This window comes from Diadema antillarum, unplaced genomic scaffold (assembly GCF_040938485.1).
Source record: "Diadema antillarum isolate AM-2024a unplaced genomic scaffold, OU_Dant_1.0 scf00000130, whole genome shotgun sequence".
Taxonomy (NCBI): domain Eukaryota; kingdom Metazoa; phylum Echinodermata; class Echinoidea; order Diadematoida; family Diadematidae; genus Diadema; species Diadema antillarum.
Window position 1 is genome coordinate 585,839 of NW_027271019.1, and position 102,151 is coordinate 687,989.

The 102,151-nt window shown below is 38.9% G+C and overlaps 2 protein-coding genes across 2 annotated transcripts; one reads left to right on the plus strand and one right to left on the minus strand.

Annotated features, from left to right (window-relative positions):
- The first annotated feature begins 12,807 nt into the window (after positions 1 to 12,807).
- Positions 12,808 to 45,317, plus strand: LOC139720604 (ADP-ribosyl cyclase/cyclic ADP-ribose hydrolase 1-like). Its single transcript, XM_071631960.1, has 7 exons — positions 12,808 to 13,027; positions 14,527 to 14,659; positions 18,773 to 19,012; positions 28,521 to 28,597; positions 29,915 to 30,016; positions 30,424 to 30,516; positions 44,089 to 45,317. The coding sequence occupies exons 1-7, from the start codon at positions 12,846 to 12,848 to the stop codon at positions 44,237 to 44,239; spliced, it is 978 nt and encodes a 325-aa protein (XP_071488061.1). The 5' UTR covers positions 12,808 to 12,845; the 3' UTR covers positions 44,240 to 45,317.
- A 3,840-nt stretch (positions 45,318 to 49,157) lies between these two features.
- Positions 49,158 to 101,577, minus strand: LOC139720603 (electroneutral sodium bicarbonate exchanger 1-like). Its single transcript, XM_071631959.1, has 23 exons — positions 101,533 to 101,577; positions 76,703 to 76,847; positions 65,752 to 65,910; positions 65,378 to 65,525; positions 64,799 to 64,959; positions 63,996 to 64,235; positions 63,360 to 63,517; positions 62,614 to 62,856; positions 62,348 to 62,441; positions 61,463 to 61,607; positions 61,100 to 61,274; positions 60,791 to 60,924; positions 60,313 to 60,525; positions 59,594 to 59,882; positions 58,846 to 58,959; positions 57,104 to 57,262; positions 56,610 to 56,788; positions 55,955 to 56,027; positions 55,507 to 55,575; positions 54,986 to 55,159; positions 54,301 to 54,444; positions 52,417 to 52,592; positions 49,158 to 49,278 (listed from the first exon to the last, which is right to left on the minus strand). The coding sequence occupies exons 1-23, from the start codon at positions 101,575 to 101,577 to the stop codon at positions 49,158 to 49,160; spliced, it is 3,558 nt and encodes a 1,185-aa protein (XP_071488060.1).
- Between the last annotated feature and the right edge of the window lie 574 nt (positions 101,578 to 102,151).

A 102,151-nucleotide genomic window follows, 5' to 3' on the forward strand; every position in this document is an offset into this window, starting at 1 on the left:
TACACGCGCGCGCTATGTGGTCAGAATGTCTCTGCAGAAGAGACAGAAGGATAGCGTGAATTCGGTTTACAATGTTTTGTCTGTCGCTTGTTTGAAAGCGGCAGGTCAAGAAATGGAATCTCGTTGTATTCGATCAAATTGCTTATGTGTTTCTTTATCATGATGCACCAAAGATGTCCTCGTTATAACAGGAATCTCATTATAACCGAACTCGTTGTAACCGATCCAATTTACCATAGGTTTACACTCAAAGAAATATGGGACCTACGTGATTACCTCACTAAAAGCGGTTCCTCGTTATAAGCGAACTCGTTATAACGGGGTTTCACTGTATCAGCGAATATGTGCATCAGAGCATATTTTCAACGGTAACATTAAACTCTAGTCGAGATTTGTCAACTGTGTGACTGTGTACTTACATGTATACATACAGATCAGTGATAGAGCTGTACACAATTTTTTTGCGGGGATTCCCAAATATAGGCCTATTCGAGTCTGGCCAACCTTCCCATTGCATTGTACCTCCATGCTACTGGGCCTATACACACTTTTACATGTCCACTCAAACGTGCAATATCTGCATCATTGTTTTGTGGTAGGTGGTAGTAATTGTGTTAAATCTATGGAAAGATTGAGTAATAATGTACCGGTAGTCATTGCACTGAGGATGTAAAGCAAATTGATGAATATGCATTGTTTTGTTTCTTTTAACATTTTATCCAGAAACCTACCTGGTTCAACATTGTCATGACAACAGTCCTATTAAGGCCCTGAAGAGAGTCCTGGATGTCTGTGAATGATGGGAGAGGCAATGCCATGTTAGCTGTCAGGGGTACTACCAGAAGAAAAGTGCCTTGAGAGGAGCACAATGGTGCAAGTTTGACTATACTCCACCTGTAAAGTTATACATGCATGGGAACTGATGGCCTATATTAACCTCTTCATACACTCAACTGTATATTGTCCTAAAGTTCTACCAAAATGGACTGCATACATTGTGCTGAGTGTACTTGCATTGACATGTGTTGATGAAATCAAAAACCATTTGCGCACTGCTCCTTCCTAGTCTCATATTTTTTCTTGACCCAAGACATTTTTTAGCACTTTCCTACACTTGGTCCTGTGTTATCTCTAAAACATGAGAATTGTCATCACCCTGTCCATACTCTCAAAGTTCTCTTTACCCAGCAGCATATTCATGAGATATATTTTCTGTACAGAAGGGACAATGTTGGGCTATCAAGCAAACCAAACACTTGACAATGTCCAACTAGACATGGGAGCGAGAAAAGGAAATACCTGAGAACTGCTAAATCATGCACCAGGTAGCTCCAGACTTCAGATTTTGGCTCACACTGGTACACCAAGACTTACCTTTGGTGGCCAGGCACTGCAATCATGACAAACTTTTCCCAATAAAAGTGCTAGATAGTCCTGGACTTTGACATTTAAAGGGTCAACCTTCTCTCATTCAAGCAAATGAAAATAAACAAAGGGTAAATCTTTAACCCTGGGAAAATGAATTGGACCAGAAAGCTTAACTTCAGCAAATGAATGATATGGGGCTGAGGCAAAATGTTGGCTATGAGAGAAAAAAAGCCTAATTAAGCATGATTCCTTGTGGTTGATGTGCTTAGGTATGTGCCTGCTAACAATTGAAGTTGTAGTTTGGTAAGAAATACTTACCAAAATAATCATATTAGGTGGTTTCATCATGGGGGATTGGAAAGAGTCTCAGTAGTAGCTAGCATCTGTTTAACAGAGTCATTTTCTGATTTTAATTAAGAATGAACGTTGCATTCAGCATTACAATTGCAGTAAGGCCTATGTCTGTTTAGGCCTAGTAATCAGTAGTTACTTGGGTGATAAATTCATTTTGTTCTTTCAGCACCCTTCACTAATGTTATTATCTGACAAAAACAAACAAGTTCTGTAACATGTTGGTTGTAAGCACTAGCCCTCCCTCTTCTCAAGTTGCACCTTTCTTGTTTGGCTGGAATTAAAATAGTCTTACGTCAAAATGTTTTGTTCATAAAGTGACATACACAAACCATGAACGTAATTTCTTGTATAAGAAGGTAAGAAACATAAAGTGACATACACAAACCATGAACGTAATTTCTTGTACCAGAGGGTAAGGAACATAAAGAAAGAAAGAAAGAAAGAAAGAGAAAAAAATGAAACTTGCCAATGCCATGAAAATTTAAAAGAACAAATCACATGGATGTATCAGATATGGATTGTTTTTTTGCTTGTGTTGTTTCTTTTCTGTTTGTTCATTTATTAAATGTTTGTAAGAATCTACCCCTGAAAAAAAAATCAGTGCTTCTCTTCCCAAATTTTTGATATTTCAGTGGGAACTAAATATTAGTTTGTATATTAATCCCAAGATTTGTGCTCATGTTTTTATTATGGTGGTATATTATATCCTGTTTAGTGTATTTTCTTGTACATTAGCCTGATGCTTAGTGTGTGCTAAACTGCATTCTAAATGCAGTTTGAATTATTTAATACAGCTGCCAAAGAATTTATAATGCTGTTATCAAAGTCTTTCCCTTGTATGCTTTGACAATACAAGAGTATATGAGGGGAATCCCCATTACTGTTGGGGATGTCTGTGCGTGAAACCATGGGAAAAATTGATACAAAATAGTTACAAGTTTGTTTGTTTGTTTGTTTATAGCTGTTACGGTATCATTTTTGCTCACTGTTTTGTAATGTTCATAGAAAAATATGTTAATAAAATTTGTAGGTGATTATGTGTATTATATCTATATTATCTTGGCAAGACACATGATATTCCATATTTATGTGCACGACAATTTTTCTTGTGAACTTTGTTTCAATCGTGAAAGGGACCAAGGACTGATAATATTGCAATTTAACTCTCACTGTTGCTTAAAAAGACATTTCATCAGACTTTCCTGCTTTTTTTTTTTTTTTGTTCCAAAGGAAGCATTGAAAATGGTGAGAGCTAGAAGTCTGCAGGGGCTGCACAGGCACATTGACGGTGATATGGTACTTGAAATAGAAAGTGTAAGACAATCTTACATATCAGTACCCGAGTGGTTAAATTCACCTGCCAAGCAGCATATCTTACAGTGTATGGTACTTGGTATCGGGGCATTCACCTATGCTGCTACATTAAATCTCCTGGAAAATATGAAATAAGGGTAAGAATTCTCTTAAAATCCAAAAAGGGCAATCGCTGTGGGACTCAAACACTACATTGCTAAAATCTGATACCCTCATTCATAGTACAGACTGTCTAATGTGTTTAGAGGATGTTGAATGTGTTTAGAGGATGTTGAATGTGGGGTCATTTCCTGGTTATGATTGGTCTATCACTTTCATGAGTAAGAGTATGGGTGTGAGTGTTTTGATAACGCACTGTGGTTAATATCTTGTCTTATTATGGATGCAATACTCAGATTTCTATTTCTTGAAATCCGTGGACTTTGCCCTTTCGTATGAAATTAGTGCTGGACAGGTAATCAATTCTGTACTACAGCCTGGTGAAATAGGATGGTGTACATGGATTGTCATTTGTGAGGGAAAAAAAGAAAAGTATTGGTTTTGCCGAGGTCTGTAGAAGTGTGCCTTTCTGTCCTTTGTGTTAAACATGGTGAATTTGTTAACCCGTTGAGGACGAGTCCTGAGTATTTCGGGCAAGAGTCTATTGTAAATGCATGTTGTACCAAAATCAAACCGTCCTCAACGGGTTAAGCTAGTTTCATTCGTGACAAGATTTAATGACCGTAATTTCCTTTCTTTTTTTATGAACGGCATCTTATTGCCATAGACTCTTGTTATGAAGGATATGAACATCACAATGAAGTATTCAGAGTTTGTACTTCATTATCTCCTCTGCTTGTTAGTAATATCTATCCATGGTGAGTCAAAAGGGTAGAACAAACTAATCTAGTGAGATTAGTTTAGGACCAGAAAAAAAAAAACAAACAGTACCAGTTGAAGCCAGAAATCTCCAGATATCTTATTTTAGAGTTAAGGCTCATTCTCAGTGGAAAACATCAGTACATGTATTAGATATTGTGATCTCTGTACTCTTCCTTCACATTTCAACAAAATAATGATAGCAAACAAAGGGAAACGGACCAGAAATGAATATTTAAGATATAAACAAAGACAAGTTCATTGAGCTGTAAAATGCTTCTAAGGGACACAGCTAGTAGTCTTTTCTGTGTTAATAGACAGATGGCTGTAATCTATCACAGTTCAACAATCACTCTGTAATTAATTTAGAAGCATTCCTATATCTTAATAAGCTTAGGGAGAGTTTTTAAATTTGTTCGATTATTTTAATCCTTCTTTGCAAGGATTATTTTGAAGTATAGTATGAACAGCTGTCTAAAGACCAGCAGTAAAGTTCAGTTGATTGTGAAGCTACCATAGTATGGAAAAAGAAAGAGGCATTTGACCAAGAATCCACTCCATGCAATCCATGCACTAAAACAACGTTTGGCACCTAGACAATTATTGCAATGTCAACATCTGCTGACAGCAGGGAGTAATAAAGTGTGTGTCATTGTTGAGGCTTAATTGGCAAGAGTGGGATGGTACGTGGATGATATGAACTGTGCAAACATACATCAGCACACACCCACACAAACGCACACCACCCCCCCCCCCCCCCACCACCACCACGTTTAACACCAGCCCACCACACACACACACATACACACACAAATGGAAAGGGCATTGATTACCCCTGGCTAAATACTGGTTAATGATAAGGTTAGAGTAAAGATTAGGGTTAGGGTTAGGTTTAGGGTGAGAGTTTGGGTTAGGGGTAGGATTATGTTCAGGATTTAGGATTGCAGTTAAATAGGGTCAAGGGAAGGGTCTGGGGTAACTGCCCAGGGGGTAATTGCCCTAGACCCATTTGAGGCAGGTAGCTGCAGATGGCTAAGACATCAAATGCTTTATACCAAGAGGCATTGAAGAAATTGGTGACACTTAATAACAGCCTTTTTACAAGGCTATAGGGCTGAGCATTCAAAGAAATGACTGAATTAACAAGACTATAAGCTGAGGGCTTTCATGCCCAGGTAAACCGACCTTAGACTCTTATCACATGGATATCTCTATGCACATGGTATGTTGTTGGTTAAACAGGAAGACTTCAGGAATGGCTATCTCAAAAAGGAGACAGGAAACAATAAGCAGATTGAAGTTGTCCATATTGCTTTTGTCCTGTTCACCAACCCTGAACTTGGTATATGCAGGAAAAGCAGATATTCTCATCAGTGTTGTTTGCTTTTATGTGCAGGACGTAATACTTTTTGAAGGCCTGTTCTGCTAAAATAGTTTTCTCTTCACCCATTATTTTAAGAGGAAAACTAAAAGCAATGAGTTTCACTCCCTTAAATACCCTGCAGTGAAGGTAGTGTTCCGGAACATTTCGGGGCTGTGCAGCACAGTGACTTGGCACAAGGGTTTTGGTATCCTGATTTTTTTCCAGATCTGTGTAAAAAAATCACCCAAAGCCGTGCTGTATAAAATTTTATGCACATGTAGAGTTAGATATAGGTGCACATGTTTGGGATGATGTGTTACTTCAAACATGTTTGAATAGCAGATTATCAACATCATTCTTTTGTCGTAAATTCTGTGGATACTGTCATGATGTTTAATGAAGAAATCACAAAAAATGACAGATAACCTGAACGGCCATTTCAAAATTAATTGATGTAAATTTCTTGTATTGTGAATACTTTGGGTTTTTCCTTTTTCAAATCCAACATTTTCATTACTGAATACTTAAAATGAGCAATTGCATGTTTGCTTAGAAAGGGCATATGAGTGTGTGAAAATGCAATTACGCAATTTAAGATTATGCAATTTTCTTTCCCCAAGTTTAGTCATGGTAGATGCTTCAGATAACTATACAAAAATAGAAGACAGAACAATAGAAGTGACAATAATTTGTATCTCATAGAGATTTAGTATTACAGAGGAAGAAATGGAATAATTTGTTTCTTATGAGTACTGCATGTATTCAAAGCATCTATGAACAATGTAAAGTCTCTGTATACCAGTTACTTTGTGTTATTATTTTTTTTTCACAATGCACCCAAACATCTGATTGTGAGAATTAATGATGATTAGTGTAAGGTACCAACTCTTTTAGAATGTTTTGATGCAGTAAACTAAATTGTGGAGCGATATTGCACAGAATTTGAGCAGTACAGTGTACAGGTGTATTGTGATATCATACCTAGGGTTTAGTGTCAGACAGGGAGATAATGTGTTGCCATTTTGTCATGGATGGGTCGTAAGAAAATTTGAATGTTAGAATATATGGGCTTAATTATCTCTAAAAAATTGTGGTTAATTTGAAATGAGATCTGTACTTTACTCCGTATCCATCTGTCTATTTTCTATTATATTTCTTCTTATGGTTAATGTCAAACATTGTAGGATTACACTTCATACCTATGTGATGTTTGCTTGTTGGTAGAGAAATAAGGCATAATATGTATCTTGGTTAGTTCTCTTTTGATCTGTGACTTATTTATTCTCACCTTTGACTTAGACTCAAGGCATGTTGAAACTTGATGTTTAGCTGTCTTTCGCTAACCCGCACCTCTTGATTTCTTGTTTGTCTGTTTTTGTTTTGCATGCTTTCTCTGGTATTGTTCTATGTTTCAAAATGCCCTCAACTTTGCCCTTGTGTCCAATTGTAGGAGATGGATGCAAAGAGAAAAATACTTCCAGAAGAAGAAGAAGAAGAAAAAAGAAAGCTCAATGCTATCTTCCATCTTATTTTCATGTTGGTGTTTTTTACACACCACACATAATCACCGTTCTCTGTCTGTACTGATATCATGTCAGATTTATTCTTAATGAGCTCCCTTCAAAGCTGTGAGACATAAATGGGGTATTTTTTGGTATCTGAGGCCATACATGTCTTCTGTATAGTTTTTCTCTTTACAGTAAGCTCTTGTACTTGTCTCCAATTATCTTCTTGTTTTATTTGGTCTTCGTTGACTTTCTAGCAACCCGCTATCTGCTCCAGAACATGGGACACACAACAAAAATTAATGGGGATCAAGTCATACATGATATAGAAGGGGAAAAATAATTGAGGAAAATGAGTGGTTAGACCAATATTTCTAACCTTGAATAAACTTTGCACCCCACCCAGTTAGGATTGCAGTGAATGTTCAAACAGGGCTTTATAATTACAGCTTCTACAGCTGGTAGTAAGTGTTTGTACGTCATCATTGCCATTTATTATTCTCAATTTCCACAGGTTTCATTGCTTTGTTTTCCCCCGTGTACTGTATTAGTCTGTGTATTTGTGCCAGAAAATTTGTGATTGTATTTGTTTGTCATCCTATCCTGCTCTCTGACTGGTAGCCAAATGCTATACATGATTATCTTTTTTTTTTCAAGGCTACAACTTCATAAAGTGCACGTGGTTTGTTGGTCACCATAGGTGTAATGTAGATCAAGTATTTTAGTAGCAAGAGTATTGTATATTCCAGCTCAAAATAAAATGATAGCACATTGTGACGTCAGAATACTTGTTACAATGTCATGCTGAGCGCATTGCTTTGAACAGAAGAATCCGCTCATATCCTATACTTGTAGTGCAGCACTGCAATGAATAATTATGTATAGGGTAATAAATATTGAATGGAGTGTGCTTGAATGTAATTAAGTGTTGTGTCATGCAATAGAGAAAGAGCTTGACACTGTGTCGATTGCTGGCATTCCCCTACAAAGTTTTCAACCAGACCGTCTGTTCACTCTGTTGCCAAGTCCGAGCTGTGATTTGCTCGCCCACGAAATCACATTACTCTACGTACAACTACATTATTTTGTTATGAGAAATGATTTTTTTTTAATGATAATGACTGTGATTTTGTCATTATCTTTCTCTCCCTACCAGAACTGAACTTTGTTTTGTCACAGGTAGTTCATACTTTTTTTTTTTCCTTCGAGAGAGTCTATGCTGGACCGTAACAATACATTCACAGCCTGCACCAACTTGTATCTTAGATCTTTCATCATGTCTGATGATAAACGACAAATATGGCAAGATGTTTTTCATACAGTTTCATGCTTTATTGCATACATGTTTGGCATGTAATAACTTCCTTTTTAGGATGGGGATTTTTTTTGGAAGAGAACGAAGTGCCTGTAACAAAGCGAGCCTAGTCACGTTCTGTCTCCAAATTGTGCGTTTGTCTGCCACCCGAATGGTTTCTTTGAACACGGCAGAATGGTATCCTCGTTGACAACATTCTTATGACTTTGCGGGATATGTGGGGTTTTTTCTTCAGTTTATGTTATCGTTTCTCTTGGTAGAATGTCTGTATAATGTGATCGATATTTCATTTCCGCTTCCCATCGTTCCGTCTGTGTATTAGAGACGTGTGTGGGTGTTCACGCTGCGGCGATCACGGTTATATGTAGGAGCTATAAAGCAAACGTTATATCATATAAATTAACAGTTGGCATTTATGTCAAGAGAGTGTCTTGTCCCGTCAGTATTATTGTTATAAGTCTATTACTTGAACAAACCATGTTTTAGGAACTGTACATAAGTTAGACACGTGTGTACATAAATACTGTATAGAGATATGATCAATTTGTCTTCTATTTTTCGAGGCTGATGTCTTAGTCGACATTCTGATGTGGCTCGATCTTTTGAGGAAAACTAACATCTTAACCCGTTCCTTTCGGGAACCTGGTAGCCTGTGTATTATGTCTGTGGGGATTTCAGAAATCTGTTGGGAACATCTTAATGCTTGTTGGAATAAATTGTGTATCACAGATAGGTGCTAGACACTGGTCTGCAGTCAAGTCAAATCCCCCTGCACGCCACCAAAAGGAAATGTACCTCAGAATTAAAAAGAATAGTGGTTGGTTTTACCACCTCCCTGGTTTTGCTATAGTACAGCGTAACTCCAGTTTGTGGTACAAGATGTATGTCATGAAGATTTTGGTGGTTTGTGGTTAATTGTTTTACATGATCATGAGTACGTCTGGTCAAATCGCTAAGGAGATAATGTCAAGCTGTTACATGTCAGAGCTGTTCATACCACAATCGAGTGTCACCATCTCCTGCAGCCATGTACTTGGAGATGATGAATTTTGAAATTAAACCAGAAAAAAAAAAGTATTCAGTTGTGTAGGTCTAATGCTTACTAATCTACAGTCGCAGCAGTAAACACTCCAAATATGCTGTTCAATCTTTTCCCCGAGGACCGAACGCAAAAGTAAAATCTCATGACTCGAAAATGATTCGTTTTACAGATTGTTGTTACATTGTATTCACGATTTGACAAATGACAAAAGTGACCGATCAGACAAGAAGTCAACACATCACACAATTATTTTCATGGAAAAAAAAATACAAACGCGTCGCATTTTGTAGCATAACGATAGATATGATACAGATAGACCTATATACTTTTGTACGTCATTCAATTCATCTTTTTTATGTTAAAGAATAAAAATGACTCCTCAAATGTATTGCTCTCAAAGCCAAGAGAGTATTATAATGTTGTTCTCATTTGTAACATTGATTGTATATTTATGTTGGATCTACAGAATTATCATGAAAATAAATATGATTTACATGAATACAAGCACGCAGTGAACCTGGATATGACTCGTCTTTGTATCTGTAGTATATTTTTGTGTGCGTTAGTTTTTGTTTTCTTTCCAATATGGATGTCAAACTCACGTCACGACACGACATCATTGTAAAGATGTAATGATTGTAACAATATCTACCTACACACGCAGACATTTCAAAGATTAGATGTTAAAGATACACATCGGTATTTAATGGAGATTCCTTTTGCAAATCACGGTTGTTGCAGACGTGTGTCGTGTGAGGTATATTGCCTCATCACTTCATTTGATTTGCGTACGTGGTTAGAGTCAACTTCACTATTTCTACAAAAAAAGAAGAAGTGTGAAACTTGAAATCTATAGGCCACAACGCATCTTGTTTCCGACTTGATCGAACTTTAAACATGTTTGATATCACTACGCCTTACGTAATTGGATTGATAGTCAGCTTTGCTATCTGGAATGACACTTCACTTTAAAAGCCATGACTGTTTAGCTGTCACAACACAAAAGTTAGATGGGAATTGTATGTACAAAGTTTTCTTTTGCCATTCCAGTCAAGCAAAGAAGTGTAATAGCTTTATGTAGGTCAGTTGGAATCAAGTAAGTTTACGACATCATTAGATTATCTTATTTGCATTCATTGTTGATGCTAACATAACATTAGTGAAAACATGCAATATTTTGAAAATCCATAATTTTCCTAATGTACGTCAAAGCTGGATGAAACCACTGATTTTTGTTCCGTAATATAAAGAGATTGCCCTTTTAGTTATGTCAATCAATAATCAAACCATGAAGCTATTTCAGCCGAAATATCGAATGCTCCTCCTTAGTTGCCACAGGTACTGAATGGAATCTAATGTTTCAGATAAACTACACCCCACCCCACCTCCATACACATATGAGGTTGAATAAGAATTAAAGAAGCCAATTTTATCATAGCTAGCCTCAATTTAATATCAGTTAAATTGCATTGTGGCCACCAACCAAGGACGGCACTTTCTTTTCGCCCGAATTTATTGCCGGTAGATTGGCATGTCTCAAATCAGCCGTAGAGCGCTAAGTAGAATCTTAAGGCGAACGGATCGATATGATTTATGTCGTTACGTAAAGAAATAGCCAAACAAACAATGCAATAGGATTTGACGGATGGAGTGAAAATTTGAAAATTGTATTCTCTCGGCACTTTGATTTCGAAATCAGAGAGAAAGGATAGCAATTAACAAGACAGACATAGAAGGACGGGGAGAAGAGTGGTATGGGGGTGTGATTGACCCTCTCTTACGTCTGCAAACTAACAACAGGACAACCTGTTGAAGCGGTACTGACTCGGAATATAATCTCACTCAATAACCATATAATATTTTATGATGACAAATTAAAACTGCAAGATATCTTGTATTTACGCAACTTATTTGTTGTTTTTTTCTTCTGCAATTACATGTTGACCCACGAAACAATTTATCATGACCACGCCCTCTTTTTCGGCGGCCACGCCCACAGCGATTTTATCAACATGCTCTTCAGGAGATGCGGCTATATGAATGCATTAAGTGATACACCTTAAATTAGAATCAAATGTGCCATAAAAGAAGGTAAGAAACAAAGAACAGACACACACGTACACAAGATTGAATACATAGGCCTATAAAGTTTGCACATTGATATGAATGCACCAACGCATCGATGTGTTTGGCTGAAACTAGTCCCATCGTCCGAACGATAGAAATGACATCAGGATCGAAGCCAGTTATGTTGCGCCACTCGCCGTAATAATTACTCAGTACTTATCACCGCGCGACCTTCATAACGAGATCCAAGCCGCCAGGTACTTAGCTCAGTAGCAGAAATCTCGACGCACAGTGTGAACTTCCCTCTGTTGCTCACTTGGCTCCAAAAAGTGGTGTCTCTGCCTCCACGCGAAACACCTGTACAGGCGTGACGGAACTTTGCACCCCGTACGACTCCGTAGATTCGGCGATCACGAAGAGGTATGATAATAATTGCCCTATTCCATACACTTCATTTCATTGTCACTAGGGACACACATTGTTGTTCTTTGCTACGTGTCACTTTCATATAATTTGTCGAAATACAGGCGTAGTGTGTTTGCCTTTGTGTTGGAAAACAGGCGGTTTGTCAATATAGTTCTGCGGTAGCGTGACTAATGCCAGTCTTCATGCCCGAGTCTCCCTTTCTGAGTGCGCTTAGCCTACTTTTGATCTGTATGCTTAAACATAGGCCTTAGTGGTCAAAAAGGTTCACTGAAGGATCGTGTAGGCAAAGTTTTTTTCTTTTCTCTCTCTCCCTCTTCCCTATCCTAAACTCTGTCAAACCATCCCTCAATCGATCCCTCTCTTCCCCACCCCTACATCGATCTCACCCCTACTCATCTAGCTGTACATCTATCATCATTTTACGACTCGTGTTTAACATGAATTGCTGCCACCTTTTTAGTTTCTGACACACTCTGGTAAGTTTGGAGAAAATTCTCACCGAAACGAAGATTTAGACTGATATGCCAAATACTGTTTTATTAATGCTCGTAAAAGTACCATGATGCATATACACAGCGTGTTCAGCGTGGTGTGGTATAGAGCATTTCTCAATGCTAGCAAACAGCGTCGTGCTGTGTGCAATATACCCTGCAATAAAGCGGGGAACCCCAGAGATACGGTTAAGTATCGCATGATAAACAAAATTGGCTGCCAAGTATCCAGAGACGAACTTTAGGCAAATGCACTTTGACCCCTTAAATCCGGACCTGGTAGCGTATTATTCACGCGGGTTCCTCCCCTGTGATTTTGTTTAGGAACTTAGATATTTTCGTTCACAATGATTGAATCTATTGTATCTTTATTGTCTGCATTTTTGTTTTCTCTGCGTGTACCACACGCATACGTGTAAGCATATATACGTACAAATACACACACACATATGTGTACGTATATATATATATATATATATATATATATATATATATATATAAGGCATTGATTAAGAAAATAGTCCATGCTGAACTCATATTTTGTAGATAAAGACAGCTTAGCGCCACTCACTTCATCGGCAGCCAGGATGAAGGAAAATATCCCAAGAGAGATAATTATGTTTGTGTTTTCAGTACTGACAATATACCAGTCCGCTGAGTAAAACAGCAATCGTAATAATGAGCTATGCCTTTTATATAGGTAAATCTAACACCTGCAGTGTCATCACTTGGACATTTGAGAATGATGGAGTCCCTTCGCACCCTTTTTGCTCTTCTCTTGGTCGTCGTTCTGGTGGGACCGATCGAGAGCCTTACCTACGCCAATGTCGGACCAGGGACCACGCCCAACATTACCGACATCCTCCTTGGAAGATGTCAGGAGTACAGAGAGTGTCTACGGGGAGAACCATGTCTACCAAATTAGTAAGTCACTAGGCACTAAGGCAGTCCCTCATCACACCATTAGAGACAAAAGTAGTAGAGGTATATATCTTTTTCTATCGGGGTTGTATATAACATGAATAGAACTGAAAAGGGGATCATTGAATAAAGAATCCGACACAGCAGTGTTTGAGTTGTACACGAACACTATTAGCACCAAAAAAAAAAGTATTGAGAAAAAAAAAACCCACAAAAGTCATTGACTTTGAAGGGATGCCTAAAATTTCTGACCCTTGACCTTTGACCCAAACAACCATAAGCACTAACCCCCTCCCCCATGCTCACACACACACGCACACACACACACACACATACACACACACACACACACACGTTTCGCCTTCACTGCGTGCTGTTGTATTGTCATTCACCAAGCGCTGAACAAAATGACAAGAAAGTCTCACATATCATAAGTCAAGAGACGTACACACAAGTTGAAACCCGCAGTACTAATATCATTATTTCCTTCTTTACAATGCCACAACTTAAAGGGTGTGTACAGTTCTGGTCGAGGTGAAGATATAGCTTTTAACATTTTGCGAGATATTCAGAAACCACTCTATGAGATGTAAGGGGGACTGCAGTTCTAAGGAGTATCAAAAGTTTATTCGATGAAAATCGGTTTTTAAATGGCTGAGATATCCAAAAACAAAGTGAAACAAGGAGATCATAATAAAGTTGTGGCATGTCGCCTTTTATTATTAGCACTTTTTTGGATATCTCAGCCATATGAAAACCAATTTTCATCAAATAAACGTTGAATCCTTCTTAAAATTACATGCCATTTAATATTTCATAAGAGGTTTTTCATTATCTCACTTAGGAATGTTCAAAACATGAATCCCCACCTCAACCAGTACTGTACAGTCCCTTTAACATGTGGCAACTGTATCCACTGTACAGATGTTATTACCTATTTGTAAAAATGAATAGAGCAAAATTAGATCGACGTATAAAATATATTCTCAACGAACATAATAAGCAAGCAAAGAAAAAAATGGAAATCTGAGCAAGCGTTTGGCGTTTGAAGTTTTTTCCACCATCATCAAAAGTAATACAAGGAGAAGTAATATTAGTAGTAGTGAGAGTATTGTTATCATTGTTCATATTATTGTCTCAATATTACCATTTTTGGAGCTATTCTAATTAGGCCCTGTATTAATTTAGGGAACAATGGAGAAAAATATTATGTTCACTTAAAATCATTTTGATCTAGGTGAGGGTGTGGTGAATTCACTTCCGCTGTTTTTATTTCTTTTTCTTTTTCTTACACGAAGACAGAAATAGCAGAATTGTGTGATAAAACCCAATCATGGTGGATCTTTCTTCTTCCTCTTCTTCTTCTTCTTCTTCTTCTTCTTCTTCTTCTTCTTTTTTTTTTTCTTCTTCTTCTTCTTCTTCTTCTTCTTCTTCTTCTTCTTCTTCTTCTTCTTCTTCTTCTTTTTCTTCTTCGTCATGCTCTTCTTCTGGTCACTCCCCAGCCGTAACCTGAAATGTGAGTCCATCGTGAACTCGTTCATGAGCGGCATCCAAAATGTGGACCCATGTGCAACACCACCTGATGTTTACGAGACGTTTCTGGACATGGCTCCTCCTCAAACAATGAGAGGCAAAGTGAGTGACTTCAGTCTAGATAAGATTGTTAGAACTTAGAAGTCATGCAGCGCTATAGTAGCTAGTAGCTGGTAGCTTAAGATCTCTCCTCTCCGGTTTAGTCTATATAAAGGGAGCATACGACGGTTTGTTACAACTCGTCCAATAGGACTAACGGGCGACTTCTTAAAACGCTTCCGGGTGACTTCTGATGTAGGACCATGCGGAGGGCGAAAAGACGACTTCTTATAACTTACAAAAACAAGGCGTCTTATACAGACAGCCCTATGCAGTCAGGGTGAGAAGGAAAAATTTCGACGTGTTACGTTTAAAGTAAAGATTCTATTCTACCTTCACGCTGACAACATGAAGATGAAAATGATTTAAACAGAGTAAAGAAAATGGAATAAATTGGGGAGATATAAACAAATAATGATATATCTATTAGATTCTGCTAAATTAAGTTATTTAGGTTACTTCCATATTTTCACGATGTTTTCTCCAAACGGAAACGGAAGTTTGCACAGTGTGCGGTTGGTAGAGTTTGTGTCCGGTCGGCAATGTTTACCACGTGGTGTACCCGTGTTTTGGACTTCCTTGACGCCCTGTATGGGCAGGATACTGTTGGAAGCTGGGTTGGCTGATGCATTTTCAGGTGCAATGCCACGTATTGTGTAGGTGACTTTTGAGAGGTAGGTTTTGTAAAATCAAAGAAGTTTTAAGGTTTGATAAATGCGGAAACGAAAAGAGAAAAGACCTTGGATTTCAAAGTACCGCACGTTTTTCAGACATATTTGATGTTGAATCTGATCACGTGTATATGCGAATCAGACAACACGATGTTTTCGCAGTACTTCAAATGTCTCCAAATGACTCTCCCAGAAATCTTCATCAAATTAGGTTTTAAAAGTTATCTTTATCACGAAATCTTACTAACATTCGAATAATGAGGAACAATGACTTTGGTGTATAAGGGTGTGTGGTAGATGTTGAGTTATTCAACAAAAGTTTGACTTTGAGAGACTCACAAATTGATGGAAGAAATGGGATGTGATGACATTGTATAATTTGCATCATGTTCGCGAGAAATGCCAATGTTTGTTAAAATCTGTTGAAAGTTTAAAGTTCTAAACCTTTCTCGGTTTAATATCGCACTCGGATAAAACTTGTAGGACAAAAGAATCAAAAAGCCTCCTGCTGAAGTGCATATCCGGAAAAAGAAAATAACAACCGAAGCTTTGTCTTTTGAACTATAAGTCCAATGACCAGAGCTATTCATTTGAAGTATACATAAAATTCTAGGGTTGTTGTTGTATCTTCTAATGGCAGGGACCAAATTTGTTCATTACATGCTATATGAAGGTAACAAAAATAATAGAATGGGTACACTTCCTGCTAATTTCCTTTGTTTAGCTTGGGTCATCCTTAATCTCTAGGCTACTTTAACAGGACGTGACCTCAAAACACTTCCCTTTAATGTACACCCACTCCGCCATTTTTTAAAGCCATGGCATGACGACTGCATGATCCCAGGTCTCGAGGACATGAGACAAAGAGCACAAGACTAGATCGACTGAAACACAAAACACAAACACAGACTGTGATAGGCTGAAATTATAGCCTGCTTCCAGCAAGACTTTGTGATTTCATTTCCTTAATATGCATGGATGTGCACTACATGGTCATTGGTTAAAAGGAAATCAAACAACCGTGCCATGATTACAGTTTGCTATGAACAACACATTATAGTGTGAGGTACCAAACTTTTAGAGAATCACAAGCTCTAAAAGGTGTCATCCCACGCATCCGACACTCTCGAGTCATACAGCCCATGAGTTCGACACTAGGCAAATAAGGCCAATGAGTTCGACACTAGGTCAAAAACAGCCCACGAGTTCGACATTACAATACGGGTCTCACTAGTCGTATAGTGGGCTTTGTTTGCTTAGTGTTGAGCTCATGGGCTGTATGACTCTTGGGCTGCATGAGTCCTGGGTGTCGAACTCGTGACGTGCACCCCCTTAAAACACTGTTAGTAGAAGCTATTCGCTCTTTTAAAGTTAATTTCATAAAGATGAAACCATTTTACTCAAAACAAACAAGGCTTGGTGATTTATTGGCATTGTCTATGATAAGAAATTCTGAAAGAAGAATGTCGAATCACAGCAGAGTGCACAGAGAAGCGTGAATCTTTTATTTTGGAAAGTCATTATAATTACCGCTTATAATGATCGATGTGTTTTTGAGTTTGATACCATAAGAAAACAGCAACGCCCACCTTCAGTTTACACCACCGGTAGTATCAACAGTGTTGAAATGGCACGTACACCGGACGTGAACTACTGCCTTCTTTAGTGAGGATACACTTTTAATTGAACGATACTTTTCGACAGCAGGGGGTCGGCAACTTGCCTAGTAACTGACACTCAGTGGCTTTCAGATTGTACAAGAATCAAACAGTAATTAGAGCGCCTTGATTGAAGGCTGAATATAAGCGTTCTTCATGGGTTTTTAATGATTTGGTTTCTTTTTTCATTACATTCTAATAGCGGATATTTAGTGGTGCAATTACTACAGTATGACTACATTACTTTTTTGTTTTATCTATGTTGTAATGATCTTTATGCTCTTACATACATGGACCAGCCAATATAGGGATTTGTAAGGTAACGGAATATACTGGAACCACTGAGTGAAAGTTTAACTGCACGCAGATAGCAATGGCTCATCCATTTCAGACCACTTTTTTTCATTTTTTTTAGTCGTGCTTGGGCGCTTGTAATATCGCTTGTTTGTTTATTTCCTTTTAATAACGGGAACCTGTTCCATTGAGTCATTGCCTCTAAACTAGGACCTTTCACACAAAAATGCGTACCAATTACGCTTACTCCTAATAAAACAAACTTGAACAATCATCACACACTAGAAATAAAACCAACGAATAAAGTTAATGTATGTGGCATACCTTTTAATACCTTGTGGCAAAGTCTATATTGACGCATGCTTCACAAGCACTTAACGGTTACAGTATTTTATTCCGAAGGTTTGTTATTCCGAGAGGTTGTTAGTCCGGAGATTCGTTATTCCGAAGATTCGTTATTCCGAAGATTCGTTATTTCGAAAGGTTGTCATTCCGAAGGTTCGTTATTCCGCAGGTATACTGTATATTTCATTTCCGGTCTGCTGAACCTTCGAAATAACGAACATCTCATACATGTCTGTAATAATAAGCAGGTATGGAATCCGCTCTCAATTTGCGTTCTGCTCGGTTGTATTGTAGCCAAACGGGAGATGACTCATTGAAGTATTGGATACTAACGAGAACAAACAAACAAACAAAAAACGTGAAGAGAAGCGTATGATATTCGTCTTTACTTGACCAAGGTCAAAACTGGAAATCCGCTATTGATTGCAGATAAATTGAACGTGGTTGGAAAGATAAAAAATGAATGTAATTAGAGCTGTATACTTGAAAACCTACCAAGCTACCAATCAAGAGGGAAAGGGAAAGTGCCCGCACAGTATTCGGTTACCGCGAGTAGCTCTCTTCGGACGAAAACTCAATAACAACAGCAGTGATTTTAAGCATCTGCATTCCTGGCCCTGATGATTGACAAAGAAATTGAGATGTTAGTATAAGGTCTCGCTTATCCCATCAGCTATACAAACGGTATTAGATACGAGTTCAATGTATATGTGCACTGATCTACAAACAGAGTACGCGCATAATAAGTATAGTGTCATCACTGATCAAATGAGATTGTGGGTCTCGACATTTGTATTCAAGGGTTAGGATTGTGATAGGGTTTAGGTTTAGTTTGATGTGGGGATTAGGATTAAGGTTATGTTTGTAGGTAGAATTTATCTTTGGCTTTTGTTCACTGTCTTGCTTTATCATGATAAATGATGTCCTATAATTCTTGTTTGTTGCTATCATTCGATGTTTTTATGTAAATTCTTCATATTCCCTATATTCTCTTAATTGTTGTATTAGACAATTTTCTCAGTCAACTCCTCGATGATTCATAGTTATGATTCACTTGTAAAATATGGAATTTGGAACAATAAAAAAAAACAGAGGAAGTATTTGTTACGTTTTTATTTCGTCAGTTTGTTATGTTTTTTATCCGACAGACGACTTTCTGGTCTGGCGTGGCAGGCGCCAACATTCCTCAAGACGTCGCTCAGGTGACGTCACAGCACACGGTACTGGAGGAGACTCTACCAGGCTACATGGCGGGGAACCTCACATGGTGCGGCTCAACAGACGACTCGAGTTCGATGGGACTCAACTTTACTGCCTGCCCTACGTGGAGGAGTTCTACCTGCCCAAATAACACCAAAGCTGCTTTCTGGGACAGCGCTTCGAAACGAGTGAGTTCCGCATATGCATAATCATGTATTTAGATAGATTGATGTTACTATAGATAAATATAGTTAGATAGATAGACAAGAAGACAGATAGATGGATAGATAGATAGATAGATAGATAGATAGATCGATAGATAGATAGATAGATAGAGAGATGAATAGACATATTATGTAAATACATAGATAGATAGATAGATAGATAGATAGATAGATAGATAGTGAGGTAGATACATACACTCATATATACAGTACATACATAAAAACATACATACAATGACAGAATAAAAAAATGAAAAAGAATGTCAGCGTTCTAACCAACTCGTACTGAATTCGAAAGGTATGATTTTAATATCTGAAAACAGTGTTCAGCAAGGCAGCATACGTCCTTAATTCCTAGCATGAGTTTCTCGTTTTATCTATAGAATTCATCCACCATTAACCTGTCATGATATAATTATCTGGTAGTTTTGTGCCCTCTCCTCATATTCTGCAGCACAGATTATGTGACATCATTTGAAACAAAGTGCCGCAATTATCTATAAATGTATTTATCAAACTCTGGAAATAATATCTGATTCGCATGTCGAAGGAAGCAGCTTTGTGGTATCCCTGTAGAGTCCAATAGAGTAGACAAACATATGCATGGAATGATACAATATAGTACGAATCTCAAAATTAGGGTCTGAATTATAGACTGTTAGCAAAGAGTTCCGGTCAGTCGTTCCACAAGAGCAGCCGTTTGCTCAGCAGTTGGCCACAGCAGTTTGCTTACAGTTTGGGTTTCTTGGACAATGTGATGAAGTCCAACAATCCAAGGTATGTCATAAATCGTTCCTTTATGATTTGTGCATCATTTAAGGAACAAACAAAGCTTCCATGGTCAGGGAGTTAAGACTATAAGAGGAAAAACCGTAAATAGAAATAAGGTTATGTATGTTCAAGGTCAAGGTCAAGGTCATCGCCGTATACGCTGTACTACGTATTAACGTCTATTGTTCCGTGCATTGTTCAATTGCATTAACGTTCAGTGTAGCGTGCGTGGTGCATGGTCCGCGGTGTGGAAAGTGTTAATGAGAATACGTTGAACGTTTTGGACGGTCTTTGTAAAGACCTCTCCCTATCGGAGAATGGTCCGAAATGGTAGTATTGTGAATGTGAATCCGTGGAGTTTCAAACGGATTTTCTGGTATTATGTATTGCTCACGTTAAAACGTAAAAGTTGGATTATATCTTTTCGCGTATGTGTATCATTAAGGTATTTGTGTTAGGAACGCTCCACGCACGAAGTTCATGCACGCGGAGGGATATTAAAGTTGAAGTTATAGTGATATGTCTAGCTGTAGATTCTTTGATAGTCTCATTTAAGACTACAAAAAGGGTTGCTAGGGAGAATCTAATGCTCGTTGTTATTAATGCACAATTTGCGACAAGACGTCTTATAATTAATTATAGTGATATTGATGTGAGATGTGGCATTGAGCGTTTACAATCATAAGATTTAAGATATATATTGATTGTGTTAAATAGGTTTAACCGACGATGATTTGTCTGACTTAGACAGAATATTGAAAGTTCATTATGTTTATTCTGCTTGTAGATTTAAATACACCAGATACATAACGGCAATACTCATGAGCATAGATAACTCAGCCACCCTCATGAGTTAGTTAGAATAGATATAAACGTTGTTAAGATATTCTGGCCTTAATTACGTTATCAAGAAAGAACGAAAATATTCATTATCGTCTTACTATTTCTGTGTAGAGTTGAAATAGAGTATACTGATTTGTATGGCGTGTTATATGGATAATTTTCTTCTTGTTTGTATCTTACAGGAACCACTCATTCCAACACAGTTGTTGAATATATCACACTAGCAAGCGCAAGTTTGCAGTATGCACAGTTACATATCGCTGATAATGCTGTGTAACAGAATAAAGAACCCACATCACGTTAAACCGAGGATTTCTTTGTTCTTTTATTGCAACAACGTGTCCATCTGAAGAGATTGCATACGAATCCATCACAGCTTCAACAACTCTTGTATATTGGATTCAGGATGCAACTTACACAATTGATGTTTATCGTGCTATAACAACTTACTCACCATCAAGAGGCTGTAATTCCAGAACCATACCATGGCTGATGTAGAGAAGTTAAAGTTGATCAGGAGAAACACCAAAGGGGGATTGACACGCACCTTAAACTCAATCGACAGGCTATTAAAGGACACCTTTGGTGAGGTCGACACCTTAAAGGGGTACATAGCCAAGGCGGAAAGTCAACTCAAACAAGTTGAAAGCAAGCATGCGGAGCTGGTCGAAAATATAACAGATGAAGCGACATTCGAAGAAGAGGAGACCTGGATGGGAGAGTGTGAGAGTAGGTTTGTGGAGACCATTGTACGTGCGAGGAAGTCCATTGGTTCCGCAAGCTGTGGTGAGCCGCCTACCTCCCAGCCCGTGACGCCGTCAACTCCTCCTACTTCTACACCATCTGTTGTTCAAGATCCGGTACCGCAAGCCGAGGCTGCGTCATGGCAACCTCGATCTACAAGTCCAGAACCGATTGCTCCCTTAACTCCGCCCTCTCCGATGCATCGACATTCATCTTGCACACCTAAGATGCAGAAGATGAAATTCCCCTCTTTCAACGGTGACATCAAGGACTACCAGCGTTTCCGTACCTTGTTTCAACATTGTGCTGCTGACCTCACAGAGATAGAGTGTTTCTACCAACTCACTCAAGCCATGATTAATGCTCGCGAACGAAACATGATAAAGGGTTGCATTAATGTGCAGAGGGCTTGGCAGGTACTTGATGAGAAGTACGGAGACCAAGACAGAGTTGTCGACAGTCTACTCCGTGACTTGGAAAACCTGAAGCCGTACGAAATCAAGGGCAAGATTAGTCTAAATGCCATGACTGGATTTGTTCAAACCTTGCAGGTATTTGAGATGCAGGCCGAAACAATCGGCCTCTCTGGAGAGCTGAATAGTAAAATCATGCTAAGTCAGATCAAGCAAAAGATGCCTGAGGGACATCGCATCGCTTACTACAGAGATGTCAGAGACGAGCACATCAGTGACTCCCTTGGAGGCTTGGTCAAATGGCTACATAGACAGCTCCTACTCCAAGAGAAGGCGAAGTCACCATTCCCAGAGAAGACGAGTACCTGTGAGATGAGTCAAAACAGAGGAAGCAAGTCTTCAAATGCAGCAGCGCGGAATCCACCTAAACAGATCCAATCTAAAGAGGGGAAGCGTTCCGGGGTTCCCAAGTGTCCTCTTCATGTCAACTCGAATACGCACTTCCTGAAAATGTGCATCAAGTTCAGGAACCTCAGTCTAAAGGAAAAGTATGACGTCATGAAAAAGAATGACATCTGTAGCAGATGTGGTCATGACAACTGTCCTGCAGGGAAATCCCCATACGACCACACGCTATGTCAGTTTGCGTCGCCATGCAAGGTTCAGAGTTGTGGAGATGATTCACACTTCTCTGCTATCTGCCCTGTTGTATATGGAGGGAAATATCAAGGCTCGTCATCTCCGCAGGATCTCAATGTGCCACCTACACGTCCACACACCACTTCAGCGAGTGTGAAGACTGTCGCAAACAAGGACACAGGCGCACTACAGAGTGTCCTCCCCACTGTGATGGGATATTTGCGACACGGAAATAACCGTCAGCTGGTGCGGATTCTCTTAGATGGTGGGAGTCAGGCCACCCTGGTAAGAGAGGGCATCTTCTCCAAGACCGAGGAAGACATCTACCAGGATCACGATCTGAGTCTGGTTGGCGGTACCAGGATCAGACGAAAGCTTCGACTATTAGATTGTTTCATCGAAGACATTGGGGGAAACTTGTCGTACCCAGTTTCCGTCACAGAAATAGACAAGCCTTGTGGAGAAGCCCCTGTAGTGCAAGCAGAAGACCTCCAGCAGTATCACCATCTACGGGAAGTGGATATTCACGCCGCCTCGTCTGAAACTGTCGACATGTTGCTTGGCGTTGACAACACGCACTTGATGGTATGGGAGGAGTACATCCTTGGGGAAAAACCTGACGAGCCAGTGGCGGCAAGATGCCCCTTGGGATGGTTTATCCAAGGAGGACGTTCAGGAGGCCCTACAGCTCTGCTTAATTACGTCAACGTATCGGCAATCGGTCCCCTAGAGGAGTTCCTCGGCCTCGAGACAGCAGCCTTGCAACCGAGACGATGTAAGTGCTCAACAGAGATCTTGAACAGAGGGGCAACCAAAACCATGGAGCAAAGTGTTTCTCAGCGTCAGGACGGCTCGTATGAAGTCAGACTGCCGTGGAAGAAGTCTCCTGACAGTTTGCCAGACAACTACAACTACGCCGTTAAGAGGTTGCATGGCTTAGAGAGTCAATTCAGAGATAGGCCTGAGGAGTGGGACGTATACTGCAAGCAGATGAGGGACTTGCAACACAGAGGTGTCTCACGTCGTGTCAGTGACACAGAAATTAGACAAGACAGAGAAGCTGGGAGAAAAATGTGGTTCTTGCCACATTTTGCGGTAAAGAAAGATTCGCCTACCACCCCAGTCAGGATCGTCTACGACGCAAAGGCAAGATTCCAAGGTCATTCTTTGAACGAGTACCTCGTGAAGGGTGAAGACCTTAATGCTGATCTGTTCAACGTGGCTCTGCGTTTCAGAGAGAACGAAGTAGGCGTCATCGCTGATATCAGAAAAATGTTTCAGGCAATCAAGATCAGCCCGGAAGATGCAAGGTTCCATCGGTACGTCTTTCGAGAAAACCCGAACCAACCCATTCAAGTCTATGAACTCACTACTGTGACATTCGGAGACAGGCCTTCTCCAACGGCAGCAATTGTGACACTCAGGCATGTCATAGATCGACACGCACCCGATGATGAGCAACTGAAGAAAGTCGTTACCGATCAATTCTATATGGACGATCTGAGTGAATCGGTCACCAATGTCGAGGAAGCCGTCAATCTGAAAGCCAAGCTTGTAGAGACGCTTGCTAAGGGCAAGTTTGACATTCGCAAGTGGCAGTCAAACGTACAGGAAGTGTGCGACTCTGAGGAGGACACTCAGACCGCGTCTGTGTTAGGAACAAAATGGAACCTCTCGACTGACACACTTAGTGTAAAAGAAGTCAAGCCCATGGAAGATGCTCTCCTAACCAAACGCAAGTTGTTGGCTCACACGGCATCATACTATGATGTGTTTGGTATGCTTTCTGGATTGTTGATCCGGCCGAAGATTCTACTCCAGCAACTATGGCAGTTAAATGTCGACTGGGACACGCCACTCAACGACAGACCTGAGCTCTGTCGAATCGTCAGTGAGATCAAGGTGGATTTGGAAGCAGCGTCTACCATAGAGATCCCACGATGTCTCATTCCTGAGACATTGCGAGGGAAAAGGCCATTGCCAGAGGTTTCTCTACACGGAGCCAGTGATGCGTCTGAAGATGCCATGGGCATCGGCGTCTGGTTGAGGTGGTCAGAGACTGAACAAACGGAAGTACAGTTGTCCTTCATCGCTGCAAGAGCCCGACTCACTCCACTCAAACAAACGAGTATGCCAAGGAAGGAGCTTCAGGCCATTCTCCTACTGTCAAGACTGATGGTTGCTCTGAAAGATGCCCTTCGTTTCAACATCTCCTATTCGAAGATGTGGACGGATAGTCTGACTGTAGTAAGGTGGCTGCGTGGACAGTCCAAGTCCTTTCGCTCGTTTGTCGCATACAGAGTGGGCGAAATCACCTCAGAGTTCGACCCTCACCAGGACATTGCCTACGTGCCGACCGATCAGAATGTCATTGACGTCGTCTCTAGAGGGACCACCGCGGAAGGAATGCTTGAGGTCATCAAGGGACCAACTTACCTGAAGCAACCACCTGAGTCCTGGCCAAAGACACCGCAGAACATCCAGGAAGACACTTCGGATCCAGAGAGGAAGAAATTCCACGTTCGAAATGCGAAGACACTAGCGCTGAAAGTCAATGCAGTGGCTCACTCTACCGCAATCGTTGATCCCACCAGCTTCTCGAATTGGCAAAGGCTGAAGATGGTCACAGCTCGAGTGTTATCTGTGAGAGATGTTCCAAAGAAAGAGTGGCTCAAGAAGCTTACCCAGCAGATTTCTCAGTGGCCGTCTGCCAAACTCCTGAAAGAGGCCGAGTTGTACTGGATACGTCAAGCGCAGAAGGACATCAACTTTCAAGATGCCAACATAATGCGCCTCGATCCGTTCTTCGACGAAGGAGAAAAAGTGTACCGTGTTGGAGGTCGCATTCGCCATGCTCCGATATCATACGACACTCGTCATCCCTATCTCCTCCCAAGGGAAAGCCACATCAGTTTACTGATTGTCAGAGATGGACACTCCCTTGCTCTTCATGGAGGACAACTCAGGACAGCGGCGGAAGTGAGGAGAAGGTATTGGGTTGTCGGTGACACGAGACTCTCCAAACGCGTGGTGAAGGAATGCATCGTGTGCCGTAGGCATAGAGGGAGACCAGTCGAACAGAAAATGGCGGACCTCCCAGAGTGTCGTGTGAAGCCCTTCTCACCGCCATTTCAGACAACGCTGGTGGATTATCTCGGGCCGATAAACGTGAAGGTAAGCCGCAACATTACTGCCAAGGGTTACTGTGCTGTGTTCACATGTGCGGCTACCAGGGCTGTTCATCTCACTTGTGTCCAAGACCTTTCGACACAAGCTTTCCTGCAGGCCCTGGATCGCTTCATCAGCATCAGGGGTGCACCAGCCACCATCATCAGTGATAATGGGACCTGCTTCCGTGGTGCTTACAACACGATCAACATGCTCAACCTACGACTGGACCAGACAGAACTGAGGGAACACTGTAGTAGCTTCAAGGTGCAGTGGAAATTTGGGCCTCCTGGTGGACCCCACCATCAGGGCGCTGTCGAACGCATGGTGCAAGAGGTCAAGAAAGCCATGAAGCATCTCGTGAAAGCTGATCGTTTGCCTTTCCCTGAATGGGAAACAGTCTTCAGGCAGATTTCAGGGTTGATCAACAGTCGACCGATTACAGCTGTGTCATCTTCACCTCTCGATCATCCCCCTCTTGCTCCGAATCATTTCCTCATTGGGAGAGGAGATCTTCCGAGCCCTGATGTTCCCTGTGCGCAGTATAATGGAGACTTCAGGAAGCGGAGAGAGCTGTGCAACGCAATGGTCGACAGGTTCTGGGCACGGTGGATGGACTGCATACAAAAGCTCTCACCGCGCTCGAAAAACCAACGTGCAGCAGAGAACCTACAAGCGGGTGATGTTGTGCTCGTCATCGGAGAAGACAAGAGGCGCGGCGTTTGGCGAATGGCTGAAATCCTGCAGACCTTCCCTGGAGACGATGGGCTGGTTCGCGTCGTCGAGCTCCGTTACGCAGACAAGTCAGTCGCAAAGAGACCTGTGACCAAGCTGATTCTTCTCATGAAGAGGACAGAGAGAGTGGACCTTTAAAGTGTAACTGAAGGACTTAGTAATATCGCGTTTTTCTGAAGAAAGGATTCACTGTAGCCTTTGTTTTTTCATCGCCAGCTCAGAACATTTTGGGCAAATAAGCTCTTGAACTTTGTTGTTTTTCTTGACCTTTAATCACAAATATCTCCAATTGACAAATATGGACTTATCGCTTTTTGCAAACAAACGCTTCATATATAAAATGATGACATATGAGTAGATAAATCAAAGTGAATGCTCATAACTTTGATTTAATGTGTTCATAATGTTGGCCTGATATCATTTATCCTGAACATTTCTACTCTAATGCTTTTCAAAGGAGAAGTTTATACGATACTAAAATTATACGTGTTCCTACTTGAATATCTGCAATACACAACTTTAAGTTTTTGCTGTGTGTGAGAAGTTTGTTTGTTTGTTTGTTTGTTTGATTTATTTTTCTTCCAACACAATTTCATACATAAATCAAGATTATTTTCGTAATATCACATGGATATCAGTAAGCAGATTACAAGTATGATTCAAAGAAGGAAAATCGATGTGTTAATTAATTTCATTAACAAAATATAACTCATGTTACCAAATTTTCTAATAATTACCTGAGAAATTATGCGGAAGAAGGACTGCCACTATAAGCAAAAGCTTGAGCACGTGGCAGCCCAGGGACCTATCTACATAATAGATAATAGAAGTATTACTATTTATCTCAAAATGTGTTCATTAATGAGGACGACTGCACTGCTTTGCTTGACAGAAAACAAACGTGCGATAATTGATCATTTCACCGCGCAAAGACTTTATGATGTCTTGCACATATTTGTTTTTTTTCCGGCGAAGCAGGGCAATTACCCCTCGAAGGCAATTACCCCCAGCTAAATACTGGTTAGTGAAGGTTAGAGTAAAGATTAGGGTTAGGTTTAGGGTTAGGGTTAGGTTTAGGGTTAGAGTTTGGGTTAGGATTAGGTTCAAAATTAGGATTAGGGTTAGTGTCAGGGCTCGTTTGAAGAGGCTACACCCCCGTAAATAATGCCAGTGCATATCTTGGCAATCAATGACTTCAAATCAAAGATATAAAACACCTGTTTCTTGACCCTGGCCTAATCTAAGCATCAGTCATCGCCACAGCGCCACAGGAGGGGGGGGGGGGCACCGCGAGAGGAGGAGATTGTTTTGGTTTTGGCATGGGCTATGTAGCTCCATGGTGCGTGTGTGTGTGTGTACGTGTGTGTGTGTGTGAGTGTAGACATTCAGCGTATGCAGACAGAGCATGCCTGTACTGCAGTGACTGGAACTATTGTCATTCCATTTTGTCTCTCCCCTTCTCCCTCCCCCATCTCTCTCCTCCCCCCCCCCTCTCTCTCTCTCTCTCTCTCTCCCTCCCTCTCTCTCTCTTTCTCAGCAGGCTGATTGTAACCAGGGAGGTAGTCTCACCTCCCCGTTGTAACTCACTGCCAAATAGCACATTGTCAGCACCGGCAAACTGGCAATGCTCTCCTTCTTATTCATGTATTTTCGTTATTTACGGGTCAATTTTTTTTTCGTTCGAAATGTAAAATGGATGACCATAGAATTTCTCAATAGAATATAAAATTGAAAACTTTAGAAAGGATAGAGAAAATTGAGTTCACTTTGAATGGTCTGCCACAGGCAGATATCTTTATCATGCTCTTACGTAATACGACAGCTGCTGGAGTCATCAAACCCTGGCTTGGCCTCCAGGTTTGTCACGTCTGAGCAGAAAGTTTATTTGCAATGGACAAGTACTTCGACTCCCAACTCCCAAACGACAAATATACGCACCCCACTTTGGGGAACCCCAGTTGGGGACTCGCCTCAAACGAGGGATTGACGGCATGAGGGTCCGGGGTAATGCCCAGGGGGTCATTGCCCTTAACCCTTTTCCGGACACCGTTTCTGGCAAGGAAATGATTTCGTGCTGCTTGTCTGTCCTATTTGTTTATTTCGTTGATGCTTTGTTGCAGTTCTCTAATTATCACGGTGTATTCATTTTTTTTTTTCAGCTGGCAACTCAGGCAGAAGGACAAGTATTTGTCGTGTTGAACGCTCAACGCGATGGAGGAGCCTTCAACAACAATAGGTAAATATAAAGTTCACACAGTGCGCCCCCGTGAACTTGTCGGTGACTCGTGTTAACGAGGTTCTTATACTGAGATAGATTATGTAAAGTATGCATGTCTTCTACATATTAAAGCACCACGTGTCACATTAAATGCAACACACTTATACTCGAACTCTATTAAACCAACTTGTTCGTCTGTTTGCTTTGATATTTTGAACATGCACAGCTGAGCCACACATTACATATGACTGCACAGGCATTGATTTAGCACATCAACCTGCGGATTTACTGTTCTTTATCGTACGTTTCCCTTTGTGCCACTGTGTTTGGTTCTACTACACAAATGTAGCACGTTGGAGAGATGATGATGATTAGAGAGTAGAGAAAATCTAGACTGTTAAGTACGAAGGATTTGATAAGTTATTTAAAGAAAATATTGTCATGAACTGCATTTGAATTCGTCTCGGGACTATGCTTCCTTTGAGGATACAATGGCCTACTCGGTTTCCGACATAAAATGTTGGCTAATTAAAGTGTTTTGGGATACATAATTACTTTCAGCTTCAGTTTCCCCATGGTTTATTTGCAGTATCAGCACCAGGTCGTATACAGCGAAGGTTTGCGACCTTTACCCCAGTACTCAATTTCATTATTGCTTTACCCTCAATCACAGTGAATGCAGTTTATCATTGACACGTTATACTATTGAAAGCGCAAGTCGTTCCACCGTTTCATAGGGCCTATAATTTGACTTTTTTTTGAAGATATGAAGCTCACGTGGATGAACATAACATTTTCCTACCATTAGCTGATTATATGAGTTTGTCTACGCAGTCACTAATATGTATGAACTTCAAGCAAAGTAAGAGAGAAATTAAATAGGTGAGGTGAATTTTAAAGGGAGAAAGTACTGGAAGAAGGTATGTTTGTCGGTTGATTTGTTTGTTTGTTTATTCAAATGTTCACTATTGGTATGTCTTGTGCAGTACCATATACGTTTTTGTAGATGTCATCTACATGTAAGTGTGGTGATACATTTGTATTATGTTACGATATCAATGATGGAGTGGTTATCCGGAGTTGGTACACTCAATGTTCATGACCCGATTTACAACATATTTTGTATATTGCTTGGTTTGTATTCTTTTCTAATGTATCTTGATGTCAAGTGAAATATGAAAATATACGTGCTGGAACTGTTCACTGTGTCTCGAGTGTAAGACCAGTGCAGTTCCAGTTATTCGATTCAATTCAATTTAATTCAATGTGCTATCTTCCCAACACTGTAATGAAGTGACTTGTTTTGTTCATTGTCATCTCATTTGTGTGATACAGCGTGTTCGCAAGGATTGAGGCTCCAAACCTTAATGTTGCTAAAGTGACGAACATCATGATCTACCTTATCCCTGACTTCACGCTGCCAATTCCAAACAACCAGTAAGTCATTGGTTATCTGCTAACTTGAAGTATCTAATACCAGGAGGTGAACAATCACATTGATGTGGTGCAATTAAAGCATCCCATTTTAAATATGAATTATTGTCAGTCGTATTATTCATCGATATTTGAAGATTTAATACCATTACTATTGTTATTATCATTATTGTTATGATTCTCACTACTGAGTATTCGTTTTATTTTGTTGTTGTTGGAAAATCAATGACTTTTGATCACCGACACCTATTTGATAAATAACAGAAAACACAAACATATTCCAGTGCCATGATGGTTGAGGGGTAAAATTGATATGAAACTTATATGAAGTAATAATGAAATTATATTGTTTTATGTCTTAATGTTTGTGTATTACTCACGGATCGTTTCACACTTTATGTCACCATCAGATATCGAGAAACGTGTTTAAATGGTTCTGTGCTCGCCTTACGTAAACAGCTCACATCGATGAACTTTAACCACACCTGTGAAGAAGACCCGACGTAAGTATTCATGTAATCCTAGCTTCGTAATAGAGGATCCTCTTTTTACTTAATCATTTCAGCGTGCGTTACAGAATGGTTCCGTCGAGGGCCAATTTCTTTGAGTCGAGTATACTTCTCAGTGACATCAGCAAAACAGTTCCCTTGTTCGTTTGTCTTTTATGAAACGTTATGCAGCCATCACAGTTTCAGTACTATTTGGGCATAAGTTAATTGTACCTCGAGTTTTGTGTATACCATTTGTGAATAGCAAAATAATGGCAGGTATAAAGGGTCAAGAAAGAATATTGAGTCAACATTAATTATTTCAACTCTCTCTAAAGTTCATATAATTCTCTGCATTGTTTTGACAATTTACACTGTTAGAAAAAAATCAACAAGGTTGTTTAAAATTTTAAACAACCACAAGTTAACCGGTGAATCGCTCAACTGTTGTTTAAAAATTAAACAACACGTAGTTGTTTAAACTTTTAACCCTTTGTTGTTTAAAAATTCTAAACAACTGTTGTTTAAAAGAAATTTAAACAACTGGGTTGTTTAAAAAAGTTGTTTAAAAATTTAAACAACTGTTGTTTAAAAGTCATTTTATACAACTGGGTTGTTTAAAAAAAGTTGTTTAAAAGTCTAAACAACTGTTGTTTAAATGTAATTTTATACAACTGAGTTGTTTAAAAAAAGTTGTTTAAAACTCTAAACAACTGTTGTTTAAAAGTCATTTTATACAACCGGGTTGTTTAAAAGTCATTTTATACAACTGGGTTGTTTAAAGCAAATATTAAATATTCATGTTTAGAATTTAAACAGTTCTTAATCCCATATTACTGTACAACTCACTTGTATATAAGCACAATAACACAAATGTTTATCTTTTTGGCCAATTATATATTACAGCACATTTTCACTGTCTATATCACTGACAGCGTATCATTAGAAAACCTTCAATCGGTCAATCTGTCCATCGATGTGCAAACTTATTACAAATAACAAATTGAGCCAATCAAGAATTGTCTCATCCATTTTCAGAATATATGCAGAGTAACAATTCTTCTTATACAGATAAGTCGAAGTTCTCGAGAACCGAGGAAAATGTTTCGACTTGCACGGATTTAGTAAAAATATGCAGTTTGACTGCAGAGGAAAAATCACGAGCTTTTGTTATGCTTGAGTTAAGTGATTTTCCAGCTGAATTGACCTCGACTCATCTAAAGCTTAGTGTATTGTCAAATGTACATTTTGATTCCACTTACATACAAATGGGGCACTTAATGCCGTAAAAATCACATTTCACAATATTTCAACTAAACTGCAATGGCAAATTGAATTTGAAACATGCAATAATTAAAGAATTAATTATTAGGCATAACATGGATGTGTTCAGCTTGAGATTATCTATACCTGTGCCACATTGAATATTTTGTTGCTTCATTTCTCATATTGTGTGGGTGCATGGGCACCATCAGTTGTCCTCAGATGGGTCCAAAAGGGCTAACTGAATGAACAGTACACAGAGAATGTAATTTTTCAGAATGCTTTTACAGTCCAATGCACACGTTACAGACACATTATCCAGTTTTATAGTGATCATACCCTGACAAGACAAGATAAATCTTGAATGAGTCTTATTTCCTGGAATAATTATCTGATTTTCTTAGAACCACTGACTTTGTTCTTGAAGTGTTTGTCACTATAACATGCGCTTGGAAATCTCATAAGCGAAGCATACAAATGATACGGGAATGGCCCTCTAAGGATTTGCTTTTCTGTCCCAATACTGTACTTTGTTGCCCCACTAAGAAAATATTACTGAAGGTATTGCACTACACAGCTTCTCTATTAACAAGATCATTTTAAACAATGTTCAATTTGATGTAACAACATTTTGAATCATTTCAGTTGCAATGCTTTTGGGGAACATCTGCAATAGTAAGTCAGGGGTTATTAGATTATATTTCCTTGACAGTACAATGATGACTGTAAATATACTGCAGATGGAGAAACCATTCACATTAAGAAATAAGTTTTATCTCTTGTGAAAATTCTACCTATATTCAGCATATCTGAACAGACCAAATAACATATACAGTACATTGTAATTATAATGAAACTTGCTCCTGTTTAGTCATACCTGCTACCATGAACACATACAATTTTTTTTTTTTTTTTATAACTGGGATGTGCCAAGTACAGCACATCTGTCCAGCAAAGATCATCTCTGTCACTCCTGTGATAGAGATGGCAGTAATGAAGATTACTCTATATACATGTACAATGAAATAAATTCATAATGGAAATATACATTCTATGAAACAGTACATTTTGAATTTTATGAAGGTCACATTCAGTACAGAGTGTCACCTCCATTATGCTCAACAGATATGAGGTTTTAATTTCACAATTGCTATATTTCTGAAAATTGACTGTCATGCTTCAGTATAAACCTGTGAAGATCTTGCCCAATATTTCATTAAGTCACTACTATGCAAAATACTCTTTTTAATTCATTTCTAGCCCATCTTTATCACAAGTTTTCAAGGGCCCACATTACCCACTAATAGAACAATCTTCTCATGACCTTTGATCTTTCCATGTGACATGTATCCATTACTTATTGAGTTATAAACAAATAAAACATAGATACCAAACCTTTGCTTTGACGAATGACCTAAAAGTCAACTTTGTCAATTAAACTTCTGACGACCATGAAAATCTCATTCTACGCATCTAATCTTCCTGATTTGAAGAGTTCAGGTATGTCCTGATCTCTCTCACAGAATTGGACGTCACTTTACCAGGCATTTTGTACACAACTGTCTCCAAGAACTGCCAGGCAGCAAAACATTGAGCCTGGTACTCTACATCTAGGACATAATGCACTTTGAATGCACAGTCCACAGCCTTTGTCAAAGTTGGAAACAAGAATCCCTGTCTCTCTACAATAGGGAGTTTTCGCAAGCACAACGCAGCCTGGAGTTAAGCGTGTCGTGTGCGAAATTTGCTTCTGGACATGATCAAATCCGAGGAACGTCCTGTCCAGGGGAAAACGAGTACGGTACTTGGCCAAAATAGCGTTCGGTCCCGATGCTGGGCAGGAGTGAGCCAGCCAGTCAGCCAACCAATCAGCGATCCTGTCCCCACGCCTCCGTCCTGCACAGGAAAGCGAAACTGCATACAGAGTACAGGGACTGTCACAAGTGATCGCTTCCTCGTATTCTCGGTCTTCGCGTCGTGTAGCCAAAACTTCCTAATGACAAAGGTTTGCAGTGGTTCTTCCAGGATCCTCCCATCAGCAAGATGAAGGGCTGTGGTCTCTGCTTCCTGTCAATTTGTCCAATGTAGAAAGCCAGGTCTTTGCACTCCTGTAAAATGAAATGGAATTGGAAAAGAAACATGCATAACTATACATCTCGATAAAATCTTGAAATAATCTACGCGGAAGTGTTGGGTTGAGGCATTGGTATAATGAGGTCCATCAGAACAGATATATTTCCCACACCTCTCCAATGTTCAAGGTAGAGTTCATACTAAAGTGCCTGGCCAAATTCTGAAACATTTCATTTGCAAACATATACCCTAAATTGGGTATTTCATGTAGTATATAACATCCATGTATTAAATTTTCTATTCTTGTAAGGGCTAACCATGACCTGGCTGAATGAATTTTCAACTGTGTGGCCTATGGGAACTTCTGAAAGGCAATTAATTTTATTGCTGGCAAGCCCAGGCAAAAAGTATTATCAAACAAAAACTACTTCTGAATTGCATTTCATTACTTTGGGTAAGTTACTCTTTCCAATACTAGTATAACAATTTTGTCCACTTACATTGTAGGAACATTAAGGAGTATGCGAGGTCTTTTTTCTTTTTGGTATGGGGGGGGGGGGGGGGAGACACCCTGTATCACATTGGATGTATATGAGTGGTACGTGATATATTTCCAGCATCTTGCTGAATATAATGATACCATAGGTCAAGTGCAATATTTATTGACGAATGGAATATTCCTTATTGGCGACATTTGGGACCAATTTTGCATTTCATGCGAATTTTTTCCCCTTTTTATCAAAATGAAAAGGACATATTGATATTGGACAAGTGTGTGATTGAGCAGTCAGGCACAAGATAAAGTAAATATGTATGTTGACTATGTAATATACGATTTTTTTTTCATTAAAAAAAAATTATTGTGATTCACAGCATACATTAGCAACATAGTAAATTTGCATAAATATGTAGAATCCATGGACTAAACTAACAAATGAAACAGCATAAACTGGGAATTTCTGTAACTATGGACCACAGCTTGATGATTTCTATATTTTGTATTGCAATGTCAAAGTCCATCTCATCATTTTAATAAGAGGGCAACACATCACTTGTTTTAGAAGATTAGCCTCCGAACAGTTAGGTACTTACAGGTTGAAAGTCGTAGAATAACTCCAATGACTCCTGAAAGGAGCACTTGCCCCACACCCTCGCAGTCCAGCCTCGGCAAACTAGCGGCAGCATGCTGAATGCAAGCGTCTCTTTTTCCTCTGTGGAGCAAAATGCATGACACAGGGGGAGTATTTTTAATGATAAGTACAAATATACCCTTTAAAAATATTAACACAATCAAGGCTGATAAAGAGAAATGATGACAAGTATCAGCTCATGTTCAGATGCTGGCTTATGTACTTACTGTATATTGTACTTGATTGCAACCGGGATTACTAACTGTGGGGGGGGGGGGGGGGGGGGGGCTGTTTTAAAGTTGTTTGGAGGGTATTGTAGAAAATACTACACATTTTGAATGAGGGACTGATTCTGGCAACGGCATTTACTACCAAGACGGGCAAGTAATTGTGGATGAGTAGAGCCAAACTTGTAAGGCCAAGCATTAGAATTATTATGCTGTAATAATCATCATTCTATCCTACAAAGCAGAAATCAGAGTTACCATGAACTTGGATGAAAGAAAGTCGAATGGTGTTGACAGCCAGTGCCTTAATAAGAATAATCTTGCACTACTGTTAAGTGCTTAACAAAGACTATTGCAATATGAATGACATTTGGGCTTTTGCAGGAGGTTCATGTCATATTCTGGCATTGCATAAAGCAAGATCAGTTAATATGCATATATCTTAATTAGATTAGCAAGAGCAAGGGATGTTCAAGGTCCAGTGATTTTTATTCCAAGTAGTAGGAAAAAGAATACAAAAACTTTAATAGTTCATAAAAGACTTCTCTGTTAATGTTATCCTATAATGACAAAAGCTTGATTATCATGTGAGTTGATCAGGCAGTGGAGAAGAAAAGGGGAATGGTAGATGAAGGAGGCAAGGACAAACCGTCCAGAAGTTTCAGTGTACATCAACTGTGTGGCCGTGGGGTGCTATAATGTGAGAGAGGGGCAGGAGACAGCCTCTCCCAAATAATTGTCCAAGCTGTAGTTACAGTCATTAAAGCTGCACCACCGCATGTGATACAAGGAGCGAAAGAAGCTTGTATGAGCACAATTAAAGATGTTCTGAATCCACATGTCATCTCTTGAGGATTCAGTTCCAGCAGGACGAGGTCCAACATGAGCTAAGGAGGGACAATCTCTGCCTGACTGGCCTGCCAGAGGGGGCTGAGGAGACAGAGGAAGAGCTTACTGAGGGCGAGTCAAATGTTGCCAAGGAAGTTGGCTTAGACATTTGGAAAGAGGACATCTCATCTTCATGATCTTGTCATCATCGTGGGGAAAAGGCAAGAAGGAAAGAGCAGGCAGATCAAAGTCCACTTTATTGCAAACAAAAGGAACAAACTGTATTCTGGGCATTCTAGTCTGAAAGGAAAAGAGAACATGAAAAGTGTGTACATCAGTGAAGATCTAAAGGCATGCAATGTGTCACTCGAACAGTGCATGATAAATGCCAAGGAAGCTCATGATGTCGAATCGGCAACAAAACCAAATACGGGAACATGACATGCAAGTTGAATGATGGACAAAGCAGAGTCATCAAGAGCCTGGATGATCTCTTTAATATTGGCTTTGAAATTACAGATCCACTTCAGTTTTTGCAGGTTTTTGCGAAAGTCTTAGAAATTAATCAACAAGCATTGAATGAATTTGTCGGTCCAACAATTTTTTTTTTTAATAGTCATGTACATACTGTAAGTATTTTGTTAATGTTGTTAATAAATTCACCTCAACTCAAATGCAACAAAGGAAAGGGTGGTACTGGGGCTGTAGATTAGAATCTCTACACAGAGCAATACTATTTAAAATGTACCTTGGGAAAGGCCATCGGTGTCACCCATGTGACGAATAAGCAGCATTTGCTACGATGGACATCTTGATTCCCCATACTAGAGTACTTTGTCAGCATACATGGCCATGCTGCAAACATCCTGTCTTCAGCCATGATCTCCTGGCTGAAGTCTTGCTTGATCTGTACAAATTAGGGAACAAGATTGCATTTGTAATCATATTAAGGGTGGCCCAGAAAGAATGCTATAAACCAAATGGAAAAAAAATTAACACTCAAGTTAATAACAAAAACATAAATGATGGAGTGAATTATGCATGATCATTAGCTTCTGCAAAAATGTTCATTCTATAAACATTTTTCTCACAAGTTTGTGTGAATTTGCACAATGTGCTTCGTTTGGCATGGAAATCTTGACAGACTGAGAAGAAAGCTCCTAATCTTTGCATAGAAACTTATTCGAAAGTGACAAAAGTGCCAAAAATTGGTTCCAAACCACCTACCTACACGAAACAAATAGAACTCTACTATTAAAGGTGGTATATTATTACTACAGGCATTAAGTTCACGTGTGGTGCATAGACTATATTGTGCGTTAAAAACACCACAATCTGTTTTCTGTCTTTATCTTCATTTTCTATAGGGGTTCTAGGCCTTTTTTTCTACTGGAAGCTTACGTAGACCTTAATTCATCGAGCATCATTGATGGCAATGATGCTCAGTAAAGAATGAATTGCTCCAGCAAAAGTAGCAGAACTTAACTCGCACTTTAGTATTGGATTTTAGGGGGTTCATTATGTTTACAGTAGATTTTGGTTGTACGGTTGGACCTACTACTCATCGACCGCCTAATGTTTATTTGCTTGATAAGAATATTTAACACTGAAATTCATGCAAAAAACTTGACCTATGTGATTGAGAAAATCCAGAGCTAGGCTATCAAATGCCTTTGTTCCCTTTTCGATTCGAAGTTTCAGGGCAAAAATATCGCTGTCGAACTTGTGTGGCCTCGTTTCAGCTCCCCGCGGTAACGCTCCTTATTGAGATCGACCGCTGTTTTTGCATTGACAATGCAGGCAAACCAAGTTGTATTGAACACCGTGTTGTACGAAGCTTTTTAGAAACTTCCATAGACATTACATTATGATTCGGTGAAAATATTCGAAATTTTGTCTTTGATTAAAACCATTAACTTTGTTAATGAACGGCGAATTTTCGCGTTTTCCCACACCATTCAACCCTCATCAACAGTCAAAGCCAATCCATTTTTATATGCTTTGCGTGCAGTGAAGTGCGTACTAAGCGTTCAGTGCGCCAATTAATACACGGTCGGTTTATTACATACAAGAGGGTGGTGGATGTTGTAGGGCTATCAATCATACAGCCGACCATATAAAGTTCTAAATTATGAGGTAGGAAATGATCGAGACAGGTCATTGTGTAATTGAACTTAGCACTAGCACAGCAGTCTAAAATATAGGGCCTAGCCCTTGACTAGGCCCTAGCATTGCCTAGCTAGGCCCTAAACCGTCACGTTAGACCCTATGCCTATTAAACTAACTACTTAATACTTGTTAGATTTCTACATCATCGAACTCGGACACTGCGCCTATGTGCGTGATGTGATACGGTGCCAGCTGCTGTTACTGTTCAGATAGAACTACAACGAATCGGCTACTCTGTACTGACTACTGTGTCAACAATGGGAATGATTAGTTTTTGTAAAAGAAATTCGTATTTTATGTGAAGTTTTGAAAATGTATGTAAGGATTGAATTATGCAAGTGTTTATACAACTTATTACAAGCACGAATTGGTTGAAAAACATAATGCACGTAGGAAACCTACCGGTCTACAGACGACCTAACTTAACGTTAACGTTAACATACAGTTTCTAACGTTACATCGGTGTCACCCATGTGACGAATAAGCAGCATTTGCTACGATGGACATCTTGATTCCCCATACTAGAGTACTTTGTCAGCATACATGGCCATGCTGCAAACATCCTGTCTTCAGCCATGATCTCCTGGCTGAAGTCTTGCTTGATCTGTACAAATTAGGGAACAAGATTGCATTTGTAATCATATTAAGGGTGGCCCAGAAAGAATGCTATAAACCAAATGGAAAAAAAATTAACACTCAAGTTAATAACAAAAACATAAATGATGGAGTGAATTATGCATGATCATTAGCTTCTGCAAAAATGTTCATTCTATAAACATTTTTCTCACAAGTTTGTGTGAATTTGCACAATGTGCTTTGTTTGGCATGGAAATCTTGACAGACTGAGAAGAAAGCTCCTAATCTTTGCATAGAAACTTATTCGAAAGTGACAAAAGTGCCAAAAATTGGTTCCAAACCACCTACCTACACGAAACAAATAGAACTCTACTATTAAAGGTGGTATATTATTACTACAGGCATTAAGTTCACGTGTGGTGCATAGACTATATTGTGCGTTAAAAACACCACAATCTGTTTTCTGTCTTTATCTTCATTTTCTATAGGGGTTCTAGGCCTTTTTTTCTACTGGAAGCTTACGTAGACCTTAATTCATCGAGCATCATTGATGGCAATGATGCTCAGTAAAGAATGAATTGCTCCAGCAAAAGTAGCAGAACTTAACTCGCACTTTAGTATTGGATTTTAGGGGGTTCATTATGTTTACAGTAGATTTTGGTTGTACGGTTGGACCTACTACTCATCGACCGCCTAATGTTTATTTGCTTGATAAGAATATTTAACACTGAAATTCATGCAAAAAACTTGACCTATGTGATTGAGAAAATCCAGAGCTAGGCTATCAAATGCCTTTGTTCCCTTTTCGATTCGAAGTTTCAGGGCAAAAATATCGCTGTCGAACTTGTGTGGCCTCGTTTCAGCTCCCCGCGGTAACGCTCCTTATTGAGATCGACCGCTGTTTTTGCATTGACAATGCAGGCAAACCAAGTTGTATTGAACACCGTGTTGTACGAAGCTTTTTAGAAACTTCCATAGACATTACATTATGATTCGGTGAAAATATTCGAAATTTTGTCTTTGATTAAAACCATTAACTTTGTTAATGAACGGCGAATTTTCGCGTTTTCCCACACCATTCAACCCTCATCAACAGTCAAAGCCAATCCATTTTTATATGCTTTGCGTGCAGTGAAGTGCGTACTAAGCGTTCAGTGCGCCAATTAATACACGGTCGGTTTATTACATACAAGAGGGTGGTGGATGTTGTAGGGCTATCAATCATACAGCCGACCATATAAAGTTCTAAATTATGAGGTAGGAAATGATCGAGACAGGTCATTGTGTAATTGAACTTAGCACTAGCACAGCAGTCTAAAATATAGGGCCTAGCCCTTGACTAGGCCCTAGCATTGCCTAGCTAGGCCCTAAACCGTCACGTTAGACCCTATGCCTATTAAACTAACTACTTAATACTTGTTAGATTTCTACATCATCGAACTCGGACACTGCGCCTATGTGCGTGATGTGATACGGTGCCAGCTGCTGTTAGTGTTACTGTTCAGATAGAACTACAACGAATCGGCTACTCTGTACTGACTACTGTGTCAACAATGGGAATGATTAGTTTTTGTAAAAGAAATTCGTATTTTATGTGAAGTTTTGAAAATGTATGTAAGGATTGAATTATGCAAGTGTTTATACAACTTATTACAAGCACGAATTGGTTGAAAAACATAATGCACGTAGGAAACCTACCGGTCTACAGACGACCTAACTTAACGTTAACGTTAACATACAGTTTCGAACGTTACATGCATGAAGGCGAGACGTAGCGCAGCCCGGCCAAGAACCCAAAGCGTGAGCCGTGACAGCTTCATACATCATGCAAATTACAGATCTAGATGGGCATGAAGCGATGTAACAATGTAATAAATACCTTGGAATGACAGGCAAAGTTCTTCTATAGCTAGACCCCATTTGCTGAGAATGTTCGTGACTCCATATAGCTGCATTGCAGTCATCGTCACCTCCGTCCATCATGATGAATAGCCGCGCTACAGTATAGCTATAACGTACATAAACGTGTGATGTACGTGTACGTGTTAGTGTGTGTGTGAGGCGCGGTGGCCGCCCGGCGGCGATCGATTGCGACGAAGGATACATGCAGGCCCGCTGATTGGTTCATGACTATCACATGACTTTTGCCCATCAATTTCTAAACAACGATGTTTAATTGTTTGGACAATCATTCCGAATTGTTTTTAAACAGCCGCTGTTTAAGGCATTCAAGCTCCAATTTTCTATATTTAAACAACATTGTTTAGAATTTTAAACAACAATATTTTAAACAACGAAATTTTACACAGCGTTCTAACAGTGTAGAAATGGACAATCATTTTATGCTCGTAAATTCACCACTGAAAATGTAGCTAGGTTAAATGAAAATTTGCAGAATGAAGACTGGGAAGATGTTTTAACCTGTGACGATACCGAAAGAGCATATCAGTTATTCTGGGCTAAATTTGAGATATATTTCAACATTAGTATACCCAAGACCAAGGCAGGGAGAAAACGTAATAAACCTATAAAACCTTGGATAACAAGAGGAATTTTGAATTCTATAAATAAAAGAAATATTTTGTACAAAATAAGTCGTCATCAAGCTAGCCCTGAAAATGTTTCCAATTACAAGACATATCGAAATAGATTAACAAGCATTATCAAACAGTCCAAAGAAATGTATTTTTCTAAAAAGATAGATAATGCTCAAGGTAAAAGTTCAACTATATGGAAAATAATCAATGAAATTCTCAATAAGAGTAAATCATCATCTGATTCTCAAGTATTTTATAAAGATGGCAATACTGTAAGTAATCCGGTAGATATAAGTAATATGTTTAATGAATATTTTGTGCATATTGGTCCACAACAGGGCTCTAAGATCGATAAGAGTAATTGTGCTTTCGCAGATTTTCTGCCACAACCAATAGATTCATCCTTATTTTTGAACCCAACTGATTTTATTGAAATATTAAGAATTGTTTGTGCTTTTAAAAATAGTTATTCTGTCAGTCATGATGAAATCAGCACCAATTTACTTAAGCAGATTATAGGTAGTATTTTGTCTCCCTCAGTCCATATCTTTAATCTATCTCTTTCTTCTGGTATTTTTCCAAGTTCCTTCAAAATTGCTAAAGTAATACCGATTTATAAAAAAGATGATCCCACGTGTGTAACTAATTACCGTCCCATTTCTATTCTCTCTAGTTTCTCCAAAATACTCGAGAGAATTGTGTATAATAGGTTGTATGGATTTTTGTGTCAGAATGATTTCTTCAATCCTGATCAATTCGGTTTCCGAACCAATCATTCTACTGATCACGCGCTAATGCAGTTATTTGATAGAGTATCGAGTGCCTTGGCAGATCGCAAACATGTAATTGGTATATTTATGGATCTGAGCAAGGCATTCGATACTCTTGACCACAAAATATTATTATATAAGCTACGACATTACGGGGTTCGGGGTACTGCACTTACATGGTTTGAAAACTATTTGTTATGTAGAAAACAATTTGTTTCCTTTGATTCAGTATCCTCCAATACACTACCTGTAACATGTGGAGTTCCCCAGGGTTCGATCTTAGGGCCGTTATTGTTTTTAATTTACATTAATGATATTTCAAACGCATCATCTATGTTACAGTATATATTATTTGCCGATGATACAAATGTGTTTTACTCACATGCTGATCTAAACCACCTAGTTGCTACTTTGAACAATGAATTACTGAAATTATCTACATGGTTTAAAAGTAATATACTGGCACTTAATTTAAGCAAAACTAATTTCATTCATTTTAAATGTAAAAAAGCTGATTTACCAGAATATGAATTGTATATTGATGGTATATCTCTTGAAAGGAAAATATTTAATAAATTTCTTGGTGTGTATATAAATGAAAACCTAAAATGGGATGATCACGTAAAACACATCATTTTGCCTATATCCCGAAACGTTGGCCTGTTAACTAAGCTTCAGTATTTTTTACCAACTCGTGTATTGTTTACCCTGTATAATGCCTTAATCTTACCATATATATCGTATTGCAACATTATCTGGGCAACCCACAAATGTAACACAGACCGTATACTTCTCCTACAGAAAAAAGCAATACGAGTGTGCAGTCGAGCATGCTCTCGAGATCACACCGACCCATTGTTTTTCCAGCTTAAATTCCTTAAGATAAATGATATAAATTTTCTCCAAAAAGCTGTATTTATGTTTTGTCTCAAGTCAAACCTCTTGCCTCCAATATTTAACATAATATTTCGGTCAAATTCAGAGATTCACTCTTATCCAACCAGACAATCCACAAATTTACATTTATTTAACCCCAATACCGCACTCGCGCATCATTCTATCAGACACTCCGGCCCTGACACTTGGAATTCCCTTCCCATCGAAATCAAAAACATGACCACTATGTATTCATTTAAGAAGGCTGTAAAACTTCACCTCCTTAAGCAGTATTCCCCAGGATAATATTCTGATTCCTTTATTGTATTATAATCAAATGTATATGAATATGTACGTGATACATAATGCATGGATGTGTGCATACACATATCGATTTATTTATCTATCCATATTATGAATATGAGTATGTATATGTATGTATAGGATAGGTACATCATGTATATTATATGAGCATGTATGTGTACGATGTGCCTTACCATTACTGCGTACATAAAACAAACTTGATATATTTTGTTTAATGTCAGATAACAATATGTATAAGATATTTTGTATTCACACATTATTATTTTCATAGTGCATAATATTATTCGGTCATTACTCCGGCAAAGGCAACTGAACGTGTCAACTTTAATATCATTATCATATTGTATTTATCATCATTACTATCATTGTAAAGTAGTTGGAGTGGTACCCATACACTCTGTAACTTTCCCTTTTCCCCCTATACCCTTCCCTATTTCTCTCTTTCTCTATTCCCTATTCTATTCAGAGTAGGTAAGCATAGTCTCCATACCGTCAAGCCTCGGCTTATTTTGGAGACCCTTCTGTTTAAGTTCCATAAGCTAGTATGTTTGTATTTGTCTTGTATAATTGTACTAAAAACTATGTGTCGATATACTGTTTGTCATAAATGACATGTACATGATCCTATCTGATGTAACGGAATTAAGCAGAAATAAATCAAATCAAATTTAAAGGATAGACTGATTGAACAGAACACACGCTACTTGATCTAACACCTTTGATCATTCCTTCATTTTATATATCTAAAAAAAAGATTGAATACGTATGGGTATTGAATAGAATATTTCACCGTCTATCGATTTCTTTTTCACAGTACCTTTATGTGGTTACAGTGTGCCCGTTACCCATCCAGCCCGTATTGTGGTCCATACAGCGGAGGATCATTACTTAAACCCCTACACATGGCGTTTCTCGTTCTACAGGTGACGCTAGTGGCGTTGTTGAGTGGTTGGAAAACATTTTAGGGTGTAAGACCTATTAAATAGGTCCCTTCGTTTGAAATTGCCGTGTGTTGCCTTAATTCGCTTATTATGTCTATAAGCAGTTATCAAAAGACATAGAGTAGCAAAGGACTACAATTTTAACCTTTTTTATCCGTTCGATGACATGACATGATCTCAAGTTGGTTTTAATAAAAAGGAAAATGTATCGTTTGTACATTGTCCAGACGAAGAAACCAATCTCCTGTTTCTTTGGAAACGTTCCATGGTAAATCGGGGTGCTTCTGTCATGTATTATTTCTTAAAAGCCTAAGTCGCGATGCAGTATGCATGGTGTGTGTGTGTGTGTGGTATAACGCATCTGCGTGTGCATGCATGTGAGCATGTGTTCGGAAGTCAGGCGCCACACTGTCCCGAAATTGGACACATGATATAAGAAAATCAATGTTCATATTTGGCTCCGATCGTACAAACATCGGGCCATTCATGAGGGTATTTTAAGCTACTGTGATATGGTCGTTGGCGGAGTTTTCAGGCTCCAGCTGCAACTTACTGATCATTGGTTCATTCTAAGCAAAATATTTGCCCGAAAACCTTGCGAAGGTTCATTATTCGTATTGCCATCTTGTGTCAATTTGGGGACAGTGTGTCGCCACCCTGTTAAGATTCAAGACAACTTTTCAATTGAACCTATCGTTATGAATTATTCATGTCTCGTTCTTGTTCAGGCAAGTCGTGCTCGCCAGCATAGCACTCTTTCCTATCATTCCATTTTATTACATTCCTCTCTTGAAACAGTATATTTACGTTGTTTTCTGAGGCATGCATTGTGTGATACGTGACAAATACTTGACACTGTTTAAGGTTCAAAGTCGGGTTAAGACTTACTTATACTGAAATAAGGAGCAAATTGTGTTTCTGTATCCCGTCACGTCACATTATGTCTGAGAGATTGAAGCTGTATAGACTCTATTTTGAAGTTCACTGTTTTAAAATCAAATGACGGAAACAGTAAAAAAAAGCTGCAAATCGGGCTTCAGAAAGTTATCGAGTTGTTAGGTCTTGTAGGTTACATATATTCATTTCACGAGATATCACTGGTCACAGCAACTATGCAAATTCACATAATGTAATTATTTCATTCATTCATTCATTCATTCATTCATTTATCATCCACCCATTCATTTATCATTCATTCATTCATTCATTCATCATTCATTCATTCATTCATTCATTCATTCATTCATTCATTCATTCATTCATATAGTTTACATATTCTTTCATGCATGCATGCATTCATTCATTTATTCACTTTATTTCCACACGGGCACTTGCTTCACAAGTCCAGTTAAACTCACTGCGCTATATAAGAGACTCTGACTATGTTTACTAGTCCAAAGTCAATTAGAAAATCACCTGGGATCGCCTAATACATGTACCATCTTTTTTCAACAAATAGATATATAATGTGTGTATACCTATGTCAGTTCCCACCACTGACAAGGGTCTAGCGTCAAAAGATATAAAAGAAATAGACTGTGAATTTAAATTTGCTATGTCTTTGTGTTTGTCGATTATTTCGTCTCACTCTATAACTTCTTCGAGATAGTACATGTTTCTCTAAATTTGAATGGCAACAGAAAGAAACCACAAAAACAGAAGTACAGTATTAATAAAAATAATGATAATAATGACCGAATAGGCTCTTCGTTCCATCACGCTTTGAAAGATGTCTCGATGGTCATGCATATATTCTCTCGGCGTACCTATGTTCAAAGTTACAGTGAAACGTCAGACCATGATAAAGCTTACTAAAGTCATCTCAATTTAAAAAATAAGATTATCAAATAAAAGAGAGTGAATATTTCATCAGAATCAAACAGAAAAGAATTATGTTGCAAACGAGATACCACACTCGATTGTATATCAATTAAAAAAAGAAAAGAAAAGAAATCCCAACCTCGGCATGAATCTACTTCACATCTGTATTCACTACACATGTGAAGTGTGATGTAAGAATCATAATTTCTTAACTGCAAGAAGCCAAGTTCATCACCTCAGACAATTGTCAAGTGTGATTACCGTCTCGTGGATACTTCAGAAAAATCAAAATTCAAATAATTTCGTTAATTTCATCTATACCAAGGTTATTCTCTGTCATCAGTTACTTATCTGCCTATACTTTATCTTAGAAAAAAAAAAGGAGTAGTCATAGATTGATCGGGTCATATAGATGACGTGTTATACATTTGATTTAGCAATGTTGAATTAGGTGGTTGTACACGTTTAAATGGTACTATATGTAGATAGCTTCTTAGGTAATGTTTCTGCATAAAATGCAAATGTTGTCATAGAGAGAATATAAATAAAATATGTTCTTTGCTCCAAAGCATACTTTGAGGTCTTCGTGTTTGTTTGTTTTCACAAAATTCTTCTCCCCTCCATTCATTAATTCTCTCTTTAAAGGTGTTACATACATGTATTCATTATATTCTATGCACAAGTCTATAAGACTCATAAACATAATGAGATATACGTATACATGTATATACATATGTATGTATATATATATATATATATATATATATATATATACATACATATATATATACATGCCCAGTATATATAATACTTTTCTATTTTTACACACTCTATTTCTCTAATGTAATAAAAAAAGTCATTGATTGTATTTACAGATGTAAGAATGAATATTCAGAAGAAAGAAAATAAGGAATCTTCAAGGATGCACAACATAAACAATCGAAGCTTTCGTTTATTTGTTACAATGAATCATTTTATTGCATGACAACGAGAAACATAGCTTCATCACTGAAAAAGGACGAGTATGAGGTGTAAGCCCCGCTTACAACATTGCAAACAGAACTGCCTAATTAAGAAATAAAAGAGAGAATAAAAATCATGCCATTATGATCGGAAGTATAATAACAACAAAACATATTTTCTTTGAATACAATGATATTGCATGCATCACACGTGTCTTAAAGATTATTTCTTGTCACTTCGCTGACTTAACACGCTCAAGTTTTCTTACGGTAAGATAATGAGGTCTATATCGTAGTAGTAGTCGAAGAATGATACTGTGCTGTTCTCGCACCTTTGTCGGCTAATTAATGCCTGTCGTTATGAGGTAATTCTCTGTAATGTCTTATTTAGAAGTTAGAGTAGATGCTTAATCATTTCTGTGTTGTGTGGTTTTTTTTTCTTTCATTTATGCTGTGTAAGATAAATACATCGGTTTTCGATATCAAACTCTCGTGTAACAAGCAAAGCATACAAATGAATACATGGACATTAGAATGCTTCCATACATCGCCATGGTAAACTGTTCGTTTTTAAATCCTAGTATAGAACATTGACTGCATGAATATCTCCAAATATCGTGAACACGTTTTCAATAAGAAATGTGAAAATGCACGTTAACTTTTTTCCACCTAAAATGAGTGGTCCCTTCTAAAAAAGGGTGTCTTAAAATACAATATTTCAAGCGACATTACATAATTTTTACAAAAAATAGCTTCTTAACATTGTAATGTCATCCATTATTACAATTTAAATAGCTATAGTGTACCAATTTGTGCTGATCTATGCAGGGAGGTGAGACACCTCCCTGATCTATGTGATGTGAATGCCAATCTGTACATCCATGTGCACTCGATTTTCTTACCTACGAACACATTCCATCACTAGAAGTTATGCGAGTGCACATTTTTATAAGTCTTCAGTCTTATTTCGTAAGGTGACGTTGGACACGATTAGAGAATGAAACACACATGGGACTATGGTACAGACATGGCAGTTATCAATACATTACATCGTTACATTACAGTATGAACTGATTCATTTTTCAATGAGACAAGATAATCGACGATTGCTTCATTGTAATTTTGCACGCTTCTGTTTGTAAAATGCTACACAATTCGAAAGTAGACTACTTCGTCGCAAGTTATTAAATGCAAAATGTTGAAAAGACTACGGGAAGTACATGAAGTATTTGAAAGTCCGAGTTTGAAAGAATGAAAGACTTGATTTGACTCGTCTCCAGACACACACGACTAATTTGTCTTGAATAAGACAGTCTACATTGATCGGCATCATAGAATGAACAATTTATGAAAGACACACATCATTCAAATGAAATGCACTTAAAAAGTGCTGAATTCATATTCAATACAAAAATAAACATAAGTTTGCATAGTACAAAAAACTCGCATAGAATATATCTTCATCTAGAACTACACACATGTTTCTAACGTTAAAAAAAGAAAATGGGATGTTACATATCCATTCGCAACTTACTGAAAATAAAAATGAATTTACCTTACTTCTACCCAGCATATCAGTCACATGTGTGCGTTAACCTTGTGTGTGTCACTACCTTGCTTGATCACTGGATTATCTCGTTATTTTCCCCGTGTTCTTTTCAGGGCAATATATCTAATTTGTACAAATTAAAATTTCAGCCTCGACATTGCATTAAATTAGTAATGTTTTGCACCTATGATATCTTTCAATGCATACAGTGCCAGAATTGCCTTTCCGAAAAATAACCCCCCAAAAAGGGGTTATAACAAGGATGACGATGATGAAAAATTTCTTATGATTCACCGTAAAACGAACTTACAATTACTCCTTGATAGAATGAATTCTAAGTCGTTAGATATTATCCAATGTCTGGAAGCGTATTCAGTTTATCATCCTCTTGTTTCCCTAGCAACCAATTCTGACAAAGAAGAGCGATAATAGAGAATAATTCAATATTCTTATCTTCTATGTTGACCTGCTCCTAATTCTTAAACTATCCATGTTTTCGTCGAGATACTAACAGATGGTTTTGCTCAGTGTTATCCTGATGACGGATGTCAAAGTTGGTCAGTAGAAGCTGGTACTGCAATCCTTGCAGTTGATAATCTGCATTCATCCATTAGAATCGAGTATCCACATCCATGTCAGCCTGAACACCAAAGCTTGTAGTGCCGCTCGGGAGTTCGATACCCTCTTCGGGATTTGCCTCAACGTCTTTGTTCGTTTTGGACGCGGCGCGTCTACAGAGGGAAAACATGGAGTGAAAAGAATGTTTTAGTAAGAGATTGTGAACTAGTGTGTGTCCCGACTGAAATACGATAGTCTACAGGACAGTCTGAGTGATGATAAAGTTGAGAAGAAATGTGAATGAATCTCACAGATACATGCACACGGAGCTCTCAGCGCAATCAAATTAGATGTTGTAAACAAAGATAGAAAGATAGAGAGAGAGAGAATAGGAATGGAAGGCCCGAGTTTCAGGTACAATATATTTAGGACGTTGTCTCCTTTGAACATGCAAACAACAAGTCATGAGAAACAAAGTATAAGAATGGAAGAGTTTTATGAGACGATGCTAGTAAGGTAATAATCTTTACTGTTTTTGTTAGTCACCAACAACATGTGACGATGTAAGCAAAACCCATGCACTTATAGGATGTCAAGTTTGTTGGATGTGGATGGACATAACGTTTTGTAAGGTGTTACTGTTCGGTCGGAAAAGACGATTCGGCATCCCGTCTTGAATACCCAGTGAATGATGTTATTCTTCTAGCAAGTTTTGTATAATATTGACACCCGACAGTTTCCTCTGTTCGACGCTGGGATTATTGTTAAAGTGGTTAAACTGTAAAAGACCTTTTTTTACCTCTTTCGCGACTTAATTGTACGGTAAGAAAGAAAGTTGAGTGCTATTCCTTACTATTATTTTTTTTCATTGTAACAAAGTCAGTTTTAGATGTTGCTGTACATAAAGAAACTTGTAAAGCTGTCTACAAGATATTTTTTTCGTATGCTAATAACATGGAACAACTAGAGCCATCAACAATCAAGCCATGGGTTGATATTGTGTCAAACATCATGCCCCTTTAGTCCCTGTTATACATCTTATGATAAAAACTAATAGGAAACGAGAATGAGAAAACAGATTCATGTAAGCGCTCTTTTATGTTGTATTTCTTTATTAGGCAAAGTCATGAATGATTAACACTTGAGAGTTTCTGCACAACTTATACTACTACTTGTTACTATGTAAACTTTTCCCTATACATAACTCACTTGTCTCATTTTTTTCTCATTCTAAAGGGCATAAATTTACTTTCGTTCAAATTCTATTCTGAGCCTTTCAAACTTTCTGTGATTACTTCCGTTTGATTTATTCGTGTGGTGTTTTTTCATCAGTAGTGCTAATAATGACAATTTTAAAGTCTGTGTGATGCAGCTTGATTATATTCTATAAATATATATTTTTAATAATCTAATGAATAAATCATCAACCAGTCTGGTAGCAAACTGTATCTGTGTTTAATTTAAAATCATATCTTAAATATTACGTTAAATATCATTTACATCAAATTCAAATCAGATTTTATCGAAAAATACAACACTTTGTCTAGTAAGATACCTACATTTGTATAGGCGTACCTACTCTGTCAGCCCCTTGCATTTCATGTTGAAGACATAAACAAATTACGATATTTCAGTAGACATACTTTTTTTTTCTCAAAATAAAACGTATCTGGATTATCGTTTTTGAAAAGGACACTGTCTTCAACAATATTTCGTGGACATGTTCCAAATAAGCATGATAATAAATACAAAGAAAGCGAAGTAGAATCAACATTTTAACAAAGTTAAGCTGTATATGTAAAGATCTTTACTTTCGTTACTTCCAAATGTCACCTATTCTCATAGTAGGGCCTATTCCGTTATCATTTTACAACACATCATCGCAAAAAGGAACTGGTGTATTGTCGTGTGATACATTATGAGTCATCTTATTCTTTCCTATTTTGATAAAAACTCTTCGTTGTCAGTGTGGTTTTGTTTTTGTTTTTGTTTTTGTTTTTGTTTTTGCCTTTTGCTCTTTGTGTCTGATTTTCCTCTTCAAACCATCTTTGTTTCCTACCCAAATGACCCTGTATGTTTATTATTCGCTGTCATAGATTGTCTCCTGTCTCAAATTCTTAGTTCATGGTTTCAAAAGCTGGTCAATATTTCGAGGAGAAAAGTTGTCCCAACTTCCACCATGCGTTGACAAATTTATATAGGAGAATGACGAAGATGATGGTTCGTCAGCTCTGCTGTTAGGCACACTGAAACGGATTTGATATTTTGGGCCTTTGTTTCATTCCCTGGCGGCATGAGCTAGACCTATATAACTGTTGGTGATACACATGACACATAGACACTTGTTTCACGAGTACAGGAAAGAATGGGTTTGACTAGATGTGCATCGATCACAACGAATCACGGTCAATTTCAATACCAAGTTAATTTCACTCTTTATCCAAAAAAAAAAGGACATTTCACATAAACTTAACGCATGTCACACGTGGTTACTGTAAAGCGATGTGTTAAGAGATAGAATGACTGTTGACAAAATCAATTGTACACACAAAACAGACCACCATGCAGGTGTATTTAAAAGAGTAGCATAAATGGGAGACTAAACGATAACCACACGTATGATATCAACCACAAAACTAAATACTAGTACTTGAGTTAGCATAACCAAACATATTATGCAAGAGTTAATAAACATTGGGCAACACAAAACAGAAAAGGCAGTATACACGGGGAATGTGCTACAATCATGCATGGATTAGCGGGCATTAAGACTGGCAATCATTAGTCCATTTTAGTTATTTAGTTTGTTAGTTAGTTAGTTAGTTAGTTTGTTTGTTTGTTTGTTTGTTTCTATATGTAGAATGACATGACACCATGAAACATGCGTACAAGATGTCTGGGCTCCATTTCATAAAAAGTTGATATGATAGCAACTTTTGCTGGAATGACAATTGTCATGGTAACGCCAAGAATCCAGCTTCCTGATTGGTTGTGTAGTTGCTAATGGAATTTGTCATTCCAGCAAGAGTTGCTATCCTAACATCTTTTATGAAATGGGGCCCAGATCTAACCAAACGGAATCACATATTGTCCTCAATTCGCCATGGCCAAAAAAAAAAAGCCATGAAGGTGGCTGTGTGTGTGTCTTTGATCTCTATATTCTTGGTTGTTATCATGATATTCAAAACAATAAATTGTCCAGCCTAAACTCTCACTGCTGTCGGGCTGTGAGTTTTGGGGGTGTTTTCAGCTAAGGGTATTCTTTCAGGACTTTCATGCTGCATGCTTCTTGGTCTTGGTTGTTGTCTAACCGATTGCGGACGGTGGGTAGAGGGGACCCGCTGAGTTTGCTGAGGGCCTTGGCGTTCTCCAGCTCAGAGGTATCCTCCTTGTCACGTGGTGTGTACGTCACTTTCTCAGCAGGCACCGTCAGAGTCTGGCCGCTCTCCAGTGCGATGGTCAGGGTACCCGTTCGTGCGCGGGTCACCTGAAGGGTTAGACATAGGTAGTTAGTCATGAGTTAGTCACAACTTAGTCGACCAGTTACCGTTTCCACCATTGCACACCTTTGCAATAATAATAACAACAACAACAACAACAACAACAACAACAAAAACAATCATATTTGTTAATTGTATTACAAGCTGTATTAAAGAGATCGCTGTTATGATGACGAACTTCAAGGTTGTCCTTTTATGAGCTGTACGAAGTAGATGCAAATTTTGATTTCATTTTCAGGAGAAATCCTGCCCTGTGGGCCAAGACGTCCTCCCAACCTGGTGTAGCATACATCTTTGGTTAATGGGATTCAGGTATGACATGTATACTCTCTCTATTAACTCATATTCTTTGAAGAATGCTGCAGAATATTTCCTTCATTCAGGAATTATGAAAAAACAACAATGGTTCTCCCCAAACAGAATCAAACAGACATATTTACTTTGTATTCAACATGACTGCTAATAATTAGTGACTTCTAAATGAAAAAGACGTGTTTGTCACAAAGGTAGCTTTTTTTTTCTTCTCTTTCTAAGCTTCATTTTACAGCCATCTTTACTGCATGTTTCAATCGAATCCTATAATTAATTTTCTCAGATTTGTCAAAAGAATGGTACTGATGATATCATACCTTGAGGGCTCAAGCACACTCATACACACACACACAAACACAGATCTCAAAGCGGATCTATTTAATCACAGAGTTTGGCGTTTCTGACTGCAATTTTATCATTAACACACATGAACGCAACGAACAGATGTTTAGATTGATGATACAAAGGTTATTACGGTGATTATTAGTAAAATGTAACATCATGATAATTTTGAAGACACAAAGCGTCAAATCCCAATGTACATTAAAACAATAATACACAGGGTTAGTCTTTTTGTCAACATCAGCGCAGTTAGCATTACCCGCACAATTTTCCGATGACCAGTATCATAGTGTTAGCCTGGGTATATAGTTTGTAGACTACTTACAGGATCAGGTTTTGCTTGTCAATTGGCTGGTATGTTTCGCAATAACCATTGCAAGAGAGCTTGTACTATCGTTTCAACCACGGCGTAAGACAAACAATAAAAAAAAAATGCAATCGTTTTAGCCTATGTACACTAATTCAAAAAGGTATATGAATTACTTTGAGCTTCTGGTCACTGGTTACAAGTATTTTACAAGGATTTCAGATGGATACTCAATGCACATGGCATTGTCGAAGGATAGTCAAATATGAAATAAATCTTGCTAATTGATACAATCTTAGCTCATAACTGAAAGTTGATTAAGTCCGAATGAATGCATGGAGATTTTTATGGCAAAGTGTTGCTCATTTCAGTGGATATAAATTAGAAGTGTTAAAGTTTATGTTCTTATCTCACATATTTCATATTCAAAAATATTCCACATGGCAACGGAATCCCTTGGCAAAAAGAGATAAATCGATTGAATCGATCAAATCAAAACAACAGAAAATCCAACCTGAAAAAGATATCTTGCTCTGTCCCACAGACAGGAGAGGAAAAGTGACTTGTATTGAATCAGATTCGGTAAAGCGCTTAAATGGCAGCAAACTGTTTGACGTTTATTTGTGATGTCGCTTTTAGTGATGTTTATTTGTGACGTCACATATTCTATGAGGGTCAAGAGATGTCCTCGGAGTCAATGAATGGTCTGGGATCAGCCAGACTCAGATTCTTACCTGTTCCCGCTCCTCCTCGAGTTGCTTCTCCTCGTCGTCCTTGGCACGCTTCTGAATCTCGGGGATGACGTCATCGAGGACACCGAGCTCGTATTGGGTAAAGACGAACTCCATCAGTTTGCGGACGAACACGACGGCGAGTACCTGGTTGACACCGAGGAAAAATACAAACAATTCAGAAGCACAATCACAAAATGTTGGTGTCGTTGCCTATACAGGAGGTGTGTTGAGTGTGTCAAAATTCGATTAAAAGTATTGAAAAGCATCATGTGCTGTAGGCCTACATGTATTTCTCAGCAACACAAAAGGACATGCCACATGACTTGTATACAAGTATAGTTTTGACAAGAAAATTCACTTTTGGGTCAGAGTTTAAGAATGAGAGTTGTGACTTTGCTCATAAAGCAAATTTGAAATCAACAGAATACATAAGTACGAAAATATAAAAAAGGCACATCAAAGCATTATTTCTGCCTATATGAACCACATCTTGAACGACGATTGATCTGAATTTCTGTCTAGTAGATCTGACTATTTTTCTTAGTAATTCATCAAGATGCTGAATAAGGTTGGTGAACTACAATCAGTTCGTACCAATATCTAAACAGTTCGCATCTCTCCGAGTAGTCTACTCAGAGACGCCCCGAACGTACAAAGGTCTGGAGGAGGGTCACTTTGAGCTTACCATGAGCGGGAAGACGATGGATGCCTTGGAAGTTTTGATGAGCCAGAGAAGTACCAGACATGTTAGTTGGACCAGGGTAAAGAGATGGACTCTCCAGAGCTTGACATGGCGAAGGTAGATGTAATCTGGCTGGTGCTTGGTCGGCATCAGGTACAGCAGGATGCGGTCAACAAACTGAGTGGAAAAAGAAAGAAAGGGAGTCTGGTGAAACGGTCAATGACGATGGACATCTAAGGATCAGAGGCGAGAGAATTGTTTGACGTTGTAGGGGACGAGGACAAACCAACGTAGAAGTGAGGACCAGAAGACCAAACGACAGACATAAAAACTACCCCGTACGCTGGCATAAGACGAAATTTTAACAAAGTAAATGTTACGGCGTTAAAGTGGCTGTGTAAATTGACGTCGCATACAGCAGTAGTCATTACTAAATGATTCATCAGTGTTGGAATCACGATAGAAAGGACCAAAACAAAGGATTATTCATAAGTTTCGGAGGATGTCGTTTTTGCCGGACTTACCTGGACTCCACGGAGCGATGAGATACCCATGTAGAGGAAGACTCCAAACAAAACGGGCATGGGGATGAACTGCAAGCACAAATCAGATTAAACAGAGATAAAGAACATTTACCGTCATTATATCATGAAGCATAGTAAGATGCATATATCAAGCCACTTTGTCGACAACATATTTACCATCAAAAATGTGTTTCGTATGTATGTAATTATGTACGACATTATGACGAAATCAAAATATTCGCGTCTATGTAAGTTTTATGACCTTTTAATGTCAGCTGTGATAGCTAATATAAACGATTGGCGTGTAGATCACTTGCTGGTTTATATAAAGTGTTTTTTTTTTTCAAGAAACTAGCTAACACTTAGCTACACTTAAGGACAGCCATGTTGAAGGTTGAGACACGAGGCTTTGACGTCAGATTCTATTTTTAGCTTTGTAACCCCTTACCTTGAGGACAGTGGTGAGCAGACTGGAGACACCGATCATGACGAAGACTAGGATACCAGTAACACGCTGCTCCCTGAGAGACAAACGGAAGTACATGTCAAAGGTTAAAGATCAAAGATTCAAACATGGCGTCCGGATGATATTCACACTATCATGCAGCCTCGTCCAGTTGCCATCGAATTTCATTTCAATGCGACATGACTCGGAATATCACTAATTTTTCTTAGCTTTTTATTGAAGTACAATTCTAGTACGAGGTAAGACGCAAGGTTATGTTTACTATTTGACAACCTACTTCAGGAGACAAGTAGCATTCGTATGTGCAAGATCTTTGCATTCAAGATGCAAACGTGCGATGAGGATAACGAAATTGATCGAGTTGGTATAGTTTGAAATGTCTCCATGTATGCATGCCATAACATGAAATGTGACTGTCGTGCTCCAGTAAAAGCCGTACTAAGGAGCGGATCCAGGAATTCCGTAAAGGGGGAGAGGGTGCAAAAATATTTCTGGCGCCACTTCAGGGTTTCTCATTTTTTTATTATTATTTCTTTTATTTTATGAAAAATTAAAGGGGGCGTGCCCTTGAGCCCCCCCCCCCCCCCCCCCCCCCGATCTGCCACTGGTACTCATGGCCCATGGCAGTGGTAATTACCTGCAACCTTCGACCTTTGGTGGTTCACCGGGGATGGTGGTCTGGGACATGACACGCAAGCTGTCCACGTGGTTGATGGAGAGGACGGTAGCGGCGACGAACCAGGGCATTCCGAGCACAGACATGACGAAAAGCAGGATGGCGATGACGAGCAGATCCAGATGGTAACCAAATCCTTTCTGCAAATGGTGATAATGGGAAAAATGACCCAGAAATATCAAATAACTGAAGACCAAACACAAACCAAACCACTGACAGTAAACGATTACATGGAAAGGAATATGTCGAGCTTGAATAATATTGGGGTTTTTTATCATTGAAAGGAAAAAAGAGGTAGTTCAGTCATCATTTGGGATAATTTGTTTGTTTTATGTGTCTTATGCAAAAATTGTTCAGTATTCACTTACTGAGTCACGTAACACTACACACACACACACAAAACCAAATATATGGCAAAGAAAAAAAATCCTGCTTCATCAATGTCGAATTCGTACCTTCAGTTTGTTCTCGCGTCGGTTGACGATGACGGCGGTGATCTGCTGGTCCATGAAGATGAGGATGGAGCAGAGAAGGGCCGGGACGATGGCGGCAAAGTAGGTCCACCAGGGGTTGGTGAAGATTGGAATCACCCATCCTCGATCTTCACGAGTTGGCTGTTTTGAGAGACAAGCGTGGATACATGATTGTTTGGAGGACAACGTACCAGGGAAACCGCTCTGTGTGTTTATACAAACTATTATGTACTGTGAGTTTTTCTGTCTTTGCAGGCTTTTACGGTTAATGGTTACATTATACTCTTTATACCATTTCCAAAAATGTCATTCTTCTAAAACTACTTTCCTTATTCTCTTCGCACATGATTGTTCAGGGAATACAATAGATTTAACAAATACATAACCTTTGATATCAATATCTAGTTTTTAAAAAATGCGAATGATTCTTGAGTTTTGTGTGATATGCCCCTATCATTTCATGAAGCATTTTGTCCGACAACGTTGTCGGACAAAATTTGCTCTCAGCCAATCAGAAGCAAGGATTTCAGTAGCTTTTAACAGTTTGTCAGACGAGATATCTGACAAATAGCTTCATGAAATGTCCCCCATGTACGCGCGAGTGAGCCGAAATTTGTATATTTCCGCGTCATCATGACGTTTTGTTCTTATCTCCTTTTTGTTTTGATAAATTTTGGCGAGCGAGCGCAGCGAGCGAGCCGAAAATTTTTGTATTTCAGCTTACAAAGCATGGAACTCTTGTCATTTTTTGCTTATCAAATCTTACAATTCTAATCAAGATATAGTGACGGCCTTATAGATAACGATTGTTACCAACAAACTGAAGACTTGAAAAAATACTCTAAATTAGTACGAGTGAGTGAGCCGAAATTTGTATATTTCCGCGTCATCTTTACGTTTTGTTCTTATCTCCTTTTTGTTTTGATAAATTTTGGCGAGCGAGCGCAGCGAGCGAGCCGAAAATTTTTGTATTTCAGCTTACAAAACATGGAACTCTTGTCATTTTTTTTGCTTATCAAATCTTACAATTCTAATCAAGATATAGTGACGGCCTTATATAGATAACGATTTTTACCAACAAACTGAGGACTTGAAGAAATACTCTAAATTAGTACGAGCGATTGAGCCGAAATTTGTATATTTCCGCGTCATCATTACGTTTTGTTCTTATCTTGTTTTTTTTTGGGCGCCCCCCCCCCTGTATTTTCGAAACCGTTGGCGCCTTCTTTTGATCCAATTGGCGATCGCTTCAGAACGAAAGAAATTGCAGCCGCTGCTCCGTGAAACATTTTGCCTGCTAAACATAAAATGACATGTGTGAACACAATAGACATTGTCATTTTATCCGCGCCATCATCACATTTTGTTCTCACCTTCTTCTTCTATATAAAATTTAGAGAGCGAGCGCAGCGAGCGAGCCGAAAATTGTCGTATTTCAGCTTACGTAACATGGACATCCCTATGTATGGTCACTTTGTATCACAAATAGAATGAATGACGACGAGCGCAGTTATTTACCATAATTATCACGTACTGTGACCAACATCTAAGAATGTTTTTTTCTCTGCTGCCTTCCAATCATTCTAATGTTAGTAATTTAATGCAGCAGGATATCAATTACATCGGACAATAAATCAAAACAATGCTGTGCCTCAACGGGTTTGAATCATTACTCTTTCGGTTAGCAACACGACTAGATATACGCCCCCTCGATCGATACTTACCCGGAAGTTTTCGGGAACGGTGAGCTTAGGAGTCGGGATACCGATCCAGATATCGATACCAGTCATGACAATGAACGCCATAAAGACACCGAAGTCACTGATCATGTAGCGGACCTACGTACATACAGGGGAAAAAGGCTATGTCAGTGGAAACCCTTCATTTGTTAAATGAAAATCGGGAACTCTAATTATAGGACACACATTACAAAACACCTACAAAATAGGTGACCGCAATAGGATGAATAAAAAGAAATTTACGGAAGGTACAAAGGAATAGCAGATGCCCGGTTCTCAATTCCCTACTTAAGGTAAAACTGACCGTTTTGGGCCTATATTGAGCAACTGAATCGTAGTTAGTTTGGGAGGCTAAATAATGACCAAGATTTAGCGAGGACTCTCAAACGTGCAAAACTGTGTTGCGATCAGTGATGCAGAGAGGTCTTCACACATACGGACGCTAGTTTGTCATTCTTGCTTAACATACAATTAATAATGTCCTTGTGCTTAGATTGCTGTCCATACCTATCATGTGTTAAAAAAAAAACATCTTGTACATTCAAAACTGGTGACAGAGACAGTGGTTGTACACATATTATTATGAAATTCAATGTCCCAAAACGAGATACTCCGAGATCTTATTATGTTTGACTATCAGTCATAGACATAATGGATGTACAGCGATGGAAGCCAGGCTTGCCGGTCTCTTTGTGTGCAATTAAGAGGCATAGCTCTACAAGAGAGGGCTTACCTTAGTTGGGAAGAAATCGCTGAAGCGGAAGTTCTTGAGGGCGTAGGCAAGCACGAAGGTACCAAAGAAAAGACAGCAAGAGAAGAGGAAGACATCGGGAGTGGGCTCGGGGTGATGGCTGCAGCCTTCAGACAGGGTACCGTTGATGGCGCTACAGTCTTCCTCGGTGATCTCGGTCCAGTTGTACGTGTTCGGGTCGACGGTCATATTCTCCACCTCGCACACGCAGTCGGTCACGTTGTCCATGTGGTGATCGTCTACCACAAAGTACTCACCCAACTTGACGTTACTGTGTAAGACAAAAATGGGTTTGGTATGGATCACACACGCCTTGTATATCTGCAATTGCTATGTTTCACGTTCGCGTTGAAAAGCAGAAGACAGTGCGAGAGTATCGTCAACAAGCAAGCCTGATTAAAGGCGACTGGACGTCACCGAGGCACGACTTCACGTATATTCTAAAACATCTACTGCATGTATTGCAAATGAATAACTGAAGACACACACACACACACACACACACACACACACACACACAACATTACTTACGACCGAAAAGGAGGATAGAGTATGAAATTGTGCAAAATGAATAAGGAAATTCTTGTTCTGTATTCAGTGTAAAAACTTAATAGCGTTTAGGAAGAATAGGTATCAAAGTAGCAACCTCTTCACCAGATTCAGCATGGTTAGAATTCTTTCTCTCTCTTTGCGTAACTCACGTTTTCATGGGGTACTCGTGGTTGATCTCGATCAGGTTTTCGAAGGCCTCGACGATGAAGATGAAGGAGATGAGAGAGGAGAAGGCCTCTTCAGTGAACCTGGTGAAGTACCGCACCAGCGCGCTGGCATCCGTAGCAACCAGGATGACGCAGATCACACAGGTCCAGAACCCGATCCAGACTCGGAAGGAGATGTAGTCGATCCCAAAGTTACTGATGAGAACAATAAATGATCAATCATTATCTACCCCTAAAAATATACTGTTATCTTAAATGAACCACTATAGATCATTCAATAAACCAGAAATCCTTGACCTTCCGTAAATACATTTAATCTGGTGTAACCCTGCCTCCTAAAAAGAAAAAAAAATAACTGCAGAAGATAAAAACGACACTCTATTTAGATACGTCTGCTGTACAGAAAAAAACAATATCTGATATAAGAAGAAGGATTTGGTATTTTGGAATCTTGTCCTACCTGCATAACTGGTACATGATGGTCTCGAAGATGAGGATGGGGCCTGTACTCCCAATGATGGTGAGAGGTTGGCCAGAGAAGAGATGGTAGATCACTCCACAGATGGCTGCTCCAATCAGACTCTCAAAGGCAGCCTGGCAACCAAGATGATGATAAAACCATCCAAGAAACTGATAAAACTTCTTGCAAAAGAACGAAACCAGGGTAGACGCGTGAGAAGGGCATCACAGAACGACAACCGAAAAGATGAAATCGGTGAAAATTAACAAAACATGGTAGTCTTTGATTTGCAAAATTCAGAAAACTTACGATGTAGTCGTCCGTGGCGTCACCTAGCAACCCTCCGAAGGTAATGATGGGCGTGATGCAGGCGATGTACATGAAGATAAAAGAGGCCAAACATTGGAGGTTGAGGGCGTCCAGGTAGTCACTCAGGAAAAATGGTGCCTTCGTCTTGATATCATTGATCAGACCACCAAACAGTCTGGAACGTGAAGACGAAAAGGCGGGGAAAATACAAACGAACTCAGTAAATCTTGTCCCTAACTTGATCGAAAAAAAAATGTACTCACATACCGTATCGAGTGATACGACATCTGCCTGTCCTGATTAGACTAATTTACTTTTTTCTATCATTCCGTTTCCCTCTCAAAATAGTGACCCTGTTCTCACCTGCCGGTTCTCTTCAGTTCAAACTTGGCATCGTCCTCGTGCTTGATGAGATCCGACGGATGCATAAAGTGCTGGGATTGCCTCCTCATCTCGGAAGACTGAGTCGACTTGGGAGGTTCGATTCGGATGTTGGGGTCCCACGTGCCTAGGGTATTAGAAAACAGGAAAGAAAAATAATCAAAAACCGCCTCACAGATTTCAACTCTACACTCTGCAATGTAGCATGTCTACTGACGACCTTGTGTCTGTGTTTGTCAGATTTATTCGATCGCTCCTTGAATACACATGTCCAATGTGACATTCAGGTCTTACGGTCGCACGGGCAGGTCTACTTGAACGGGTCCAGAAGAGAGCATTGAGGACCATTCTACCGCACTGCAACTACAAGGTAGCTCTTGAAACAGCTCAAATTTCTAGTCTAGGAGTGAGACGTGAGGAGCTGTCCTTGACATCTACGCTGAACTCTGCGAAGTCAATATACTTTCAGAATTGGTTTGTAATGAAGACCTCCTCTTGAACACTCAGACACACCAAAAGTTACATGGAAAGAAGATGTCACAATAGCTTGCCTGAAAAGACTTCTAAATTCCAAATTAGTGTAAATTATTCATGTAGTTGTTATACTTATGACGGTATGATGTCGTTGATGTTGTTGATAGAGGAACTTCACTATACCCCTGCGTTATATTGTCTTATTGATTATCTGAGAATTGTGGGCATCTTTCACCAATCATTAGAGACAGACACAGCAAGGGAAGAAAACTTTGTTGCCTGGTTATAAGTATCTGAACACTTAACTTAATGATTGTTTAAACATGTTTCTCTCTTTAATTTCTTTCTAATTTTTGCGATTCAACAAGATCTGTCAGGTTCTGCAGATCTCACCTGGTGGGAGGACGGTAACTTGTTCCAGGAACTCATCGAGACCAGCTAGGAGATCTTCTCTGTCCCTTGCCTTGTAGGCCACTTCGTGAAAGACCTGCATGATGAGATGTTTTGAGAAGATATTAGATATCAGATACTCCAAACAGAAAACAAGTCAATCTAACGAGTCACGAAACAAATAAACCAGTTATATTAAAAACACAAACGCGAGATAGCAGCAAGAATAGCGCTCATTTTTTCTTTGTTTTGCGTAGTTTTCTACTCACATCATCAGTCATGAGCGTTGCCATGCAACGGCCGATCTCACGGTACTTCTTCTTGTCCTGCGTGGGCGGTCCGAGCAGGAGGAAGACAAATCGGGTGGGGATCGGCACTTCGGTGATTTCCGACAGGATCTTGCCCTGTGACAGACGCACGAAGGCAACCATCGGCTTCTCGACAAAGTCGACCTCGCCTACGAGTACGTTGGACGCCTCGGCACCGGCAGGGATCTTGCGAAGGAACTTGGCCTGGGGATGACAAATATCCATTGGGTATTTTTGACCGTCAAATTACTAAATTTAAGCACACGATTAAACCGGTTCTTTGAGAAAAGACATTTTCATGCGGTTAGCTTATAAAAAAGACACTATGGAATGTTTATCAGTCCATATACACTGCACAATGTGAAAGAGTACGTAGCCTCATTATCAGAAAATGCACAACTGAATTTATGTATGAATGCTGCCATCGGTCTTCAGTGCTATAACCCAGTTTCTTTTCTTCTGTCTTGTTCGATATCTTTTCTTCTGTGCATTATTGTCATCCATGAATTTATGGTCTTCACTTTACCGCTATCAAGACCTTAAAGTTAATTCTTGACACATTACATTGCACTTCAGGTTGACACAGCATTTGTTTTAATTCTTTAAACTGTCTGAACTCAAAATCGTTTTATTCCTAATCCTTCTAACCCTCATCTTCCTCTGCTTCTTCTTCTTCTTCTTTTGAGTCTTCTCCTTTTCCTTCTTACCTTTTCTAATTTCGTCTCTTTGTCTTTCTGGTCAAGGCTGTCCGATGTTCCGACGCGACCGACCGAGCCTCGGCTTTCTTGCCGGGCAGTTTCCGACATCTTGGCCAGCCCAGAGGCGCTGGAGTTTTTCCTCATTTCACCATCCTTCAAAGCTGCGTCTGCGTGACAAAGCAGCACAGAGTAGTACCTCAGACGTATTTCTTCATCAACTGATAAACATTTGTGCACCTATTATAGCTTATAAATACCATATTTTAGTCTAATGACGATACTGTATCCCTCGGGTGCTGTCAGATAATCAGTTTCCGATTCCAAATCAGGACCACATGCATTCTTTTTTTTAATAGATAAATTACTAATGTTATCGTTCAATAGCAATCCCCAGCAATCAATTTTATATACGGGTTTTTGAAATGTCTGTTAGTGTCGCACACACAGTAAAGAGTCACAGTGTCGGTTGTCTTGTTAGCCCCACTCTGTAATCTCAGCACTGTTGTCGCTATAGGGTTCATATTTTGTCGCTACGCCCCGGTAAGACCCTTCCTCTGCATCCTATTACAATTGTACTACATAAGCCTTATCAATGAAAGCTTGTCACGTGAAAAGCTACTCGATTTGAATTTTGTCTCAACGTACCTTGCTCCATACTGCCGCCAGTGTTGCCCGTAGACTGGCTCCGGCCTATCTCGGACATGGTACGGTCCATGCCAGGGAACATGCTGCTTTTCCTGCGGCCCTTGTTGTAAGCTTTGTTCTCCGGCTCCTTCTTCTTCTTCTGTTTGTGATGGCGATGGCGGGTGAGTAGGGCCTCACGGGCGATGATTCGCTGGTCCTCCTCAAGAACATTGGTTGCCACGAGGTTATCCAGTGTGAGGTCTGCATGAAGTGGGATCAGCAGAACGCCACGAAAAGTAATCAATCAAAATATTTCAAAAATTTCGGACCCATGATGTACAAGAACACAAGGATTAAGATAGATACATCATACAAATTGATAAAGTTGATGTGTGTATTAATATGTAATAGATAAGGAGATCTCAAATGTGCAACCATCCGCGTTCTAACACCTTAGAAATGGCATACTACTGCATATCAAACTTGCACCCATAAATGGTGTCACTATACTGTAACATACACCTTACGTGGCGTCACCAGGGGCTTCGCATATCCAAAATTGGCGTCTTTCTTTATGGTATCAAGTAGCCTACCACATCCCACATGGCGTTTTGAACTGGAAAATAAAACTTTACGTAAAACGTCGACGATGCAGTGTGTTTACAAGCAGACCCTTTTCGACGCTTTTTTTTTTTGGGGGGGGGGGGGAGGGGCGGAGTGGTGTGGATGTGTAACAAGTTATGTTGATAACGATATTCCAGCATTTTTAACAGCACTCATACTAACATCTTACAATTATGTTGCCAATTTGGAGGCGACCTTACCAATGATCTGCTCCAGATCCTCTGCCTCCATGTCGAGCTGCACGCTACCATCGCGAATAAACTTCCTGAGTTGAAAGAGACTGTGTAGGGATAGTGTGGCCACGTGAGGTTTGCTCCATCTACCAGCTCCATGGTCCACGTTCTCCTCGTACTTCACCCATCTGTGATCATAAACAGGGGTTGTCAAAGTTCATGACATTAATTTAACTTAACTTTAAGTCTGTTTGTGATTCTTCCGTATTACGTTTAACGATTTAATTGTAAATTTCAGCAGCGAATTGTCCTTCACATTGTTTTCTCTTGTTTTGCTCATTTCTTCTTACTGTAAGATCGTTTACATGTGTTGTTTACATTCGCTTCAGCAAAGTTAAAACCAAAGACTGTCGGAAGTTGTTCGTCTGCTACCTTGAATGGAGAGCTAGACCTGACCCACAGAAAATGCTGCTTTCCAGCCAGGATGTAGAGAGCTATGACCGAGCCTTAGAAGGGAATGGAAATCGAGTCGCTTCAAGCAGTCTGGCAGAATCTTATATAATTGTGTTTGGACTCTGGCTTTGAAAAGCTGTTGAGGCCACAAACCTTGCCGTCTCTTTCCACTCCAAGAGGCGACCCTCTTGGTCGTAAAACAGCTCTTCCATTTCGGAGTACACAGGGGGCGTGTCCTTATTTCCTTCTCCATCTCCGCCTAGCAGGAAATGTACGCGCTGTGAGGGCGTCTCGCCAAGCTCTGCCGAAATGAAAAGGAATGCATTATTTCGCATTGCATCGCTGGTTACATTTGCTGTGTATGTTAAGCAAATTGGTGTACACTGTGTGTAAATCCGAGAACATGATTGACGGATACAACTAAGTAAGAAAGTAGAAGCAGAAAAAACAGGATGGGAATGAATAAGAGTGCTAATATAAAGGGGAAAAGGGAAAGTAGCACAGAGTGTACTTTGCTTGTTTCATACCGTTCTCAAAGCTCATGATGTGGTTGATGGGCGTGGAGGGCGTGGTAGGTCCGTTCGTGACGGGGCTGGCGTGCCCATTTTGCTGCCCCTTCTTACTGCGCCTGCGCTCGTCTTCATTGGGAATGTGGACACCAACGAACATTTCTCCTGATCGATGGTCTGTTGGAATCGATGCAAGGAAAGAAAGCATAGACACGAAGGTGAACTACGGGTAGACTATAAGCTAGTCAGGTCAGTATCAAGAGAACACAGAGAGAACAATCAAAATAGATATATATCATTAATTAGAAGTCATAAAGCTGGGTCTTAAGTTGTTGATAGATTATAACGATGTTATGAAAGGAGTAGATACAGAGTAATTACGGATCAACACTAATCACATGTTCAAGACACCAGAAAGCTGCAAATGTGAGAAACAACAAGAAATGAATAAGATAAATTCTATTCACGGGGTTGTCAGACAGAACACGGCAGGAGGCATGCACACGCCACGTACTTTTATTTTTAGCTACATGCCGTCAAGTTCATGATTTCCAACAGGATGACTTTGTACTTGAATGGTTTTGCCCTAAATTCGAGACAAGCGTGTCCGTGAGTCATCTCACAACTTTCGGATATCTCTACTGGGCCCCCTTCCCCCAATACCCGAGGGGGAGAAAGGAGCCGTGGCCCGCTAAAAGATACCGAGTGTTGTAAGAAGATGAATAAAAGTTAAATTCAGCAAGTCGTGTACAAACATGTGACTGTGGGATAACTTGCTCGTGAACAGGGGACAGTAAAGGAAAAAATAATGCACGAGCTTTATCATCCAAAGGAAAAATTGTCTTAACAAGATTTGCATTTTCCTACTCGGCGTAATCAATTAATTTTGACAGGGGAAATATGTGTGTTATGTGTCATTATGTGACTAAGCAACCGGAAGTAAGGTTCGTCGCACAAGTTCGTCACGAGGTTAGCTCGAGCAACGTCAGAAAATGAAATAACAAATCTAACTTTAGAAAAAAAAAGGTTTCAACATTTGCAAAGAAAAGAAGCACCAAACGACACACACTTTAGATTGATTTACATCAAAACTTGACATCATCACGTAATATGCCATTTATCCATATTTAATTTCGACCTTTTTATTGATATATTTTGTTTGCACTTGTCACATAATCTGAATTTCATATCGCGTTAAAAAAAGTTCAACGCAATGATGAATGGATTGATAAATTAAGGCAGAAAATGATGATGATAATGATACTAGTAATAGCAATGAGAAAGATATGACGTCATTGAGATCTACAAGCAATGACAACTGGGAAGACGCGAGACTAGAAAATTGAGAGTTCATCATTTTATTTTATTTTGTTGTTTCCAAAAGAAGCCAAGAGAAAGGACATGAATGATGCTTTGTCTGGGTAGGTAGCTAGGTTAACAAATGATCCTCCTGGAGTTTACCTAGAAGTCAAGGACGATAAACTCCTCGACAAAGAGACAAAGTTTGAGGAGATAAAAACCGAGGCATGTCTTAAGCGGAAGAGTTACTCATCAAAATATCGAAGTCAGCCATGAGACAAACTTATACCAAGTGCTGACAGACATCCTTCCTCTGTTAGTCCGTTAAAATATGGGACTTCTACAATCATTTCCTCCCGCAAACCATGTACAATGACTGAGTCGACAGATCTCGAGGGAATAGTTCTTTGTAAAGGTAGTTTGTTTTAATCTTTAAAAATTCCAGGATTTCCTTGATTTCCATCTGTAGATGACGTCTTGCCTTAGCATACAAGTTATGCTGGTCGGATTCTCGTGTCAAGCCATTGGATACTTTAGTACATGTGGCGCTCATAGGTTGAGGTTTAGGAAGAGACTTTCCCTAAGTTTCATTGATGGCGCCAGACTAAGGCCCATAATGCAATGCTGCAACACCAGTTGGCGTGACGCCGCACTCTGAAATCTTCTGCTATACGAGTTTATCTGCACATGATGGGAGTGCTGCCCTATTAACCCCGTAAATCATTTTATACAGGTGAAGAGAACAGACCGCGTCTTGTCACCTTGAATTAGTCAGCTGTTTTAACAGACTTCATATCACTTCTTTTTTTCCTCTTTGTAGATACACCCGAGTTTTTAATATCTCTTTTAGAGGCCTGCTATAAAACAAAAAGATAGCACGGAAGTATTACCATAAAACACAATGAGCTAAGTCTAAGAAAGATTATTTCAGGAACATTAAACTCGGCATATGTTAGGCGCTTAAATAAACACATTGGAGCACGTTGGGGGTCCAAGGGGTATCTGATCTAAAAATGACAAAAATAGCTTTACATGCTCGTAAAAATATAAATATAAAACTGACTTTGATAAAAAGTTCACTGTTAGATTGTATCCTATGTACTGTTGACCTGGTATTATATCACACCACATAAACTTTGATGGATATCATCAAAGCTTATTTTAGAACAGAGAACATGTGAGTCATAGGTCAATGCGTATGTTTTTTTTTTTAACATTGAATAGAAAATAAGTAAATAAGTACACAGTCGAAACTATTAATGTGCTGTAGATAAGGCTTTTAGTACTTACACGTCCATACGTTAGTATATTATCTCACATACTCGCACAAAATACCACTGACTTGCTGTTTCTCATGCGCATGCCTGCTCCAATCAATTTTTGTTTCGCAATCCGACTGTCAGTCATCACGAACCAAGGTTTAAAAAAAAATCTACATCCATTATTTTTTTTTTCAAACGAGCATGTGAGCGAGACTTTATCGCGCTACTTGCAAAGTCTATAATTATCTGGTCCCAAACCACAGACAGTCGACTCCCATTACGTGGCTACGCGTAGAGAATTGCTCACTCAGTGCCAGAATAAAAATAAAAAAACACCAACGAAATCCAGAGCTTACTTCAGAGGGGCTCTGTCGGCGCAAGAATGCTTTTAAAGTGATCGTAGAGGTCGTGCTTCTACATCTCAGTACAGTAGACAAACTAACTCGTAAAAGGGCGGCTTCTCCGCCCCCCCCCCCCCCCCCACCTCCAGGTGCACTTCGTGGTGCGTTTTTAACAATTAATCAATCCCATTGGGTGTAATATTATCAAATAGGCGGGTTTCTGCGTCAAACGACTTCTACGATTGATGCTATTTCAATATATGGCCGCAAGAGATTATACCTCTTACGTGCGTCCTTAGTACCGAAATGATAACGAAAAGCATTGCTACTTCAAGTAGAATGAGATTTTGACAATAACATTTTAGATGATAAATGACGTATGTTCAGTTCACCCATATCTATCCTTTATAGTAAGAATTTGTAGTTGTCAAGAAGTACTTTAACAAAGAGGAAATATGCAAATTATAGCAAAGAGACAGTTCCTTCTGAAGTTCTATGAGATTTACTCAGAGACACATCTCAAGAAGATGCAAACAATCTAGTCTTGTTACCATGGAGACATGACATTACAAATTGTAGATAAGATGCACTTAAAAGAGGGGGCTTGATGGGTCGCCACAGAACGATTTCACTGTCCCTTCAAATTCGAATGACTGGATGTGTTTGTATTATGGATGCCAAGTGGTAGTATTATACACATGCTCATTGACGTCACAATGAAGTGACGAATCGATGTTATCTTTCTGCTTGACAGCATTCTGACAGAAGGCAGAGTTAATGTGTCGAAAGGATAGGACGGATAAGACACTTGTCGTCCCTGTGGATAAGACGGAACTGAATAGCATCGTGACACACCGCGATAATACGACAGCGTATTACGCGCGGCAAAATCAACGGTTCTTCCAAATATGGGCAGGGAAGATACAGTTGCGCACATGACCGACGGCGCGACGCGCGCATGGAAGATAAAACTTGACACAGAGAAAGAGAGAACGCCGGGGGAAATTCTACATTACATTTTAACTATGAGAATGACGTCGACATAATTAGGCGTCGTTTAAATTGATTCGGCATTTCAGATCGTGTCGCTCCTAAGTGTTACTGAGTAGACAGAACTACATTTAATTCAATAGAGGAACAGGAAAATAATAGTAAAAGAGAGATCAAATATAACAGGACTGTCGTCATGCAATCGGAGTAAACATATCAGTAAAGTGGCATTAGATAAGCTATCGAGTAGCGTCTGTAGTTAATGCCGATCATTAGCTTTGCGTCGTCGTCTCGATCTTTTGAAGCGTCCAATTATTCCCCTCCGACAATTTCTTTCCTCTCATGAACATAGAGGGGTGAAAAGTTCAAATGTGTCTTAGAGAGAGGAAACCAGCTAGTTGTTGTTTGGGGTGTGACGCTTTGAGGCTACCGTACATGAAACTATAAGAACAACTGGTCGGTTGCTTCAGTCGTTATTGAGAGAGAGCAAGAGGGCATGCGTTTTTTACCAAGCTTTGCAACAAAATGTGTCAAGATAATTGGAAGCTGTCGTTTAAAATGCCCTCTTGAGCGAAGATATCACGGACATGTGACCACTCTTCTATTTCTGATCTGTCTGGTGTATCGTTAAATCAAAATATTCATTTCCCTCTCAAGTTGATAAGAATGTTTCTAATTTTTCTTCTACATCTAGGCCTACTTCTTTTTCTTTATTGGCATCGTGTGACTTCCTATTGCTACTTAAGTCCCAATCTGCCAAGATTTAAACTTTCTGCTGAAACTGCAAGTAACAAAGATGTTAGGGGAAAGGATGTCCGCTGGTTGTTTAGCCACTGACCGCTGATTACCATGGTTACCTGACGTTGAGCGGCCACAATCGCTATGAAGCACATTTCCAGGAGAAATCAGTTGCGTCAAGGCTTGACGTCGGGAATGATTTTAATAGCAGCCATAAGGGGTGCACGACACGAGCTCGCCACCCTCGAGCCATGCAGCCCACGAGCCATGCAGCCCACGAATCACACGTCCAAAGAGTCATGCAATCAACGACCTATAGACACTAAGTGAACAAGGCCCACGAGCTCAACATCAACTAAAATAGGCCCATGAGCTGTACGGTCCAAGAGCTATAGACACTACATGTGCACTAGGCACGAGCTCTACATTGCATCATAGGGCTGAATGTAAGTAGTGTCGAGCTCGAGAGCCCTATTTGCCCAGTGTCAAGCTCGTGGGCCTAATTTACCTAATGTCTAGTTCATGGGCCTGTTTTACTTTGTGAATAGTTCATGACTCGTGGACCTTTCGTCATTGTCTAGTTCTTGGGATGATCAAGTCATAAGTATCGCTCTCCAGTAAAGATTATCAGGAGAGGAGTGTACGTAATTTTCACGACTGGAAATTAAAACACTTCACAAAAATCCAGACAAATTATTTTGTTTCTATCCCATGTACATGCTCATGTTTCCCTGTGACAAAATTTCAAACACGTACATCCAAGAGAAGCAACCTAGTGCAAGCGGCTATCCAAGGGAGACGAAAAAAAAAAAAAAAAACCCGGCCATTATAGACAAATGGCCGTTACAGACAGCATGACTTTTCGGGGGGGGGGGTGGCTATATACGGCAGGTAAATAGCCACCATAGACAGGTGGCCGCTATAGACATGTGTCCGCTAAGGCAGGTATGACTGTCCCTCTGTCCAGCATCATCCAACGGTCGACACAAAATGGCCATGGACAGCGAACACATGGCGAGGGACACTGAGTACATGCACTTGAGTACACAACCCAGGAAAGCTCTATTTAATGTCGGGCCCGGGCCGCGTGACCTTACTTCCTTAACCAACGGCTGCGTGATAACCACATGACCACCCTCAAAGGTTACAGCGGTTCTGCCCAGACTGCATTCACCAAATAATCCCCATAAATAGATGTCTTTAACGAGCTGACTCCGAATTGGCAATCCCTCCCTTCTGATTATTGGAAGAAGCGACCTTAAAGAAAGCAGAAACTACTCCTGCCTTGCTGTTGAACTGATCGGTACATCAGATGAACAGAGTGCACACTGCCTATGCACATTGAGTTAATCTACTTGAGTTCAATGACCAGATGTAAGCGAGTTTTAAATGTGAATAAGAAATAAAAAAAGGAATTCTGGAATTAAGAACGATGAAACTACTTGCCACTTTTTTATTTTAAGGACTACCTATTGGGGTTATCATGTAATTCAAAACTATTTCTGCAAGCAAATCAAAACTAAACTAAATAACAATCAGAAATATAATGTCCAAACAATTTCTCCTACCTGAGTCTGTTGCAAAAGAAAGATGCAACAAAACATAAGTCAGAAAAATAAACGTATGTAAGTCAGGTATCAGCCAATCAAAATGGAGCAGTCAGAAACTTGTGTATGCTTATGATTGATATCGAATTGATCGGATGAAACAAGGCTCGACTTTTTTTTTCTTTTCTTCCTAGGTTCTTCAAAAAGAGTGGAGGGTGCTCCAAAATAAAAAAAGCTTACTTCCAGAAATGATTGAAGATCTTCTTTGGAAATCGAAAATTTTATCGGGAGAACATTCACCAGTTCGTCACGAAGCAGGATATGGTTTTAATCACTATTTCGTGACAGGGTCATGTACGCGGCGATACTCAACGGTAATAAAATGTAAACAGATGCAAATCTTTATGAACAGAGTTTTCCATTAATTGTTCATGTCAGGTCTAGAATATTCTTACTGCGCTTTTTAATGATTACGACTCATTCTTTGAATTAAGGCCTGTCCATATCAACATTTTCAAAGGTAGACACAAAGAAAGGTTTTAAGGGGTCATGCAATAGAACAAACATGTCCGGTTTGAAAAAGAAAAGTTATTATACTAATTTCAGGAATTGGCTTGTTTCATTCTTAACTAGTTTTAGATAATGCGAATGACTTGTATATGAAATTATAACAATATCAACCTCAAAAGGATGCCTTTTTTACGACCATAACTCGCATTTTTATAACTGTATTAAAATATCGAAATCATTAGTGGTTTTCAAACTAAAAAAAAAGACAAGAAAACACCAAAATGTACAAGGTGTTGAAGAGATAGAAATCAAAATAATAATGGAGAAAGGCATACAAAATTGAAGTCAAGAGAATTGCAAGAAATTATTTTTTTTTTGTTCGAATGGAATATTAAATGCATGAAGATGCTGACTACTTTCATATGTAGATATTGAAGTACTACTAAAATTGCACACAATAATATAAAGGCCTTTAGGACAAAGCATGGAAGGAGGTTCTCTTTCTGAATAATGACGACAGAGTGATATGTGCTTGAATCAACAGTTTTCCTGTAAAGATACCCGATTTCATGTTACTGTAGTATGTACGCGATATCATGTTTCTGTATGTAACACTATGTGCGAGGCATTTATCACGTCACGATGCAAAGGTGTGGGGGTTTGTGACTGCCAACTGACGCTAAGGTGTGAAGTAGACGACGAGGATTTATTCACAAGTTGTCGCCCTCTTTGACGCTACTGCGCCACGGGATTGACTTGCACACAGTCAAGACGTCTCGCTAATGTCCCCTGACAGCCGGAGCTCCTGCCGCAATCGATCGCGATTTACTGGAGGAAATACTTTTAATTGCCGTCAAGTGGTCAGTTGCGTTTGCTCTCTTGCCGGCTTCCCGTCATCACACTATCATATCTGAAGTCATGCTGTGCGCACGTGAACTCGCGTGTTTTTCACTTCTCCGCTAGAGACCCTGACCCGATGCGTTCAGGGGGAGTGTACCTAGTTGCTACCGTTACGTCTGTCCTAGTATCCGGTCGTTCCGTTTGGTGCTTCTTCACCAACGCCCCTCGTTTGGATACAAGGAGCAATGTGCTGCACTGACTAACCGTGATTAGAATAAGTCTTACTATGGTGAATAGCCGTTACGCCCAATAATGATGATATAATTAGAGATAATTACCGCAATCATCACGTCGAGAATGTGGTGCCGTCTTTATAATGTACTTCGCTGTTGTTAAGTATGCCAAAGGTCGCTTATGGTTCAGTGTCCACAGTCAGTTCTATTACTAAAAGTCTTATTGATTAGTATACGGCCTATAAACCCTATGATAACAAGGATATTTGACGACATAACGATGAAAATGCAATCTACATCCATAACGTTAATAAGGCTCTCCTCTGGTACAGGTAACAGTGATACTATCTAAAATTGTAGACTCCCATAAGCCACTGCACAGACCAAATCGGGTTCAGTGCAGCTACTCCTTTCTTTTCTTATTTTTTTTAATTGTATATTGGCTACAAGATAAGTTATTTAGATTTTAGAAGCTACAGCTCGTCACGCAATCATGGTTGACAAGTTCAGCTAGAAATCATTCCTTCTTGAATGCGCAATAACGTAAAAATCGCCCTCTCCCGGTGAGTATTGGACATGCATCCTCCAAAGAAACTCATCGTGCAAGGAAGGTTGGTCGACAGGATGCAAGCGTTAATAGGTGACTCACAACGGGAAACCTCTGGCGTCATGCGCCGCTACCGGACCGCTCGGTGCAGTCACCGCTGCCTCACTATTTTTGAAATTGAGCATATCGAAAACAGTGCGAACGTCTCTACAGGGAAGCTCAAAACAAAGAAACAGGTAATACAGGTGGCTTGAATTACTCCTTGTTTCTCCCTGATCCCCTGTTTCTTAGTGTCATCACTGTCTGAATGATTAGCGACAAGTGAAAAGGAATGGAAATCATATTATCCCGCTGCGGTCTGAAACTCACTTTTATTCTAAATGGACTCAGACTGAAAAGGACCCACCTATTATAGCCAGCAGAGGATAGTATAGAGAAAACTATTCTAGGCACTTTGTATCCAGCGTAAAATGTAATAGATATCAACTGATATGAGTATCATCATCAGAGCGTATTATTCTGTGCTTTCTTTTGACGCTTTTATGAAAGAATATGGTTAAAGACATGCCAGTAATCAGTTCCACCTATCCGCAGATGTGTAGACTATGTTTTAGCCTACAATGATCTGCAGTAGGTTTCCATTTTTCTTAACCTGACGATAATCTTATTGTATGGACATTTGCATGTTTCAGCATTGATATTAACATTAACCTATCTATTCTATCAAGATATGATTCGATCCCAAACACGAATGTTTACATTTCTTCATTAAAGTTGACCCCTCCTCCTCCCCCTCCTCCTTCATCTAACCTTTATGATAGAATAGTAATAGGTTTTTAAGATATGCATTATGTTGTAATTATGTCACACCTCATGTGTTCCAAAATCAACGTCCTTGGAAAAGTCCGTGCCGCAACATTGCACAGTTGTCAAATGAAAAACAAATTCGGATACCATAAACAGCTGAAAATGTTACCTGATCTAACTATAGGAGAATCATGACATCACTTTGAATTACCTAGGGTTTTGACAAAGGCTAAAATCTCATGCACCAACTTCTGTAGGATGATGTAACAATGAAATATGCAACTTTCAGATACGACAAAGAGGAAGTTGGTGTATGATATTACGCGTTAAATTCCGAACACACGAGTTGAGTTCTAACCGTTCATCAAAGAGCCTTTTACCCCCACCCCCTTGTTTCTTCAAGCGAATTTTCGCTGTTGGTGGTTGTTAAGTCATAGTTATGGTACTTTTGTTATAGTTGGCATATTTTCTTCTTCTTTTGATATATTTCTTATCCGTCGACAGCAAATATCCATGAGGGCCGAACCAACCATTCGAGATATCGGCTCGGTACGTTGAGCAAGCTTTACAATAACAGTCCCACATATAAAATTTTTCCCATGTATGCTACCTTGGCCGTTCAGTTAGATGGTCCACATCAGTAAGTGCGTGGATTCATAACTTCGAACGGTAACAACAAAAGAATTGAAAAGGAGTGAAAATACAAGGCAGAGTAAAGAGAGACGTTCTTGAAAATGACTTGCCGGAACTCCAATCCTACGCTGAAAGTGTTCCGTAGTACAAATCAGAAGGGACTTGAACAGTTTGAAAGCGAATTGTACATAGGCTAGTTTGCGACAGCTTCTAAAACTAGGCGGGGCTTTCAAGTGTAATCGCGTCTCCAAGCTAATCTCAGTGGGCGGTGCTTGGTGGGATTATCGCCACGACTTCTAATCTACAAGTGATTAAGGATGAAATCGTGGCCAGGTGCTGATGTTGCTATGGGTAATGAGAGGATTCTTGACTAAGTATTTCCGAGAAAGAAGGAGTAAATGGAAAGTATAAATAACGAGACCATTAGACACATGCATGTGGAGAGGGGGGGGGGGGGGGGGTGAGGTTCCAGAGAAATTGAGCCATGGGTCGCGCAATTGGAGTCTTTCATGACCCGCGTCAAACTGTTATTACCATGCCAACGGATATGCAGTGACCAATCAGGAATGATCATGCAAATGGAATGCTTCCATAAAAGTTACATCAGTAGTATGGTGTATACATCACATTGAAGTTAGTTCTTGTCATGCCTCTCCTTATCAGCATATCCTAACACTTCTTAGTTTTTCTGTTCACATGTAATAACATTATCACGTAAGGAAGAATTATTACAAATTTTATAAAAACAATTTTCGCTCGAAAGAACGAAATACTCAAGTCTTGAGAATTCCTTTCAGTGTGTGTGTGTGTTTTAATGTCTTTTTTGTCATGGAAACAATCTACATCTTCTTCTTCTCCTAAACCTCCCTCCCCCTTCGCAATATCTGATTTAAAGAAACGATTACACAAACACACAAAGACACCTTCCTAAACATCTATGATATAGCTAAAAACCACAGTACCCTTTTGAAGTGGGACGCATTCTCGTGAAAGGAGATGACAAATTTGCTTCCCCAACAACACTGGTATTATGACAAATAGTTGTGTTTTTTTTTAATTCTACAATTTTCGAAACAAGAGAGTAGGCCAATATTGACGGCAGACGAATATATATATATATATATATATATATATATATATATATATATATATACGTATGGAGAGAGAGAGAGAGAGAGAGAGAAAAAAAAAGAGCGATCGTTACACCAAGGAGGTAACTCACTGGAAATCGCCGAGTCGTCGACAGGTCGACCTCGGACTGCCCCGGCATCGACCACCACATCGTCTTCCGCTGCTGGGCCGTTCATGTTGCCCTTTGTCCTCCTGATTCGACTGGTGACCGGACTCTCTTGGAGCAATCCCCGTCCCTGTTGGAGGAAAAGATTTGATTTGAGATCTATTTTCTTTCATTCATCACAGTTTGTTTCGATGACAAATTCACCAATCCTCTTTGATCGCTAATTCTACAACCGATCGATACTGATCCATTTTGAGGTGGATATCAGTGATGATGGGAATAGCCGACGAGGAAGGAGACCTCTGGCATCCACGGATGTCGGGTCCGTCCCTTTTGTCAAGGACGTTTATTTTGAATATACATTGTATACAGGTTTGTATAGTTAGAACTGATTGGACAAATTACATACATTTGGCTGAATGCACCAATCAAAAGGATTGTTCAGGATGGTTATACCGTTTTTTTCTTTTTAGCCTAGTGCATTTTCTTGATACTCTGATCACAAATTTGGAAGAAAATACAGAACTAAACATAAACACCATAGTATTGTACCAGTCCATAAAGAAAGGTGGATCTGTAATACATGTATAAAGTTTGATCTAGTCATATAGAGTGTAACAAGGTGAACAGAAAAGCAGATGCTCAAAGGCTGACACATTTCAGAGTTGTATGTTTTCCCTGCCTACCAAGATGTGACGTCAATCAATTTTCAGTATGATTTTTGTTAACTCCAGGAGGCGTGTGAACAAATAAATGTATGCAAGTGAGTATGAGGCAACAGGCGTCTTTGCGACGTCTCCTAAACGTGCAGGATTTTGTACGTAGTGTGAGAAGTATCATTTGTGTCATTATTCTTTCTATGTAAAGAGTATTCAATATTACGAAGAATGCCTTTGCCATATTATATAGCAGAGATAAAGATTCTTGAACAAAACGCCTTAATTATCACTGATTATTCATGTACCAACGTGAAAAGTGAAAGCATAAACAAACCCCAAAAATCATCATCGGCATGACTTCGGTTGAGTTTTTACATCAGTCTGTTAAATGCAACATCTCACGGGGGCAAAGTATAACTTGGCATCAGTACAATCAACAAAACAACTAACAGTCATGTGCGTACAGCTGTAAAGCCAAGGAGGTTCAAGAGAATGGAGTCACAACTGTCTTATTTCCTTTTCTAGATGTTCGATGCCGCCGCTCAGAAATATTTGAAGCATGTGAAAAACAGGATCTGCCACGCAGATAGGAAGACAATTGACTCGTGTCTCATTGCATAATCACCTGCCACTTTCTAAGGAAGATATGTATTTGTGATGGTAATTACTTTTCGCTATCCCTTCTTATACAAGATAGGTGGTACAGACATGAGGATGTGCGAATAGAAATTGCGCAAAAAATGCTGAAATAAGAAATTACTCGACTGGGCATTCCCGGGCACTAATCTGATATATCTATCAATAAAGAATTATATTTGAAGATTATTCCAGGTCAGTTTTATTTGTCGGAATCAAGCGGAAAAGTGATAAAACCGGCTTTCCAGAATGGTACAGTTTTAAATATTTTCACATGATACAGCTCTGATTTACACTTTTGCACAAATTTCTGCACGGGATTGATTTTTGTCTTACATGCTTTATCATTAAGTGAAATTTCATTTCATTTGATGAATAATAAGCAAAATATGGCCAATATTATGTTAACGTTCAAAATGAATCTTCAGATTGCTCAGCAAGACGGCGGCTTCGAAAATCGATCATCAAAGGCACAAATGCACCTGTAAACATTATTTGGTACATCAACAGAAATCTGACAACTGTTTGAATAATTACAGCCAGTTGGAACTCCAACTCTTAAGCCTCCTTGGTATAGCAATCTTCCTAGGAGTGTTACATGTCAAATTCTATGCACACACTTCGTCCGTCTTCAGAATCTTCAGAAAGTTGACCGGACATCGCCATCATCAGCATCACATCCAGACGTTTGCATAATAGTTACATTTAGCCATATTCTGAGATCAGGCTCTATAGGAGCTATTTTTATATACTAGAAAACCCCATTGTACCCATAAACATTATGTGCCTTTATCATTCAAGGCTCCAGAATAAGAAAAAATGCAAATAAACAAATGTTTCCATATTTCAAACATTGCCTGCATTATAGCAAGCAGGTCTCGCGCGTTCCACGTGGATTATGTATGATTAAAAGTAAAAGAAAGAAGGAATGCTTCCTTCATTTAACAAAACACCATAATCCGTTCCTATACCATGCACTTCACAAATACACCTGCCACAGTATCATTGGGATTTTATACCCTTCAATGGGTTAAGATACATATTGACAACACGAAAAGATACCATTACCATGAATGAATTCCGTCTAAACCGTCCACGCTCATCCTCATCACCGGAGCCGTTCGGGGACCTATCCACGGAGGGTCTCGGCCGATATACATTAATCTCGTGAAAGAACATCGATTTTCCACTCGAAACTCAACAGAACAGAATGGGAGCCAAACTCATCAGGAACATGCACTACGGCATCTATGTGCACGTCCTTTACAGTCATGTGTTCACAAGTGTACACCAAAGTCAAATACCATACCAGAGAGGAGACTCAAGCGGAAGATAGACCCATGCCCGCCCGAATCATTGACTTTCATTGGTCCCATTCAGAAACCAGGAACAAACAAAGTAAGTCTTTTGAAGAGCCCCATTTAGTAGAGCCAAGATGCCAACGGATGTGACAATGAATACTAGATAAAGAACATAAAAGCGCTATTGGCGACAGTGATTAAACTAGAGTACACTGGACTGGAAGTGGTCTTAGAAAGAGACAAAAGAATTTTGATGCGGCAGCTGACAGCGAATTTGTCCGTGAACACGAGGGAGCGATCCTAGCACTCTTTACCAACAACTGAAGTGGTTATGCTTCGATACACCAAAACGTCTAAATCTTCCTTATATAGTGACTTATGGTGACTTATTAAAATGATTAGACCTTTTCCATGTCTGGACTATTTTTTTTTTTTAAATTAAACAGTCCACGTTGACAGCATTTGAAAAAAAAGCACGTTTACTTAAAGTACATAGATATTTGGATCTAGTCATATTGAAACTATCATCACAGTCAAAATCATGTTTAATCATCGTAAATGATAATGAGTGTTTCGAAGCGTAAATCATACATGTATGGACTGAATATTATGTAAAACAAAGCCACTTTTACAAACTGAGTGTCAATATAGAGTATGGATAGCTATACGAGAACCAGGCGTTGGCGCGTTGCTTTAGCACGGTGCTTTCTACTGTCCTAACAACCTGGGTACGTAAAGATCAGCGCCAAACGCAGGATATTCAGCGCGCTGTAAGACCGAGCAGTCAAGGTTACAATGTACATAAGTGGACCGATTACACCTAGACTCTTCACGTCAACCAATTGGTCTTAGGATATTTTGCCACTTAAGTACACATTGGTAGGCGGGGTCCTAAATTTCTGTGATTTAATTAACTAAAATTGACAGATAAAGATAAAAATGGAAGTGTCCAAACGTGCTGTGTGTTTGCTACAGGGCTAACAACTCTGATGTCATTTCAAGAACACACTGGACTACAATGAATCTTAGCAGTGACGTTTAACTGTCTGTCTGAAGAGATGTTTAGCCCTTTGTACCCATTGTGTATACCGATTGGCTAAGAAAGCCCCGTAGAATTCTGCACACTTTCCAATAAGTATCTGGCACCAAAACTTTTTGAAGAATTCAATTTGGTCATATCATCAAGGTCTTCGTGCATGTATAAAACGTGTTTTTTTTTCAAGTTATAACGCATTTTCCCATTACAAATCCTGCTCCATGAATGAGAATATATGTATGTTATATTTCTTGCTTTCAGACCATCATTACATTGCTAAAAATATCTGATGAACTTTCTCTTTGTTTAGATATGTGATAGGCATACTAATCGGAGGGGCATTCAATATGAACGATAATAAAGGAAAGATGCATAAGGGCGCGCCTCAAGGTTCGAATTCGAAGTTTGAACTCTTTCAAACCGATCACGACAAGCAGACGGTCTACGATATTTTCACGACGGGGTATAAAAACTAAAATAGAAAACGTTTGCGGTCGTCAGGAAAACGCACTGACTCGTCGACTTACACCTGCCTGTGTTGGGCATGGACACTGATTAGAAGTTTCCGCCTAGAAATGCACTTTTTCGTCGTCAACTGGCCGCTCCACGCATTGACACAGAATGACATAGTACCATCTTACGTTGGATAATACGCGAAGTGAAACCCCACTTATGCGACATGGCCAGTTTCCAGCTCAAATGCCTTGTGAATTGTATACTGCATGTAAGTGTAACATATAAAATACTGCATGCCAGCATACGCCTGACTTCTTAACTTCAGAGTTCTAGATATCATCTCTCTCTGAAACTAATCACGACAAGCGAACTGTCCACAATCATTTCGCAAATAAACAAGAAAACATTTAAACATTTTACGGGGCAGGTTACAGCGTATAGTTATGCGATGCAGAGTAATTGTTTAACAATGCAACAGTATGTCAATATTTTGAAAAAGCAACGAAATACTTCTAAATAGAGTGCCATTATCCCATAAAATGATAAATCTTGCGGAAAACTGTTTTCAGCTGATGACCAAACATCTAATGTGGTACTTATAAAGGTTTTTTTATCACTATTAAAAATATTATCATCAACAAGAAAATCACACGTGTTTAGAATACTTCAGACATTTTCTTACAAGTCCTTCTCAACGTGATTGTGTGAGCAATGCAATAATTCATTGTAGCAAGAGATCCCGCTTGGTATATTCTATAGAACCATGTCTACAGTGTATATTTGTTTACTGATGTCGCCGGATGCATTATAAAATATGTGTTTTCAGTGGACATTAATCCAAATGAATGTTTACAGAAATGTAGGCCTTAATGATGTCAGTTTTGTTTCTCAATTCAAAATGATTTGTGAACTTCACAACAATTGTGATAATATCTTGACATGCATCCAGAAATGGAAGAAATAAACCGTATTAAATGCGCATTGTGACACAAAAAATTTATTTGAAATGATAAGTTAGAAGATCAGCAATGTCAAATCATGCAGTCTAATGTACGCGTCAGGCTTAGATTCCAACCCGTAGAGTTGACGCATGAGTATTCGATGCTATACAACGCGAATGATCACGGACCGGAAAAACGCATTATCCACTCACACGCCGTGTTTTCAAACTTTGGATTATTCGCTGTCAACAAGAGTCCAATAATAAATGTTGATAATCCGCGTCAAACGTTTGTCGTCATTCTTTCCACGTCATTTGCGTTGCTATGGTGAAGCCTTGCCACCATTGCTACTCGATAAGACTGGCCCAAATCTCATCAAACATGAATAATAAACTAGGATTATTTTATGCTGTGCGAAACAACTGCTGTTAGCATCGAGTTTAGAAATCAAGCTCTCGAAATAACCTGAAGTATCATTTCAGGTATATCTCTGACAGCGATTTCATGTTTTGCTCATTAAATAAACTGATACGACTGCCACATTTTTGTTTGTGAGCAGCAAAGGAACGGTATTTAGCAGCCGGAAAGTGTATCTTCCCAAACATGACAAGTAAAAGATTTGTTTAGGGGTACTGGTTTCCAATGCCTTGTAGATGAAGTAAGAGCAACGATGTCCTTGGCACATCATCGTTACCCATATCAATAATCATTACATAACGATGATAATGTCACATGTCAAATTCATAGGCATTTATAGTGACACATCTTAAACTTCTATCTATTTAGTTCCCACAGATGACCACTGATAATGACACTTGTAAGAAAAGTTCAGGGTTTCCATCAAAATGTCTCTGAGACCAATGTTTGGAGGCAGAGGGCTGCTGTCTCCGGTATCAGCTGAGAGAACATCCAGCAGCTTTACGCCAGGCCGCCATCCTCGGCTTTCGCTCCTCTCATCTTCCGAGAAGGACAGCCAACTTGGCGAATGACCGCAGTGAGCCAGAGATCAAAGAGATGACATATCCTTGGAACATTGATGTTGTCAGTGGTTCGCACATTTGACCTACCTTGATTTCAATAGCAAATAGTTATTATTGTTATTATCGACAAAATACGATAGTTTGGCATTCCCTAAACCACTGACTCAGAAAGAAATTAAAACAGCACAAAAGTGGTTTGGCAACGGAGGCCGGTAGCTTCCGGCTAATATAATAATGTTTTCCCCAAATGTTGTTTTGTTTATATATATATATATATATATATATATATATATATATATATATGGAGGGTTTGTTTTTTTTTTTTTCTTGGTGGGGGAGGGGAGGTTGGGGTGTTAAACCTTGCATTCGAGGAAATTTTTTATATGTGAAATTTATTCGGTGCCAAAAAGAATTAAAATATTTGTAACTTTGCCAGGGATTCGCGGAATTACTTGTTAAGAACGTGGCATTGTCAAGTGCCTTTTTAGAGGTACATGCGTGTATAACAATGACATTGAGTTCACTGTGATGTGCACACTTTAGACTTCTGCCTCAATAAACGACAGTTGCAATCAAAATCATATCATCTAAGCGTGGGCACTTCTCACACATGGAATGACTGCGAAAAGATTAGTCAAGTCACTATAAGTGTACCACTTTGTACCATGCGTTCGGATTCGAATGTACGGAACACTCTAAATGCAAAGGAAGGCATAGCGTTTACCTAAATCTATAGCACCAGTAATCGTGCGGCATGTGACACACACAATAGTTTACGTCCGAAATTTGTGTAATTATTCAGATTTCAAGGTAATAATTTAGCTGAAATTGACATTTAAATCGAAGTACCCAAGCACTTATTTCTCAAGTAACAAGTAACATGTAAGAAAGCAGGATCACATTGTAATATCAAACATATCACACATTTTATGAAAGTCATTTCATTAAAGCTCACCTTGTAAACCTTCCATGGTCTTGTTCTGCTCCACATTGTGCAAAAATGCCTCACTTTTCTCTCCATGGATAAGATACAAAACAGCTATTCTCTTCAGAATTGACCTTTTATTTCGAATTTTGATATTTCCTCTTTGTGAAATCCCTCAAATATTCTCCCTGAACTCGGTCCAGAGTTCCTTTCATGGCACCTTCTACCATTCAATATGATGTACATGCATTTTAGGCGGGAAAGAAGCAAGCAAAAGATATACTCTCCCTCCCTCAAGACACTTTGAGAGATGATACACTTACACCCAAAACGGAAGTCTGTTAGACCTCCTAAGCTCACATGTAAAGCTCCCGAGATCTTCGCGGCGTGGGTTGTCTTCAGGCTTATTCGTTACCAGCGTAAAATCAAGCGAAATATAAAAAAAGAACCTCAGTCAGAAATGGAAAGTTCATCAACCGGTGCTTATCTCCTGTGGAATGATCTTGTCATAGTTCGCTATGACGATCACGGATTAATTCACTACTCCATGCTCAGTCTGTCATTATTTGTTGAGAAGAGTTGAGCTGAGGATTTCTAAACCAAACATTTTATCACTTGAGGGCTGTTCTTGGGCTCTAAGATTTGATGAAAGAAATTTTTCTCTCATGTATTGTCTTAGAGCATGTGGTTATAGCCTCTATGAATTAACAAGAAATAATTAATAACGGGTTTTTTTTTTTTGCTAAGACAAGGTTGTTGAGGTTTTCACCTCAATTGCAACTTAAATGAGATGGTAATAAAAAAATGGAGCCCTATTGGGTAATCCATGCTCTTGTGAAGCTGAGGCAAATTCAATGCGGATTGAATTAATAAGTCCTACGGTTCAGATTGGCATTGTTTGACCAAGACAAGTGCGATCACTGCAATATCAGGATTAAAACACAAGTAAATACTACTGCAATGATAGATAATGACAAATATTATGTATGGATAACTATATATCAGTTGCTGCCTTTATAGCTATAAGAAACACTGAAACATCGTCGATACTCTACCGTGAAGCTCTGTAAGAATAAATGAATCCACCCTTGTATTAATGGAGAAACCTGGTAGGATGCAGTCACCATCCAGACGTTTGAGATATCTCGATTGATATTTAGATGTTTGATGCAGCCATCAACAATTGTCTTGTGTCTTAGTGTACTGTTTTATCTGGAATACTATAGAATATGCCCCTCTAGCGTCCTCAAGGTTATCATTCATGTCTTTTTCAACGCAAGTGCTTCCAATGGAAATTTGATCAATGTTGTTAGAAAATATTGTTTTTTTTTTCACTAACGCGATTTCGTTACTAACAGGGAGACAAGCAAATTAGAATAGATGTCACGTAGGAGAAAACTTCATCCAACCATCCGGGGGAAAAGAGTTTCAATGTTATTTGAGCATGAAAATATGGAAGTATAGTTAAAGTATATAAGCAATGTTGATTTACTTTGTTTAAAAACAAAATTTACCCCGATTTCCTGGTTAGTATGGACTGATCTTCTATCAAATCATATCGATGAATCAGGGAGACGCTTTTATGCTCGGGTGTTCTAAACTTGTACTTTGATCTGGCGAGTTGACCGGGAGCCAAGTGTCAAATGCCGTTGGCATGGGTTCAAACTGGCGGACAAATTTAGAAATCGGGACGGATTGGGGAAGCCGCAGTTCTACTGGAAAGCCCTCGCCGAGCTAAAGAAGGAGATGGGGATGACGAAGATACACGCGGGATGCAGAGTAAACGAGATAAACCACGTGGAACGCTGACGAAAGTTCAGCAAAGCGTCGGGGGTGGCGCCTTAAAGGTTGACAGCAGGCTCAAATGCTGCAACCGCCCAGCACACAGTACCAACTGGCTGGATGGTATGTGATGCAAAACAATCCTTTTAAATTAGATATGTCCTTGTACGAATCACGGCATATTTACTGCTTTATGTTGTGTAGGGCTCTTAATCTATCAGATTCAACAGATGTTCACAACATCCGGGGAATTCCTGGCAGTGTCGTGATGGATGTCTCATATTAATATGTCATACAATTTGGATGAAATTCAAGTTCACGTATATAGAATATTAAGTTTGCTCGTAGTGCAATGAAATTATAGCATAAAGAGATTATTGTTTTTCTTTTATTATATAAAAATGCAGTCGGCCATCGTTGAATCATGACTCCTGCACAGGAAGCTCCACGGTGTCCTCAATGACTACCTAAACTGGGAATTGATAACAATCGCAAATAAAATTGAACCCAAATTATCACATTAGGAAGACCGCTAATTGACGACGTATAGCGGATTTAACAACTAGTAACTGTGAAAAAAACACATACACAAACACACACACAAACAAATTTGTGAACAGCTGTGGAAAGAATAGATTTGAAGTCGAAAACATTCTCCTAATATCCGAAGCGCTAGTAAATGAAACAGGTGTGACTAGTAATAGTCTTAAGAAAGTAGGCATGATAGGTGCGCCCTCTCATAGGCTTTGATCCTCTTATATCATTAAACAGTTTCCGTCTTGATAATTCACGGCAAATGCTAAGGTTTCTGAGGGTGATAGGAAAATGATTAAGATCACTTCACGTATGATTTATTCCGTAAGATGTTTCAGCTCGCATGATGAGAACTTGATGATAAATCTCGCTGAATACAAGATAAAGAAGCCTGTAATTTTATAAGAATGTGTAAGAATAATAATTGTTTAACAGTAGTTTAAGTAAAACTAGAAAAAATTTGAAGCTGATGAAATAATATGTTCTCCATAATGCAGTATAACACGCATGCACTACCTCCTACACACACATATATGCAAATATCATTTTATCACGACATTGTTTGTTCGGGGGAATCTGCTCGAAACACGTTTGATATTCTCTTAATTTTGTTCTTTTCATCTTGTACTTCCATAATGTATTTGAAATACAATTGTAATTTTCTTTCCTTAAAAATCATACAGTACTCATTAATACAATTATCATTTATGGGACAAAACTTCTATGGAAACTGTCAACCTATAATAATTTAATAGAAACGAGACTTAAAGAACCGTGAATCGTGAAGACAAGGAGCTTCTTCATGGGAGAGGGGTGGCCGAGGATATGACTGTAGGTGTGGTTTGTTCCGCAAGAATTTGGTCCTGCCTTACGCGTGACTTTCAATCCTCGTTAATCTCAGACAGGAGCTCGGAGGATTAGAACACTCATCTGAGATTGGCACAAAAAACCCTTAATTAATGTCCAACCAGTTAGTCATAGTCACTTCTAAAATTAACCAAATCGATGCGGTGAAATTTGTTGTCTTCTCATAAAGAAAGCATGGTCATGAATACAGATTAATCTAACTCAATAGGCAAGGTATTAAGAACCGGTAGTAGACTCAGACGAATCTCTTCTAATAGGACTGATATAGGTTTGGAATCAGACAAGAAAATCGGTAAGTTGACGGCCGATTAAAGGGTTCACGTAGTTCGGTTTGTTTGAAATACGACAAATACTGTTCCATTGTTTTACACCGGATCTTCATGGAAAACATACATAGATAAAACGACTTATGCCTCATTTTTGCAGTTCAAAGACCGTTTTCAACAGAATACTTTTAAAATAATACTTGTAGCCAGCCGAACCCTGAAACCCATTATCAACGCAGTCTTAAGCTCGCTACGAGATTATATTTGCCATTATGACTTCAGGAAACTCGACTGTTTACACTTAATTTTGTGTGATATATGTTTTGTTCCTTCAGTTAGAATAGAGAGAACAGTCACAACTCATGTCCAGATGCCGTTATCCACGTCAAACTGTTTGCTTATCTATAACGGTCTTCTCCACCGTATACTTGAACATATACCATGAAACATTTTACGTATTGTTCTTATAATTTAACATTTTGTAATTCATATTTGTAGTAAGCACTCTTGTGGATGTTTTAACTTTAAAAAAAAAATCTATTTTGTTACATTGATTTCCATTATAAAAGCGGAGAAATAAAACTTACTGAAATGAAAAAAAGATAGAAAAAAGCAAGCGGGGTCGTATTGGATGCTTAAAATTAACTCTCTTGTTCTTCAAAATATAAAACACAAGTAAAGATTGGTGTTTCGATATAATAATAATAGGCCTAGTCTTGACTGTAATATGTTTGTTACTCAGACCGAATATCACCTTGAAGCAAATGAAGCATCATCGATAAGAGGCTCAACATGTAGTGTCATTTATATAATTATTTATCTTGAAGTAACTATATTGTTTCTATCTGTTATACAAAGATCTTGACGTAATACAAGTATTCTGTTCGTAATGAGGCAAAACGCGTAAAGGTTTACATTGGGGACTATCAAGAATAAGAGTTTGTTCATGCTAATGAATAACACTGTCGCTTGAGCTACGTTTGTCTATATTCAACTTCAGTTCACATGCGATTCAAATACAAGTGCGTTTCTTTTTTCTTTCACAAGTAGACTCTCTCTACGATAATTTCTCTGTAGTATTATGAAACTGCTTCAAGGAGATGCATTTGCATCTCTTTAGTACGATCAGCAAGTCTTCAAGTCATTTTGATATTAATAATGTTGGCATTTCTCGAGGTATTATGTCCTATATAGCTGTTTAACAGAAAAAAAAGCATGGGAAGCGAGTTTGATCTTTAACAATCGTTGCGCGCAATGAGTGTACAAAATTGCCGCTTCCATCTTTCTTTCTTTTTTCAGTCAATCACGCGCGTCGTCTGCTCATCAAAGCAGTCTTCGTAAAGTACATCGCACTGTGACCAGGAGGTAATCCATTTTGACTACATGCAGATGACGTAAATAGCAACTACTCTTCGCTATGTTTAAGTGATTTCTGATGTTGAGCGGTGGGCAGGACAAGATTAATTTTCGCCCCTCATTGACTGACGGCGATGCCATAAAAGCGTTTATGAAATCTCCCTTTCCGTTTTCTGTTTACAAAGTTTTTTGTACGAAAACCTGTCGCTACAGACGTGCAGATCCTTCTGCTGATTTGTAATCTAAGAAGTTTCATGAAACTTTGGTCAAACTCAAGTCATGGCATTTCGTAACAGCGATGTATTTAAATGCAACAGGTATCGATAAAGTTTTGTCAGCAGTAGCAGATTTGTCTGTTTTGCTGATTCACCAGAATGGAGCAATGCAAGCATCGATAAAACTCATTGATAATCCTGAGCATGAACTCTGGCAAATAATTTGACAGTTTATGCCACGAGAAATAAACATTCAATAATAAATTTTTGGCAATAGCTAAGGTTCTGAATGACGATGGAATCGTAAATGAAATGTCAGTGATTCCAATATTTGTATGATTGCAAGCTACGCTGCGTGTAGGCTACTCTCCCAAGGTTGAAGCAAAACCATGCAAAATTTGCAAACGTTTTAAAAATTAATTAATCAAGATAAAAATGAACTGGACACTTGTCACTCTACCAAGCAACCAATACATCCACCAAGACTCATCTAAAACATCAAATCGCTCCATTGAGTATTTTCCAGACATGTATGTCATCGTAAGAAAGTTGAAAGAAGTCAACACAGATCCTTCTTAAGGGAAAAGAAAACTCACCTAGGACAGCCGAACAATTTTCAAGTATGAATCCTAGAATCGCAGAGTCGTCGATTTCGGTGGAGATGCCTCCAGGAGCAGCCAAGGAAAGACTCGGGGAAAGAACTTGTCAAGTTCGAGGGTGGAAAAGATTCACAAAGAGAACGTGAGTTTCTGTTGGTGGTAATCACAGAGACCAGAAAGAGACTTCTCTTCTTGACTCGTCCTGGCGAGTAGAGAACAGCAAGGTGCCCGCAGCCAGCCCGAGCCTGTTACTCTCCACAACTCAGTTCTCAGAGTGAGTCCTCTGGATACAGTTCCGTCGGTTTTGAGTCTTTCCCGACAGCGGAACGTACTTGAACAACGCGAACAAAGACGAGCGCGGAGTCCCTGGATCGGTCTTAACCCTCAAAAAGCTACTGTCAGTAGTTGGGATGTGCACGTCGGGTATGGTAAGAGAAAGGGGGAGGGGTGGGTTGTGTCATAACAGACGATTGGTAATTGGAGATCCGATGCTCGAGCATGGGTGTGCATGCGCGTTATGACGAACCCCTTTCTACGACGTTGCCGATTTGCACGTTGGAAAGTGGGGGTATTTTTGAAGGCAGGTTATCCTTGAGGCAGACTCGAGTTGTCTGTGTCACGAGATTTAAAGGTTGTAAGTGAGAAGTTGCTCTCTAATTCAATTAGCCAGGAGCGGTAACTGCGCGTTACTTGGCTTCCTATCTGCATCAAGCTGTAAGGACTCTGGCTACTGGAACGTGCCTTACCTCCCAAGCAATCCGCATTCACCATGTCATTTGACGTTATATTTTCATGCTTGTCAGCTTTGCATAAACCCGAAAACCTACAACTCTTTACAAGACCTTCACTATTCGCCCTTCAGGTCTCGACCTAGTGGTACCATTGCGTCATGGCATGACTGCTATTCCACCCTTTAACATAATACAATTATTCTGCCTTACCATAATCTCAAACAAGTTTGAACAACCGGGCGAGTTTATTTTGGAGAGAAGATATTTATGACATCGTGACAAAGTTTGTCATAAATCAATTACTCAGAGTTCAACAATTCAACAGTGTCGTGTCCTGATGCAGGAGAGAAAAACGCGAACAGTAAAGAAACAGATTGTGGCAATCACATTGTGTTCAAATATCATAGTTTATTAGTACATTCCCCTCCCTATAAAAGGCACCCGAGGTTTATGGTCACATGGTCTAATAAACTGCACAGTATGTTTATTCCCTCAGATCGATAGAGCTTTTGTTGTTTTAGTCTTCCATCTTCTTGTTCTGTGAAGTTCTTTATTGCACAAGTTCCGTGAAACCTTGGAAAAATATATAGCATTGATTCATCCACGACATGATTTGACATTGCTAAGTAATCTCATTACAGGTTCCTTGATCTTGGGGAAAAAAATGAAAACAATCCTATAAAGCGATTGGCAATATTGATTTAATCATAGTAAACAGATCTATTTTGAACTTATTCTTAAAAAATGCTATTACCTGAGAAAAGGAAAAAATCGTCCGTTAGTTGCATTTACACATCTTAATACAACGGCAGGAAAAATGGCTAAAATGGAAATAATAGGCACCGTGCTCATTTCAAATTGCTGTGCCGGATTAAATCAAGAGTAAATGCACTTTACACCCAGCATGGAGGTCTCAGCAAAATGAAATGAGGTTGCAAATAAAGTAGATAGCGCATTCTAGATCATACAATATCTACATGACATCATACTTTTCACTGCGACAGTTAATACCGTCTCGATAATTACTGTAATATAAATCATAATTATATGTATCATTATAATGGTACAACAAACTCTGTCCTCTACTCACGTTAATATATTGACGCGACATCAGGATCTTTTATTTCTTTGTTGCGTAAACAAGGAATCTATAAAATACTTTATCCGAGTGACCTCTTGCTGTAGCGCTGGTGCAATGTCAATGACCGACATCGAAGGTAGGCGAGATGAACGATCTAATAGCACTGTCCCCAGTGGTTGCAGGGCAAGAGAACCGACGCTAGAATGAACAAGGTAAATCGTTATGTACTACGCTGTCAAGGCATCTGCACGCATTATACAATTTTCGATGATAACAGAGTTTACATCTGATTTTGCTGGGTCTTCCCGGACAGTCCGTTGGTTAAAGTTCGTAATGACAGGATTTTACAAAACATGTGATTTTCGCTAGTCACGTGGTATGTTTGTGATCGTTGCATGCGCTCATCAGAAGTGTGCTTTGCCCAGCTTAGAGGACATGTCCTTTTTGACCTTGAGGTACGACGCCGCGTCCTTAACATAACAGACGGTCTCACTAAAATGAGCAACATGACTTTCTGTCAAAGAATAAGGGTATTCAAAGTTTCTTATAGACTATGTCATCATACTAGACAACTAGACAGTTGGCTTGAAATGATAATACACTTGGGAAAATACATGCAGTATAGACAGGTCAATTGTGATAGAAATCATGATCGTTGTGTCGTGTAAATCGATGGCGTCTCACTATAATTATGTCTCGTATATGTGAGAATAAGTTATTGTCAATCTCATTTTCAGGAATCTACTTATACTTAAAGCACGAAAAAGTTCAGCGGGGAATGCATCTCCTACTTGGAAACAAAAGTAAAAACAATGCAGACACAACTTTTCGTATGGAACACTTTGCCTTCTTCGTAGGGGCTATTTTGGATCAAGATTTAGACAAACGGTTTTTGCCTTACTTTCTCCAAAAACGTGAAGTTGTCACTGATGAACCTTGACGCAGGTTAAAGACAGTCAGTAAGATTATGGATTCCTAGATATTAGTGGGTGAACATGTGCCTCTCTCTTCTTGGTAGTCTTCTGTGATATAATACGGTAAATAAAGGTTGATTCCTACCTATCAACAGACAAGGATTATCATTTTCTGATCGCGAGTAAATAAAGCGTATTTTAGTCCATTGGGATTCTTGTTTTTCAGGTGTTGCTTGCTCACAAAAAAAGTTTAGCACCACGCGCTTCTTTTTTTAATCATAAAATGTGTAAGTATAGCTTTGGGTAGTGACAAGGAGCTTTGGGAATGAATTAATACATGCACCCTTCTTTTCATTGCAGGTGTTCCTATTATACTAGTCCAATATGCTCATAGATTCTCAGTCAATGGCTATTTTGACTACATGGCTCTTAATCATTACCAGGGGTATCTTATAAGTGACAGCCTGCACCTCAGATAAAGAGCATGTTGAAGTAAGAATTAGAATTGCCTTAAAAAATGGGTAAAAAGCAATATTGAAAAGAGGGGGAAACAATCGGGTTTGAGCTCACATTGTTACGTAATTGCCTTGCCCCGATGTTTTTTTTTAATCTCATGATGAAACAAACAGATAAGCGGCAGATAAAATGATTACGCTGACAACTGAAAGGTTGCCTGGGCACAGGGACAGCTAAAAAGAAAATCTACAAAACAAACCTTGACGAAATGTTATCTAAATAGCTTCATTGTCAAGGGTTTAATGAGTTACAATAACCAACAGGATTCCAGTAAGCTTGGTATAGCTCATGTCATGTTTGAAAGGATATCGACGAAGTGGTGGAAGAGCAATCTTTACCTATTATATGATATGAATAGATATTCCACAAGTATATAGTTGACATCCATTTTGTTCTTTGTTTAAATCTTACACATACATACATACATGCATACATACATGCATACAGGCACACACAAATCTCTCTCATTGAATCAAAGTAAGGGAGAGAGCCAGAACGCTTAAAAAAAACCCAGAAACCAGACTTATCCGGGACAGTTCTTAATAACCTTAATATTTCGACTAATGTAAATAATGCAGGTGAAGACTCCATTGTAAGAAGAGAATGAGGGCAGTTCAATAGATTGTGTAAACACACAGCCGACACCATATCAAAGTACGGCAAAATGGTTTGCGACAATAATCCACTAATATAGTATAAGATAATAACCTACGAACCTATATAGGGAAGAGTTAGTACCTGGGTTTGAGTATAGACTTAGAAAAGGCACTCATTTAGATATCCTTGAAGTACATGTTGTATATCCAATGGTGGTGATGCTGGTGTTGGAGGGGTAAGGACCAATTAGAATGGTGTATGAGATTGAAAAATCGTTCAACGTACTGCAATCATGTACTGTTGTTACTATGGGGTTGTACATCCAATGGTGCAGACATGGTACCATCGTCACACACTCGCTAGTAGGAGACAGTTGGTCTAAACTAGTGGTCAATGTGTTTAACCCCTACGACCCTCTTTGTCCACATGTGTATATGGATACCCGATAACGGTAATGGGTATCTGTACTATCAGGACCACTGTAAGATAGATTCTTACACTGAAGAACCTACAAACAGCGTAGATAAGACCATGATAACATACCATATAGGCCTATAGCGTGCATGACGCCAACACATAGCGCGTTTTATCATCGGTGATAGTGATGACTACTATCATCATTAATGTCATTATAATTTTCAAAATCATCGTTACTTCCAGTCAAAATCATGGTAAGATTGCCATAAACAGAAAATACACAGAAGAACTGACATTACTACTTTACAAAACTAATCTTGATTTGATACAACCTTTGACAAGACGAATCTAATGTACAGAGAAAGGCACAAAGGTTGCCATGGAGACGACAGGGTCAAAACGAGAAACAAGTACTGGTTTGCAAATCGATGTCCTGGCTTGATAAGAGTAAATACTCTTGCATTTAACATCACATTCTATCACACTTTGCACAGTGACATAAAGATGGAATTGATTGTTAAACATCAACTCTTAGCAGAATGTTTTCAGTTGTATGAGTGACGCAGATCGGTGCTCAGACCGTGAATCCATATAAGTAGGGCAGTTTATATTCATCGGGATATGTTGACACCTGTATGGTCATCGATGTCTTTCTGTCTTTTTGTTTTCCTCGTATTCTCTTTCATTCACCCATCAAGCATTCGATTCTTGCCTCTTACATAGTCTCGCAAGTTATGCTGGATTCAATTTCGTTAGGTTCACTTCTCGCATTTCGAATGTGCCCCGTCATTTCCCGATAAGGGTCCGTCTGTCACCCCCGAATTCGTGTCTCCGGAGCGAAAATGTTTGCTTTTCGTACATCAACCCTATCGCCCTATACAGCTTTGACAGTCCACGCTGCCTTCGTCTATCGCGGTTATCTAGGAATACATTCTGTGTAGAAGATGAGGGGACCTCTTCTCCGTTTCCTCAGGAAAAGTGCATTTATTGAACATGAATATGTTGGCCTGATCACGTAGTCACTCTAATCTACTTTTTCATCCCCCTGCTTAGTTCGCTACCCGACCTAGATTTCATTCTAGACAGTTGTGATTGAAAATACAACAACAAACATACCACGTATATTCAATGCGAGAGTGTAGCCATGTGCCATCTTGTTCTTTGGTCTTCTTTACACTCATTTCCATTTTTCTCCTTTAAACATACTCCTTATCATATTTCACTTAAATCATTTCTTATTTAATTTCTGCTCAAGAATTCATAAAAGCAGCTCCGATTCACTGTTGAATATGCATGATAATCAATCCTTATAATGCTCAGAAGTTTTTACATATTTGTGAGTTAATCGTGGAGTTCCCTAAGTAAGAAAACGCCAAATGACTGACTGAATGCATGATTGTGGGAATAATGAACAATCGGATGGATGAATAGGAAGATAACTAGATATTTGATGAAATGTTTGAAGAAAAACACAACAACAAGTAAATAGATCTATAGCAAGTGACCAGAGTTATAATTCACACGGCAAAATACTTCATAAATCCAGTCTACTGTCTACCAAGATGTCTACAGTTAGGTATTCAAACCTGACATATGACAGTCAATCTGAGTGCGGCCGGAAGAAGATGTCATAGGAAATCAGCTACGATAGAATACAAAGACAACCCAATCAACATTTTGTTTGAATATGCAGGAAAAAAAGAGAAGTGCTTGATAGTCACCTCATATATCATTGTCATTATTATCATTATTATTATTATTATTATTATTATTATTATTATTATTATTGTTATTATTATTATCATTATTATTATTATTATCATTATCATTGTTATTATTATTATTATTATTATTACTATTATTACTATGATTATCATCATCATTATTATTCATTCATTTATTCGGCTTTCAGTCACAAATATCAATATTGACGAGATATCTCTTTTTTTTTGTGCTTTTCCTAATGTCTGCATTATACAGTTGTAGCACATAAAATGACAAGTTGGACGAGTTGTAAGGGCACCATGGAGTTTGTAAATTCTGAAGAAGAAGAATAAAAGATCCCTACGTTCATCTTGTCGATTTAACTCGTCCTGTTTGAATTTATTCAAGTTAAAGAGCTTAGTGGAAGCTCAGCTCCCTAGAGCGATAGGTGACGAGATTATTGCTGATAATGTCCTGTGTTGACAAGAAGACGCGAAATGCAGCTTCTGTGTTTAACTTCGATTGTCGTGTAAACGTACACATAAGACACAAACAGACACGAGAATGAAGTCTCGCATGGTCTGACACGTTTTTCACCAAAGTCTTTTAAAGTCTTGATAATTTACCGTCCTGCTATGCATGAAGTGTAAGAGCGATGGGTGTGAAGCAAGAAAATGTTGAATAAAAGATTTATCAAGGCACGAGACGATGTGTCTCCATGCAGGTTTCACCTGTATGCCGACGATACAGTATTGTATTTTGCTGACACAAATCCTCAAAAAGTTGAAATGATGTTGCAGAAAGATCTAAATAATATTTTCGATTGGATGTGTACAAACAGACTCAGTTCAAATTGTGACAAAACAGTTTGCATGCTAATTGGTAGTGGAAAATTGTTGAATAAGCATAATGAGTTAAACTTGAGTATGAATTCCAAAAGCCTTAAACAGGTGAAGTGTGTTAAGTATTTGGGTATTACAGTTGACGAAGAGTTAAATTGGAATACGCAAGTTGATAATGTTTGTAGGAGAGTGAGTAAAATGATAAGCTTTATGGGAAGACTTAGACGTATTATTGATGAACGAAGTTTAAAGATGTTATATAAGTCTTTCATATTGCCCCAGTTAGATTATGCTGATATTGTAGGGGATTCTGGCAAAAAGAAACAAATGGACATGATTCAAAAACTTCAGAATAGAGCAGAGAGAATCGTTTTGAAAATTGATCCATTTTCTCATACTTCAAATTTTAGGTTGCATGAAATTCTAAAGTGGGATTCCCTTGTCTCGAGAAGAAGAAAGCATCTTCTTCAATGAGTTTATATATCATTGAATGGATTGGCACCGCCTTACTTAAGCGAACTTTTTCAAGTTAAAGAGAACATTATATTCCTTGCGATCTGATTATAACATAAAGATTCCAACACCAAGGACTAATTATTGTAAGCGAATGATTTCCTATAGAGGGAGTTTTCACATTAATGTGATTCCTTTTAATGTAAAAAAGGCAACAACTTTTAATATATTCCAAAGGTATATCAAAGAGCACATTCATTCGTCAATGGGTCTTACTGACTAATCGATTTGATTTGTGTTTTATATCTTTTTTTTCTTCTCAAATGATAGAATTTATTGATTTCTCGAAGCAACATAATTTTACAGAGGATAAATGAATTACAAAGTTATTACTTCAACACAAAAACATTTCTTTGATACAAACAATTTAAACACTTATCTGTGTTTTTTATGTTTTTTTTCAAATATTTAAATATTTGAAAAAAATATTTTATATCTATTAGATTATGTACACAGAGTAAAAAGGTAACAGAGTATAAAGTACACGGCGTATAAAAGGTGACAGATTATAGACAGGTAACAGATTATAGACAGGTATAATGCTATATGCAGGGCTTGAGCTTAATCAAAGTTAATTATGCTGGGGGTTTTATGTAAGGATGGAGGGGGGGGGGAGGGTGTTTTTGATTTATTCGTGTGTAATTGTGTAATAAGTAATTTTATGCAGTAAATGATTTGTAAATGTAACTTGACCCTCCTGAAAAACAGTAAGGCATGATGGCAATATTTACTGAGTGAGGCTTATCCAGCCGCTTTCAACATTGTATTATTTTTTATATTTGTATATGTTTGATTGATTGTGACGGGAATAGATGAATAAATAAATAAACAAACAAACAAACATGACAAACGTAACTTCCGAAAGTTGTAGTCCTTGTAGACCAATTATTTTAGAATGTTACTGAATGGACTTCCGGTAGGTTATACATCGCAACACTTTACGAAAGTTTTCATTCGTAAAAGGGAGGCGGGTATTTATTTTAATCGTCACACATTTTATTTAGAGAAGACGGGGAACACTCCAAGGTCAGGTGACATATTTTCAAAAATAGTATGAAGTCTGAAAAACACGTGACGTTGAGGCGCAATTCAGCCGACGCGTTTGAGGATTAATCACTTTTTTATTCTTGCGTTCTTTCTTGATTAGATTAACACACTTCACGTCTAACAGGAGATACCAAATTAGAACGAAAGAGAGGTAACCCGATACAAAAATGGCTCTCCGTTAGAGTCAAACTGTAAGAAGAAGTGTGGAGTCGATAAGTGTGAACATTACTGCAGGTGAGACGTGAAGGTATTTTATGGTTACCAAAAGTATTCCTTTCAAATGAGCTAGTTAAGAGACCTCGGTAAACTGGTATTGAGTCCATGGAAAGATGTATACAAAGGAATAAATATTCAATTGCTATGAGTGCCAAGACCTGACTTCAGATGATTTAATTTTCATTATTCACTTAGCCAATCTCATTATATGAGGAAGTATTGTATGCATTCATATCGTGGCGGCCATACATGTAGTGCTGATGCCAATGATCATTTGAAAGAGGCTGACACGTCAATGATAAAAAAAACCAGGTCTGAAAATCCATCTGGCTGAGATATATCTCCTCCACTTTCAATTTTCGATTGGCTGTTTTGATCATTTATACTAATAGCGCGTTGAGCACAAAGGGAATAATCGATATAAGTAATTATCAAATAAGGAAACTGGCGGCGTTTTAAGTGGGGAAAAAAAGTCGCTGAGTATGCTCAAAACTCTCTTTTAAGAACTGACCTTGACCTAAAATTTCGATGAACAAGAAATTCCACCTCATGTTTGTTGTTTTGATTCCAGTTGAGAGTAATGTCCTCAATGAGTAATTAAAAAACAATTAGTAATTTTCGTTGTTTTTTTTTTTCATACAACTTTGGGTCAAGAAAGATGTGATTCCCTTCCTTCTGACTCATTTTAGTGGCAAACTCAAAAAAGAAATGAAAGTGGCTCGCTGTCACGTGATGCTGGCCATTGATTAATGGATGTCCGGTTGGTTGGAAGCAGACGACATGACGTCACTAACTTCTTTGACGTCACGAGGTCGGTCTCCATGTTAGGAGAGATCGAGAAGACAGAGAGGGGACTGGAGAGTGAGAAGGAGAGAGAGATGGAGAAAAAGAGAAAGAAAGAAAGAAAGGAAGAAAGAAAGAGAGGGATAGAAGGGATAGAAGTGGTTTACGAATGACACTATTCGCCAAAAGTTTCATGGGTAGAATTAACCCACTATCTACAGAAGTCTAATGTGCCGCGTTTAAGCTCTTCGTGGATTCTAGAATCTAGATATTGTAGTTTCAGGACCTAAAAACTGAAATGGCCTCCCCATTGAAGTCACGTGTTGTTTTTCATTATCGTTCCTTCAAATGTAAATGAAGAAAACATCTATTGAATAGCTATACACCATGTATGTTCCTTGGCATTCTTCTTTATCATGTTTCTAGGATGTGATGTACTGATCGATTATCGCCAGGAAAATAAACCTCAACCTAGCCATCACGCTCTCGAAAATCTGACTACCAGTGTTTACCTTTGTGGAGGGGCGGCAGTGGGTAGTAATGCTTGCTTTTGAGTAGGCCCCGTCGTATTTTTCTCGCATTTTCACTCAGATTAAAGTTGTTTTTTTTTAAATTGATCTTTGTATCATACGTTAGTAATTTTTTAGAAACATGAAAAGTGATTGAAATTGAAATTGAATCTCGTAGAAAACGGGATAAAGGCAACGCTTTACGATGAGATCAGCTTGATTACAATACGTCATTATCACAGTATTAGCTCTGCCATGAGAGGAGAAAAAGTCTTCATTGAGCCCCTGCAATGAGCCTAACCCAAACGAATGTATGTATTAGTGGAAACATGAGCAAAGAAAATGGGATTCCATCGGGATTCGAGCCCGAGACCTCCGGATGCTAGCCCGGTGATCTACCGACTGAGCTATTTATATAGAAAGCCCCAGTATAGTGTTCGTCTCAGAAACCCTGAACAATGTTTGTGTGGTAAGAGGCAGTGTGTTTGTGTGTGACACACACGCACACACTTAAACCTGATATAATTCAACTTGGGGATAAATGCGAGGGATCACCGAAGTGATGCAGCTTTTTGAGTAAGTATGTATACATAAAGGGATGGTACAGTATTGGTGGAGATGTAAATTGGGCTTTTAACTTTTTGTGAGATAGCAAGAAAACACTTATGATATAGTACAGATCACACCATTTTAAGAAGAATTCAAAGTCTATTTGATGAAAATCGGGTTTGGAATGACTGAAACATCCAAAAACAAAGTAAAACAAAGCGATCTTTTTTTTTGGATATCTCAGCCACTTCAAACAACAATTTTCATCAAATAAACGTTGAATTCCTCATAGGATTACATGCTCTTTCATATTTCATGAGAGGTTTCTCATTATTTCCCCTAAAAGTGTTAGAAACCTGAAATTAGGTCTCAACCAACACTGTACGTTCCCTAAGCCATCCAGACCGATCTCGGAGTATTGTTCTTGTGTCTGGAATGATCTTGCAAAGATTGATGAAAAAAAAAACAAACTAAAATCGGAACAGAGAAAATCGACTAAGTTGGTGTAATAAGCTAAATCATTGTCATATGCTGAGAGACTCAAGTTTTTGGGAATTCCATCATCCCTAAAGTATAAAGACGTGAACGTGCAAATATAATTCAAGTGTTCAGGATTTTGCATGGAATGTAAAATTTTGAAATACCATATCATTCTTTCTAGAGAGTAGTGTTAGGATTTTAAGAAATGGGACTCCGTGCAGTGCTGAATGCATACACTCCATGTCCAAATAAAGACGAACAAAAACACACTCAAGCACAATGCTGTAATAATATAGTGTAAACATTCATATTACAAATGGAATCCCTTTTCCCAATGCAGTTAAGAGGGCGATGTGGCATCGATGTGCGTCTTTTCGATCAATGACATTGCTGAGATCTGCAAAAATGGTCACTGTTGCTTTTCCTAAAGTTCTTAGTCGGCCAAGCAAATCGACCTTGGCATTGTATGAGTTAAGGAAAGGTGAGCAAAAAGAAAGTGTGTCCGTCTTCGTTTGCTGCAATACGTTTGTAGAATCAAAACAAACATAAGAGCGCCATGAGAAGTGAGATCATCATGGAATGATTTGAAGACTTGTCAGAAACGTCAATCCACCTTCGTGTTCGTTTAGTCACGTGTTTGAACAAACTGATTCGAAACACATTAAGATTCTATACATATTTCATTAGCACATGTCAACTGTGTCACCTGAGAAACCTGCTGTTGGTTTGCCTGACATAGCAACAAATCATGTTTGCAAAGATCATTCCAATAAACTGAGAACACGACAACTTGCTCTGCATGTATTATTGTGTTGGCAAGGTTGTTAAAGGGGAACATACACGCACGCAAAATTATTATAAACCATGTACTGAGTATTAACAACTAATAAAGCCTTTGAAAGAGAATCACCGATAATGCCAGTAGAGGACTTGGCTCTCTAATCATTCAGTGTTTAGTTTCTTCCCGCGGAATATTTGGCGCAGATGAGTACGATGAACCAGAGAGCGGTTCACAAGGCAAAGCTTGCCAAAAACTCACAGCCGATAGCCAAAACTCCACACCTGTCCGCACAGGTCAGAAGTACGACGGATGGTTTGAACTCTTGTTTTCTCCTCCTTATGTTGGTCCCGTTTCCTGATTGGTGGTGCTTTGTTTTGTTTTATCTTACTCTAGTTTTAAACGGTTGACGCATATCACACTTGTATTAATTACTATGACAGAGAAAGAGGGTGGGGAGGAAGAAAGGGGGGGGGGGAGAGGATTTAGGAAAGACGTTAATAACCGTGAATTGGTAACCATGTGGAAAAGATTTTCAAATAGGATAGGCTTGGTTTATAGCGAGAAAATATTAAAGTGTCTTACGTTTGCCTGTACCGTTGATTCGGACTTCTTCTGGTAGTGAGACATGCCCCTAATGACCAAGGCGGGAGACGAATAAAGGCTGCAGTTCTGAATGATGCAAAACAATGAATAAAAGGTACAAAACAGGTGAATAAACAACAAGATGCAATATCAATACTGAAAACGGGATGGCGAATACCGACTACATCCTATAATCATTAGACACTTACAAGTCAATGTTAAATAACTTTAATAATCTGTGTTATTTTAGATCCACGTGAATGCGACGCAATACTAGCAATAAAGAGTTGAATTGAATTGAATAAAATTCATTGAAAACAATGCAAATGCTGTACAGAAGCAGACCACCCTCCACAAACACACATTAATGCACTATACTTCCACGAACGCACATACTGTCTCTATTTTGTCATTACATAAATTTAATTTTTGTCTGTCATTTCTTCTCCGTCCGCACCTTATTCTTCCTCCCCTTCTCTTTTTTCTTCTCTCTCATGTCGATCTTTTCTCTTCCTACCCTCGTCTTCTTCACCTTCATTTTCATCAGCATCTTCTTCTTTCTGTCTTTTTCGTCTCCTTTTCACCTGCTTGTGATTTTTACCTTTTCTTCTTTTTTTCA

Coding starts and splice junctions, on each gene's coding strand:
- LOC139720603 (XM_071631959.1), bottom strand. CDS start 101,577: ATGTCTCACTACCAGAAGAAGTCCGAATCAACGGTACAGGCAAAC. Junction 62,857..63,359: donor AAGAGACGAAATTAGAAAAG/GTAAGAAGGAAA, acceptor TGTCATCCCCAG/GCCAAGTTCCTTCGCAAGAT. Junction 58,960..59,593: donor GCGATTTCTTCCCAACTAAG/GTAAGCCCTCTC, acceptor GTATGTACGTAG/GTCCGCTACATGATCAGTGA.
- LOC139720604 (XM_071631960.1), top strand. CDS start 12,846: ATGATGGAGTCCCTTCGCACCCTTTTTGCTCTTCTCTTGGTCGTCGTT. Junction 13,028..14,526: donor GAACCATGTCTACCAAATTA/GTAAGTCACTAG, acceptor GTCACTCCCCAG/CCGTAACCTGAAATGTGAGT. Junction 19,013..28,520: donor GGGACAGCGCTTCGAAACGA/GTGAGTTCCGCA, acceptor TTTTTTTTTCAG/CTGGCAACTCAGGCAGAAGG.